Source organism: Bos javanicus, chromosome 18 (genome assembly GCF_032452875.1).
Source record: "Bos javanicus breed banteng chromosome 18, ARS-OSU_banteng_1.0, whole genome shotgun sequence".
NCBI lineage: Eukaryota > Metazoa > Chordata > Mammalia > Artiodactyla > Bovidae > Bos > Bos javanicus.
Window position 1 is genome coordinate 47,648,625 of NC_083885.1, and position 144,179 is coordinate 47,792,803.

The window sequence follows — 144,179 nt, forward strand, 5'->3', positions numbered from 1 at the left end:
GGAGGCCTGGCGTGCTGCGATTCATGGGGTCGAAAAGAGTCAGACACGAATGAGCAACTGAACTGAACTGAACTGAATGGCAATTCCAAAGGTCTTGTGTTAACATAGTTTTAAACTTTATGATTCTTTTTACTAGCCTGTTTGCCTTTTAATGTTCCTAATTATACAGTACATTAAGTATCTCATTTTAGTGACTATTTCATATCTCTCTTCTTTTAAACCCCAAACTTCTCTCTCATACTTCCAGCTAACCTTGCTTACCACTTCATGAATGCACTGAAGGGAGCAGAAGAACACTTCTGAAGACTTCTACATCATTACTCACTTCCCAGCATCTGCACTCTACATTCTGCCATTTTATTGCCAGGAATAAGTCTCCCATGGTATCACCTAAATTAATCCTCCCATCCTCTAATCTTATTCCCTCTTACCTACACAAGGTCTTTGCTCCAGTAAGTCTTTCTTCTTTGTCTTAAATCATCCATCCTTGTCCCTTACTGGATTATTCCAATCAGCATACAAAATTGCTATTACTTTCCCATCCTGAAAACAAAACACTCCCATTCCTACTGCTACACTAATTATTAACTAATTATTATTTGTTTTCTTTTGCAGCACAACACCTCCAAACAGTTATCTCTATACTGTCTCCAATTTCTATTCTCTTATCAGGCCTTCATTTCACTCCAAAACAGAGACATCAGAAATAACCCTGCTCTTTTCAAGGTCAACAGTAACATCTAAATCCAATAGTCAATTCTCAAGCCTTACACAATTATGTAACTTGCCAAAGGTATCTGTATCTCTGATTATCCTTTCTTTGACTCACTTTCATTTGGCTTCTGTAATGTCAGTCTCGGTTTTCCTTCCATCTCACTGGTCTTCCTTAGCATTTTTTACTGGTCTGTGCTTTTACCCATGAACTCTTTAATGTTGGAACACACTGTGGATCAGTCTTTGCTATTCTTTCATTTACATGTAGGTCCTTAATAATCTTAGCCTGCCTCCTTAATTTAAATATACATAGGCAATGACTACTAAATTAATATCATCTCTAGACTAGTACAAGCTAGAATATCCAAGTGGTTACTCAATAAAACTGATGGAACTGTAGCTTTCCGCATCTCAGCAGATGGGAACATATCTTGCCAGTTGCTTGGAACCAAAACCTTTGAGGTAATGTCACCTTGGGCTTTTCTCTTCCTCTCACAACTGACATCCTTTCCCTAAACAGATTTTGCCTGCTCCATCATATTTAACATGTATCTATAATCCAATCACTTCTCACCATTGTTATCACCCTGGTCTGAGCCACCATCATTTATCTGAATTAATACCATAGTCTTGTACCCAGTTTTTATTTTTTTAACACAAAAGCAACATGACAAATTATGTCCTCCATTCAAAACTCTCCAAGGACTGTCCATTTCCCTCAGAATAAAATCCAAAATGCTTACAGTGACTTACAAGATATGGCCCTGTTACCTGACCTCCTCTATCAATCATCCCTTTACACAGACTTCTACTATAACTTCCCCCATATTCCTCAAATACACCAGCAGAGTTCCACTGTGAGGCCTCTGCTCTAACTTTTTCTGTCTAGTATGCTCTTCCCTTAGATAACCAGACTTACTCCCTCACACCTTCAAATCTTGACTCAGATCTTTCCTTCTCCATGGTCTACTCTGGTCATTCTATTTCATACAGCAACAAATATTATCATATTCCTCCCAACTCATTTTTAAAGACCCCCCCAATACCATTTATGTTCTAACATACTCTACAATTTATTATTCCATCTCCTTCTGCTAGAATTCTCATTAATATATCCTAACACCTAAGATAGTAGCTGGAACGTAGTAAATATGACTAGTTTTAAAATGACAGGCTTGGGTGGGGAAAATACTTTAAAGTCTTTGAAGGAGACTCAGTGTCTTTCCATGGATGGGGCAATGGTCTCATTTTTTTTTGTTCAGACTGCTATTGAAGACCACTCTAAAGTGGCTTCAGTTAGGAGTAGAGAATCAATTTTGTTATTTTGAATCCCACAAGTTCCAAAATTAAGAAGGTACCATTAAACTGGATTGAGCACCTGCAGCCCTGAGACAGCATCTCTTAATAAAGCAATATTGCTTTCAATCTCTGCTAGCAGGCTCTCTCTAGCTAATTCTACACTAAGTTTATGTCTTTCACAGGGTATTACTGAAAGAAAGCAGCAAAAAACATTCAACACACACACTCTGAGTCATTTCTACCATTTCTTCTAACATTAAAGCCTTAATTGGTACAAGACCTTTCTTGTAAGATGACTGCTCATTTCAGTTCTCTAGCCAGAATTGAGCATATATCCTCATTCCCCATCACCCTAAGTTAATGCCATATTTGAGATTTCTTTTACCCACAGCATTGCACTTTCAGGTACAAACTTTTATATCCATTGTAATTTTTAGTGTCAATAACAAAATGACAACAGCATCAACAAACAAGTTTAATTTTATATAAAGAAATACAGAAGGCAGGCAGACCCAAAATGGTATGGCTGTTCCATAAAATCAACGTAAGTGGAGACATGTTCTGTAATCCTGTTCCATCATCCTTAATACTCAGATACCATTCTCAAAGTTCCTACAGAATTGCCAGAGCTGCAGATTTAAATATCCACATTGTAGGCAGTGAAACAAAAAAGTGCAAAAAAGGAAATTATTTCTTAAATGTTCTATTCATACAAACACTTCTTCCAGCTTATAGATCTTCAAGGGAGGCTGAGAAAGTTTTTCAGCCAAGAATTCTATTACTGAAGAAAAAAGAATGAATTTGGGGTAGGGAAATAGTCTCTGATACAGATTCACATCATTTTTAATTGCAAAATAGCCTATAATATCAGTTTTTTTAGTTTAACTCAAAAGCTGTGCATTCAAATTCTTAAAAATTTCTTCATAGAAAGATTTATTTTGGCTATCCATTTTTTTTTTTCCTTTCAAAGTAACACTCGTACCTAGTGGTCAGAGATGGCAGAAAATAAGAGCTTTTGGACTTTGTTACAATTCAAATCTCTTCAACGATTCACTGATTAAATCTACAGGGTTCTTTTTCTCATTATGAATTTCCTCTTACAGCATATGGGACAAGGTGTGAATGAAAGCATTCTCATATTCATTACAGCATACAGTGCCTTCCTCTCAAATAATCAAGGTTCAGGGCTAATGAAAGATTTCTCAATATTCATTATACTCATAAATGTCTTCTCGTGCAAATTCTCTAAAATAACACGAGTAATAATGATAGCTAATATTTGTAAAATGCTATGTTGAAGGCACTGGTCTAAGAACCTTACATTTAATAACTTATATAATACTTCTGAGAATCTTATAAGGAAGGTATTCTTCTTAGGTCTATCTGATAACTGAGTAAACCAAAGCAGCAGTTAATTATCATGTTAAACATCACAAAGGAAAGCAACTGAAAGAGTCAGATAATTTTGAAAAAGACATATGTCTATGGCTAAAAGTCTTCCTATATTTACATGAACAGAATTATTGTCTATTATAATTTGTTAAATTTGAGTAGGTTTCCAGTAATGACAGGTTTTTCTACATGGATTACATTAGCATTATCTTTCCCCCATACAAATTCACTGATTCTGAACTTTATGAAGCACATGTGTTTACATGTTCACATTTTAAGAATTCTTTGATAATAATGAATTAATGACCAGAGAAGGCTCTCTATATTAATTACAAGCATCAGGTAATTCATATATAAACTTGTGAGTCATGACTGAAGTCTATCCCACATTCCTTATATGCAAAAGATTTCTCACTGATATGAATTCTTTGATGTTGAGTTAGTTGTGAACCACGAGTAAAGGCCTTCCCACATTCCCGACACTGATATGGTTTCTCACCAGTATGAACTCTCTGATGTCGAGAAAGATGTGAGCTTTGAGTAAAGGCTTTTCTACACTCTTTGCATTCATAGGGTTTCTCACCAGTATGGATTCTCTGATGTAGAGTAAGTTGAGAACCATGACTAAAGGCCTTCCCACATTCCTTGCATCCATAGGGTTTTTCTCCAGTGTGAATTCGTTGATGTTGAGTAAGTTGTGAACCACGAATGAAGGCCTTCCCACATTCCTTGCACTGATACGGTTTCTCACCTGTATGAATTCTCTGGTGCTGTATAAGTAGTAAGCCACGAGCAAAGGCCTTCCCACATTCATTACATACATAGGGTTTCTCACCAGTATGAAGTCTCTGATGCTGAGAAAGATGTGAACTCTGCGTAAAGGCCATTCTACATTCTTTACATTCATAGGGCTTCTCACCAGTATGAATTCTCTGATGTTGTGTAAGCTGTGAGCCACGAATAAAAGACTTCCCACATTCCTTACACTCATAGGGTTTCTCACCAGTGTGAATTCTCTCATGCTGAGTAAGTTCTGAGCCACGACTAAAGGTCTTTCCACATTCCTTACACTCATAGGGTTTTTCACCAGTGTGAATCCTTTGATGTCGGGTAAGGAGGGAGCCACGATTAAAGGCCTTTCCACATTCCTTACACTGATAGGGTTTCTCACCAGTATGAATTCTCTGATGTTGAGTAAGTTGTGAGCCATGACTAAAGGTCTTTCCACATTCCTTACATTCATAGGGCTTCTCATTGGTATGAATTCTCTGGTGTTGAGTAAGTTGTGAGCCACGGATAAAGGCCTTCCCACATTCTTCACATTTATAGGGTTTTTCACCAGTATGAATCCTCTGATGTTGCATAAGTAATGAGCCACGAATAAAGGCCTTTCCACACTCCTGACATTCATATGGCTTTTCCCCATTATGTATTTTCTGATGTTGAGAAAGCTGTGAGCCACAAATAAAAGCTTTGCCACATTCCTTACATTCATAGGGTTTTTCACCAGTATGAATTCTCTTATGAAGAATAAGTTGTGAGAGTTGTGTAAAGACCTTCCTACATTCTTTACATTCATAGAGCTTCTCACCAGTATGAAGTCTCTGGTGCAGGGTAAGTTGTGAGTTCTGAGTAAAGGCCTTCCCACATTCTTTACATTCATAAGGTTTCTCCCCAGTATGGACTTTTTGATGTCGGGTGAGTTGTGAGCTTCGAATAAAGGCTTTCCCACATTCTTCGCATTTATATGGTTTTTCACCAGTATGAATTCTATGATGTAAAATAAGTTGGGAGCTCTGAGTAAAGGCCTTCCCACATTCCTTGCATGCATAGGGTTTCTCACCAGTATGAAGTCTCTGATGAAGACTGAGCTGTGAATCACGACTAAAGGCCTTCCCACATTGCTTACATTCATAGGGTTTTTCACCAGTATGAATACTCTGATGTTGAGTTAGGTGTGAGGCTCGTCTAAAGGCCTTCCCACATTCCTTACATTTATAGGGTTTCTCAGTAGAATGACACCTGGGATGTTGAGATAAATAAGCATGCTGGTTGAAAATAGACATGTTGTCATATATGATCATTCCTGGACTGAAATATGCCTGATTTTCTTGTTGCTTTTCCAATGTGCCTTTGACTTCCAAATAATCTCTGGAACTAGAGTTCTCAAGATCACAGTTTTCAAGTCTGGCACTCATTTCCCATTGGGATAATCCTGTTTCATAAATGTCTTTTTTTGGAGATAAGAGCTTGTTTGCCCCCCTTGAGGGCAAGTCTGAAAGGTAAGAGGAAAATTTCTGTTGTCATTTCAAAAGAACTTCCATAGTAGAAAAGACTGTATATGAAAAAATATACATGGAAATAATATCCATAGGAAATAACCTCAGTGTTTTCCAAACATTGTGTACTACTTACCTTTCACATCAGAACCTGATATATATTTGGTTTTATAAAACAATGCCTATTTTGTTTTCTATTTTATTCTATACTACACCATTTTAGTCATCTTTTTCCTCTCCACTCCATCTTCTCTCACACACAGAGTCAAAAACCACTAAACTGATTTCATGCCACAGTAATGTGTTGCTGGAACTTCCCTAATGGCCCAGTGGTAAAGAACCCACCTGCCAATGCAGGAGATGTGGGCTCCATCCCTGGGTCAGGAAGATCCCCTGGAAGATGAATTAATTACAAATGACCAGTGAGTTCATCAGTCATGCCTATGTAATGAAACCTTCATGAAAAGTCCTAACAGAAGGGATTCAGAGAGCTTCTGAGTCAGTGAATACACTGAAGTGTTAAAAGAGTGGTATACCTGGAGAGGGTATGGAAGCTCTGCAACTCTTCTCCATACCTTCCTATGGTATAAGCCTTACAGTTGGTGTGTTTTTTTTTTTTTCTTTTTCTTTTCTGTAATGCAAGAGTATGAGTTAAACTTTGATTGTCAAAGCATTCATTTCAAGCATGTCTGCACCAATAAACACGCTGCCAGCCACACAACTAGGTAGAGGCAGGCTGAGGCAGGCTGCATCCCCACAGTGAGCTCCTTTGTTTTAGAGACCTTAGTTGATTTCAATAAACTGGGCCACTTGTTTTTTATCTTCCCACGCTTTAGACTCCCAATTCCACGTTTTAAATTCACTAATGAGTGGGCCTGTGAAATCCTCAATCCCAGTTAAAGCAGAACCCCAGGCTCACACAGGCCTGTGTGCTGGCTCTCTTTCTCTCTCCTGCATTCTCCCTTCCCTAATAACCTCACTGTATGGCCTCAGATGTGCTGTGTAATTTCCAGGTCCTGTAAGTAAATAAACTTCTATTTTCTTAAAGTTTTCCTGATACATACTACTGATACATACTTGCAATCATCATAAGAACTACAAGGGCTGGTCTGGCCACAGTATTGATTATTGATAGGCTGATTCCAGCATAAACAGTAAAAACTACGCATTTCTTTCATTTAGCTGCTCCTGAGTTGTATCCTTTATAATAAACTGTTAAGTGTCAATGTTTCTCTAAGATCTGTGAACCATTCTAGCAAATTATTGAACCTGAGATTTATAGCCACTGAGAAACCCTGATTTACAGCCAGTCAGTCAGAAGTACCTGTGACAACTTGGAACTTGGAATTGTCATCTGAAGTGGTGGTCAATCTTATTGGACTGAGTCCTTAACTTGTGGTGTCTGTACTACTCTGGGGAGTCAGTGTCAGAACTGAGTTAAACTTTAGAATACCCAGTTGGCGTCCACCAAGAACTAGAGAATTGTTTGGTATGGGAAAATCCACACATCTAGGATCAAAAGTGTTGTGTAAGTAGAAGGAAACAGTATCTTACCCCCTTTTAGGACCTAATATAAACAGACAAGAAATAAAGACAGAGAAGACTGGAACATAAGATGGGTAGATGGGTAAAACTGATGACATGTTAACACATTACAACAAAATTAGAAATTACAAAAGCATGCAAAAAATATATAATGTAATTAAGATACTTCCATATAATGATTATCATAAAAGGAAAATGACAGAAAAGTAAAACCCACAATTTAAAACTAAATACCAAGAGCAACCTTGTGGGAAATCCCATGAGATTCAGCTAATGTACCACAGAAAACTTATAGCCTTAACTCCATTTATTAGAAAATAAGAAATAACTAAAAACAAGAGAATTAAGGTTCAACTCAAGAAGGAGAGAGAGAAATAAAACAATTAGCTATCTAAAAATCAATAAACAAGTAAACTAGAATGCAGAAAGAATAGAAATGGCTAGCAAAACTACAAGTTAATTATTTGCAAACACCAATACATGATACAGAACTTTGACATGTAGGAAAAAAATCAGATTGGGCACAAAGCCAAAACACTGGAAAAGAAAAGACCTTAAATCCCCCAAATCCAAAGGAATTAAAAAGTGTTTATGACAAAAAAAACTATATATAACTAAACAGTAAATTAAAAAATGCTGAAATGGATGAAAATAATTTTTTAAATGACCCATGAAGATAGAAAATCTGAATATATATCAATAACCACATTAGAATTTAAAATTTGAGTTCAATGTCTATGCTCCTAAAAGGCAATAGATACTGATGACTGACAGTATTATTGGCAAGATCATATATAACTGTTCTTGAACATATAAAAATATAGAAATCCATCCAAGTCATTTTACAAAATTAAATGAACTCAGGTAACAAAACTGGACAAAGAAAGCTCAGGAAAACCAATCCAATTTCACAAACAAACATAGGTAAATTTTTAAAAGTAAAATATTAGCAACAGAGAATCTAGCTGTGTATTTAAGGACTAATACATCATTATCAAATAAGGTTTATCCTACAAACACAGAAATAGCTCAACATCAGAAAATGTATTTTAAGATTCTAAGACCAAATGGCTCTTCCTTAACCTAATTAAGGGTATTAACCAGAAACCTACATAAACATATTTAATAGAAAATTTTTAAATTAAACATTAGAAGCACCCCCAATTAGTTTGAAAAACAAAACTAACTGTTTTCAAAATGTGATATACTCAAATACTCAGCTCCTTCTACTGATTAGTTTTCTTTTAATGGTACACATAGAAAATAAAAGGATCATACATTATATGTGGAGAGCAAATTATCAACCTAGAAATCCAAAATGATCCACTGAAAAACTATTAGATACTTCTGTAAGGTTATTATCAATTTACAGAGATGAATATTTAACTCTATGTATGTGTATTTATATCTATGAATTTTTTCACAGAACAAAATATTCCTATTTATAATATGAACAAAATTTATGAAGTACTAAGGAAATTACTTACCAAAAAATGTGTAAGATCTTTTAAAAAGGCAATGAAACTTTATAGAGGACATAAAAAGAAAAGTAGATATAGTATGTTCAAAGGTAGAAGGATTCAATACTGCAAGTAGATGAACAGTGGTCAGATTTCCCCAAAACACCAAGAAATGCTAGGTAATATATGACAAAGTATTACAAGTATTCCTTTTACAAGTATTCCACAGTTAAAAAAAAGTAAAGTGAAAGTGAAGTCACTCAGTCGTGTCCAACTCTTTGCGACCCCATGGACTGTAGCCTACCAGGCTCCTCTGTCCATGGGATTTTCCAGGCAATAGTACTGGAGTGGATTGCCATTTCCTTCTCCAGGGGATCTTCCCGACCCAGGGATCAAACCCAGGTCTCCCGCATTGTAGACAGACGCTTTACCGTCTGAGCCACCAGGGAAGTCCTCAAAAAAGAAAAAAAAAAAAAGTAAAGCAGATCCAAAGGGGGCAAAATGAAGAGATCATCAGAAGCCAGAGGTTAGCATGCTCTGAAGTCACAGCTACCCTTGGGACATTTGCTGACTTCACTTGCCTAAATGTCTGTATCTTAACGGTATAGAAAAAAACCAAGAGACAAAAAGGTCAAGGATTGGCACTGCTTCTCTTCACAAAATCAGAACTGTCCAAGGCCTACAGAGAAAGGAAAGGAAAAAGAGAAAGGAAAAAGATCCATCTGACCTCAAAGGAAAATGACAAGGGACATTTTTATCTTGCCCTAGAATCTCTATCAAATGAAGAAAAAGTGCTATGGATAATTTATCATTACACAAGAGCCCCCATGCTTGCAAGAAACTGAAGAATTAGACTGGTTTCCCAGGAACTGTAATTACTGAATGATACATGTAATATAAATGCTTGAAATATATGAAAATATAAAATCAAAATGAGAGGAAATATAGAAGAAATGAAAACATCTAAAGGAGAGGGAAAATAACAAAGTTCTAGAAATAAAGAAAACAATATAATCAATTATATTAAGATCTTAAGAAAATATCTTAAAACAGAGAGAAAATACAGATTACTTACAAAAGGAACAACAATGAGACAGATGGCAGACTTCTCAAGAGCAACAACAGAAGCCAGAAGACAGTGGAATAATATCTTCAGAGCACTGAGAAAAAAATAATTGTCAGCATAGAATTCTATACCCACTTAAATCATCAGGTAAAAATAAAGGTGAAGCAAAAAATATAAAATGAAGAGTATTTACTAATAATTGGTCTTGCCTAATGTATTTCAATCCCAGTAGGAAGGTATGATGGAAGCGGAACAGTGTGCAAATAAAAAGATAATCATGCAAATAAATCTACAACCAAATACTACCACTATAAAACAAAATTAATGCCCACTGTGGGGGGTTAAAGGAAACAATTAAAATATTAGTCAAAAATAACATATCAGATTGGAAAGATTAATCAAAATGAAAGTATTCTAACATTCTTTATTGTCCTGGGAGAAGGGAGATATTGTCACCTTTCTTAAGGATGTGTTTTTTAAGTGACACAAACAATAATAGTAATGATTAAATGACCAAAATAGACAGAAATACTCCTAAAATATTTAAACTCATGTCATTCAAATTTTTATCTACAAATTGACACATATTTTAATGTAATGATTATCCAATGTTCATCAAAGTGTAGAAAAAGAGTACAGTCACACACTGCTGGTACAATCCTGATAAGAATTTTGTGAAAATGAAATGTGTATTTGACATAGACATGTCAATTTCACATCTTTTTATAAATCTCTACTCACTGCCACAGCAGCCACCAATTCATTTCAAGGTAGATAGCAAACACCCTCTTCCAACAACACAAGAGAAGACTCTACACATGGACATCACCAGATGGTCAACACCGAAATCAGACTGACTATATTCTTTGCAGCCAAAGATGGAGAAGCTCTATACAGTCAGCAAAAACAAGACTAGGAGCTGACTGTGGCTCACATCATGAACTCCTTATTGCCAAATTCAGACTGAAATTGAAGAAACTGGGGAAAACCACTACCATTCAGGTATGACCTAAATCAAATCCCTTATGATTATACAGTAGAAGTGAGAAATAGATTTAAGGAACTAGATCTGATAGACAAGAGTGCCTGATGAACTATGGACAGAGGTTCGTGACATTATACAGGAGACAGGGATCAAGACCATCCTCAAGAAAAAGAAATGCAAAAAAGCAAAATGGCTGTCTGGGGAGGCCTTACAAATAGCTGTGAAAAGAAGAGAAGTGAAAAGCAAAGGAGAAAAGGAAAGATGTATCCATTTGAATGCAGAGTTCCAAAGAATAGAAAGGAGAGATAAGAAAGCCATCCTCAGCGATCAATGCAAAAAATAGAGGAAAACAACAGAATGGGAAAGACTAGAGATCTCTTCAAGAAAATTAGAGATACCAAGGGAACATTTCATGCAAAGATGGGCTCAATAAAGGACAGAAATGGTATGGACCTAACAGAAGCAGAAGATATTAAGAAGAGGTGGCAAGAATATACAGAAGAACTATACAAAAAAGATCTTCATGACCCAGATAATCACGATGGTGTGATCACTCACTTAGAGCCACACATCCTGGAATGTGAAGTCAAGTGGGCCTTAGGAAGTATCACTACAAACAAAGCCAGTGGAGGTGATGGAATTCCAGTTGAGCTATTTAAAATCCTAAAAGATGATGCTTTTAAAGTGCTGCACTCCATATGCTAGCAAATTTGGAAAACTCAGCAGTGGCCCCAGGACTGGAAAAGGTCAGTTTTCATTCCAATCCCAAAGAAAGGCAATGCCAAAGAATGCTCCAGCTACCGCACAATTGCACTCATTTCACATGCTAGTAAAGTAATACTCAAAATTCTCCAAGCCAGGCTTCAACAATATGTGAACAGTTAACTTCCAGATGTTCAAGATGGATTTAGAAAAGGCAGAGGAACCAGAGATCAAATTGCCAACATTTGTTGGATCATCAAAAAAGCAAGAGTTCCAGAAAAACATCTATTTCTGCTTTACTAACTTTGCCAAAGCCTTTGACTGTGTGGATCACCACAAACTGTGGAAAATTCTGAAAGAGATGGAAATACCAGACCACCTGATCTGCCTCTTGAGAAATCTGTATGCAGGTCAGGACGCATCAGTTAGAACTGGACATGGAACAACAGACTGGTTCCAAATAGGAAAAGGAGTACGTCAAGGATGTATATTGTCACCCTGCTTATTTAACTTATATGCAGAGTACATCACGAGAAATGCTGGGCTAGTTGAAGCACAAGCTGGAATCAAGATTGCTGGGAGAAATATGAATAACCTCAGATATGCAGATGATACCACCCTTATGGCAGAAAGTGAAGAAGAAGTAAAGACCCTCTTGATGAACATGAAAGAGGAGAGTGAAAAAGTTGGCTTAAAGCTCAACATTCAGAAAACGAAGATCATGGCATCTGGTCCCATCACTTCATGGCAATCACATGGGGAAACAGTGGCTGACTTTATTTTTTTTGGCTCCAAAATCACTGCTGATGGTGACTGCACTCGTGAAATTAAAAGACACTTACTTCTTGGAAGGAAAGTTATGACCAACCTAGACAGCATATTAAAAAGCAGAGACATTACTTTGTCAACAAAGGTCTGTTTAGTCAAGGCTATGGTTTTTCCAGTGGTCATGTATGGATGTGAGAGTTGGACGTAAAGAAAGCTGAGCGCCGAAGAACTGATGGTTTGAACTGTGGTGTTGGAGAAGACTCTTGAGAGTCCCTTGGACTGCAAGCAGATCCAACCAGTCCATCCTAAAGGAAATCAGTCCTGGGTGTTCATTGGAAGGACTGATGTTGAAGCTGAAACTCCAATATTTTGGCCACCTCATGTGAAGAGCTGACTCATTTGAAAAGACCCTGATGCTGGGAAAGATTGAAGGTGTAAGGAGAAGGGAACGACAGAGGATGAGATGGTTGCATAGCATCACCGACTTGATGGACATGAGTTTTGGTAAACTCCAGGAATTGGTGATGGACAGGGAGGCCTGGCATGCTGTGGTTCATGGGGTCGCAAAGAGTCGGACACAACTGAGCAACTGAACTGAACTGAACAATCCTTTATATCTGTGGTTTTTAATTGTTGCCCCTGAAATCCTAGGTATGAGAGTGAGGCATATAGTTTATCACAAGACCTCTGCAAAGCAGTATTCAAACCAAATATTATATGTGGAAAGAATAACTATGTTTTACTATTAATTAAAACAGTTAATATCTAGTAAAATATTTAACTTCCATTAAAATGTAAAATTTTTCAAATATTACAATTACTGAAAATTACAAAACTGCACTGCATTAAAATGAATAAAGTGCATGTGATAAAAAAATTAAAGATAACCAGTAAGAGCATATAAATGGTATATGTCTTCCAAACTAAACAAGGGAGGAAATGGACCTAAAAAAAATAACTCTACCCATCCCAATTAAGGAAAGACTTTAAAAGGAATCAAAGAAGATCAAGAGAGTAAGCCAAGGGAATTCCCTGGTAGTTCAGTGGTTAAAACTCTGTGCTCTCACTGTAGAAGGCACAGGTTTAATCCCTGCTGGAAAACTAAGACCTTGCATGCCACACACTCAAAAAAAAAGAAAAAAAAGAGTAAACCTAAAGCATTAAAACAGGAGAGAAATAAATCCAAACATATTCATATTGACAATAACAGTTAAATTTAAAATATAAATTCTCAGATAATATCATATTACAGTAGCCACCAAACATGTCAGAACATTTATTTGAACCTAAGGAACCTTCAAAAAAAATAATATCAGTGTCCTGTACTCATTGATTTAATTGGTCTGGGGTGTGGCTTTGGACCTGAAATTTTAAAAGGAACCCTGCTATTTCCAAAGTGTATATAAGTTTGGAAATAATTTCTAAATATTTTTCCAAAGTGGTTATGCCAATTGATACCAATGTCAGTAAGGTATAGAACTCTTAAAAGAAACAGATCTACTCATGTATAATTCATATACCTACAGTTCATTCATTTAGCATACATGCAACTCAACAGTTTTTACTATATTCACAGAGTTGTGTGTGCAACAATCATCACAATCAAATTTTATAACATTTTTATCACTTCAATAAGAAACCCCATATCAATTAGCAGCCATTTTCAACTCCCCCATTTTCACTTTTCTATCCACCCTCACCTCCCAGCCCCCACCCCAGGGCTGGGCAACCACTAATACACTTTCTTTCTCCATGGATTTGTCTATTGTGGACATTTCATTTAAAGGGAATCATATAAATAGTCTTTGTGTCTGGCTTCTTTCATTTAGCATATTTTCAAGGTTCATCCATGTTGTATGTATCACAACTTCATTCTTTTTTAATTGCTGACTAATAGTCCATTATAAGGATATATCAGTTTTATTCATCCATTCAGCTGACAGACATTTGGGTCATTTCCATTTTTTTGCTATTGTGAATAATGAAGTATATAATACTTCTGCCTTAAATAGTTGTAAACGCTTGATACTGTCATACTTCTTAATTTCTGCCAATCTAGTGTGTGTGAAACAATTATCTCACTGGTTTTAATTTGCATTTCTGGACTGCTAATGACGTTAAAGTTTTTCATGATTATTGGCTATTTGCATTCCCTTTTCCTTGAACTGTCTATAAATGTCTTTTACCTTTTTCTTAACCATCTATAGAAGATTTTTATATTCCACATACTAATTTAATCCTTCTGAATATGCATTGCAAGTATCTTCACCAAATTCAAGGCTTATTTTTTATGTCTTTTTATAAAGAGAATAATTTCCATGCAGTCAAATTATCAATCTTAGAATGATTATTAATATTTTTTAAAAGAACTAAACAGAACCTTTAGAAATATTCAATTTGGTTCTCCTCCAAATCTGTTCCTTTATAAAAACCTTTTATTGCTTGTCATTTTTGTGATTCAGTTTATTTCTTTGAATATTTCACCACTAGTTTATACTTACATTTAAAAATTCCAATATGTGAAATCATTTGCCACATAATCTGTTGTTTCCTTAGATTATCTATCACTCACCTGTGACCTGTTTCCTTGTGAGTTTGATGATATTTGTGAGCTCATCTTTTGTTGATCTTAATTTGTGAGAATTTTAAAGCCCTCTTACTTTGCTTCAGAGACAATATGCATTTGCTTCGGCCAGGATTCAGAGGGCATCACCTTAGAGAATAAAATGTCAACTCTTTTTTTTCTATTCTTTAACTATATTTCTTATTACTCTGTCATTCACTTTTCTTTAGATAAAATGTTTTCCTATTTTTCCTACAAAGTTAATGCCTGCCCCAAGCCCTTTATACTTACTATTTACTCCATCTACTTGGAATACTGTTCCCCCTGACTCACGCCCTTATTCAGGTAAAGTCTTTCTTCAAGTATTACTTTCTTAGAGAGGTTTTTCCAAAATCTACCTAAAATAATGCACCCCTCCATTTGCCATTTAGTTATTTGCCTATTCTACTTTATCTTTATTCATACTCTTTATTGCTACCTGCAATTGCTATATTTATTAAATAAATATATGTACACATACATGCACACACATACACACATATTTTTGTTTCCTTATTTTTTTGTATTTCTCCCACAAGAATGTAAGTTTCAGCAGAATAGGATCCTTGTTTAGATCATTATTTCTCCAGTGCCTACTACAATCATTGGCAGAGAACAGTCTTCCCAATAAATAAATATATTTTGAATAAACAAACATAGTTTTTGAAATGGAGACAATAAATCTAAATACAGAAAAGTCTGGAAAGTAACTGACCCTCAAATTTATATAAAAGGGTTGTTATGGGGTGGGAGAAGGGGAGGGAAGAGGCAAGAGACAATTATATGCTAGTGACTTGAAGAGTCCAAGGACTAAAGTCATTATTTAGGTAGGAAAATCACTTATTAAAGTTCTCATTGATATAGGCTCTGTTCCTTATTTTGCTATAGGAAAAAAAATCGACTTTCTTCGACAATCACAGGTTCTTCCTGAGCTAATTTCCAATAAAAGGCAGTTCTAGCATATTCATTCTTTGTAAAATACGCAGTTCTTAAAATATGATATTCAACTACAGAACACAAATAAGAGAATTTTTTTTGTAATGAACTGTGTTTGCTTGAATAGTTAGTAAAATACATTGATCCTCTGTCTCACTATATTAATTATAAGCTCTTCTGTTGTCAGAAAAACCATACATTTCTGTACCTATTTAAAAAATATTTAGAGTTGCTTTGGTAGATCTAAATTCTAACAATGAATCATAGCTTGCTTTTTCTGGCAATACTTTAAGTGTCCCAGAATTCATTTCTCTCCCCTGATCATCAAGGAAGAAGGAAGGAAGACAGAAGGAAGATAAGCAATTATATTTAAAGGATAGAGGAGATAAATGTACCCAATGAACTATAGATGGAGGTTCATGACATTGTACAGGAGACAGCGATCAAGACCATCCCCAAGAAAAAGAAATCCAAAAAAGCAAAATGGCCGTTTGAGGAGGCCTTACAAATAGCTGTGAAGAGAGAAGCAAAAAGCAAAGGAGAAAAGGAAAGATATACACACTTGACTGCAGAGTTCCAACTCACTTGAATGCAGAGTTCCAAAGAATAGCAAGGAGAGATAAGAAAGCCTTTCTCAGTAATCAGTGCAAAGAAATAGAGGAAAACAATAGAAGGGAAAGACTAGAGATCTCTTCAAGAAAATTAGATACCAAGGGAATAATTCATGCAAAGATGGGTTCGATAAAGGACAGAAATGGTATGGACCTAACAGAAGCAGAAGATATTAAGAAGAGGTGGCAAGAATACACAGAAGAACTATACAAAAAAGATCTTCATGATCCAGATAATCACGATGGTGTGATCACTCACCTACAGCCAGACATTCTGGAATGTGAAGTCAAGTGGGCCTTAGAAAGCATCACTACAAACAAAGCTAGTGAAGGTGATGGAATTCCAGTTGAGCTATTTAAAATCCTAAAAGATGATGCTGTGAAAGTGCTGCACTCAATATGTCAGCAAATTTGGAAAACTGAGCAGTGGCTACAGGACTGGAAAAGGTCAGTTTTCATTCCAATCCCAAAGAAAGGCAATGCCAAAGAATGCTCAAGCTACCGCACAACTGCACTCATCTCACATGCTAGTAAAGTAATGCTCAAAATTCTCCAAGCCAGGCTTCAACAATACGTGAACAATGAACTTCCAGATGTTCAAGATGGATTTAGAAAAGGCAGAGGAACCAGAGATCAAATTGCCAACATCTGCTGGATCATCAAAAAAGCAAGAGAGTTCCAGAAAAACATCTACTTCTGCTTTACTGACTATGCCAAAGCCTTTCACTGTGTAGATCACCACAAACTGTGGGAAATTCTGAAAGAGATGAAAGACCACCTGACCTGCCTCTTGAGAAATCTGTATGCAGGTCAGGACGCAACAGTTAGAACTGGACATGGAACAACAGACTGGTTCCAAATAGGAAAAGGAGTCCGTCAAGGATGTATATTGTCACCCTGCTTATTTAACTTATATGCAGAGTACATCACGAGAAACGCTGGGCTCGTTGAAGCACAAGCTGGAATCAAGATTGCTGGGAGAAATATCAATAACCTCAGATATGCAGATAACACCACCCTTATGGTAGAAAGCGAAGAAGAAGTAAAGAGCCTCTTGATAAACATGAAAGAGGAGAGTGAAAAAGTTGGCTTAAAGCTCAATATTCAGAAAACGAAGATCATGGCATCCAGCCCCATCACTTCATGGCAATTAGATGGGGAAACAGTGGAAACAGTGGCTGACTTTATTTTTGGGGGCTCCAAAAATCACTGCTGATGGTGACTGCAGCCATGAAATTAAAAGACTCATGGTCCTTGGAAGAAAAGTTATGACCAACCTAGACACCATATTAAAAAGAAGAGACATTACTTTGCCAACAAAGGTCTGTCTAGTCAAGGCAATGGTTTTTCTAGTCGTCATGTATGGATGTGAGAGTTGGACGATAAAGAGAGCTGAGGGCCGAAGAATTGATGCTTTTGAACTGTGGTGTTGGAGAAGACTCTTGAGAGTCCCTTGGACTGCAAGTAGATCCAACCAGACCATCCTAAAGGAAATCAGTCCTGAATATTCATTGGAAGGACTGATGCTGTAGCTGAATCTACAATACTTTGGCCACCTGATGCGAAGAGCTGACTCACTGGAAAAGACCCTGATGCTGGGAATGATTGAAAGCAGGAGGAGAAGAGGACGACAGAAGATGAGATGGTTGGATGGCATCACTGACATGATGGACATGAGTTTGAGTAAACTCCAGGAGTTGGTGATGGGCAGGGAGGCCTGGCATGCTGCAGTCCATGGGGTCGCAAAGTGTCGGACACAACTGAGCGACTGAACTGAACTGAATGAAACTATCCATTCTACTTCTAGCAATTTAAAACTATTCCTTTGAGAATAATACAAAACGCAGTTAATTACTTAAAAACAACCTTGAAATAATGGAAACGAAAACAGCCATTCCAAAGATAGATCCTGAAATACTAGGGGTAGATGTTCTTACCTAGTGACACTAAGTTACTATAGTTCTCCAACATCACATCTCTATACAAATCTCTTTGAGCTGAGTCCAGGCAATCCCACTCTTCCTGAGAGAAGTCAATGGCAACATCCCTGAACATCACTGATCTCTGAAACAGAAACATAATAGTAGTTGTGAAAATAAAGAAAATACTTTTTCAATGGAAGGGGAGATGATGGAGAGAGCTCTCTACAAAGAAGGGAACAGAACAATTTGGCTGGGCAGTCTTTTACATGGATGAGACACTAAACAAATTGGTGCTTCTCAAGTTTCTTTTTATGCTTGTTGCTGTAGATAGATTATCCATCTATGTTGCTGCATATAGAATATCTCATTATACACATAAATCTGGAAATTCATAAAGTAAATGCAACATCCCAATTAAAAGAAATAGCACACAAAGTACCCTGTATAATATGTATCTTATATACCATACATGCTCAATAAATGCGAGTTTCTCTTTCTTCTCCATTTAAGAAAGAAAAACATTTGGTAAATATTTCTGTAAAATCTTATAAAATCTCTATAAGATTTGTATAAAATGAAAGAATTTACTGAAACCTCAGGTTCATTATATTAATATCAGAACATTACATCAAAAAAAAGAACATTACATCATAAGCATTTTCCTATTACCAACAATTTAATAAATACTTAAAATAGGCTATACAATAGCTCCATATAATGACTATATCTAACTTAGTAAGTGTGCATCATTAAATACTTTAGGTTATATAAAAACCTTGTAAGCATTTCTTACTTTTGGGAGTTTATAATTCTCAATAGCATCATCATATGAATAATGATCTTTCTTGTTGCTATTCATCACTTAAAAAACTCACCTTTTTCCTTATTCCAAGCAACAGAAAGGTGGCATGGATAATCTAAACTTACACATTCAAGATTAGCCCAACATGCTGAATCTCAAAATGACCCATGTTATTGGTACTGGTCAATCAAGGATTCCCAGGGTAGATCCCTGATCCCTCTGTATTCAATCCCTAATTATGCTGATAATCTTAAAAGCTCACAAAGCATGAGGTCTTGCTATGTACGGACACTAAGCCCAGTAAACAGCAAATCCTACCTTGTCTAACCAGGAAACTTAGGTCTAAAGAGAATTTCAAAGTTTTCTCCTTTGTGGTGTGTAAACATCTCTGTGTCTCTGCTTTTGTTATATCAGTGCTCCCAGTCAAAGATGCTCATTGGATTTTTGCCTAAGCATGTGAGTATAAACTAGACTAGAAAGGCATACTTAGGGAAAACACTATCACTTATAACAATGGAACAAACCAGAAAGCACATTTCTGAGTGCGGTGAGTCAGGAAGGAAGTTTTCAGAATAAGCAATACAAACATGCACATACTCTGTAAAAAAGTGATTATTTAAAGAGGGTACTGGTTTACCTGAGCCATGGTTTTTAGAGCTGTGAGACATGATTGATCATCTTCTAGATTCCTATTTTAGAGAAGCACAGTCTGGAAAAGGTAGTGCTGGGGAGGGAAAAACAAAACCATGAGCCCATGCTTTGTACAAAGCTCCATATGGATAAGTCAGAGTTATCTTTGTTGTTTACCTCTTCCTGTCTCTTTCTACTATCCACAAAATACACACTAAGCAGGGGTGAAACAGGTAGGTGATGGCTGTTACCCTGGTCAAACTCAATGCTCTCTCAATATACAAAAGAAAATATTTACAACTTCTCTGTTTCTAAAATGAAACTTGTAGGCAATAAGACACATTTATATACAGTACAGGAAATGGCAACCCACTCCAGTACTCTTGCCTGGAAAATCCCATGGACAGAGGAGCCTGGTAGGTTATAGTCCATGGGGTCACAAAGACTTGGACATGAGCGAGCGACTTCACTCATTCATACCAAAAAGAAGAGAGAATGCCCACCTGTTACATTTTAATATGTTAATGATCATACACAACAACACAGAAGGCACAAACAGTTAAATACTTATGCTTACAACCACAGAAAACATGTCGTTGACATCACTTACAGTTGACATTTTAAAATAAAGGCCATATGTGTGTGTGTCCGTGTGTCTGTGTCTGTAGAATCAAGGAAATGCATTAACTACAAACAGAGACTTCTACAAGTATGAGCTAACTGGCAACTCAAATATCACAAGCAGCGTTGCCACCAGTGCTGTAACTTTTTAAAATGGTTTTTAAAAACTCAGTAAATTTCTGAATAAAACAAAGTACAATCTTTTATCAAACCATGATAGCATTCCTGGAAGATTTAGCTAACAGTAAAACTATGCAATTAATAGTAAAAGAGAAAAGTTGAACAATTTGAAAAGTATGTGAGAGATTCTAGACCCAAATAATAAAAAACACATTCCACCCCGCCTGCAGCTGTGGTCCTCATTTTGCGGGTCACTGAACAATTTTTTTGTTGTGTACTGCAGGTCATCTAGATCAGAAGTTGGACAAACTATTGCCCACCAACTATCTTTTAAAATAAAGCTTTACTGAAATACATCTATACTCTATACTCATTCATTTATATACTGTCTTTGGTGGTTTCCACACTATAATGGCAGAGCTGAGAGCTGCAAGAGACCATATGGCCCATTAAGCCTAAAATATGTACCGTCTAGCCCTATACAGAAAAGCTGTCACACCTATGATCTAGATTCATGGTTTGCTTCAGTCTTTCAAAAGCCAGAAGCCTTCAACCTCAGTTCAGTTATCTTAACATTGACAAGCACCCAGTTATATTTCTAAAACATCCCTGCAGAAAGTCACTGCCTCTACAGAGAATCACTGATACAGGTGCTCAACAAATAATTAGAAACTCCACTTCTTCCAGCTGCAATAGGTAACTATGCCCATCATAACAATAAAAGAGAATTCAGGTGAAATGAAAATCACAATTAAAAATGCATCACAGAGCTAAAGATACAAATTTAAGTGAACTAATTAAACTCCAAACAGTGCCAAGTTTTTCTTAAAAGACCTATGTGGATGCTCCCATTCATGGCAGGTTTAAACTAAATTTTACTTACCTTAAAGGTAAATAATCCAATTATTTCAATAAAAGGACAATATCAAAACAAGACAAAAAGCAAATTCCAACTATATGCTGTCTATAAGAAACACACTTTAAATACAAAGACACAGATAGGTTAAAAGTTAAATGGAGAAATATATATCATACAAACGCTAAGTATAAGGATGCTTGGGGCTGGTGCACTGGGACGACCCAGAGGGAGGGTATGGGGAGGGAGGAGGGAGGAGGGTTCAGGATGGGGAACACAGGTATACCTGTGGCAGATTCATTTCGATATTTGGCAATACTAATACAATACTGTAAAGTTTAAAAATAAAATAAAATTTAAAAAAAAAAGAAAGCTTGTATACTCATATTAATATAAGGCAAAATAGATTTCAAGACAAAGAGTAATACTGGAAATAAATGATAAATTTATCAAGAAAACATAGCCATCCTAAATGTGTAGAGACTTAACAAAAAAATATCAAATACTGAAAGCAAAACTTGACAGAACTAAAAGAAATAGACAAATCCACAATCAGATTTGGAAATTTTAACATCTTTCTCTCAGTAACTGATACAACAAAAATTTTTTAAAATTAGTAACAATATAGAGGATTTATTCAAAACTATCAAGCACTATGATATAATTGCTATCATACCCAACTGTCAAGAACATCACACTCAACTGTCAAAAGCTGAGATGTGCTAGAGTGAGCTGAGCTGCCAGTTGTTAGAAAAGCTGATGAAGACAACAGCCAAAATAAAGTACCAGTCAAGCCCTTAATCTTTAATCACTTACTAATCAGCTAGTATAAGCAAGAGGCTAGCCAAGAGAAAGTGCTGACTCCCCTACTGATCCATTTCCCCCCACGAAACAGCACGTAAAGAGGGTCAGAAGGATAAATACAGATGCGTGGAATCATCTCACTGTCAAAGGAGTACCAAAAAAAGAGGCCCCTCCCATTTCATGGAGAGGGAGATAGAGGAAGGGCTAGGAGCAGAAGAGTATTGAGTACCAAGTCACAGTGGAGACAAAGTATCAAGGTTTGCCTCCCTATCCATGATAAGGAACTCTTGGCAGAGGTACCTGATAAAGAGGTATTGAAGGACTTTCCTGGTGGTACAGTGGATAAAAATCTGCCCGCCCGTGCACAGGACAAAGGTTCAATCCCTGGTCTGGGAAGATTCCCACATGCCACAGAGCAACTAAGCACAGCGCCACAACTACAGCTCTCTGAAACTAGAGAAAACCTGTGCACAGCAGCAACCAAATAGGTAAATAAATGTACTCTTTAAAAAGAGAGAGAGATTATAATGGAGACGAGAGAGATTATAATGGAGGCACTTGGGTTAGAGAGGCAGATGTGCATTAAGAGCATGACTGGCGAGGGGGCCTGAATCCTGGACTGCAACTCCCTTAGGATAACCACAACCAAAGTACTAAAAATATTTTAAGTGTGAGTCATTCAGAGTATATTTTCTGGTCTTGGTTCACACACAATTAAATTAGAAATAACAATAAGAGTTTTAGTAGAAACTTCAAATATCTGCAAATTAAACATACTTCTAAATAACCCATAAGAAGAAATCACAGGAGATTAGAAAATAGATTGAACTGAATGACTATGAAAACACAACTTATTGGAACTTCCCTGGAAGTCCAGTGGTTAGGACTCCACAGTTCTCTTGCAGGGGGCATGGATTCAATCTCAGGTCAGGGAATTAAGATTCCACAAGCTGCAAATTACCAAATTTTGTGGGCTGTAGCAAAACCAGTATTTAAAGGAAAATTTATAGCTTTAAATGATAGGTAAAAAGAGAGAGATCCCATCAGTGCTTTAGGTTCCCACATTCAGGAGCTGGCCAAAGAACAAATGAAGCTCAAAGTAAGAGGAAAAGAAATAAAGAAATAAACACAAAATCCACAATGGATTCAAAATGGATCCATTAAAATCCAAAATGGATTGACAGGGAATCAACAAAGTAAAAAATGTGTTCTTTCAAAAGATTAATACAATTGATAAGCTTCTAGCAAGTCTATGGAGAAAAAGAAATTACCAATATGGAGAATACACTACAGACTTCATAGGCATTAAAAGGATGACACAACTCTATGCCAATAAACTTGACAACATGAATGATATGGACAAATACCTTAAAAGACAAAATATTAAAAGTCACAGAAGAAGAAACAAAAAAGAAACTGCCCCACAGATATTAGAGAAATTGAATTTTCAGTAAAAAACAAAACACCCTGTCCACAGAGAGGACCCAGATGACTTCACCAGTAAATTCTACCAACATTTAAGGCTGATATAGTACTATTCTTGCATAAACTTTTTCAGAAAGTAGGAAAAAGAGTAAACATTCTTTTTTACATTTTGAGGCAAAAAACCCATAATACCAAACTTGACAAAAATATTACAAGAAAAAAATTATAGTTCAATATCTCTCATTAACACAGACACACAAAAAATTGTAAGGTAATATCAAATAGACTCCATTTGACTTTGGAACTGTGTTTCATATAAGACAAAATTAAATCAAACTGGAAAAAAAATCCCTAAGAACCAAAAGCAAATTGAAACAAACTTATCTGTTCATAATACTAGCAGGGTAAACACAGAAAGGAAGTGTTTATTTCAAGGAACTTTAAAATATATACATTTGACATTAGATTCCTAGTGCAATATAACCTACAGACAAAATAAATATAAACTGTTTTTCAGCAGCTATACTGTTATTAATTATATTGGCATTCTTATTCTAAAATATTTACATTCTGAAATAATAACATCAGGTACACAAATATCAATGAAAATAAAGCAAATATGTAGTTATCTTAATGTTATTAAGAATAAAGATTTCCAGAGTACAAAAAGAGATACAAATGTAAAAATTAAGAAAAACTATAACCTTTAAATTCATTGGAAATATCAGTATAAACTCAGGATCCATTTTTCTCCTAAAAAATACATATGTAACCAGCTCTATAAAAACCTACAAGCAAAAAAAAAAAAAAACACCTACAAGCAATAACAACCAGTAGCAATGAAAACTATCACCCTAATTGTGGCTTTTTTTTTTTTTTTAATTGTGGCTTTTTAAAACAGTTTACCACTAAAAGGAACCACAGCTCCATATAGAAGTGGCTGATTTCATATTTAACACAGGAAAATATGGGCTTAGAACATCCTGTCACACCAGAAAGTTTGGAATCTACCGAAGACTCCAAAAGCCATCATAAGGAATTCAAAAAGAGCCAAGTCAGAAGTAGTAAAGTAGTAAAGAAGATCCCACTGGTAAAAGATAATTTAAGTTTTAATAAGAATAACTGCTACAGACTGAACATACCAAACATATTTGAATCAACAAGTTCTTAATGGTAATTTAAAAGAAAAACATAGGATAAATTTTGAAAGACACTGAAAAATAATGAGATGTAAAATTAAGCTCTCATCCTATTTTTTTTTTTTTGCCATATTTTAGTTCTCCCACCAGGGACTAACCCTGGGCCTGGGCAGTGAGATCACCGAGTGCTAGCACGGGACCACCAGGGAATTCCCTATTCTACTTTTTTTGCATAAGCTATACTTCAGAGTAACTAAGACACTGATGAGAGGATGGTTCCCTTTGTAGAAGTATCCCAGCTAATAAATGCAGAAGAAATTATAGAATTAAATAATATTCTGTAACTTCTGATAAAATAATGGATTCTAAAGGAAAGATTATCAATGGCTGCTAACATCATATAAAGGAAAACAACCAAATGTTATTCACTACTTCAGATACATACAAACACATGCACTCATACATATATATCACTTGAAAGAAAAGTAGAAGAATAAAGGCAAGTACAGGGAGTTATCTACAGAGGGAAGAGACAAGGTGAAAGGGACAGGAATGGATGCTAGACTTCTCTAAATTCACCTTGTTCTATAGTTTTGATTTTAGAAATATGTAAATATTTTATGTGATTTTAAAACAAAATTAAATCAAAGTGGTGGGAAGACAATCCCTAAAAGTAGAAAGCAAGGTGAAACAAAGGAGCCTGTGTCTCTCAAGTTGATGGTTTACCTATAAGAAAGGTTATTATAGGTGACTTTAAAAACATAGAATTTGATTACAGATCCTTTAGTGGGTTATGTCCTATTGAACTACATGAAGTCTGGGCTGTTTTCTGTATTTATAAGATTAGCAAAAATGTTGGCCTTGTTATTTTGAAACTCTTCCTCTCAATCCAAAAGGAAGCAGAAAAAAATGGAAAAAGAAAGAACAGATAAAACAAATATAAATGGCAAGATGATAGATTTGACCCCAACTGTACCATTAACCACACTAAATACAAATAGTAAAAACACTCCAATTAAAAAACGGATATTGTTAAACTGGATAAAAACACAAGATCCAACGAACTGCTGCCTACAAGAAACGTACTTTATCAGAACACAAATAGGTTAAAAGTATAGAAAAAGACTGGACCTTAAAGAAAGCTGAGTGCCAAAGAACTGATGCCTTTGGGGAACTGTGCTGGAGAAGACTCTTGAGAGTCCCTTGGACTGTAAGGAGATCAAATAGTCAATCCTAAGGAAATCAACCATGAATATTCATTGGAAGGACTGACGCTGAAGCTCCAATACTTTGGCCACCTGATGTGAAGAGCCGACTCACTGGAAAAGACCCTAATGCTGGGAAAGACTGAAGGCAAAAGGAGAAGCGGGCGGCAGAGGACGAGATGGCTAGATAGCATCACCGATTCAATGGACATGAATCTGAGCAAACTCCAGGAGATAGTGAAGGACAGGGAGGCCTAGCATGCTGCAGTCCATGGGGTCTCAAAGACTCAGACACAACTTAGCACCTGAACAGTAACAACACAGAAAAAGATATACCATGCTAACATTAATGAAAAACAGCTGAAGTGGCTATATTAAATATCAGATAAATTAAATGTTCAAGCAAAGAATATTACCAGAGGAAACCATTTCAGAATGATAAAGGGGTCAATTCAACATCTGGACATATAGTCTGAAATATTTATGTAACTAATAATACAGCCTCCAAATAAATGAAACAAACTGATAGAAATTACAAAGAAAGGTAAATCCAACTCACTCAATAAGAGTACAGAAGATTTAAGGGGGCTTTCTTGGTGGCTCAGGAGTAAAGAATGCAATACAGGAGATGTGGGTTCGATCCCTGGGTTGGGAAGATCCCCTGGAGGAGGGCATGGCAACCCACTCCAGTATTCTTGCCTGGAGAATCCCATGGACAGAGGAGCCTGGCAGGCTCAGGTCCATAGGGTTGCAAAGAGTTGGACACAACTGAAGCGACTGAGTACAGCACACAGAAGATTTAAACACTACCAATCCATCTGTCTTAGCAAGTATTCACAGAACATTCCACCCAACAGTGGCAGAATACAGTCTTTTCAGTGCACACCAAACATTTATAGGAGAGCCCACACGTTCTGGGTCATAAAATAAATGTTCATAAATTTAAAACGATTCAAGTCATATGAAGTGTATTCTCTGAACATAATGGAATGAAATTAGAAATCAGTAGCAGAAAAACATCTGGAAGATCCTTAAAATGTTTGAAAACTAAATAAAGTGTTGCTAAATAACCCCATAACGACAAAGAAGAAATCCAAAGGCAAACTAGGAGGGATTATGAACTGAAGGCAGAATAACTGAAATAAGATTACCAAGTGATAACTTTTAAGGTGGGCATGTGATAGTTCATTACACTTTTGTGTATCTCTGAAAAAAAAAAAAGTTAAAACAGAATGCTGCTATGTCAGAAATAACACAACAGAGCTCTTCCTTTTGAAATTTATGGATCTCAAGGTCCTTCTTCCTCAATTTAACCACTACTAGGAAGCATCTGGGAGAAGGCAATGGCATCCCACTCCAGTACTCTTGCCTGGAAAATCCCATGGACGGAGGAGCCTGGTAGGCTGCAGTCCATGGGGTCGCTAGGAGTCAGACACGACTGAGCGACTTCACTTTCACTTTTCACTTTCATGCACTGGAGAAGGAAATGGCAACCCACTCCAGTGTTCTTGCCTGGAGAATCCCAGGGATGGGGAAGCCTGGTGGGCTGCCGTCTATGGGGTCGCACAGAGTCGGGCACGACTGAAGTGACTTAGCAGTAGCAGGAAGCATCTACAGAGAAGGCAATGGCACCCCACTCCAGTACTCTTGCCTGGAAAATCCCATGGACGGAGGAGCCTGGTGGGCTGCAGTCCATGGGGTCGCTACAGTCGGACACGACTGAGCGACTTCACTTTCACTTTTCACTTTCATGCACTGGAGAAGGAAATGGCAACCCACTCTAGTACTTTGCCTGGAAAATCCCATGGACAGAGGAGCCTGGTGGGCTGCAGTCCATGGGGTCGCTAGAGTTAGACATGACTGAGCGACTTCACTTTCACTTTTCACTTTCATGCATTGGAGAAGGAAATGGCAACCCACTCCAGTGTTCTTGCCTGGAGAATCTCAGGGACGGGGGAGCCTGGTGGGCTGCCGTCTGTGGGGGTCGCACAGAGTCTGACACGACTAAAGCCACGCAGCAGCAGCAGCAGCAGGAAGCATCTATCACAATTAACTGCACATAAATTCCTTGCTCCCAGTCTACAGAAAATTGCCTGGCCCCTCCATCATTTGAGAAGGCTTAGGTGGGACATTTCAAAAAGAAAAGATTCTTACGTCCTGAAAAAACAAAATCATTTCATGAAACAAAGAGGAAACATATACACACCTTGAAGCTTGCTTCTGACTGTACAACAGTCATTCTTCCTTCCTCTGGGTGCTACTCTCAGAGGGGGAAAAAAAAAGAACCATGAGATACTGGCCCTTTCTGAAGGTATACTCTAAATTAGAACCCCCACCCCATTAATCTACCCCTCATTTAATACAGAGGAAAATCAGAAGGAAACTAGAACAGTTCTGCACTTTCTGTATTAGAAAGAAGGGCCAAGATCACAGCCATCTTGGGCTAGAATCTGTTTCTGAATTCAAAGCTGTCTGTTGGAGACAAGCTGCAGTGGAGTATACAATTTCCCAAGTCTCTCACTGACTCTTCTAGAACACTCTCTGGAAGTATTTCCACTCCTGGAATTCCATTACATTTCCCAGTGACCTGTCTTGAAGGTGCCATCAGTTCTAAAATTCTCATCTCAAGAATCTGTGCTTTAGAAATAACTAATATTCTTGAATCAGGAGTTCAAATTTCTGACTTATTCCTTCCTGTCACTTTTCTGCATTCAAAACCCTGAAGGTTATAAGGTGAGAGGGCACCAGCAAGCAGTAGGGAAGTTACATCTTAAATTCCACAGCAAACTAAGGATAAATATGAAAAATGAAGCACCACAGCCAATGTGTGAAAAGAGGGGAAATGACTCACTGTGATCAAAAGAGAAAGAAGTGATCCTCAGAGGACCACATGGGATTCTTTGGTTTTTTTTTTTTGTAATATTTATTTATTTGGCTGTTCCAGATCTTAGTTGCAGCATGAAGGATCTTTAGTTGCAGCATGTGGGATCTAATTCCCAAACCAGGGATGGAACCCAGGCCCCCTGGATCCGAAGCAGGGCATCTTAGCTACTGGATCACCAAGGAGGTACCCACATGGGATTCTTGATCCATAGGCAGACTCAGCCCCAGAATGAATCCAGAAATACCAAGATGCAATTTTACCTCTGTATCCAGATAAACTTCCATAAGGTCACAGGCTATGAAACATACAAATGACTTACAGAGTCACACACGATCACATTTCCACAGTCTCACAGCCAGTCACAATCACCAAGTTAACACTTCACTGTTTGACCATCTAGTCTGAAAATCCAATCCTACACCGAACATACACATCACTCAAGCACATACAAGCACCCTGCTGGGGACACACAAAGCCCAAAATAACCTTTCACAACAACACTTTTACTCTTTTCACAGTCATTCAATCAGATAGTCAGAAAAACACAACCACGTACCAGTTCAAGGAAACAGGCAATCACAAACATCGTGTTACAGAAACACGATCATAACACCTCAAAGTCACAGGCAAACCCCAGTAACACACACACAACCTCAAAGTAACACAAGCACTTCCAAACAGCCTGTCACAACAACACTGTCGCAAGCCGCAGTCTTGAACAAACGGTCCACACACAATTATACTGTCACATAAGCACATTTCCACTCAGGGAAGCAAGCGGTCAGGAATACAGTCAAAGCAGAACTACCACATCCTCAGAGTCACAAACAACTCACACTCACACAAACGCTTACACACAAAACCACAGTAGTACACGCCCATTCGCCGATACGGTAACCAATACCAGGTTGCCTGACACACACACACACACACACACACACACACACACACACACACACCACGACGCTTCCTCGGAGCGTTTCCGCCCTGGCGTTCCGGACATACCTCGATAGAGGGTGCAGTTCAGGGCCCAGGATCTGGTGCCCGGAGTCCCTGCCCGGTTTCGGGTTCGCCCGCCCTGCGGGAGCCAGGCCAAACTCCTCCAGGGACGCAGCCCTCTCCCCATGCGACGTCCCCAAATCACGCGAAAAAAACGGAAATGAAGCCGCTTCGGGACGCGGTGACTCTGGGAAATGTAGTCCAACTCCGGCAGGCTGTGGCTGACGGCCAGGACGCTAGGAGACCTAGTTCACCAACTCCCGGCGGGCTTCGTGGACCCCACTGCTGCTAGAACCAGTTAGCTCCAAATGCCGCGCCCGGAGATTTCTGGGAGAGCTCGCCTGTGCTCATTGCGCAGGCGTGGGACGCGCTTGGCTCTAGCCTTTGGGGCAAAGACTGCGGCTGCTGTTGAGTGGTGTTGGCCGGTCAGGACAAAGTGGGACAGGCAGATAGGGCAGATGCAGGGAATCAGTTTGAGCGTCAGATTGACACGAGATCCTGTGTGTCCCTTTGGTGCAGGTGAATATGTGCGAGACATTGCGAGATATTTTCGGGTGGACTAGGAGTCCCTCGGTGACCGGGTGTAGGATTGTGTTTTTGCCTGTGTGTGATTCTATGTGCTGCTGGATGTCAGGTGATTCGTACTAGAAGCTGCATAGTAATAGCATTTTATAAATGTGTGGGATTGTCTGAGAGATTATGGAGCCTCTGCCTTTGTAGTTTGTTTTGTGTCCATAATTGAGAGTGGTTGTGTGACTGGTGATGATTTCTTATATAAATGTACTTTTATCATGCCTACATCTGAACGTCTGTAGGAGTGTGACTAGCAAAAGAACATATATGTGATTGTGAAAAAAAGATGGATGGTCAAATTATTTCTTCCTTGAACACCAACTTGATAATCTGGAAAAGGTCATCAGTTCATTTGGCAAATAATTTAGGCCTGATTTTTCTACTGGATCAAATACATGTAATTATGGGGAAGAATGCAAAATCAACTTAGTCGGCTGTTGTTTTTTTTTTAAGAAGCATATTTTCAAAGGCAACCTTAGGGTATCCGCTTTTTCCTCCACCACAGCCCTTCAAAGTAGGCATTCATTCTTTTCTACTATTAAGGGGACTTTGTTGGGTAAGGTTGAGAGGCATCCAGTTAATAAAACAATAAAATAACTTTATACATAAGAAGAGTAAATTTCAGTAGAGTCCAGCATTAGTCAGATTTCCTGAATTCTAGGTCAAACCCTGTTCCCCTTTTCTGTGAGCATGTGTGAGTTAGTTGCTTAGTCGTGTCCAACTCTGCAACCCCATAGACCGCAGCCCACCAGGCCCCTGCATCCATGGGATTCTCCAGGCAAGAACACTGGAGTGGGTCGCCATTTACTTCTCCAAATGAAACTATAGAAAGAAAGAAAGTGAAGTTGCTCAGTCATGTCCCACTCTTTGTGACCCCATGGACTGTAGCCTACCAGGCTCCTCCATCCATGGAATTTTTCAGGCAAGAGTACTGGAGTGGGTTGCTATTTCCTTCTCCATTCTATGAGCGTACCTTGACTCAAAGAGAGAAAAGAACTTAATGTAGGTCTGTTGATAAGCCTGGGCTTGTCTTCACTTACTTCGTGACCTCCTGTTCTTAAAAAAAAAAAAAAAATCATAAACTTGTGAACATCCAGGCCAAAAGAGATGGAGCTGTCGTTTCATCACTGCTTAGGGGGCGGAAGATCAAGAACTAATAAAGCTTATCTGATTTTTAGGACCATTTACCAAATACTTAGGAGAAGGCGATGGCACCCCACTCCAGTACTTTTGCCTAGAAAATCCCATGGTAGGAGGAGCCTGGTAGGCTGCAGTCCATGGGGTCGCTAGGGTCGGACACGACTGAGCGACTTCACTTTCACTTTTCACTTTCATGTATTGGAGAAGGAAATGGCAACCCACTCCAGTGTTCTTGCCTGGAGAATCCCGGGGATGGGGAAGCCTGGTGGGCTGCCGTCTATGGGGTCGCACAGAGTCGGACACGACTGAAGGAACTTAGCAGCAGCAGCAGCACCAAATACTTTGATTTCTTCCCAATTTTGTGGAGTAGCAAGTTTGGTAACCAAGATTGTTGAGTGAATGAACCTGTGTGCTTGATCCAGTATAGCTATGTGAAATAGAGATAGTCAAATCGCTCTGACTTAGAGTGGGTCAGAATGTCAGAGTGAACCAAAATTTTTTCAAGAGGATACATAGGAAATGTAGTTTGTTTTTTTAAAGAGGTGACACATTCTGGTTTCAAATTAGACAGACGTGCATAGGTCTCAAGCCACATCTTGATTGTCTGTTGTCTCTTTTGGCTTTTGAATAGCTGTGATGATTGCTTGCAAGAGAAAAAAGGTTATTGTTTAAAAAACAGGAATTACTAACCTGAGATGAATAGATTCTATGTAGATGGGTTTCTTATTGTATATTAAACTTATGACATTTTGTATGTGTATAAATGTGATTTTTCTTTTCCAGAGAAAGTAGAGGCACCTTTATCTGATTCACAGAGGTACTTTGACCCCCCCCCCCCAGAACTAAAGACCTTTAGAAATAAAGATCACAGAAGCTGAGGAGGATCTTTTTCCAGCATACTATATGATATATTTAATATAAAAAGTAATATATATTTTTGGAAGGATATGCCCCTCTGTCAATAGTAACCTTTGAGGCAAGAAGCGAGGACTTATTGTAAAGGGGGAGAGTGTCAAAGAGGACTTTAGGTATTAATGATAATCTCTTTTTTTCCTTACAAGGAAAACATATTACTCATGTATGTAAATTTTAATCTTAAAATTCAAAGAAAATGGAGATGTTGAAGATTTTGGAGCAAGAAATGAGTCAAGGAACCTAAATTCTGTGGAAGAAGATAAAATCCAGAAAAACCATGGAGAAAACTGCAAAGGGGAAAGAATACACAGGCAATAATTTTCATAAGACCCAGGTTCCCTATTTATTAGCGGGCAGTTTCAGATTTACATTATGGCCCAGACCCTCAAGGATTAGTTATCGCTTGAGCCCAGCAACTAGAGCCCATGGTAGTGGTTGCCCATGAACATTACTGGTAAATATATTCTTTTTCCTGGCATCGGGTCATTTTCTTTAAGACTCTTTATCAATGCTGGCAATAGATTAGATTTATACCAGTACATATGAGTCAGGCATTTATTCAGTGATCTCAGGTTCTCAAGTATTTTTATAATTATTTTTCACTGTTTTTATTTTTAAAAATTTAAGCTATAGGAAAAGCAAAAGAATATTATAATGATGTATACTCTATGTCCTTTACCTAGATTCACCAGTTTTTAACATTTTGCACCATTCTCTTAATCTGTCTATGCTTATTTATCTATTTTTGTTTGTTTTTTGCTCTATTTATAAGTGCAATATTATGAGTATTCAACACCATGAATATACATAAGAAATTTAACATTGATTCATAATATCATCTAATATATAATCTGCTTTTACATTGTCCCAGTTGTTCCCAGATACCCTATATGTGCATTTTAAAAACTGATACATACTCCAAGTCAAAGTCACACATTGCAGTGGACCGGCTTTTGTCTCACAGTTCTAGAAGCTGGGAAGTTCAAGATCAAGATACAGGCAGATTTTGTTCCTTCTGAGAGCCTTTCCTGGTTTACAGATGGCCACCATCTTGCTGTTTTCTCACATGGTGAAAAAAGGGCCTATCTTTTTAATGCAGAGCAGTATTCCCTTCCGTAGAAGGCAATGGCAACCCACTCCAGTACTCTTGCCTGGAGAATCCCAGGGACGGCAGAGCCTGGTGGGCTGCCATCTATGGGGTCGCACGGTCGGACATGACTGAAGCAACTTAGCAAGAGCAGCAGCAACATTCCCTTCACTTGTTTTGTGTTTCATAATAACATTTTAAAGAATTGAAGAGGCTAGAATGTTGAGCCTAACATTCTGAATTTCCTTGTTTTGTCACGACTAGGTTACATTTAAATATATTTGACAAGAATACTAGAGGCACTGCTGTATGCATCCTAGTATATCACATCAGTTCAGTTCAGTTGCTCAGTCGTGTTCTACTCTTTGTGACCCCATGGACTGCAGCACACCAGGCTTCCCTGTCCATTGCCAACTCCTGGAGTTTACTCAAACTCATGTTCATTGAGTTGGGGATGCCATCCAACCATCTCATCCTCTGTCATCCCCTTCTTCTGTGGCCTTCAATCTTGCCCAGCATCAGGGTCTTTTCCAATGAGTCAGTTCTTCGCATCAGGTGGACAAAGTATTGAGAGTTTCAGCTTCAGCATCAGTCCTTCCAGTGAATATTCAGGACTGATTTCCTTTAGGATTGACTGGATTGATCTTCTTGCAGTCCAAGGGTCTCTCAAGAGTCTTCTCCAACAGCACAGTTCAAAAGCATCAATTCTTCAGCGCTCAGCTTTCTTTATAGTCTAACTCTCACATCTATACATGAATACTGGAAAAACCGTAGCTTTGACTAAATGGACCTTTGTTGGCAAAGTAATGTCTCTGCTTTTTAACATGCTGTCTAGGTTGGTCATAGCTTTCTTCCAAGAAGCAAGCATCTTTTAATTTCATGGCCACAGTCATCATCTGCAGTGATTTTGGAGCCCAAAACAATAAAGTCTGTCACAGTTTCCACTGTTTCCCCATCTATTTCCCATGAAGTGATGGGACCAGATGCTGTGATCTTAGTTTTCTGAGTGTTGAGTTTTAAGCCAACTTTTTCACTCTCCTCTTTCACTTTCATCAAGAGGCTCTTTAGTTCTTCTTCACTTTCTGCCATAAGGGTGGTGTCATCTGCATATCTGATGTTATTGATATTTCTCCCGGCAATCTTGATTCCAGCTTGTGCTTCATCCAGCCTGGCATTTTGCATGATGTACTCTGCATATAAGTTAAACAAGCAGGGTGACGATATACAGCCTTGACGTACTCCTTTCCTGATTTGGAACCAGTCTGTTGTTCCATGTCCAGTTCTAACTGTTGTTTCCTGACCTGCATACAGATTTCTCAAGAGGCAGGTCAGGTGGTCTGATACTTCCATCTCTTTCAGAATTTCCCAGTTTGTTGTGATCCACACAGTCAAAGGCTTTGGCATAGTCAATAAAGCAGAAGTAGATGTTTTTCTAGAACTCTTGCTTTTTCGATGATCCAACGGATGTTGGCAATTTGATCTCTCTCTGGTTCCTCTGCCTTTTTTAAATCCAGCTTGAACATCTGGAAGTTCTCAGTTCACGTACTGTTAAAGCCTGGCTTGGAGAATTTTGAGCATTACTTTAACTGGCATGTGAGATGAGTGCAATTGTGTGGTAGATGCCAAGGCAAATTTGGCCTTGGAGTACAGAATGAAGCGGGGCAAAGGCTAATAGAGTTTTGCCAAGAGAATGCACTGGTCATACCAAACACCCTCTTCCAACAACACAAGAGAAGACTCTATACATGGACATCACCAGATGGTCAATACCGAAATCAGATTGATTATATTCTTTGCAGCCAAAGATGGAGAAGTTCTATACAGTCAGCAAAAACAAGACCGGGAGCTGATTGTGGCACAGACCATGAACTCCTTATTGCCAAATTCAGACTTAAGTTGAAGAAAGTAGGGAAAACCACTGGACCATCCAGGTATGACCTAAATCAAATCCCTTACAATTATACAATGGAAGTGACAAAGAGATTCAAGGGAGTAGATCTGATAGAGTGCCTGAGAACTAAGGACGGAGGTTTGTGACATTGTACAGGAGGCAGGGATCAAGACCATCCCCAAGAAAAAGAAATGCAAAAAGGCAAAATGGTTGTCTGAGGAGGCCTTACAAATATCTGAGAAAAGAAGAGAAGGGAAAAGCAAAGGAGAAAAGGAAAGATAAACCCACTGGAATGCAGAGTTCCAAAGAATAGCAAGGAGAGATAAGTAAGCCTACCTCAGTGATCAGTGCAAAGAAATAGAGGAAAAGAATAGAATGGGGAAGACTAGAGATCTCTTCAAGAAAATTAGAGATACCAAGGGAACATTTCATGCAAAGATGAGCACAATAAAGGACAACTACTGAGCCCATGTGCAGCAGTTAATTAAGCCTGTGCACCCTAGAGCCTGTGCTCCGCAAGAGAAGCCACTCCATGAGAAGCCTGTGCACCGCAGCTAGAGAGCAGCCCCTGCTCACCACAAATAGAGAAAAGCCTGCACAGCAATGAAGACCCAGCACATCCAAAAATAAATAAAAATTATATGTATAAAAATGAATGAGTGTAACTGTGTTCCAATAAAACTTTATTTACAGAAACAGGCAGTGGCAGGATTTAGCTGGGGAGGGGGGTGGCTATAGTTTGCCGGCCTTTGTCCTAGGATGTATATTATGAATGTTGTATCACTGAACATAGGGTATTTGGAACATGCAAATATTATCGCCTCTACTAGACAATGCAGTATTTTCCAAAGGAGATTTTTCAACTTTTATTCCTTACTAACATTTGAAATTGTCAGAATTTTAAGTTTAGATCAATCTGGTAGATAGATATGAGATGAAATCTCATTTTGGTTTTACTTTGCATTTCTCTAATTAAGGTTAAGGTTTTATCTGGAAATATTTACTGGCCATTTGTCTAATATGAAATGCATATTAAAGTTATGTGCTCATTTTTTTCTTAAATTGTCTTACAGAATTTTATTAAAAATATTCTGGATGTTTATCTTGTGTTAGTCATATGTGTTGAAAGCTTGTCTTTTCATTCTCTAGGGAATCTTTCAATAAGTAGTTCTCTAATGTCAGATTTATGAAAAAAAATGTTAAGACTTGTTCTTTTTTTGTGTTTCAAGAAATCAATATCTTACACCAAGGTCTTAAATTTAGTCTCCTACATTATCTTCTTAAAGGTTTATTGTTTTGTCTTCCACATTTTTGGTTATAAAATCTTTTGGAATCAATCTGTTTCTGAAAGATAAAAGAGTATAATTTATGTGTGTGTACACCAGTTGTTCCAGAACATGAAAAGGCCATCATTTCCCTTCTTATTGACAGTCATAAATTAGATTAACGTATATGTATGGAACTGATGGGGGAGGGTCTTTATTCAATCTGTTGATTAATTTATTATTTCCTGTAATATGTACATGATCTTGATTGTTGTTGTTCAGTCACTCAGTCGTGTCCAACTCTTTGTGACCCCCATGGACTGCAATATACCAGGCTTACCTGTCCTTCAGCATCTCTTGGAGTTTGCTCAAACTCATGTCCATTGAGTCAGTGATGCCATCCAACCATCTCATCCACTGTCGTCCCCTTCTCCTCCTGCCTTCAATCTTTCCCAGCATCAGGGTCTTTTCTAATGAGTCAGCTCTTCACATCAGGTGGCTAAAGTATTGGAGCTTCAGCTTCAGCATCAGTCCTTCTAATGAATATTCAGGATTGATTTCTTGATTAACATAGTTTTTGGTATATGATAACACAAAGACCTATTTGGGACCTTGTTAATCTTCTCCAGTATATAGGTTTATTTTTTAGTCTTATCTTTATTATTCCCTTGTTTGTACTTTCTTTTGGCTTATTGCCATTTTCTCCCCCACATTTTAAGTTGGATAATTAGGCAATTAATTTTTATGCTTTTTAAAAAAAGTTTTAAGTATAGTTGATTTAAAATATTGTGTTGATTTCTGCTGTACAATAGTGATTCAGTTATATGTATCTTTCTTTCTTGTTAGTTGCTCAATCGTGCCCAACTCTGTGTGACCCCATGGACTATAGCCTGCTGCTGCTGCTGCTAAGTCACTTCAGTCGTGTCCAACTCTGTGCGACCCCATAGATGGCAGCCCAAAACATGACAGCTCCCCTGTCCCTGGGGTTCTTCAGGCAAGAACACTGGAGTGGGTTGCCATTTCCTTCTCCAGTGCGTGAAAGTGAAAAGTGAAAGTGAAGCCGCTCAGTCGTGTCCGACCCTCAGCGACCCCATGGACTGCAGCCTACCAGGCTCCTCCGTCCATGGGATTTTCCAGGCAAGAGTACTGGAATGGGGTGCCATTGCCTTCTCCAATAGCCTGCTGGGATCCTCTATCCATGGGATTTCCCAACAACAATACTGGAGTGGGTAGCCATTCCCTTCTCCAGGGAATACTCCTGACCCAGGGATCAAACCCGGGTCTCCTGCATCATAGGCAGATTCTTTACCATCTGAACCACCAGGGAAGCCCTAATTATATGTCTACATATATTCTTTCTCATATTCTTTTCCATTATGGTTTATTACTGGATATTGTTAATTTTTTGGCTGCACCGTGCAGCTTGCCATATCTTGGTTCCACGACCAGGACTCAAACCTGTGCCCCTGCAGTAGAAGCATGGAATCCTAACCACTGGAGTGCCGGATAATTCCCTTTTACAGGATATTTAATACAGTTCTCTTTGCTATACAGAAGGACCATTGTGTTTATCCACTCTATATAATAGTTTGCATCTGCTAATCCCAAACTCCCACTCCATCTTCCTCTATCCCCCTCCCCCTTGGTAACCACAAATCTGTTCTCTCTGAGTCTGTTTGGTTTGTATATCATTTGTATCATATTTCAGATTCCATGTATAAGAGATATCACATAGTATTTGTCTTTCTCTTTCTGACCTACTTATGATGATAATTTTTGGATCCATCAATGTTGCTGCAAATGGCATTGTCATCTCTCTTTATGGCTGAGTTGTATTCCATTGTATACATGTACCACCTCTTCTTTATGTATTCATCTGTCAGTGAACATTTAGGTTGCTTTCATGTCTTGGTTATTGTAAACATTTCCGCTATGAACATTGGGGTGCATGTATCCTTTTGAATTAGAGCTTTCTTGGGATATGTGCCCAGGAATGGGATTGCTGAATCATATGGTAGCTCTGTTTTTAGTTCTTTTTAACAACCCACCATACTGTTCTCTCTAGTGGCTGCACCAATTTACATCCCACCAATAGTATAGGAGGGTTCCCTTTTCCCACAATTTCTCCATCTAGTGACAGATGTTAACTAGACTTACTTTGGTGATCATTTTGAAATATATGCAAGTATTGAATAAACACGTCATACACCTGAAACTAAAATAGCACTTATGTCAATTATATCTAAAAAGAAAATAGAGTTCCTACCTCAAGGAAACAACCCTCAAATTTCATGATGAAAAAAACTTTGAAATCATTTTAAAAAATCTATCAAAAAAAGAAAAAATTTCTCAGATTTTTTGTATACCAGAATTGTTTTTGTGTGCATTTGTCTTAAGCCAAGTATTAAGCATTCAGTCAAATGTGGTTTCAATGAACTTCTCCAAGAAACAGTATTATTTGAAATATTAATTAAAATTTTTTTCATACTGGAAATAACATGTAAAATGTATTTCTTTATTTGGGTCACCCTCAAAGAAGCTTGAATCATATTCCAAAACCACACATTAAGATAACGAAAATGACTTGAGACTGTGTCAAGTCAATTTTCCATCATAAACATTTCTTAGAAAGATAATTCCTAAACTCTGGAATTAATCTAGAAAAGTTAAATCTTAAGACATTCTGGAAAGTGGTATTCCTTTGTATTCTTTTAATTGTATGTTAGATGTTATTTATATTTTAACCTAGAGTATTTATTATCATTTACAGCAAAAATCTATTATTATCTGCTCCTGTTTGACTTTGAAACTACGGCTATGCTACCAGCCTCACACAATGAACTTCAAAATTTTTATTAGGGGAGTGGTGTTGAAAAATTTCGAGTGTAGAACTACTTGTACTCAATTTCTCAAAACACACAAACTACTAAGGAAGAGGTCTACTGGCTAGGATTTGGTGCTTTCACTGCCATGGCCTAGATTCAATTGCTGGTTAGGAAGCAGACCTTGCAAACCCTGTGGCAGGGAAAAAACAAAACAAACACTCCCAAAACAAAGACAAAACCCCACAGGCTACTAAATCTCACCTAAAATGAAACTTATCCCAAATAACCATTAACGAAATTGAATTTGTATCATAAAGCTCCCCCAAAAGAAATCCTTGGGCCCAGGTTGTCTCCACTGGAAGTTTTTCAAAAACATTTGAAGAATGAACACAAATTTTACACAACTTCTTCCAGAAAATATAAGGAACACTTCCCAACTCATTTTATGAGGCCATTATTATACTGATTCCCAAATGAGACAAAGACTAGGGGAAAAAACTCATAATTTTTGACACAAAAATCATCAACAAAATGTTAGCAAATCAAATACAGCAAGGAAGTTATACAACATGACTGAGTGGGATTTACTATAGGTATACAAGACAGGTTTGGCATTTGGAGAAATAAATGTAATCCACCATATTAACAGGTTGAAGAGGAAAAATACTATGATTAACTGCCTCAGAAAAAGTTCAATTGCTGCAGAAAAAGCATTTGATAATATCCAACATCCAATCATGATTAAAAAAAACATAGTACCTCAGGAAGTTAGGAACAGAGGGGAATTCCTTCTATTTAAAAAAGAGCACTTACACAAAACCTATAGCTAACATAATACTTAATGGTGAAAGATTGAATGTTTCCTCATATGCTTGCACCACTTTTTACTCAACATAGCACTGGAAGTAATAGCCACCAAAATAAGGCAAGAAAAGAAAAAAGGCATATAGACTAGAAGAAAAAAAACTGTCCCCACTTATAGCCAACATGATTTGTCTATGTAGAAAATTCCAAGGAATGTACTAAAAAAACAAGCTTTTTTTTTTTTTAAAAAACAAGCTTTTAAGAACTAATTAATGAGTTCTGCAGCAAGATCATAGATTACAAGATCAATATACAAATTATTTGTAATCCATATACAAATTATATTGATATTATAATCTATGACTTTGCTGTAGAACTAATTATATTAATAATTTGTATATTGATTTGTATATATGTATATGTACACACACAATTTGTATGTTCTAGCGATGAATAGGTAAAAACAAAAACACCATTTATAACTTTTCCAAAGAAAATGAAACACTTATACACTGATAAATCATGTATGAGATGTGTATGCCCAAAATTGCAAATCCTAATAAGAGAAATCAATGACTATATTAGTTTCCTAGGGCTCCATAACAAATTACCACAAATTTAGTTTAAAACAACTAAACTTTATTTTCATAGTCTAAAATCAAGGTATTGGCAGGGCCATGCTTTCTCTAAAAACCCTGGGGGATGATTCTTTCTTGCCCCTTTCAGCTTCTGATAGGTATTAGTAATCCAAGGTGTTCCTTGGCTTATAGATGCATTATTCCAACCTTGCCTTTCATTCCACATGGCTTTCCCTATGTGTTTGTGGTCACACTTCCCTATTATAAGAATACTGGTCATTAGAGTTGTGCCTACTCTAACCCAATACAATCGCACCTTAATTTGATTGTATCTGCAAAGTCTCTATTTTCAAATAAGGTTGCATTCACTGGTACTGAGAGTTAAGATTTGAATATTTTGGGGAACACAATTAAACCCACAATAAAGACCTAAAAATGGAGACACATGTTCATGGATTGGAAGACTCAGATAGTGAACAACATCAATTATCCCCAAATTGAAATTCTAGTAAAACTCAACAAGCTTTTTTTTTTTTTTTTTGGTAGATATAGGTTAGTTTATTCTAGAATTTATATGAAAAGACCTAGAATAGTTCAGTCAATTTTAAAAAGGTAAAGTGGGATGAGGATGAGCCACTCTACCCAATATTGTTATCCTATAGAATGACAATAAACAAGACAGGGTGGTATTGGCAGAGGGATTGGCATATAGATCAAGAGAAAGGAATAGACAATCCAGAAGTAGACATAAAACAAACATAAAGGCACAAAATCAATTCAATAAAGATAGCCTTTATATAACAAATAGTGCTAGAACAACTGTGTAGTCCTAATGGTCCAGGAGCAAGCGATGAGAATGAAGACAGAACACGAAATCTGGTGCAATGGGTCAGGGGACCTGCAGCCTCTATTAGACTGAGGTGCAGAGTCCACTCTGAGTCCAGCTTTTATTCCTAATCGCAGACTATAAGACTTTCTCAGATCTTATCTTTCTCAAGACACATGCTGTGTTAATCAGGTACGCCTAAATGTCATGGACCACACTGACATTGTCCAGATCTCCTTGTGTTCACCCCAGGCCGTTCCCTTCTGGGCTAGTCTTAGGAACAATCAGCGTTCATGCCTGGTGCCAAGCTGATGTTCCAAGGTCCACGCTTTCATGAACCCAGTCATACTCCCTTCTGGGTCTGGCCTTGGGGTTTATAACAAGGTGATTATTCTTAAAACATGAAAGATAATCATTAACACAGTTTCTAACATGCTGTGTTTCCAGGTGCTGTTTCTGGGAAATTTCTCAAGGCTGTGAAAGTACATTATTAGGAATTCCCACTACATTTTCCCCTTTTTGTTTCTGCAGGAGTAGATATGCCATCCAAGCAACTTCTTTCTTCATCAATTCTCAGATGGTTTCTCTCATGCATCTGAGGACTAGACACCAAACAGTTAAAAATATACATCCTGATATAGTACCAAGCAATCCTCCTCCTAAAGTTTTAATCCACATCATGGGATTAAGTTCATGTAAGCTTTCCTCAATTTCTTCAAATAAGTCAGTTTCTGGGAGTAATTATAAGTGAGCATTCTGCATATTAGAAATAGTAGCCTGTAATTGGTCGAATGTTTAGGTAATTTATACGAAGTATATGCACTTTGATTATACTTATGAGGTGTGACACAAAATGAAGAGATATTCCAATCACACTTAAGATGAATTTGTAATTTTAAATTTTGTACTTCATCCTCTAGTAGGAGAACTGCATTTTCTAAATCAATCATTCATTAATTTCTTGGTCTATGTGAGTTTGATTTCCCCAGGCAGAACCTGCATTTTGGTGCCACTGCTGTACAAATGTAGTTGGTTGTATAGTTTCATGCAGTGCCATCCTAGCTACTGCTGTGGTCATGGAAAGAGCAATAATTCCCACAATAGCTGCTGTAAAGAGTTCAATAAACCTTTTGGAACATTGTAGTACTTTCTTTATAACCTTTAAAAGAGCATGTGTTTCAGGGGAGTCTTCCCAAGGTCTGGTTTGATTTACTGGAAGCCATATTCCCAATCTCCTTTTTAATATAACAAATGCGTGATTAGAGTTATAAAGTGAAGAATTTAAGCAAGTATATAATTTGCAATCCTGGCAAGAAAGTTCTTGTACACTTTCATTGATAGAAATTGTTTCTTTCAAGAGTACATAAGGATCTCTCATGAAAACCTGAATATAAAATGTCCAGTTTGTACTGGTATTAAATGTCAATGAATAGTTTTATTGGAATAATGTCCATCCCAAATTTGGAATTTTTTAAGACTTAAAGCCAATTTCCAAGTTTCTCCTTGCCCTCTTCCTTGATCCACCTGTGGGAAGGGAGGTGATGTTCCATTACCATGCCATATAATTGGATGATCTGAATCAGTGGTAATATTAGTATGGTCAAAGACTCTATGCAACCTGCCAACGCAGCCTTTTGTGACTGCAGAACTGATTTTGATGAGAGCAGTTAGAGACTGCATACCCCTTAGGGGTATTAAAAAGCAGAGACATTACTTTACCAACAAAGGTCTGTCTAGTCAAGGCTATGGTTTTTCCAGTAGTCATGTGTGGATGTGAGAGTTGGACTATAAAGAAAGCTATTTTGCCATATATCAAAATGAGTCCACCACAGGTATACATGTGTTCCCCATCCTGAACCCTCCTCCTTCCTCCCTCCCCATCCCATCCCTCTGGGTCGTCCCAGTGCACCAGCCCCAAGCATCCAGTACCGTGCATCGAACCTGAACTGGCAACTGGTTTCATATATGATGTTATACATGTTTCAATGCCATTCTCCCAAATCATCCCACCCTCTCCGTCTCCCACAGAGTCCAAAAGACTGTTCTATACATCAGTGTCTCTTTTGCTGTCTCATATACAGGGTTATTGTTACCATCTTTCTAAATTCCATATATATGCGTTAGTATACTGTATTGGTGTTTTTCTTTCTGGCTTACTTTACTCTGTATAATAGGCTCCAGTTTCATCCACCTCATTAGAACTGATTCAAATGTATTCTTTTTAATGGCTGAGTAATACTCCATTGTGTATATGTACCATAGCTTTCTTATCCATTCATCTGCTGATGGACATAAAATATGGCAATTTTTCTATCTTTCTGATTTTAACACCTTTTTTCCCTCTTGATTTATTGCATGTTGCAAGAACTGCAAAATAATGTGAATTATTTTTGTGATAGCAGATGTCCCTGTTTTTTGGCAGACCCAAATAAAGAGTGTTTCTAATATTAAAAGAAAGAAAGAAAGCTGAGCACTGAAGAACTGATGCTTTTGAACTGTGCTGTTGGAGAAGACTCTTGAGAGTCCCTTGGACTGCAAGGAGATCCAACCAGTCCATCCTAAAGGAGATCAGTCCTGAGTGTTCACTGGAAGGACTGATGTTGAAGCTGAAACTCCAATACTTTGGCCACCTGATGTGAAGAACTGACTCATTTGAAAAGACCCTGATGCTGGGAAAAACTGAAGGCAGGAGGAGAAGGGGACAACAGAGGATGAGATGATTGGATGGCATCACTGACTCAATGGACATGAGCTTAGGCAAACTCTGGAAGTTGGTGATGGACAGGGAGGCCTGGTGTGCTGCGGTCACAAAGAGTCTGACACAACTGAGCGACTGAACCGACTGACTCACTGACTCCTTAGAGGACCAGTCCCATATAATTCCATAGGAACCCTTAATCAAAATTACTCCCTCAGTCCTGTGGCAATTATCCCACAAATATAATCTTGTTTTTCAGTCCACAGCTTGTGATGCTTGCATAAAGGTCTGTCTGATTTGGTGTCATTATTGAGTTCTGAGTTGTTATAAGCAAAACTCAGACCAGAGAGAAGATGTAACTGAACCTTAGTATAGTTGCTATTTAAAGAATTAGTGGACAGCCAGGCTTGCATAGATAATTTAAGACATCCTGTAGCCTACACAAATTGGCCAGGATTCATACCTATAAGTAACATCGAAGGGAGCCCCTTCCTCTTGTTTAAAAAGAGGAAGGTATGTATCTTCAGGTCCTGGTATCCAGGAAGAATCATTAATATAAATGGGGATCATAGAATCCCCCCAACCAATGGGTTTTAGTAATGGGGGGTTAGGTGTGTATGCCCAATAAGTATAATTTTTAGATTCAGCTGTTGCTAAGGGTATACTCACTGTGGTGATGCTAAGAGCAAGCGTGGCAACAGCCAGATTGTTAGGAGTGACAGCTTTCCCTTTATTTTCTAAGATCTCCTCTGAATTCTGTGTTAATCTTTTAATCTGTCCCCAAGTGGGGACCTTGTTCCAATTTGTCGACGGGAGGGGAATCGTTATGTTTGTTTCAGACTCAGATCCTTGAAACTCATTACTGGGGGGCTCTACGTCCTATGCGAAGCATCCTTCTGTGGGAGTTCACTCATGATATGGTTTCAGATGACGCGAGGGAATCCAAACAGGTGTTTCTGAATCACCTGGTGAAACACAAGTGAAATCCCTTCCCCAAGTTATCAGACTCCCCTATGCCATGTGTGCGTTACTGGATCATACCATCAAACAGGTGGTTTGGGGTGAATTTCTTTTTGTTCCTTTGTAAAATGTCATTCTTCTGCAGTGAAATCATTATCTTGAAGCAAAAATTTAGAGTGAATAATGCTTTATATAACTTTTGCTGTGGGGGAAGTGACATTCCATCTCCCCCTTTTTGTTTTTGTAACATTTCTTTAAGATATATTATAGCTCATTCTACAATAGCTTGTCCTTGGGGATTATAGGGGATTCCTGTATGATATTTTATAGACCAAGCCTTAAAAAATCCCTAAAAGCAGAACTGGTCTAAGCCAGGCCATTGTTTGTTTTTATATTTTGTGACAGGCCCATAGTAGCAAAGTAGCTACACAGATGTGAAATAACATGTCTTGTAGATTCTCCAGAGCAAACGGTTGCCCAGATAAATTTCGAGTTAGTATCAACCATGACATACACATAAGCAAGCTTTCCAGAGGATGGAATGTGAGTTACGTTCATCTGCCAGATCTGATGTGGCTTCAGGCCACAGGGATTAACTCCCCCGGCTTCTGTTGGAGAGGTGGTTATCACAACCATCTGACACTTAGGACAAGTCTGCACAATGTTAAGTTTGAGCCAAAGTGATAAGAAACTTGGTTTTTAAACATTTTGAATTACGATGTGTCAGGTCATAAAAGGCTGATGCCTCTGTAAAGATTGGAAGTAAAAGGGCATCGGCTTGAGCATTTCTTTCTGGTAAAGGCCCTGGTAAATTAGTACTAGCCCAAATGTGAGTAATGTAGAATGGAAACTGTCAGTGTCTAATCATCTGTTGTAAATTTGTAAACAGTGTATATAATGCGGATGGGATAGTATCCTTAATAGTTGCTGTTTCTATATGTTTAGTGACATGTACAGAGTATTGAAAATCAGATAAGATATTAACTGCTGCTGCTGCTGCTAAGTCACTTCAGTCGTGTCTGACTCTGTGCGACCCCAAGACGGCAGCCCACTAGGCTCCTCTGGGACTCTTGCCTGGGACTCTCCAGGCAAGAATGAAGTGGGTTGCCATTTCCTTCTCCAATGCATGAAAGTGAAAAGTGAAAGTGAAGTCGCTCTGTCGTTCCCGACTCTTAGCGACCCCATGGACTGCAGCCTACCAGGCTCCTCCGTCCATGGGATTTTCCAGGCAAGAGTACTGGAGTGGGGTGCCATTACCTTCTCCATATTAACTGCTAGGGGAATATTTTGTAATGCATGCATAACAGCCATAATTTGCTTGTTGTGCAGAATATTCAGGTGTTTCAATAACTAGCATAAATGCGCCTGTATATCCTGCTTTTCCTCGGCTGGTGCCATCTGTAAAAATGAGAGGAGTGGATGGAACAGGGTTGACACTAGTAATTCTAGGCAAAATCCATCTTGTTTGTTTTAAAAACTGCAAGATAGGCAAATCAGGATAGTGGTTGTCAATTTGTCCAACATAGTCAGCTAAAGCTAGTTGCCAAGATAATGAATTTTGAAGAGAATGTTTTAATTCTTTGCAGGTTAGTGTAGTGCAAATAAGGCAGGGATCCTGTCCAGTAAGTCGTTGAACACACTCTCTTCCTTTTAGAATTATACTGGCTATCACATCTAAATAAGGGGTAACAGATTTTGTTTGTGAATTACCTAAGAATATCCATTCAAGTATTAAAGGAGTTTGCATAATCAACCCAGTAGGGGAATGAGGGGTAGGAAAGACAAACAACTGGAAAGACTCTAAAGGGTCTATTCTATTTGGCAGTTTTGTACAGCTTGTTCTATAATTGTTAGTTCTTTCTCAGCCTCAGGAGTAAGCTGTCAGGAGCCATTACGCTCTGGATTTCCTCTTAATAGGGAGAATAAATGGGATAAAGAATAGGTTGGAATCCCTAAGTTAGGTCAAATCCAATTAATATCTCCTAATAATTTTTGTAAGTCACTTAGAATTTTAATTGAGTCTCTGCATACTTGTACCTTTTGTGGTTTGATTGTAGTACAGGTGACTGTATTTCCTAAGTACTGAAAAGGTTCCGTGTATTGAAATTGATCAGGAGCTATATACAAGCCAGCACATTCCAAGCATTCCTTTAGCTTTAAAAAATATTCCTGCAGGTTATCAATTTCAGGTAAGGCACATAGTATATCATCCATATAATGAATAATATATGCATGAGGGAATTGCTGTGGCACTGGGTGTAAAGCCTTGGCTACAAAATTTTGACAAATAGTGGGACTGTTAACCATACCTTGAGGTAATACACTCCATTGAAATCTTTTATGTGGCCCTTTTAAATTAATGGAAGGGACTAAAAAGGCAAATCTAGATTGATCATCAGGGTATAAAGCAATAGTGAAAAAACAATCTTTGAGGTCAATAACAAACAAATGCCAATTTTTTGGAATCATACTAGGATTAGGTAGGCCAGGCTGTAAAGCACCCATTAGAACAATAACAGCATTAACAGTTCTCAGATCAGTAAGCATTCTCCATTTACCAGATTTCTTTTGTATAATGAACACTGGAGAATTCCAAAGGAAAAAGGATTCAATAATATGTCCCTTGTTAAGTTGTTCATTGATTAATTCATGTAAATCTTCCAATTTTTCTTGTTTTAGGGGTCACTGCTCTATCCACACAGGTTGATCAGTTTTCCAATTAAGAGGTATAGGTGAGGGTGTAGGTGAAGGAAGATTAATATGAGCAGTGGCCACTAGTGAAAAGGGGGAAGCTTAAAATCTTGAGCAGCCAAAGGGTAAATTCTTCCTTGTTGATTTTTGCCCAGTCCCAATCCTGGTATATAACCTTGATTGAACATAATTTGGCGACTGACCTCGCTATATTGATTTGGAGGAATATGTATCTCAGCATGCCATTGTTCCAAAAGATCACAACCCCATAGATTGATAGGTATATCAGCAACATAACGTTAGACAGTAGCTGGTTGTTTATCAGGCCCTGAACAAGACAATACCATAGTGCTTTTAGTCTTTGTGCCTGTCCCAGACCTACAATAGATATTGGAGCAGGCCTAGTTGGCCATGCTTTAGCCCAATGTTGAGAGCAGATGATAGAAACATCGGCTCCAGTATCTATTAAACCTTGAAAGTTTTTGTCACTTACATTGACTTGACAAGTGGGTCTGGATTCCAAAATCTTCTCAGTGAGAAAAGTAACAGCCTGGCCTATGCTTCCAAATCCCCCAGAGCCCCACTTTTTGTTTGAATGTCCTATACCCACATAAGGTAGAATTAAAAGCTGAGCAATCCTATCCCCTTTAGAAACCTTCCAGGGATGAGTGATAGAGACCATAACCTTCAATTCTCCTTCATCATCATTGTCTATAACTCCAGTATGAATTTGAACTCCCTGGGAAGTCAGTCCTGATCTTCCTAACAATAATGCAACTGTCCCCTGTGGAAGTGGTCCAAATATTCCTGTTGAAATAATAGTTGGTGTCTCTCCGGGAGTAACAATAAAATCCTGACTACTACTTATATCAAGGGCTGTGTTTCCTTGGGTTGCTGGGGATAATTCCATGACATGACATGGTAATTCTGTCTGTTGTTGCTGGCGGGAGTAGTTGGGAGACATTTGTGGAGTCTGAACAGAATAGGCTCCCTTGTTTGTCAGGGCTGGGAACTTGCCCCAGAGGCCATTTCCCAAAAGTGGGGAGCCATCCTTATGAAATTTAGAATGCCATTGATTTGCCCAGTGATTTCCTTTTTTACATTCTGGGCAGAGGCCAGGGACATTCCCCTTTTGTGAATTGCCTTTTTGAAAGTTCCCTTTTTGAACTTACAGTCAACTCTTGTATGTCCAGGTTTCCCACAATTAAAACAAGTGCTGGGGGAATTTAGAAAGTCATAATCCAGTGATAGCCTGAGCTAATAAATCAGCTTTAAAGGATTTGGTTCCCATTCCCTGGCATAGCTTAACATAATCATTCAAACTAGCAATTCCTTTAAAAGGGTTCATTACTTTCTTACAATCAGTGTTAGCATTATCATAAGCCATAATATGACATCTGCCACCTCGCATTTGTAACTTGCCATTGGATTGCCTCTTGTAATCAGGTAATAAATTCAGTATAGGGCTCCTTAGACCCCTGAAGAATTTTTTGAAAGGAAACAGAAGTCTGGCTTTTTGACTCTATTTTTTCCCAGGCTCTCAAGCAACACCTTCACAATTGTTCTATGGCTTGATCATTCATAAGTATTTGATCTTGCACTCTCCCCTGTGGACCTATCCCCATAAGTTGTTACAACGAAATAGGCATACTATGAGTCTGATTATGTGTAGCCAGAGTCTCAGCATGATCCTGCCACCAAGTTCTAAATTGAAGAAATTCCCTGGGGCTAACAGTGTTTTTGCTAATGTCAACCAATCTGCTGGAATGAGGCAATTGCCCTCTGCCACACCCTTAACTATTCCCAATTATGGAGGATTTACACCATAATTTTGCACTGCTTGTTTTAATTCCTTTAGGATTTTAAAAGGAAAAGGTTCATAAATAACCTCGTAGACTCCATTAGGGTTGTTAGGATCGACACCAGGAGCTCCCATGGTGCTCCTGTCACGGGAATGGCAGTACAAAAAGACTTCAAATCTCCTTCCCATTGTGCTGGCAAAATTCCTTTCTGTATGGATGAAAGATGAGGAGTGGGCATAGACTCTGCACTGAAGACGTTCCCTGCAAAAGCAGGTGGGTGGTGGAGGACAAGAGGAAGGAGGCAGAGGAAAAAAATCCCTCATCATCCTCCTTGGGAGCTGAGGGAGCAAGGTTTTGCAGATGACTTGCCATTTCCCTCAGACTCCACATATTCTGGACTTTGAGGTTTTTCAAGAGTCATCATCACCTTGATCAAAAGAATCGGAAGTCTGCAAAGGTTCTAGTACTGACTTAATTAACACCCACATACTCCAAATAGAAACAGGGAGCAGAGTTCCTTTTGCATGTTCTTTAACTTGGCTCCAACCTTTTCCCAGACTTTCAAATCTAAGGTCCTTATTGATGGGAACCAGCAGCAATATTTATCCACTCTTACAACAATTCTAATAATCACTCTTCACTAACAGAAGCTCCTCCCGCCTTCAAGAGCTGTCTTAATAAACAAGTATGCGGGTGACAGTGTTCTGCACTCCCAACTTTCCCATTTTAACCCTGATTAAATGCCTGAAGGACTTACCAGTGGGAATTTTCAGAGGCCTCTCAACTGTCCCAGGTTCTGCATCACTGTAGTTTCTTTCTCTGGTAGCAGTCTTTCGCTCCAGCCCCATGTTGGGTGCCAATTGTTGTCCTAATGGTCTGGGAGCGAGTGATGAGAATGAAGACAGAACACGAAATCTGGTGCAATGGGTCAGGGGTCCCTGCAGCCTCTATTGGACCGAGGTGGTGCAGAGTCCACTCTGAATCCAGTTTTTATTCCTAATTGCAGACTACAAGACTTTCTCAGATCTTATCTTTCTCAAGACAAACACTGTGTTAATCACATACTTCTAAATGTCATGGACTACACTGACATAGTCCAGATCTCCTTGTTTTTACTCCAGGCCATTCCCTTCTGGGCTAGTCTTGGGAACAATTGGCAAGTGCTTAGGCAGCAATCATGCCTGGTGCCAACCCAGTGTCCCAAGGTCCATGCTTTCATGATCCCAGTCATACTCCTTTCTGGGTCTGACCTTGGGGTTTGTAACAAGGCGATTATTCTTAAGAAAAACATGAAAGATAATCATTAACACAGTTTCTTAACATATGCTGTGTTTCCAGGTGCTGTTTCTGTGATTTCTCAAATTTCTCAAGGCTTTGAAAGTACATTATTAGGAATTCCCACTACACAACTGGACACCCATAAGCCAAAACAAACAAGAACATGAAGCTAAAGCTTATAATATATGCAAATATTAACTCAAAATGGATCACTTAACTGCAAAACATAAAACCATGAAAACTTTAGGAAAACATAAAAGAAGATCTCTGAGATATGGAGCTAGACAAGGAGTCGTTAGATTTGACACCAAAACCAAGATCCCTAAAAGTAAAAAGTAATAAGCCAGACCTTTCAAAATTAAAAACTTTTGCTCTTCAAAAGACCTTGCTACAAGGATGAAAAGATAAGGTATGCACTGGGAAAATTTTTTGCAAACTACATATTTAACAAAGGACTAGTATCATCTAGAATAAAGAAAGCACGCTCACAATCCCAACAGTTTTTTTTTTTTTTAATATTCAACTAAAAAATGAAGGAGTAAAAGACAAAGTCATATCACCACAATGGGTAGAGATGGCAAAAAAGCACATCATCATGAGCCACTAGGGAAATGGAAATTACAACCACAAAGAGATTATCACTATACACCTATCAGAATGACTAAGATAAAAAGTGAAAAAGTCAAATGCTGGTACAGCTACAGAGAAAAACTGGGTCACTCATGTTCCTGATGGAAATATAAAATGGAAAAGCCACTTTGGAAAATGATTTGTCCATTTCTTGTAAGAGAAGCATTCATTTAAACCCACTCTCTTAAATGTTTATACCAGAGAAATGGAAATTTAAGTTCATGCAAAAGACTTATACAAAAATGTTCAAAAGCAGCTTTATTTTTAAGAGCAAAATATTTTTTCTCCCCTTAGGGTTCCCTTTTAGTAAGAATTTTGATTCAGAACGAAGTATAATTGCACATTAATTATACTAGAATGTTTTGTTCCAAAATGATTATCTGACACTTAGTAAAAGAGATGAAAGATTTACCTTGTGGACTGTATTTGTCTCTGGTGGCCCTGATGGTAAAGAATCTGCCTGCAATGTGGGAGATCTGGGTTTGATCCCTGGGTTGGGAACATCCCCCAGAGAAGGGAATGGCAACCCACTCCAGTATTCATGCCTGGAGAATTCCATGGACTGAGGAGCCTGGAAAGCTATCGTCCATGGGGTTGCAAAGAGTCATATACTACTGAATAACTAACACTTCACTCTCACTGTATTTGTAAAGTCTCCTTCTCTTTTGAATTCTGTAATATGATTAAAACACAAAATAAAAGTAATCTTTACAATAAAAGGTAACATTTACTAAGCATTAACTATGTAGTACACATTTCTATAGGCTCTATATGTATTTACTCCTTTAAACTTCAGAAAACCATGATGAAATTTGTGATATCAATGTATTAGTAAGGAGGAAACTAAAACAAACAGGGGTTAAGTAACTTTCCCAAAGAAACACCCAGACAGGTGGAGCTCAAATGATGCTGAACAAGAGAATGATGCTGAACGAGAGAACCCGACCTTTTAGGATTGAGCTCTCATATGAATCATTGTCTAGCAAAGATTGAAATATGATGGAAAGTAATTCTGTACCTATATTAATCTAGCCTTTTTAAACTATGAATTCTCTGAAGGTAAGTTACTCATGAGTTTATATAAAAAAGGATACTCATATTCATAATTTGAATTTTCTGATACTCCAAAGTCAAATGTTATGGACAAGCATGGAAAGGATTTACTAAATTAATTTTTCACACAGTCTTTCTCCATTATTAGGTTTCTGATGTTGAGTAAGGTGTGAATGACATCTAAAGTCCTTACCATATGCATTACATTTATAAGGCTTCCCGCCAGAATGAATTCTCTGATGTTAAGTTGTGATACACAGTTAAAGGCCTTCCCACATTAGTTACATTTGTATGTTTCTCAGCAGTATGAACTCTCTGATAGTAAGTTAGCTGTGAGCTATAAATAAAAGTCTTACCACATTCCTTACATTCATATGGTTTCCAGTATGAAAAATCTGATGTAGCTTAAGTTGCGAGGCACAAAATAAAGATCTTCCCACACAGCTTACATTCCTAGGGATTCTCACCTGTATGAATTTTCTGATGTTGAGACAGTTGTGAGCCATAAGTAAAGACCTTTCCACATTCTTTACATTCATAGGGTTTTTTCACCAGTATGAATTCTCTGATGCTGAGTAAGATGTGAGCCACGAATAAAGGTTTTCCCACATTCCTTACATTCGAAGGGTTTTTCACCAGTGTGAGTTCTTTGATGTTCAGTAAAGTGTGAACCACAAATAAATGATTTCCCACATTTTTCACATTCATACAGTTTCTCACCAGTATGAGTCCTCTGATGTCAAATAAGCTGTGAGTCATAGTTAAAGGCCTTTCCACACTGCTTACATTCATGTGGCTTCTTACCTGTATGGATCCTCTGATGTTCAGTAAGTTGTGAACCAAGAATAAAAAATATCTCACAATCTTTACATTTATAAGGCTTTTCACCAGTATGAAATCTATAATGTGGAGAAAGCTGTGAACCATAACGAAAGGCTCTCCCACATTCATTACACACACAGTTTCTCACCAGTATGAATTCTCTGATGTTCAGTAAGTTGAAAGCCACGAATAAAGGACTTTCCACATTCATTACATATGTAGGGTTTCTCACCAGTATGAAGTCTCTGATGTTGAGAAAGATGTGAACTCTGTGTAAAGGCCATTCTACATTCTTTACATACATACGGCTTTTCACCAGTATGAATTCTCTGATGCTGAGTAAGATGTGAGCCACGAATAAAGGCTTTCCCGTATTTCTTACATTTGAAGGGTTTTTCACCAGTGTGAATTCTTTGATGTTCAGTAAGGTGTGAACCACAAATAAATGATTTCCCACATTCTTCACATTCATATGGTTTCTCACCAGTATGAGTCCTCTGATGTCGAATAAGCTGTGAGCCATAGTTAAAGGCTTTTCCACACCACTTACATTCATGTGGCTTCGTACCTGTATGGATCCTCTGATGTTCAGTAAGTTGTGAGCCAAGGATAAAGGACATCTCACAATCTTTACATTTATAAGGCTTTTCACCAGTATGAAATCTATAATGTGGAGAAAGCTGTAAACTATAATGAAAGGTTTTCCCACATTCATTACATACATAGGGTTTCTCACCAGTATGAATTCTCTGATGTCTGGTAAGTTGAAAGCCATGAATAAAGGACTTTCCACATTCACTACATATGCAGGGTTTCTCACCAGTGTGACATCTCTGCTGTTGCGAAAGATGTGAACTCTGTGTAAAGGCCATTCTACATTCTTTACACACATACAGCTTTTCACCAGTATGAATTCTCTGATGGTGAGTAAGCTGTGAACCACGAATAAAGGACTTTCCACATTCCTTACACTCATAGGGTTTCTTACCAGTGTGAATTCTCTCATGCTGAGTAAGTTCTGAGTCACAAATAAAAGTCTTTGCACATTCTTTACATTCAAAGGGTTTTTCACCAATGTGAATCTTTTGATGTCGAGTAAGGAGGGAGCCACGATTAAAGGCTTTTCCACATTCCTTACACTGATAGGGTTTCTCACCAGTATGAACTCTTTGATGGTAAGTTGCAAGCCACAAAAGGCCTTCTCACATTCATTACATTCATAGGGTCTTCCACCAGTGTGAATTCTTTGATGATAAGTAAGTTGTGAGGCACGAATAAAGGCTTTTTGACAATCTTTACATTCATAAAGTTTCTCTCCAGTATGAATTCTTTGATGATAAATAAGTTGCAAAGCACAAATGAAGGCTTTTCCACATTCCTTACATTCATAGAGTTTCTTAGGAACGTGAACTCTCTGATGGTAAGTAAGTTGTGAGTCCTTAATAAAGGCCATTCCACATTATTTACATTCATAGAATTTTTTATCAGAATGATTTTTCTGATGTTCAGTTTGGTGAAAGCCAAGGATAAAATATTTTCTGCATGCTTTATATTCATCGAATTTTTCAGATGAATGAAATCTCTGTTGTAATGTAAAGGATATAGTCCGACTAAAATTAGCCATTTCTTCATAGATTACTAGTTGTCTAGAAACCTCTTTATTTCCTAGTTGGCTTTCAAACTGGTCTCCGCATTCCCTATCATTTTGAAAACTTTTGTACTCATACTTATGGCTTGTAAGTTCTTCTATTATTTCCCATTGAGATGCTTCTAGTTCATAAATTTATCTTGTTGATGGTAGCTTCTTGGTTTCACACCTGGATTCCCAGTCTATAAGATAACAAGTAAACAAAAGTTATTTTCAGATTCCTGGAAAAATGAAATTTCTATGGTTATAAACAGCCAACTCAAACTGAATATCATAAAATGTCAATGGAACCAATCAGAGCAGATCAGTCACTCAGTCGTGTCCGACTCTTTGCGACTCCACGAATCGCAGCACGCCAGGCCTCCCTGTCCATCACCAACTCCCGGAGTTCACTCAGACTCACGTCCATCGAGTCAGTGATGCCATCCAGCCATCTCATCCTCTGTCGTCCCCTTCTCCTCTTGCCCCCAATCCCTCACAGCATCAGAGACTTTTCCAATGAGTCAACTCTTCGCATGAGGTGGCCTAAGTACTGGAGTTTCAGCTTTAGCATCATTCCTTCCAAAGAAATCCCAGGGCTGATCTCCTTCAGAATGGACTGGTTGGATCTCCTTGCAGTCCAAGGGCCTCTCAAGAGTCTTCTCCAACACCACAGTTCAAAAGCATCAATTCTTCAGTGCTTAGCCTTCATCACAGTCCAACTCTCACATCCATACATGACCACAGGAAAAACTATAGCCTTGACTAGACAAACCTTTGTTGGCAAACTAATGTCTCTACTTTTGAATATGCTATCTAGGTTGGTCATAACTTTCCTTCCAAGGAGTAAGTGTCTTTTAATTTCATGGCTGCAGTCACCATCTGTAGTGATTTTGGAGCCCAGAAAAATAAAGTCTGACACTGTTTCCACTGTTTCCCCATCTATTTCCCATGAAGTGATGGGACCAGATGCCATGATCTTTGTTTTCTGAATGTTGAGCTTTAAGCCAACCTTTTCACTCTCCATTTTCACTTTCATCAAGAGGCTTTTTAGTTCCTCTTCAGTTTCTGCCATAAGGGTGGTGTCATCTGCATATCCGAGGTTATTGATATTTCTGCCGGCAATCTTGATTCCAGCTTGTGTTTCTTCCAGTCCAGCGTTTCTCATGATGTACTCTGCATATAAGTTAAACAAACAGGGTGACAATATACAGCCTTGACATACTCCTTTTCCTATTTGGAACCAGTCTGTTGTTCCAAGTCCAGTTCTAACTGTTGCTTCCTGACCTGCATACAAATTTCTCAAGAGGCAGATCAGGTGGTCTGGTATTCCCATCTCTTGAAGAATTTTCCACAGTTTATTGTGATCCACACAGTCAAAGGCTTTGGCACAGTCAATAAAGCAGAAATAGATGCTTTTCTGGAACTCTCTTGCTTTTTCCATGATCCAGCGGATGTTGGCAATTTGATCTCTGATTCCTCTGCCTTTTCAAAAACCAGCTTGAACATCAGGAAGTTCACGGTTCACATATTGCTGAAGCCTGGCTTGGAGAATTTTGAGCATTACTTTACTAGCGTGTGAGATGAGTGCAATTGTGCAATAGTTTGAGCATTCTTTGGCATTGCCTTTCTTTGGGATTGGAATGAAAACTGACCTTTTCCAGTCCTGCGGCCACTGCTGAGTTAATGGAACAGAAAAGAAAAATCCAGAAATAGACACAATTATAAGTGTAAATTTAACCTACAATAAAGGTAACAGCTAAAATCAGTTGGGAAGAGATAGACTCTTTCTTAATAAATGAAAGCAATAAACATAAGGATAAACATAGGCAACACTGATCTGAGAAAGATCCCCAGGGTTCTACTTGTGCATGCTCAATCATTTCTGACTATTTACAGCCCCATAGACTCTAGCCCATCAAGCTCCTCTGTCCATGGAATTTTCCAGGCAAGAACACTGGAGTGGGCTGCCATTTCCTACTCCAAGGAATCTTCCCAACCCAGGCATTGAACCCTGTGTCTCTTGCATCTCCTGCACTGGCAGGCAGATTCCTAACCACTGTGCTACCTGGGAAGCCCAGGGTTCTAACTTGCTGCATAGAATTAAACTTTCCTTCTCCCTTAAAATAAAAACAACAAAAAAGCCCACCACACAGCATAAGGATAAACATTAAAAAAAAAAAAAAGTTGAAATTGCATCAGTATCTTAGACATTATGTAGGATATATTCCAAATGGAACAGATGTCCTTACAAAAATGAAAACATACAAATAACTAGAATAAAACTTAGGAGACTTTTCTATAACTGAGGAACAGGGAAATTTTTCCAAACCATAACTTGATAAAAAAAAAAAAAAAGACCACATTAGAGTTAAAAAAAAAAAAAAAAGGCTAGCATGTCAAAAATACATTAAGGAAAGTAAAATGACAAGCTGGGAAAAAATAGATAAGTAAAGATATCTATACTTATGTTAAATCTATCTCAAAATTGCACTAGCAGGACTTCCTTGGCAGTCCAGTGATTATGACTGCACTTTCACTGCAGGGGCACAGGTTCAAATGCTGGTCAGGGGACCAAGATCCTGCATGCTGCATAGCATAGCCAAAAAACAAAAAATAATTTAAAAAATTTTTTTTATTGCACTAACAAAAGAACTCTGATGCATAAAGTCTTTATTAAAGCATAATTTGTTACATAAAAAGAGTAAAATAGCCCAGCTGTCGATCACTAGGTGGCTGATTGAAATAATTCATGGTATAGCCACATCATGGAATACTATGAAGCAGTTAAAAAGGAATATCTCTTCATATTAATATGGAGTGCTGATTGAAATACACTGTTAATTGTAAAAGAAATGTCAACAAAAGTATGTATAGTTATGCTCTTTGTTTTTTTTTTTTTAGCTATGGTCTTTTTATCTTAGGAAGGAGAGAAAGTGGAAGAAGTATAAATGTAAAATACACATTTACTTATTTTAAAAAGGCGGGAGGAGTAAACCCCATAGTTACAGGGTGGGAAATGTGAAGAAGTCAGGGATAGAAGTCAGATTTCTTTTAATATAATCTGTTTTGGACATTTGACTTTGGTAGTACATAATTATATTGCATAATTGTAAAATAAAATTAAATTACAAGAAAGCATAGCTTAAAAATTCAAAACAGCAACAAAAAATAAAACCCATATTTACAATTGGTAGCATAACCATACAAGGAAACTACTTCACATAACTTCAAAACATAGCAATTTGACTGTGAGATATACCCTATGAAGGGAATAGAAAACAGGCAAAACATTATCTCAAATTGTTTTGAGTAATCATATTATTACTGGTAGTGTAGATTTTATTTTAGAGGCTTCCTGTATAATGTGGGATAGAGTAGGTAATCATGTGATATTCTAATCCCACTATTCTTAGTGTCCATGGTAACTGGGACTCTTGGCATGAAAGAAAATAGATGCAGCTGTTAAGATTTTAAAAAGGGTTAAATAAAAAGCCTATAATTTAGATTAGAATTGAATTGGTATGAACTCATGCTATAGTTTATCTTTTGTTTTTAAATTAAGACTTTATTTCTTAGAGTAGTTTTAGGCTTACAGAAAAACCGAACAAAGCCCGGAGAGTTCCCACATACCCCCTTTCTTTGCCCCTCCAGTTTCCCTTATTAGTAATAACTTAATATTTTGTATTGGTTCAGTACGTTAGTTAAAACTGATGAATCTATATTGATACATTACTTTATTTCTGTTCTCCCTAACTCACCTTAGCCACACTTGCTTATCTGTTGATCCTCAAAAGCATCAAACTCATTCCTACCTCTGACTTCCTCTACTATTACTAGTCTCTCTGCCTTAAACTAGTCTTCTTGGGAATTTCATGGCAGTCCTGGAGTTAGGACTCTGCACTTTCACTGCCAGGGGCCTGTGTTCAGACCCTGGGGAACCAAGATCCCACAAGTCTCAAGGTATGGCCAGAAAACAAACAAAACCCAGAAAACTAAACAAAATAAAAAACTGCTCTTATCCTAGAATTTGCATGGCTTACTTTCAGTTCAGTTCAGTCCCTCACTTGTGTCCCACTCTTTGCGACCCAATGAATCGCAGCACGCCAGGCCTCCCTGTCATCACCAACTCCCGGAGTTCACTCAGACTCACGTCCATCGAGTCAGTGATGCCATCCAGCCATCTCATCCTCTGTCGTCCCCTTCTCCTCTTGCCCCCAATCCCTCACAGCATCAGAGTCTTTTCCAATGAGTCAACTCTTGGCATGAGGTGGCCAAAGTACTGGAGTTTCAGCTTTAGCATCATTCCTTCCAAAGAAATCCCAGGGCTGATCTCCTTCAGAATGGACTGGTTGGATCTCCTTGCAGTCCAAGGGACTCTCAAGAGTCTTCTCCAACACCACAGTTCAAAAGCATCAATTCTTCGGCGCTCAGCTTTCTTCACAGTCCAACTCTCACATCCATACATGACCACAGGAAAAACTATAGCCTTGACTAGACAAACCTTTGTTGGCAAAGTAATGTGTCTGCTTTTCAATATGCTATCTAGGTTGGTCATAACTTTTCTTCCAAGGAGTAAGCGTCTTTTAATTTCATGGCTGCAGTCACCATCTGTAGTGATTTTGGAACCCAAAAAAATAAAGTCTGATACTGTTTCCACTGTTTCCCCATCTATTTCCCATGATGTGATGGGACCGGATGCCATGATCTTCGTTTTCTGAATGTACTTTATTCATATCTCCCCTCAAATGTGAGCATCTCAGAGAGTCATCCTTAACCAATCTCTCTAAAAGAACACCCACTTCATTACTTTGTGATTTTTCTCTGCTTTTTGTTTTGCTTCATAAAAATCATCATTCTTTGTATGTTTTTATTTGCTACTATTATATTTCTTCTGCTGTATCAATGGGGATAGAGAATTTTTCTTGTTTACTGCTACATTCTCAATACTTAGAATACAGAGGGTATTTAAAAATATTTGCGGGATAGACTCTCATACAGGTGTCACTGGATCAGAAATATAAAAAAGTAAAATGATTACTATTGGAAAAGGAAGGCAATCTCTTGTTTGAAAATACAGGAGAAAATGAAAGAAAATCAGGAAAGTGGTAAATGGAACAAAACTGGAAAGGGGGCATGTGGGAACTCTCTGGGCTTTGTTCAGTTTTTCTGTAAGCCTAAAATTACCTTATATGCAGAGTACATCATGAGAAATTCTGGGCTGGAAGAAGCACAAGCTGGAATCAAGATTGCCGGGAGAAATATCAATAACCTCAGATATGCAGATGACACCACCCTTATGGCAGAAAGTGAAGAGGAACTAAAAAGCCTCTTGATGAAGGTGAAAGAGAGTGAAAAAGTTGGCTTAAAACTCAACATTCAGAAAACGAAGATCATGGCATCTGGTCCCATCACTTCATGGGAAATAGATGGGGAAACAGTGGAAACAGTGTCAGACTTTATTTTTTTGAGCTCCAAAATCACTGCAGATGGTGACTGCAGCCATGAAATTAAAAGACGCTTACTCCTTGGAAGGAAAGTTATGACCAACCTAGATAGCATATTCAAAAGCAGAGACATTACTTTGCCAACAAAGGTCCGTCTAGTCAAGGCTATGGTTTTTCCAGTGGTCATGTATGGATGTGAGAGTTGGACTGTGAAGAAGGCTGAGTGCCAAAGAATCGACACTTTTGAACTGTGGTGTTGGATAAGACTCTTGAGAGTCCCTCGGACTACAAGGAAATCCAACCAGTCCATTCTGAAGGAGATCAGCCCTGGGATTTCTTGGGAAGGAATGATGCTAAAGCTGAAACTCCAGTACTTTGGCCACCTCATGCGAAGAGTTGACTCATTGGAAAAGACTCTGATGCTGGGAGGGATTGGGGGCAGGAGGAGAAGGGGACGACAGAGGATGAGATGGCTGGATGGCATCCCTGACTCGATGGACGTGAGCCTGAGTGAACTCCGGGAGTTGGTGATGGACAGGGAGGCCTGGCGTGCTGCTATTCACGGGGTCGCAAAGAGTGGGACACAAGTGAGGGACTGAACTGAACTGAACTGATTCCTTAGGTAAACAGTTTTGTCCTCCTGGGCTCAGGATTTTTACTTCACAGGCCTAGGAGGAAAAGGCATTAGTTGGGTCTTTGAGAACTTTTAAGCTAATAACTCAAAGATGTGGCCAATTAAGCAACTGGCCAAAAATAGTTAAAATTAAGCAATTTTAACAATGGCCTCCCTTTGGCAGATCATCAACTACTCACCTGGGCTCAGATCTCTTGTCACATCCTGTACAACCTTCCAAGGCTCTTTCCCTTGCTCCAATAAGGACAGCACATCTGGCTTAGAAATGGAAACTCCTGTTTATAAGTAGAAATGGATATGGTTACACTCTGCTTAAAATGGAGCACGTTGTTCAGCAAGTAACAAGGTCAATTGTAGAAAGATTAAGACGAAGGATCTATGAAGAATACAAAAGATACAGATGCCCAATGGAGCTGTCCATTTCTAAGTCTATAAAGCACAAAAAATTTATTTGGGACTAGAGGTCTGAACTGCAGCTAGGCACTTGGAAACTTTTCTAAATTTCACAAAGACAGGTTGAATTATTAGGAGCAGACAAGCTTACCCAGTGAGACCAGGTTGCTGTAGTTCTCCAGCATCACATCTCTGTACAGATCCTTCTGTTCCAAATCCAGGTATGCCCATTCCTCCTGTGAGAAGTCTATGGCCACATCCTTGAACAATACTAACCTCTAAGATGACAAACCCAGTGTTAATGGTAAAACAAAAAAATATTTTCTAGAAGTAATGAGAGAAGAAAAGTATTACATAAAGTGGCCAAAAGAGAAAAAAATTTGCAATAAGGTTAAGTAATGGAAAGGAAATTATGTGATAAATGTAGAGCACCTACATAGTTTCTAAACATTCCTATTACTGTTATAGCTTCTCATGAACAGTTATAGGAATGAACAAAAGCCAGGTGAGTAGAGTTCTCTGATTAAATGAAATACTCTGTGCAAGCCCATGCATGAGTGCTCAGTCACTTCAGTCATATCTGATTCACTACAACCCTATGTACTGTAGCCCACTGGGCTCCTCTATCCATGGGATTCTCCAGGCAAGAATACTGGAGTGGGTTGCCATGCTCTCCTCCGGGGGTTTTCCCAACTCAGGGCTCGAACCCGCATCTCTTACGTCTCCTGTATTTGTTAGGTGGGTTCTTTACCACAAGCACTACCTGAAAAGCCTATGTAAGCAGGTAACACATGCAAATTCCCAAATAGGTTGCAAGTTCCTTCCTCCCCTCTTCCCTTTAAAGAATTGAAACTAAGTAAGAGAAAGGATGGAAGGGATGGAAGAAGGAGAGGATGGAAGAAGGAAGGGAGAAAAAAGAAAAACAAACCTGATAGGCCCATCCAAATATCTTTTAAAATATTTATCTTAGAAAATAAGATTTCTATATAATTTAAGGGTTTATTTCCAACTTAAGTCTCAGAATAACTTAGCAATAATTTTCTCCCTTGTCCTGGCAAATCCTTTCATAGTCATCATTTTTACAAGGTATATGTACTCCTGTCTGGAAAATCCCATGGACGGAGGAGCCTGGTAGGCTGCAGTCCATGGGGTCGCTGAGGGTCAGACATGACTGAGCAACTTCACTTTCACTTTTCACTTTTATGCACTGGAGAAGGAAATGGCAACCCACTCCAGTGTTCTTGCCTGGAGAATCTCAGGGACTGGGGAGCCTGGTGGGCTGCCGTCTATGGGGTCACACAGAGTCGGACATGACTAAAGTGACTGAGCAGCAGCAGCATATGATATAATATATCATATTATGATTGTAATAATTGTCTTTCCTTTTTAAAAAACACTTTATTTTTGGCTACACTGGACTTTTGTTGCTGCACTCAGGCTTTCTCTAGTTGTGGAGAATGGGAGCTACTCTCCCTTGTGGTGTGTGGGCTTCTCATTGTGGTGGCTTCTCTTGTTGCAGAGTACAGGCTCTAGTCAGGTGGGCTTCAGTAGTTCCCAAACATGGGCTCAGTAGCTGTGGCTCGCGGGTTCCAGAGCTCAGGCTCAGAAGTTGCGGTGCATGGGCTTAATTGCCCTGTGGTATGTGGGAATCTTCCCAGACCAGGGCATGAACCAGTGTTCCCTGTATTGTAAGGTGGCTTCCCAACCTCTGGACCACAATGGAAGCCTTGTAATCATTTTCTTTTCCTTCCTTTCCCTCCTCCCACCCCATGCAATGTACAGCTAATGGGATCTTAGTGCCCTACCAGAGACTGAACCCCAGCCCTCGGCAGTGAAAGTGCAGAGTTCTAACCACTGGACCACCAGGGAATTCCCTGCAATCATTTTCGTATTTTTTGGTATTTAGTTTGTATTCCTTTTCTAATGTCAGCTCTGTTTCTAAAATCCTCAACAACCTAAATCTCTGGGTCTGTTACCACTCATCATTGCTCATTGTACACATCACTTATTCTGAGCAACAGAAAGCCAGTGAAAGATGACCTAAACTCACATAGACATGGTCCTTGACTTATACATGTTATTCAGATTCAAAACGGACCTTGTCACTGGTATTCACCTCTGAGATATTCACCGACATGATACTCTCTTTGTTATCAGTCCTGCATTTGATCACATGTCAATCTTAAAGGCCTCACAGACCAAAGATCTCACCACATTCTGAGATAAACAGCAATTTCTATCCTAATCATCCAGAAAATAGAGTCAATGACACAGACTGAATTTTGCATATGTAGTCCCATCTCAAACCACAATGACAGGAGAGGTTCTACTTTTTCCTTAATATGTTTCCTGATTTGCAGAATGGATCCCAAATATGGCTAAGTAAGAGAGGGCTGGGGCTTAGTAAGGCAGAAAATCTGGAGGTAAGAATATTGAGCATTCATATCCTAGAAAACAAGACTATTTGATGAAGGGAAGAAAAAACATCAACTCACATGGGGCATGGCTTAGAATGGCAAATTATTAGTTCTCCTCTGGCTTCTTCTTGTGGAAAACTGCAGAGTCCTGAGAAGAGAGAGTCAAGGAAGTAAAAGGAACCATGAGAACAGGCTTGCTTCTAAATGACTAAGTTAAGATAAATATTTCCTTCCCTTTTCATGGCACCTGGTCCCTTCCATGCCCCAATACACATACTGAGATTTGCAGAAATCTAAAAAATCAAATGCCTTCTTCAATACCAAAAAACACAGATATTGAATTAATTTATGCTAAAGCAGTACCCAATTCCTATGATGTTCTTAGGGTTCTCTGACCTGTCCTGAGTGTTCACCTTTTCAGACTAGGGGGCCCTGATCCAAAACATACCCAAGTCATGCCTGCTTCAAGGGTACTGATGGGGCCCTCAGGCCTAGAAGTGCACTATATCCATGTAGGCCAAATCCTGGAACAAACACTTCATACAACTAAGATCTGTGTTTCTTCCCCAGTTCCAACACACTACATACCAGAGAGTGCCTCCCTGACTTGTTCTCATGGTCCAGGTGCGAGAAGTATTTTGAGTCCAAAGTTTCATCCAGGCCACATGAAGTCACACTAGACTCATCCACTAACCAAGGAACAAACCCAAAGCATTCTTTTTTTTTTTTTTAATTGGAGGATAATTGCTTTACAATGTTGTGTTGGTTTCTGCCATACAATAATGTGAGTCAACCATAAGTATACATATATCCCCTCCATCTTGACCTTTATTTTTAATTGTACTTATTTATTTTGGTCATGTGGCTTGTAGGATCTTAGGTCCCCAACCAGGGACTGAAATCCGGGCCCTTGGGTGTAGAAGTGGGGAACATCTTTTAACAGAAAACTGCCTGGGGACTTCCCTAGTGATGCAGTGGTTAAGACTTTGTGCTTTCACCATAGAAGGAACAGATTCAATCCCTGGTGGGGGAGCCAAGATCAGGCATCCAGCATGACTCGGCCAAAGAAAAAAACAACAAACTGGATATTTGTGTTTTTATTGTTGAGTTGTAATAATTCCTCACACACTCTAAAAAATCCAATTCCTTCTTGAACATGTAATTTTCAAATTTTGGATCCTACTTTGTAGGCTATCGGAGAAGGCAATGGCACCCCACTCCAGTTCTCTTGCCTGGAAAATCCCATGGATGGAGGAGCCTGGAAGGCTGCAGTCCATGGGGTTGCTGAGGGTCGAACATGACTGAGCGACTTCACTTTCACTTTTCACTTTCATGCATTGGAGAAGGAAATGGCAACCCACTCCAGTGTTTTTGCCTGGAGAATCCCAGGGATGGGGAAGCCTGGTGGGCTGCCGTCTATGGGGTCACACAGAGTCGGACACGACTGGAGTGACTTAGCAATAGCAATTGTAGGCTATACACCTGGAGCTTCCCAGGTGGCACTAATGGTAAAGAACCTGCCTGCCAATGCAAGAGACATAAGAGACGGGGGTTGGATCCCTGGGTCAGGAAGATCTCCTGCAGAAGGGAATAGCAACCCACTCTAGTATTCTTGCCTGGAGAATCCCATGAACAGAGCAGCCTAGCAGGGTTGCAAAGAGTCGGACACAACTGTAGTGACCTAGTGTACATGCATTGTGGGCTATATTTTCACTTTGTTTCTTTTGAAGCCGGTAAGTTTTTAATTTTGAGGAAGTCCAATTTATGTATTTTTTTTCCCTTTGGCTGCTTATACTCTTACATTTAGGCTGATGGTGCATTTTGAATAAATTTTTGTGTGTGGCGTGAGGTACAATGAGCCTGTGATAAATATTTCACAAGTGCTATCTTGACTCAACACTGATGTTATGGCTAAAAACTCCCAATTCCTCTTCACAGGAAGCTGGCTAAACACCCTCCTTTTATACTTCTCTTATCAAGGTCTAACACAATATAGCTTTGCTGGGCTACCCACGGATACCTCAGTCGCCTTGCCATTGTAATCTTAACTACATCCACCTTCTTCCACAAGCCCAGGTATGACATTATATGGATGACCTCCTCCTCCATAAATGGAGATTCATTTAACATGCTCATTAAAGACATAAAAATACTCACAAAAGAGCTTACAAGAAGAGTCATAGGCTATTGCATCATGTGTAATGTAAAGCCCTGACACTGTGGTGAAATTCCTTTAAAGTATTGGTAAAACTGGACAGCTCTATCCCACACACTGTCCATAAACTGCTGTGGAATCTCTCAGGGCCCATAAAGTCAAGTCTTATTCGGGTCTGGAAGCAACATATCTCCTTACTGACAAATTTTAATCTCACTGATGCTGTTACTTACAAACCATCCCACCGTGAAAAGGAATTCATCCAACAAAAGGCTCCACAATCTCTTCAAATTAAAATCAGCAGTCACTTCCTGTTAGTGGCCTCAGAGACTGCCTCTTTGTAGAGGCCGCAGCAACCTCTCATGCCTCTGAACCAACTATGGTGTCCACCTACAGGCTAATGATGCAAGAAACTGCCTCCTTTGGCCCTATGCTGTACATCATTAGAGTGACTAAGCGTACATCATTAAGTGACTAGTGCTGGCTAGATGCTAAGATCTCTTGGAAATAAAGGCTTTCAAAGACCCTAAGCCTGGGAATCTCTGAACCGAGATGCCCATTATGCCTTGGATCGTGGAAGCAGCACTCTCACAAGCTCAGCGCAAGTACTGAGGCCTCCTTGATACACCCTGTAGGTGTAGCCAAATTCTGGCCCTCTAGAATATTCCATCTACAGGAGAGACTGGTCTTCCCTATCCCCAGTCCCTTGCTGGATGTGATGGTGCTAGAGGAAGTCACCGCTCCCCCAGAGTCCTTGACTAGGAATCCGCCTGGGATTAACTGAGTAGACAACAATGGGAGTTCACAGACTCTGGACAGCACCACCACCATCACAAGTGATGGAGGTCAGTGGAATGTTGCTGCTTTCCATCCCTTAACTAGGATGTTCCCCATAAAGGACAGGACCCAAGGGGCAGAACAAGTGGTCAAACTTCACGAGGTCATCTTTGCACAAATGTCCTGACCAACAAATGGTTCTATCTGCATATTTTCACAAACTCTTGGGCCACTGCTTAAGAGTTTCCCCTTTAAGTGTAAAGAAATCTGGGAATCTCTTATCTTACAGATACTGAAACATAAATCAAAGTCACACATCCCTGGATATACAAGGCCCTTCCAGGACAATCCTGATTTCCTTCTGAGTTCCAGACATTACTGACAGTGACCAAGGCACACATTTAACTTCTCATAATACACCATGCTGGGCCCCTGGGAAAGGCATTCAAAGGATCTTTCATTTCCCAATAGGTCCCAGGCAGCTGGTTTAATTAAGAGACATAATGGTCTCTTTAAACAGCTCCCTTTTAAATGGTAGTGTGTAAAAGGACCACCTACATGTGTCTTTCTCTTACCCCAAGCCTTAATCTCTCTAATTTAAGGCCCATTGGCTGACCCACATCTCAAAGAAACTTTAGGAAAGTTCCTTATCACTATTTTCTATATATAGAGGGGAATATGTCTCACCCTCCACACACATGAAGACATCACATCTGAGCTCTTTTAATAATAAAGTCTCCCTCTATCTTTATGGATTTTTCAATACTGCTGTCATTTCATCAGGGCTGGAAGTCAGATAGAGGGCACATACTCTCTTCAGACTTGTTAACTGTCCCATGGGAGAAGCATCTGTCCACCTAGTATGTGATCCATTTCAGCCTAACTTTCCCTCCCCAAGAAACCTTCCCCAATATTTGGATTATAAGGGGTTGAAAATTAATCTGAGCTCTCTTTCTGATCCCTTCCAGGAAATTCAAATTAGTGCTGCTAGGTTAAGCCTCTTAATCTACAGGAAATACAGAAAAACATGTTAACGATACAGTGGGAAACTATACGGAACAAATTACCCAGTTTCTTCAACAAATACATTGCAAGTAGAGAGAGACAAAGAATGAGAATAAGAAATCATGGTTTCTAAAAAAGACTTTATTAGGAGAGTTATAAATGAATCACAAAACATGGGTCTTATCTGAACCCAGATTCAAAGAAACCTCAAAATTTTTTTAAGTTATTTGCACTGTTCAGTTCAGTTCAGTCACTCAGTCATGTCTGACTCTTTGTGACCCCATGGACTGCAGCACGCCAGGCCTCCCTGTCCATCACCAACTCCCGGAGTTTACTCAAACCCATGTCCATTGAGTCGGTGATGCCATCCAACCATCTCATCCTCTGTCATCCCCTTCTCCTGCCTTCAATCTTTCCCAACATCAGGGTCTTTGCAAATGAGTCAGCTCTTCACATCAGGTGGCCAAAGTACTGGAGTTCCAGCTTCAACATCAGTCCTTCCAATAAATATTCAGGACTGATTTCCTTTAGGATGGACTGGTTGGATCTCCTTGCTGTCCAAGAGACTCTCAAGAGTCTTCTCCAACACCACAGTTCAAAAGCATCCATTCTTTGGCACTCAGCTTTCTTTATAGTTCAACTCTCACATCCATACATGACTACCGGAAAAACCACAGCCTTGACTAGACGGACCTTTGTTGGCAAAGTAATGTCTCTGCTTTTTTATATACTATCTAGATTGGTCATAACTTTCCTTCTAAGAAGTAAGCATCTTTTAATTTCATGGCTGCAGTCACCATCTGCAGTGATTTTGGAGCTCCCAAAAGTCTCTGACTTGAAGACAATTTCTTTACCCGGTCATTCGCGCAACGTCACACAACCTCATTGATGGCTGAAGACACAATTACCACTCTCGCAAGTGTTCACACACAAAATCATGCACTCTCATAGGCACATCACGTTACACACACACACACACACACACACACACACTGGCGCGCTAAGGCCTGAGACTCTAGACACGGCCTGTCTCTGCACCGCGGCTCAGCCAGCGCCTCACCTTCAGCTTCCCCGGCGTCCTGCAGGGTCCTAGCGGACAGGACAGTTTCACACTCCGCCCTCCTCACGCCGCAGGGCCGCTCAACTGGTTTAAATACAGCAGCGCTGAAAACTTGGTAGGAAGTGACGTAACATCCGCAGGTTTCTGGAAAATGTAGTCCAACACCGAAAGATCCAAAAGAACCTGCGATCCTGAGCCCTCTTCGAGCCCTCCTCGGTACCGTAATCCTGCAAGCGTATCAGGCCCTCCGTTGACTTCCGGGGTGGAGGAGGGTGGGGGAGAATCACTCCGCTCGACTGTAGTTCAGACTGAGAAGAGGACCCTCCACGGGCATTCTGGAGGGAAGCTTATTTCCGCCATGGGGACTTCTGGGACTTGTAGTGTGTTTAAGAGCCCCAGCTCCGGGAATTGGTGATGGACAGGGAAGCCTGGCGTGCCACAGTCCATGGGGTCGCAAAGAGTCGGACTTGACTGAGAGACTGAGCCCTAGAACTAAGAGCCCCAGAGGGCACAGTGGCATCGTCCTGTTCTCAGTCCCAGCTTGGGCTGGGCTGCGATGGGTGCCGCCAAGGAGAACTAGAGTCCGAAGGTCCTGGCAGGTGGAGGGGAAGAGAGAGCAGATTCTGAGGAAACTGAAGGAGAGGAATCCCCAGGCACTAACCGCAGCCTGGCCTGTTGTAGGAGGGCATGAGAAGAGAGACCCTTCACTGCTGGTGTGAGTGCATTTGCTTCATTTTGTGACCTTGGGTGGAGGGGGGTTGGTGGTTGTGTAGCTGTTCCTGAGACAGTTTTTTTGGTTTGTTTTTGTTTTTTTAATTGGAGGATAATTGCTTTATAATATTGTGTGGGTTTCTTCCATACATCAACACAAATAAACCCTAAGTATATATATGTCCCCTTCTTCTTAACTCTCCTTACCCCACCCCCTCCCCATCTTACCTGTTTGGGTTGTCACAGAGCACCAGGTTGAGCTCCCTGCCATCCTAAGCAAATTTCACTGGTTATCTAATTTTACATATGGGTAATGTGTATGTTTCAATGCTACTCTCTCAATTCGTCCCACCTTCTCCTTCCCCTGCCTGAGAAAGTTTTTATGATTTTTTTTTAAGTGTTTAAATACTTTTTGAACATAATATGCAAAAAAAGTGCCCAAATCATTAGAGTAGAGCTGGGTGAATTTTCTTGCATTTCTTTTCCTTTTTGGATGGTTTTGTTCATTGCCTCCTGTAGACTGTTATGAACCTCTGTCCATAGTTTCCAGGCACTCTAACTACCAGATCTAATCCCTTGAATCTATTTGTCACCTCACTGTATAATCATAAGGGATTTGATTTAGGTCATAGCTGAATGGCCTAGTGATTTTCCCTACTTACTTTAGTTTAAGACTGAATTTTGCTATAAGAAACTGATGATCTGAGCCACAGCCAGCTCCAGGTCTTGTTTTTGCTTAAATCAAATCCCTTATGATTATACAGTGGAAGTGACAAATAGATTCAAGGGATTAGATCTGATAGACAGAGTGCCTGAATAACTATGGTTGGAGGTTCATGACAGTGTACAGGAGGCATTGATCAAGACCATCCCCAAGAAAAGAAATGCAAAAAGGCAAAATGGTTGTCTGACAAGGCCTTAAAAATGGTTGAGAAAAGAAGAGAAGCTAAAGGCAAAGGAGAAAAGGAAAGATATACCCACTTGAATGCAGAATTCCAAAGACTAGCAAGGAGAGATAAGAAACTCTTCCTCAGAGATCAATGCAAAGAAATAGAGGAAGACAACAGAATGGGAAAGACTAGAGATCTCTTCAAGAAAATTAGAGATACCAAGGGAACATTTCATGCAAAGATGAGCACAATAAAGGACAGAAATTCTATGGACCTAACAGAAGCAGAAGATATTAAGAAGAGGTGGCAAGAATACATGGAACGATGATACAAAAAAGATCTTCATGACCCAGATAACTACAATGCTCTAGGTGATCACTCACCTAGAGCCAAACATCCTGGAATGCAAAGTCAAGTGGGCATTAGGAAGCATCACTATGAACAAAGCTAGTGGAGGTGATGGAATTCCAGTTGAGCTATTTCAAATCCTAAAAGATGATGCTGTGAAAGTGCTGCACTCAATATGCCAGCAAGTCTGGAAAACTCAACAGTGGCCCCAGGACTGGAAAAGGTCAGTTTTCATTCCAATCCCAAGGAAAGGCAGTGCCAAATGTTCAAACATTTGGCAGCAGAATGTTCAAACTACTGCACAATCACACTCATCTCACATGCTAGCAAAGTAATGCTCAAAATTTTCCAAGCCAGGCTTCAACAGTATGTGAACCGTGAAATTCCAGATGTTCAAGCTGGTTTTAGAAAGGGCAGAGGAACCAGAGATCAAATTGCCAATATCCACTGGACCATTGAAAAAGCAAGAGAGTTCCAGAAAAACATCTACTACTTCTTTATTGACAATGCCAAAGCCTTTGACTGTGTGGATCAGAACAAACTGTGGACAATTCTGAAAGAGACAGAAATACCAGACCACCTGACCTGCCTCTTGAGAAACCTATGTGCAGGTCAGGAAGCAACAGTTAGAACTGGACATGGAACAACAGACTGGTTCCAAATCAGGAAAGGAGTATGTCAAGGCTGTATATTGTCACCCTGCTTATTTAACTTACATGCAGAGTACATCATGCAAAATGCTGGGCTGGATATAGCACAAGCTGGAATCAAGATTTCCAGAAAAAATAGCAACAACTTCAGATATGCAGATGACACCACCCTTATGGCAGAAAGTGAAGAAGAACTAAAAAGCCTCTTGATGAAAGTGAAAGAGGAGAGTGAAAAAGTTGGCTTAAAGCTCAACATTCAGAAAACCAAGATCACAGCAGCTGGTCCCATCACTTCATGAGAAATAGATGGGGAAACAGTGGCAGACTTTATTTTGGGGGACTCCAAAATCACTGCAGATGGTGACTCCAGTCATGAAATTAAAAGATGCTTACTTCTTGGAAAGAAAGTTATGACCAACCTAGAGAGTATATACAAAAGCAGAGACATTACTTTGCCAGCAAAGGTCCGTCTAGTCAAGGCTGTGGTTTTTCCAGTAGTCATGTATGGATGTGAGCGTTGGACTATAAAGAAAGCTGAGTGCCAAAGAATGGATGCTTTTGAACTGTGCTGTTGGAGAAGACTCTTGAGAGTCTTGGACTGCAAGGAGATCCAACCCGTCCATCCTAAAGGAGATCAGTCCTGAGTGTTCACTGGAAGGACTGATGTTGAAGCTGAAACTCCAATACTTTGGCCACCTGATGTGAAGAGCTGACTTATTTGCAAAGACCCTGATGTTGGGAAAGATTGAAGGCAGGAGGAGAAGGGGATAACAGAGGATGAGATGGTTGGATGGCATCATTGACTCAATGGACATGAGTTTGAGTAAACTCCGGGAGTTGGTGATGGACAGGGAGGCCTGGCGTGCTGCAGTCCATGGGATTGCAAAGAGTCAGACATGACTGAGTGACTGAACTGAACTGATATAATAGAGCCTTTCCATCTTCAGTTGCAAAGAATGTAATCAATCTGATTTCGGTATTGACCATTTGGTGATATGAATGTGTAGGGTTATCTCTTGTATTGTTGGAAAAGGGTGCTTGCACTGGTTTGTATGACTAGTGCGTTCTCTTGGCAAAACTCTGTTAGCTTTTGCCCTGCTTCATTTTTTACTCCAAGGCCAAACTTGCCTGTTACTCCAGGTATCTTTGGACATCCTACTTGGACAAGCTCCCAAGATGAAAGGTTGTTGCTGAGCTGTTGCCTTCATTTCAGATTCTTGGCCTCTGGAGGAGAGGAATTCAATCCAGGGCCAGTCATGAGGCTTGATGGCTCAGAGCTTTTGAGTGACGAAGTTTTATTAAAGTATAAAAGAGAGGGAGAAAGCTTCTGTTGTAGACATCAGAAGGGGGCAGGAAGATTGCCCCCCTGCTAGTCTTTGGCAGGAAGTTATATAGCCAGTAGCAGGCTGCTAATTAGAGAAAAGAAATGTCTCAAAACTCAGAGAGCGGCACCATGTCCCTCACCCACAACATACATTTTAAGATAACATTGGCACAAGGTGAATCATCCCGGGCCATAAAATGATTGGCATGAATCTTGAAGAAAGGCAGGTTTCCAAGCAAATACATAGTTTCATTAACATAGCTTAAGAGAACATTTCCATGAGTAAAACATACTGGTTTGTCAAGTACGTTCTGAGACTTAGGTGAAGGGACTTGAAGAAAGATAGAGTCTAGGGTAAATACATAGTTCATTAACAAAGCTTAAGAAAAACATTTCCATAAGAAAAACACATTGGTTAGATCAAGGTTTGAGAAAAGTTAAGTTCAGGTGGAACCAGGTGTCATCATGGCAACAAAGAATTTTAAAAGAAACCTCCTTTTAAATTTGTATAGAGAAGGGAAATGATCTGATACTTGTAGTTTGTTTCCTCCTGCTGCTTAAGAGAGAGAGAAAAAATGTCTGACACTTGCAGCCTATTTCCTCCGGTTGGAGACCCCTACCTTTCCTGCCTGTTACTCTCTCATGGTGTTAGGGAGTGTTTTCATTTCATTCTTTTACATGTAGCTGTCCAGTTTCCACAGCACCACTTATAGAAGAGACTGTCTGATGCTGGGAAGGATTGAAGGCAAAAGGAGAAGGGGGTGTCAGAGGATGAGATGGTTAGATAGCATCTCTGACTCAATGGACGTGAATTTGAGCAAACTCTAGGAGATAGTGGAAAACAGAGGAGCCTGGAGTGCCACAGTCCATGGGATCTCAAAGAGTTAAACACAACTTAGTGACTAAACAACAACTTTCCTCCATTATATATTCTTGCTTTCATTGTCATAGATTAGGTGGCCACAGATGTATAGGTTTATCTCTGGGCTTGCTATCCAGTTCCATTGATCTATATTTTTGTTTTTGTGCCAGTACTATACTGTTTGATCACTGTAGCTTTGTAGTATAGTCTGAAGCCAAGGAGCCTGCTTCCTCCAGCTCTGTTATTCTTAAGACTGCTTTCACTATTTGGAGTCTTTTGTGTTTCCATGGAAAATGTTAAATTTCTTTTAATTCTGTGAAGAATGCCCTTGGTAATTTGTTGGGGACTGCATTGAATCTGTAGATTGCTTTGGATAGCAGAGTCATTTTCATAATAGTCATTCTTTCAATCCAAGAACATGGTATATCTCTCCATCTATTCTTGTCAGCTTTGACTTCTTTCATCAGTATCTTAGTTTTCTGAGTATAGGTCTTTTACCTCCTTAGGTAGGTTTCCTCCTACATTATTTTATTCTTTTCGATGTGACAGTAAACGGGACTGTTCCCTTAATCTCTCTGATCTTTTGTTGTTAGTGTATAGGAATGCATCTCTTGCTTTTTCAATTGAAATCAGTCCCTCTGACTTCATTTTGCTTAACTTTCTCTGCCTCTATAAATATAGATGAAAGTTACCTATTGCAGCCTTGAAGAGATGTTCTTACATGAGTACCCCTAGAGACTCTGCAGGTACCCAATGCCTTTGGAGAGTTGGATTTATCATGGACACAAGTAATATTTTTCTTTAGGGTGTGCTGACGGTTATCACTTTGGTAGGAGGTGGGGTTGGAGATGGAGGGGCTAGAGCTGGGGTCAGGAGTGAGGTGTCCTCTGCTCAAGAGCTGTCACTGCCCTACTCGGGGCAGAATTTGATCCCAGGTTGTTGGAGCAGAAGTCCTGAGGGTCAGACCCAAGCCAGTTCTGTTTTATGAACCATGCCCCTCGCTTCAGGCTGGGGGTCCTGGAGCAAGGGGGGCCCTGCAAGGGGGCCCATGTCAGCTACAGAGGTCTGAGCTGTCTCCAATGTGCTGCCCATGCACACACCAGCAATTGCTTCCCTTGCTCTGTTTAGATAAAGCCCTGAGTGCTGGCAAAGTTCATCTTAGTCTTTCCAGTGCAGTCAAAGGTTTTTGTTTGTTTGTTTGTTTTTTCCCTTTTCCCTTCCCTATTTCTTCAACAGAGTGCTGTAATCTCTCCTCAGGAAATCTGAACACCTACAAAGTATCTCTCACCTGTGGGTGTCTGCTGAAGTCAGCACTCTCCAGGTTTACCTTAAGTGCAGCCAAGAAGGACTGGGGCCAGTTTATAGACTCCGGCTGGTTCAACAGCCCATATACCAAGAACTATCTGCCTATTACATGATATACACAGGTGGGTGAGACTCCTCTCAAGTCCACTGGCCTATAGTGCTGGATCCCACAGCAACCTCAGAGGCAATTTGTTGTGGATACATGCCAAGTTTACTTGTGGGCATCTTATGCCACTATGAGGCTAATGTTATTTTTCAGTGTTCAGATTTTTATGAAAGAGCTATCCTATTTTTTAAAGTTTTATGATTTATTTTTGCCTTCTTAAATTTACATTCTTTATTCTCCATTAAGATAAATTATTCTTGTTCAATAAGGGATACATGTTGATCAAAGTTTTCCTATGTTCACTTACATAAATGTCTTTACCTCATAATGTCTTTGATGTTGAGTAAGGTAGAGATCACAGTTAAAACTTTTGCCATAAATAACAAAGACTGAGAAGATAACAATGATGATGGCTAAATTAACCAAGTATTTATTATGTGATAGGCACATTGTAGAATCCCCATAATTTGCTTCAGAACCACACTAATTATGCCCACAGTACCGTAAACACATCACATATGCACATAAAAGGATCTGGAAGAATAAGCAAGTTAGTTAATGCTGGGAAGTAACCAAGTTCAGGGATGTTAGCCAAAGGGAAGTAAGATTTTACGGATGATGTATAAATCATGTAAAGCAGAGGAGACCCACACATTATCTTTTAAAATGAACAACAAATAAAGCAGACACATTCAAAAGGGGCCAACAAAGTAACTCTTTATGATGAAAAAGTTTTTCTGTATTTGACAAAAATAAGGGTTTGGTAAAAACAGGTAAATACTTTAATGCCAGTGGAATTGTAACAATATATTTACAGAGAAAGAGTATTAAAAGCTGGTTATAGCATGATCACATTTCTTCCAAAAGCAATGCCAGGTATAATCTTAAAGGATTTGTTCCAAAAATTTGACAGTGATTATCTATGACTGGTAAGATTACAGATAACTATATCTATTTTTAACTCATATTTACATTTTTATGTAGGAAAATTGTTCTGCAAAAAGAACAGTATAAAGTTTATAAAGAAAAATAAAACCTTCCAAAACAAAAAGTACACATCCATAAGACATTAAAGGATATGTAAAAGTAACCATAACTTAACACAAACAGGGTGAAAAACAGATACAAACACAGATATGCAAATTTGAAAACAAATACTGAAGTGATATTTAAGCTTTATATGTATAAAAATATACTATCAAACAACAAAAATATAAAAATAGATATGGTTATTGGATAAATGATATTAGTATGAGAAATGGGGGAGAGAGAAAAAGGGTAAATTTAGACCCTCAATAATAATTTAAAATAATTTTGAAATGGATCAGTAATTCTGTATAATACACAAAAAAATAAGAACATTAAAAAGAAAGTAGCAAGGTTAGCCCCTGAATAAATTTCAATGTTTAAAATAAAGGCAACATACAATAAAAGATTTTTTAATTTTTAATATTAACAAGTGTGAATTTTCTGAAAATGGTGAAGGAATGAATTTAGATAAAAATCTTCTATTTTATTCAGATTGGTTTAAAAAAATTTTTTTTATGTATGAATTTTCTCAGACTGACTAACTGGTAAAGTAAGGTATATGTACTTTAATTACATTTGTGGGGATTCTCACTAGTATGAATTTTCTTCTTGTATGCTTAACTATATAATTCCAACGTTATGGAGTTTCCAATTCACAGAGCTTCTCACCAGCATGATTTTTCTTATGTTGCTGAATTTCTGAACCCCTCCCCAAAGCTTTCCCACATGCCTTACATTCATAAAGCTTCTCAGCAGTATGCATTCTCTGGTGCTGAGTAAGGGTTGAGCCAGTACCAAAAGTCTTCCCACATTCCTTACATTCATAGGGTTTCTGACCAGTGTGTATTCTCTGGTGTCGATTAAGAGCTGAGCCACTACTAAAGGACTTTCTACATTCTCTACATTCATAGGGTTTTTCACCAGTGTGAATTAGCTGGTGTTGGATAAGTTTTGAGCCACTAGCGAAAGCCTTCCCACATTCCTTACATTCATAAGGTTTCTCACCAGTATGAATTCTCTGATGTTGAGTGAGGTCTGAACCACTACTAAAGGCCTTCCCACATTCCTTACACTCATAGGGTTTCTCACCAGTGTGCATTCTTTGATGCTGAATAAGTTTTGAACCACTTCTAAAGGCTTTCTCACATTCCTTACACTCATAAGGTTTCTCACCAGTGTGAATTCTCTGATGTTGAGTGAGATCTGAGCCACTATTGAAAGCCTTCCCACATTCCTTACACACATAAGGTTTCTCACCAGTGTGAATTCTTTGATGTCGAGTAAGGGCTGATCCAAAACTAAATGCTTTCCCACATTCATTACATATATATGGTTTCTCACCCGTATGAATTCTCTGATGCCGAGTAAGGGCTGAACCACTACTAAAGGCCATTCCACATCCTTTACATTCATAAGGTTTCTCACCAGTGTGAACTCTTCGATGCTGAGTAAGGTTGGAACCACTGCCAAAGGCTTTTCCACAATCCTTACATTCATAAGGTTTCTCACCTGTGTGGATTCTGTGATGCCGAGTAAGGGCTGATTCAAAACTAAAGGACTTCCCACATACCTTACACTCATAAGGCTTTTCACCACTGTGAATTATCTGATGTCGAATAAGGCCTGATCCAAAACTAAAGGCTTTTCCACATTCCTTACATTCATATGGTTTCTCACCAGTGTGAATTCGCTGATGGTGAGTAAGGTTTGAGCCACTACCAAATGCCTTCCCACATTCATTACATTCATAAGGTTTTTCACCAGTATGAATTCTTTGATGGTAAGCAAGATTTGCACCACTACCAAAGGCCTTGCCACATTCTTTACATTCATAAGGTTTCTCACCAGTATGAATTCGCTGATGTCGAATAAGGACTGATACAAAACTAAAATCCTTCCCACATTCCTTACATTCAAGGAGTTTCTCATCAGTATGAATTCTCTGATGCTGGGTATTGAAAGTGGGCATGTCTTCAGGAGTAAATATCATTTGACTTAAATGTCCTTCCTGAGATTCCTGTTTTCTCTCAAACTGGCTTTTACATTCCCAGTCACCTCTGAAACGTGAGTATGCAATGCTGTTTTTTATAAGTCTTTCCATTATCTCCCACCAGGATGATTCTATTCCATAAATATCCTTTTTCAGAAATAATTCTTGGTCTCAACTTTGATTCATAGTCTGAAAGAAAATATAAAAACATTCACTTTTTTGGTGTGTGTTCTGGGAGAATTAAACTTTTCTGATAGATATGAAAAGACTTAAACTCATTTTCATAAAAAGTAAGTGGCTTATACAGTTCTCCTTTATGATTGGACATTTTGACAAACAGATAAGGAAACAGAATGAGAAGAAACACTAGAAGGTGAGAGACTTATTTAGGAATACAGATTAAGTCAATCATTCCTAACTAGTGATTTAGATAAAAACACCCTAAAGAAGTAGGAAGCTCAATAATTATAAATATGTCCAGGTCCCATCCCAATTTTATTAGAGGATAAAACTAGTGCCATATACATTTTAAAATGAGCATAATTGTCATTTAACTCATTTCTTAGGGTTGTTTAGAGCGTTAAGTAACTATACTAGGAATGAAAATTCTAGGATAGATGGTCATAAATTGCATCCCTGAAGGAGATAGAAGAGAAAGTTACTCTAGATATAGCAGCATCTTGATGAAAGATTAATGAACTGAATAAATCTGGAATTAGCAATAAAGAGGGAAGATTCTTTTGTGGTTAGAATATAGTTTGTTTATGCCATTTGATAAAATCCATGTTTACTTAGGAAGTCTATGAGGTTAATCTTGGGAGAACAAAAAAGGGGACTTGCAAAGGCCACAGCAGAGTAATTGAGAGTTTAGTTCTAAAGTCACAGAAAAGGAATGATAAGATAGGAGATAATGGGATACTTGTGGGAAATTACAAGAAGGATGCAGATAGATGAGTTCTCTGAACATCAATGGTTATTGAAATGACTCTGAAATCACATATAATATATTTACACAGTTGTATAAAATAATGCTACCTTGTTTGGTAGCTATCATTTTGGAAGACCTAAAAGTGACTGGAAAACGATTCAGAGACATCAGTTAAGACCTTGAACAAATAAATAACTCAAGTTCCCAGAGGTAAAAATATTTCAGCTCCAGTCTTTTTCTGCATTACTCAAACAACAAGCTTGTTTAGACTAGGTCTAAATATGTCTTGGGGCTTCTCAGGTGGCACAGTGGTAAACAACCAGGCTGCCAATGCAGGAGATGTAAGAGATATGGGTTCAATTCCTAGGTTGGGAAGATCCCCTGGAGGGGGGCATGGCAACGTACTCCAGCATTCTTGCCTGGAAAATCCCATGTACAGAGGAGCCTGGTGGGCTACAGTCCATAGGGTTGCAAAAGGTCAGACACGACTGAAGTGACTTAGCATACACGCATGCAGTCCTCACTGGGGAGTTAGAGCTTCAACATATGAATTAGGGAAGAGGGGACACAATTGAACACATAATATTCACTAAAGCAAGGGTCATAGAAGCAGAGTGATACTGCTCTAACTGGAATCATGTTCATATAATCAAATCAACAAGAATGGGTTAAAATTAATTTAAAAAATCAAACAGATTAAAAAAAAAAATCAAACAGATTACAAACAGCAACAAATGAACCTAAAAGTATCTCAAATGCATAGCACAGCCACACTGAAGGAGGGGATTAAGAAATGAATTCAAATAAATTTGAACACAGTATTTTAACTATGTACCCTTATTCTGAAGACAAAGAGAACTATAAACAAATACTGAGCTCCACTTAGTAGGTTTGATAGTTACTATAGTATAGGTTAGGAAATCTATTTTTATTATATTATAGAATTGAACAAAATTAGTAAATATAAAGAGGATAATGAGAGTCAGGTTTTTAACTACTGGCGAAGGGAGATATAAATCTGGAACAGGATTAAGACCAGACTGAATACTGTAGTCCTATCACCCAGATCTTGGTTTCTAAATATTCTTTACAGCAAGAAACCAGGCTGTTTAGAGAAATTATTTACTTCAGGCTGGAGCCAGGAGAGTAATTAGAAATAAGCCTGTAACATCTTGGGCCAGAAAGAGAGGAAATGCTCAAAGAATCATGGGGAAAATCAAAAGTACACAGAAGCCAGCCTGAATAGACTCCCATTGACCAAATCTGGGACAACTTGAGTATCAAAATAAATGGTAGCGCATCATATAACACACTGAATAAATGAAAATCTACAAATACATACTGATATAACAAATGAACAAATAAGTGAGTGATAAGGGAATGCTCTCCTTCACAGCCGAATACCAACTAATTAATACAGACAAAATCATGGAGATTTAAAAATTTTACCATCTTGAAAACATCATAGTAATAAAGGATCCAGACAATAATGGATAAAGGATCCCACACATCAACGGATGCTAAAAGTTGTGGGTAAAAGTTTGGTGATGAGGTATTTACATAGTTTCAACATCTCTCTCTGCTATTAATTATATATTAATTAGCTGTTAATTACAAAGAGACAACTACTGCCTTTACAGTGAAGACACATAGTAGACACCACCGTAACCAGCCATCAAAGTTAATATGGGACAAGTCAATATCACATACTCCCTTCTATGATGTCCTGAGATGGATACAATCACTTTTGGGGTATTCCTGCCACAAAATTCATAACCTGAAAGTTAATTATGAGGAGCCATAAGACAAATCCTAACTAAGTGACATTTTAAAAAATAAATGGCCTATCCTCTTCAAAAACGTCTACATCATGAAATGCAGACATCTTTAATCTTCCAGGTTAAAGATTAGAGAGAGACATGATAAGTAAATTCAATGTGTGATCCTGGTCAGTGAATCAGGGAGAAAGGGTGAGGGATGAGGGTAGGATGAACTGCTACAAAGAATATTATTGGGACTAGCAAAAAAATTTGTATATTGACTATAATGCACTGTTGTTAAAATCTCTGATTTTAGTGACTATATTGTGGTTATGTAAAAGAATACTCTTGTCCCTAGGAAACAACACAGTGAAGTGTTTAAGGGTAAAGGGGCAAATTCTACAACTTATTCTTAAATAGTTCAGATAAAATGTGTGTATTGTGTATTTGTGAGTGTGCATGCATGCATATATAGAGACAGAGAACAACTGCAAATGCACACAGGAATGATAATACAAATGGAATAAAATGTAAACTACTGGTGATCCTGAGCAAAGAGTACCCAAGAATACTTTGTATTATTCTTGTAACTTTTCTGCAATTTGAATAAAAATTTAAATTAATCAAAATTTAAAAGTTACCCAAAACAAAGTAAGGCACAGTCCTAAGTAATTCTCATGTTAAATGTGAGCCTAAATAGAAATATAAAATACCTAAAAATAAAATGAAAAGGAGAGTAATACATATAAAAAACCTGGACACAGGAAAACTACCCCCCTCAAAAGAAAATTTAATAACATTCAACTCCTTTTTTAAAAACTGATTTGAATTCAGCACTGCAAGAAACTAAAAAAAAAAGCAGGAAAAAATTAATGAAGATAAAAACAGAATATAAAAATGTTAAAATACATAAGATTCAGAAAACTCAAACCTTGCTTTTGAAAAGAATATGAAGACTGCTGATTAAACATATATGTATGCCATTTCCTTTAGGTATTGTTCCAAAACACCATTAAAAGGACCAAACAATGATAGTTTCATAATGTTAACTGCTGGCAAGAGTACAGGTATGACAGATATTACTGATTGCCTCCTTCAACATCATCCCTGTCCTACTTTGCTACAAGAATTTTTTTCCATCAGCTCCAGAAAATGAATCATACCTTGTCTAAGCCAGTGGTTATGAATTCTGATTGCTATTAGAATCAATTGGATAGCTTTAAAAAAAATGTTCTAAAACTTGAACCCCACTCCAGACCAATTAAATCTTAATGTTTGTCTAGTCATCTTGTATGAGCTTGAGTCATTGTCAACTGTGACAGCACACTAGATTATCTGATGATCTTTTATTTAAAAAAAATTTTAATTTATTTTTTGGCTGCACTGGGTCTTTGTTGCTGTGTGCCAGCTTTCCGTAGTTGGCTGAGCAAGGGCTACTCTCTAGTTGCAATGCATAGGCTTCTCACTGCAGGGGCTTCCCTCGTTGTGCAGCAGAGGCTCTAGTCAAGTGGGCTTCAGTAGCTGCAGCACAACAGCTCAGTAGCTGCAGCTTGTGGGTCCTAGAGTGCAGGCTCAGTAGTTGTGGGCATAGGCTTAGTTGCTCCATGGCATACAGGATCTTCCCAGACCAGAGATCGAACCTGTCTCCTGCACTAGAAAGCAGATTCTTAACCACTGGACCACCATGGAAGTCCCTGGTGATCTTTATTTTTTTTATTGGATAATTGGAGGATAATTGCTTTACAGTGTGTGGGTTTGCTGGTTTCTGCTGTGGTGGTGGTTTAGTCTCTAAGTCGTGTCTGACTCTTGCAACTCCATGGACCATAGCCCGTCAGGCTCCTCTGTCCGTGGGATTTCCCAGGCAAGAACACTGGAGTGAGTTGCTATTTCCTTCTCCACCTGCTGATCTTTTAAAATTGATGATTTCCAAGCTCTATCCCAAACCAGTTAAACCAGAATTGCTAGAGGTGGGACCCAGACAGGAGTAACAAAAGTTAAGAATAACCAGCTTAAATTAAATGAAATAATTAACCCTCTATTCTATTTGTTGCAATTGCATCTTTCTGCCTTATGGAGCCAAAAGTAACCTAAACGGCAGTAGAAAAACAGGGCTGACAAAGAGAGTTGGGTATACTGTGAAGTGAATAAGCCACTGTGAAGTTTAACTTAGAAATGTTTACTGAAGTCTAAAGTATGTGTTCCCTGGGCTAAAGTATGGGCTTCCCTGGTGGTTCAGTCAGTAAAGAATCTGCCTGCAATGTGGGAGACCTGGGTTCGATCCCTGGGTTGGGAAGATCCCCTGGAGAAGGGCATGGCAACCCACTCCAGTATTCTTGCCTGGAGAATCCCCATGGACAGAGGAACCTGGAGGGCTGCAGTCCATGGGGTCGCAAAGAGTCAGACACAACTGAGCAACTGAGCACACAGAGCACACACAAAGTATGTGTACTTTTTATCTCCATAATTTCACTATTAGTATATACCTTAGAGAAGACATGTACATAGAAGTTCACTGGAGCAATGTTTGCCACAGTGATTTAACTATATAAAATCTAAATCTCTAAAAACCACAAAATCAAAATCAAATAAAATAAAAACCATAAAATCATTAAACATACCACAGTACTATAAAATTTGGCCTTACATGAAGTAATTTAAGTGAGCTCTATACTTAAACGAACAATTCTCCACAAAGAATAAAAAAGTAAGCTTCAGAACAGTAACAGTAACTGTTGTTGTTTAGTTGTTAAGTTTTGTCTGACTCTTAGTGACCCCATGGACTGTAGCAATTCAGGCTCCTCTGTCCTCCACTACCTCCTGGAGTTTGCTCAGATTCATGTCCATTGAGTTGATGATGCTATCTAGCCATCTCATCCTCTGCTGCCCCCTTCTCCTGTTGCCTTCACTCTTTTCCAACATCAGGGTCTTTACCAATGAGTCAGCTCTTCACATCAGGTGGCCAGAGTACTGGAATTTCAGCTTCAGCATCTGTCCTTTCAATGAATATTCAGGGTTGATGTCCTTAAGGATTGACTGGTTTGATCTACTTGCAGTCCAATCCAAGGAACTCTCATGAGTCTTCTTTAGCACCACTGTTCGAAAACATCAGTTCTTTGGCACTCAGCCTACTTTATGGTCTAACTCTCATATCTATACATGACTACTGGAAAAACCATAGCTTTGACTTTATGGACCTTTGTTGGCAAAGTGATGTCTCTTTTTAATATGCTGTCTAGGTTTGTCATAGGTTTCCTAACTACTAAATGACACCAAGTAAGTGGTTAGGCCCTGTTTTTAAGGGTTTTACATGAACCAACTCAATCCTTGGACCAATCTTATAATGCAGTTACTTTCCACATTTTGCGGGATGTACTTATAATTCTTTTTATACAGAAATATTTTTCAGTGAAAAACAGTACCACATACACATTTACATGTGTATGCATTTTTTGGGGGGACATGCCTCGAGGCATGTGGGATCTTAGTTCCTCAACCAGGGATCAACCTAGATGCCCTGCAGTGGTTAGGAAGTTTAGAGTCCTAATGACTGGACCACAAAGGAATTACCCATGTATATGCATTTTTAATAGGATAAATAATTAATTGATAACAGTGGCTACCTTTGGGTACTTCAGGTAGATACCTCAGTTAAGTCTCTCAGTCATTGTCTGACTCTTTGTGACCCCATGGGCTGCAGCACGCCAGGCTTTCCTGTCCATCACCAACTCCCAGAGTTTACTCAAACTCATGTGCATGGAGTTGGTGATGCCATCCAACCATCTCATCCTCTGTTGTCCCCTTCTGCTCCTGACTTCAATCTTTCCCAGCATCAGGGTCTTTTCCAGTGAGTCAGCTCTTCACATCAAGTGGCCTAAGTATTGGGAGTTTCAGCTTCAGAATCAGTCCTTCAAATGAATATTCAGGACTGATTTCCTTTAAGATTGACTGGTTGGATCTCCTTGCAGTCCAAGGGACTCTCAAGCATCTTCTCCAACACCCACAGTTCAAAAGCATCGATGCTTCGGCGCTCAGCTTTCTTTATAGTCCAACTCTCACATCCATACATGACTACTGAAAAAACCATAGCTTTGACTAGACGGACTTTTGTTGGCTAATGTCTCTGCTTTTTAATACATTGTATAGGTTGGTCATAGCTTTTCTTCCAAGGAGCAAGAATCTTTTAATTTTATGGCTGCAGTCACCATTTGCAGTGATGAGCCTGGGTAGGTTCCTAGGATTGGGGATTGTAGTTACATGGATATGAACCCCTTCATAACACAAAATTTTTTATAACAAAATTATTAGTTATATATATAATTATAATTTAACTAAAAATAAAATTTAGAAAGGAAAACACTAGCATTCAGCCTAAGAGCTGCTCATTGCTTATAATGGCAATAATTTGTAAGCAAACCATGTTTAAAAAAGGGCGCTGGGTAAAATGGTAACATGATGAAGCCATTACAACTCATGGTAAAGATAAATGTATAACAACATGGACAGTTGTTCACATTGTATTTTGGCATGATAAAGATGGGTTACAAGTCAGTAGCCAGAGTCTGATCAAATTTAGAAAACAATTCTAAGTGTTGACAGCAGTTGTCTTTAATTGACAGGATTACAGATAACTTCTGTTACTTGTTTGTGCTTCTCTGTAGTTTTCAAATTTGTTGTAATATTTTTTTGTAATGAAAGGAATAGCGAATACAGCTATCTTCAGAATACTGATATGTTTGAGCAGGTATTCAAAGATTTAAAAGAAAAGAAGTGATCAAAACATGGCACAAGTAAAGCACAAAGACATAAATTTAAAAAATTCAAATAGACAGGGACTTCCCTGGTGGTCCAGTGGTTAAGATTCCACCTTGTAGTGCACGGGACTTGGATTCAATCCCTGGTCGGGGAACTAAGATCTCACATGCCGCAACTACCAAGTGCTCTGGAGCCCATACGCCACAACTAAAGAGCCCATGTGCTGCAACTGCTGGACGACTGAGCCCACACACCACAACTGGACACCACGAGCTGTAACTGGAGAGTCTGTGTGCTGCAAGGAAAGATCCTGCATGATGCCGTGAAGACCTGCATGCTGCAACTGAGACCCAACGTAGCCAGATAAATACATTAAAAAAAAAATTCAAATTGATAATACAAACTATTTAAATAGTTTAACAAGTAGGCAATACACAACGTAATGTATCACTATTATGCTAAGTGAAGTAAGGAGGACTGAGAAAGAAAAATACTGTATGAGCTCACTTATATGTAGAATTTAAACAAATAAACAAAAACCAAGTTCATAGATATAGAGAACACACTGTTGGTTGCCAGAGATGGGGTCGGGAGTGGAATGGGTAAAGGAAGTCAAAAGGTACAAAGTTCCAGTTATGAAATAAGTCTTGGTGATACAATGTATAGCATGGTATATAGTTAATAATACTGTATTGCACATTTGAAAATTGCTAAGAGAGAAAATCTTAAAAGTCATAAGAAAACACAATTTTTATACTTTGTATACTGATGGATATTAGATTCACTGTGGTGATCACTTTATAATACAGTTGACCCTTGAATAGCATGGGTCTGAACTGACTAGTTCCACTTATATGTGGTGTTTTTTTCAGTAGTAAATACTACAGTGCTACAGGATCAGAGTCCCTTGGACTGCAAGGAGAGCCAACCAGTCCATCCTAAAGGAAATCAGTCCTGAATATTCATTGGAAGGACTGATGCTGAAGCTGAAACTCCAATACTTTGGCCACCTGATGCGAAGAACTGACTCATTGGAAAAGACCTTGATGCTGGGAAAGATTGAAGGCGGTAGGAGAAGGAGACAACAGAGGATGAGATGGTTGGATGGCATCACCAACTCGATGGACATGAGTTTGAGTAAACTCTGGGAGTTGGTGAAGGACAGGGAGGCCTGGCGTGCTGCAGTCTATGGTGTTGCAAAGAGTCAGACACGACTAAGCAACAGAACTGAACTGAACAGGATCTGTGGTGGATTAAATCTGAGAATGCAGATACAAAGGAACCATGGATATGGAGGACCAACTATAAGTTATATGAAGATTTTTTAATGCAGAGTCAGTGCTCCTAACCCCCACGTTAAGGGTCAACTGTATATACAAATATTGAATCATTATGTTGTACACCGGAAACAAATATAATGTTATATGTTGATTAAACCTCAACAATAAAAAAAAATCCTTCAAGACCTACCCAAAGACTTTTGGGCAACCACTTTATACCATAATTGATTTAGAGATCCCAAGAATGGGAAATCAAGGAAAGGGAAGCTAATATTTACTGAATTTCTGATGTGTACCAAGTGTACCAGTGGCATCACTGACTCAATGGACATGAGTTTGAGCAAGCTCTGGGAGATGGTGAAGACAGGGAAGCCTGGCATGCTGCAGTCCATGGGGCCGCAAAAAGTCAGATACGACTTAGCAACTGAACGACAACCAAGTGTTTTACACACCTTTCATTCTCAACGTTGAGAATGAGAACCTCTCATTCACAGGTTAAACAGCTCACAGGTGGTGTAGCTGAGATTAGAGACCACATTTGACACTAGAGCCCATAATTTTTACACCATGTTACAGCGACTAGTGTAAGTAAAGAAAAAACCCTAGGGATGGTTTGTTTCTTTTTTTCTGATGTAGTCTATATTTAAACTAAAGTGATATTGAAAATAGATGGCAAAGAGGCAAAGGCAGAAATTAACTGATGGAGAATAGTTGTGGAGGGGGGCAGGTTTTGAGGAGACTGGGAAAGAAAAGTGGAAAGGGTATTTAAAAAAGAAATATAACATAGGGAGAACAGTAAAAGGAACCATGCACAACAGACTTGATTGGACCTGAATGTTATTAAAATAAAATTATTAAACAATACATAGCTGATTCTAAGTCTATATCTCCTTTTTATATCCCTCACTTCAAAAATGTATTTGAGGAGGCTAAGAATAAAAGAAAAAAAATAAATCATACACAAAGGTCATATATCATAGGTACTCTATATCCAATCTCAGGCTAAGATGTGCTATAATTGATCACGTGTGAAGAGCTCAAATTCCTGGCAGTCAATGCAGAAAGGAAATACTATCTACAATGGATTAAATTCTTCCTATTTGCCAAGAAATATTATTTTAGGAGATAAGCAAGACCTTGCTGAAAAACATGTAGAAGACATAATATCAATTGAGAGGTTAGTGTTATTATTAGAAGATTTCTCAAATTTATACTCACATGATTATAGATACAATGCAATCCAATCAAATTCAAAAGATGTTTGAGTAGAACCAAGCTATTTCAAAAATTTATATGGATATGAAAAGAACACAAACAGTCAAGATATTCTTAAGGAACAAGAAGGTAAGAGGATATGTTCCAAATATTATTCCAAAGTCACAATGAATACTTAACAGCTATCTTAATAGCATAGTATTGTTGTGAGGGGAGACAAACAGAGCAATAGAACAAAATATAAAGTCGCCATAATGTGTGCTAAGTCGCTTCAGTCATGTCCTACTCTTTGTGACCCTATGGACTGTAGCCCACCAGGCTCCTTTGTCCATGGGATTCTCCAGGCAAAGAGTACTGGAGTGAGTTCCCATACCCTCTTCCAGAGGATCTTTCCAACCCAAGGATAGAACCTTATGTCTCCTGCATTGGCAGGCAGGTTCTTTACCACTAGCACCACCTCTGTAACTATAATGGCACTGCAGCTTAGTGTAAAAAAGATGAACTTTTCAATAAATGATACTGGAGCAACTGGATACCCACTTGGGGGATAAAATGAAATTGAATCCCTACCCTGCTGCTGCTACTGCTGCTAAGTCACTTCAGTCATGTCCGACTCTACGCGACCCCATAGATGGCAGCCCACCAAGCTCCCCTGTCCCTGGGATTCTCCAGGCAAGAACACTGGAGTGGGTTGCCATTTCCTTCTCCAATGCATGAAAGTGAAAAGTGAAAGGGAAGTTGCTCAGTCATGTCTGACTCTTAGTGACCCCATGGACTGCAGCTCACCAGGCTCTTCCATCCATGGGATTTTCCAGGCAAGAGTACTGGAGTGGGGTGCCATTGCCTTCTCCGAGATAGAGTGGGTGCTCCCTAAATGTTTGTTGAAGGGTGAGTCATCCTGGGCCATAAAATGATTGACATGAATCTTGAAGAAAGGCAGGTTTCCAAGCAAATACATAGTCTCATTAACATAGCTTAAGAGAACATGTCCATGAGTAAAACATACTGGTTTGTTAAGCCACTATCGGTTCTGATTCTTAGGTGGAACCAACTTGAAAAAAGACAGAGTCTAAGGTAAATACATAGTTCATTAACATAGCTTAAGAAAAACATTTCCATAATAAAAACACATTGGTTAGCTCAAGGTTTGAGAAAAGTTAAGTTCAGGTGGAAACAGGTGTCATGGCAACACAGAATTTTAAAAGAAACATCCTTTGAATTTTGTATAGAGAAGGAAAAAAAAGTCTGACATTTGCAGTCTATTTCCTCCGCTTGGGGGACCCTAGCCTTCCTACCTGTTACCCTCTCAATACTTAAATATAATTTTATGTTAAAATGTATACTACAAATGGTAAATACTGAATAAATTCCATTTTTAAAACCACATTTTATATGTGTACATAAAAGATACTAGGGAGAAACTATCAAAAAGGTAGCTTTGGTTTTAACTGGAAATTTAATTTTCTTCATTGAGGATAGCTGTATGTTTGTAATTAAAGATAATTTCACTTTTATAATAAAAAAGGTTTTTTAAGACAGCTTAAAGAAAAATTAAATCATTTGGCAAATTAGGAAGAGAAAGTCATGTGTGTGGACTGGGGTTTAGAGCAAATCACATTTCTCAAAGGAAAAAAATTCCATGGATCAGGTCACCTGACAGGCAAGAAATTTTCAAGAGAAGGAAAGCAAGTCATATCTTGACAAAGAAAAGAGAATTTCGGGAAACAAGGGGAAAAGATAAGCTACCTCGCAGGTGCCTTGTGGGTGGTCAACAGGCATTCTTTACTCCATTCTGGAAGACTGTGCAAGTAGAGCAGAGCTGGGGAGGGAGAAAGGAGTCAGGAAAAATCAGGTTCTTCTGTGAGTCCAAGTCAATCTACCATCTACAGATATTAGCGTCCTGCTCAATACCAGCATGACAGAAGCGCAGGGTCATTTGCAGTTCTGGACAGACTCTGCCCTTGGGCTCCAACTCCTGGGAACAGAGCTCTGGAGTCACAAAGACAAAGGCGCCCCACACCTACAGTGCTATATGGATACATAATCATAGAAACTCACTCATACCACGGGGCACTCAGGCACCCCAGAGGGCCACTCAATCATATACACTCTGGGAACAGTCAGTCACGATCGCAGTCAAAGGCACCCCCAGGTACTCACATTCCCATTGACACCCATCATGGGGACACAGTGACAACAAATTCAGACGCACCCTACCCACCAACAATATCACAAACACACCCCCAAGGGGAAACAGAAATCTCAGTTAAGCCACCCAACGCCCACCGCTCAGCAAATGTTCAGAAACACACACACACACACACAAAGTGGATACACAGCTTTGCAACCGCAAAGAACTTCACAGTCACAAACAGTGCCACACCCGGTCACAAAGTTAAACTCCATCACACACGCACCATTATAACTGCAAATCAAGCCCGCCTCCCCACCTTTACAGTTTGGTACAGGGTCACACAGACACAGAGACACAATCACAATAAGACACACACTCCTCACAATCTCCCCTTTCCAGCTGGCTGGCTCCCGTAGAGGCCGGAGGTTCCAGACACGCCCAGCTCCAACCCATCTCACCTACGATTCCTCAGGTCTGTCCGGTCAGCGCCGCTCCACTGTACTTGAAACAAATAGAAGAGCCCAGCAGCTCCCACAGCACCCAGAGGCTGTTTGCCCCTACCCGCCAGAAAAACCCGCCCACTCCTCAGGAGAAGGTCTGCTTCTCGCGGGAGGGAGCACCAAGCCTAGAGGCCTCTGGGAGATGTAGTCCAGACAGAGGGAGCGCGCGAGAGAGGCTGCTAAAAGCTATCTCCAATTCATCCTGAGCTCCCCGTGGCGAGGAACCTGGACCTGACAGCGCGCCTGAGGCTTCCGCGAGTCTCAGCTGACAAGGATTCCATGAGCACACTTTAGTCAAGCTGACTCCACTGACTCCATCACCCTGCCCACTGGCTATAAACCCCGAGCGACTGTTATATACCAAGTTGAGGTAAATCTCTCTTCCTTATTGCAATAGTCTTTAATAACGTTTTCCTTATGTGTTTAACTTGTTTGGTGCAACTTTTCTTTGACACAGCCCAGCCTCAAGTTTCTGTTGCGGCTCTCGCAGGTTTTGGCAGTCACCCTGCAGCATAGTGACCCCATGGCGTCCCGGGAAATGTAGTCCAGGACTTCGCCAACGGCGGGACGGACTCGGCCAAGGTAAAATGCGTTCCCTAGGCTCTGAGGCGGGGCCTGGCCTCAGCTAAATGCACAGGAGGCTGCTCAGGGTTACGCTTTGATCTGGGAGCGCTCAGATGCCCTTGAGACAAGCTGCTGAGGAACGTGTTAGGGAGCCAGAAGAGAGAACCCATAATGTGGGTTCCACAATGTGCAACATGAGTGTCTGGGACCAAAGCAGTCTCGGGAGTTTAAAGGGGAGAAATTCACAAGTCCAGACACATGAGAGAGTGGGCAAAGGAGGGTCCCAGTGTAAGACCATGATGAGATTGCGAGTGTGACTACATTTAGGGGTTAGTTGAATGAAAGAGAGACTGCATGCGGTGAGGGAGAGGTAGCATCAAGATTATGAGTGGTTTTGTGAGGATTGAGGGTCATATTGTGGGCTTGTGTGGTTGGGAGTGTGTGTGTGTGTGTGTGTGTGTGTGAGAGAGAGAGAGAGAGATCACATGATTGTGGGTCACTGTATGGGTGGCTGAGATAGTGGAAAAATCTGAATCCTCTCAGCCTCATTTCCTCTTCAAATGGAGATATTTAATCAAAAACAGAAGTAGTGACATTTGAAGATATTTGGATAAAGAGCACTAAGCAGAGAAAACAACTAAACATAAATGCTGTGGGTTAAACATAAGCCTCTCAATGGACATTTGAGCAAACTTCGGGAGATAGTGAAGGACAGGGAAGCCTGACAGACTGCTGCTGTTCATGGGGTTGCAAAGAGTCGTACACGACTGAGTGATGAACAACAAGTCATAAGCCTGGTATATTAGTGAGCAGCAACTAGGACAGTGTGACGAAGTGGAGATAGTAAATGAGGTGAAACAGCTAATGAGAAGACTGATTATGGAGAATATTTTATGAAGTTTGGTTAGTCTTAGTGAGATGTAAAAGCAATAGTGGGTTTTGAACAGAAGAGTGACATGATCTTATATTTAAAAGAAATCATTTGGAGTGCTGAGTAGAGAGTAGGGTGTAGGGGGACAAAAAAAAAGAAGCAGGGAACCTAGCCAATGGGATGGTGGAATAATCCAGATAAGAGATAATGGTGACTCAGTCTAGGGTGATAGCAGTGGTAGTTATGAGAACTAGTTGGATTCTAGATACATTTTGAAGATAGAGCTAAATAGATTGGGTAATAGATTTGATGCGGGAAATGAGAGAAAAAGAGGAACCTAGGCCAACCCACATATGTTTAGATCAAGAAGCCAGAATTGTCATTTACTAAGATAAAACTAGAATGAATAAGTTTTAGTGGGTAGGTCATTGGTCTTTGCTCTGCTAAACCTCTGAGATCAGTAAGGCAAGATGAGAATTCTATGGAAATCTATTAAGATAAAACTAAATATAGTAACAGGTTTTTTGGGATTAAGTGGTGGCATCCTAGAGATACGTCCACATCCTAACTCCCAAGACCTGTGAATGTGACCTCATTTGGGAAAAAAAATGGGGGGGGGGTCTTTACAAATGTAATTAAGATAAGGATATCTAGGTGAGATTATCCTGGATTATCTGGATGTGACTTAAATCCACTTACAATAAACAGAAGATGAGAAGACATAGAAAAAGGCCATATGAGGAAAGAGGCAGAGACTGAAGTTAAGCAGCAACAACCTAAGAACACCTGAAGTATTCCTGATTTTTGCCTTGTGTTTTGGGAATGCTTTGCTTTTTCTTGGCTTTTTACATACTTTGTAGTTTTTTTGATGTTGTTGAAAGCCATTTGTTTAGGACAGTAGTATGCAGGAAAAGGTTAACATAGCAGAGTTGAGAAAACTTATCCTTTAAAGGCCTGATTGAAGTTTGGCTCTTGATTTACAACTAGAACTTAAGATTTTGAGAAGATTACCATTATCCTAATTGATAAGAATGGCTCAGTATGTCTACAATGTTTGTTCAAACAATATAATTTATGCTAAATACTTGCTTTCCTTCTGAGAGTCTGAAATTCTGCTATGTGCCAGGCAGAGCCTGCCTACACAGCCAGGCCCCAATGAAAATACTAGATACTGAGTTTCTAAGGAGCTCCCCTGGTTGTTACCATTTCACATGTACTGTTACAACTCGTTCCTGGGGAATTAATGGCCTTTGTGACTCCACTGGGAAAGGATCCCCTTGGAAACATGGGGCTGGTTTTTCCTGAAGTTGGCCCAGTGCACCTTTTCTTTTTGCTGATTTTGCTTTGTATTGTTTTGCTGGAGTTCTCCCAGTGAATCCTTGAACCTTGGAGGGAGGGTTAATCTTGGAGTCTGGCAACGCCATAGAAACTGAGGAAAATAATTTTTATACCTGAATTGGCATATATTTCCTTCTGTAAAGCCTTTAGTGTGGAGTTTTGAGTTAATCTAGTTAGGAGTTTTAACAACTAAGCAAATTCATACAGTTTCATTGTATTTATGTAAATTTCAAAGATAAGTGTTATCTTTGAAAGGTATTATTATATTAACAAGACAGTGGTCAGTTGGTGTCTTGGGATCAGAAATGATCAGAGGGGGTGGGCATTTCTCCTTGAGATACCAACAAGGTTACCAACATACCAAGATTCTCCACTTGTATGACGTTACCCTGAACTTACACATTCTATGTACTTTTCTTCAGGTATTTTCGATTTCACAGTGAAAATAAAGATTACCTGATGATTTTGAAAATATTGAAAGAATTACTCCTCCATCAGAAAGTTTGGACATACATCTAAGTGATAAGCACAGTTCAAGAGGGAGGGGACACATGCATACTTACGGCTGATTTATGTTGTACAGCACAAACCAACAACATTGTGGAGGAATTAACCTCCAATTAAAAATAAAAAAATAAATGATAATCTCATAAAAAAGGATGCCAGTGAAAAACAGCTGGCAAGTATTATTTTCAGCAAAAATAATAGCTCAGACATGAATAATATTTATAAAATACTAATGTAACCATGAAAATTAATTTAAACCACTTTAAGTGTAATTGTAACAAGGTAAGTGTTTGCAGTTGTGAAGGATACTGGAGGAGGTGCTCCCATGTCTTCTCAGACAGAGGACACTCCTCCCCCCTTGCCCCAGTTCAGTTCAGTTCAGTCGCTCAGTCGTGTCCGACTATTTGCAACCCCATGAATCGCAGCATGCCAGGCCTTCCTGTCCATCACCAACTCCCGGAGTTCACCCAAACTCATGTCCATCGAGTCCGTGATGCCATCCAGCCATCTCATCCTCTGTTGTCCGCTTCTCCTCCTGCCCCCAATCCCTCCCAGCATCAGGGTCTTTTCCAGTGAGTCAACTCTTCTCATGAGGTGGCCAAAGTATTGGCATTTCAGCCTCAGCATCAGTCCTTCCAATGAACACCCAGGACTGGTCTCCTTTAGGATGGACTGGTTGGCTCTCCTTGCAATCCAAGGGCCTCTCAAGAGTCTTCTCCAACACCACAGTTCAAAAGCATCAATTCTTTGGTGTTCAGCTTTCTTCACAGTCCAACTCTCACATCCATACATGACCACAGGAAAAACCATAGCCTTGACTAGATGGACTTTTGTTGGCAAAGTAATATCTCTGCTTTTTAATATGCTATCTAGGTTCGTCATAACTTTCCTTCCAAGGAGTAAGTGTCTTTTAATTTCATGGCTGCAGTCACCATCTGCAGTGATTTTGGAGCCCCCCAAAATAAAGTCAGCCACTGTTTCTACTGTTTCCCCATCTATTTCCCATGAAGTGATGGGACCAGATGCCATGATCTTCGTTTTCTGAATGTTGAGCTTTAAGCCAACTTTTTCACTCTCGTCTTTCACTTTCATCAAGAGGCTTTTTAGTTCCTCTTCACTTTCTGCCATTAGGGTGGTGTCATCTGCATATCTGAGGTTATTGATATTTCTGCTGGCAATCTTGATTCCAGCTTGTGCTTCATCCAGCCCAGCATTTCTCATGATGTATTCTGCATATAAGTTAAATAAGTAGGGTGGCAATATACAGCCTTGACATACTCCTTTTCCTATTTGGAACCAGTCTGTTGCTCCATGTCCAGTTCTAACTGTTGCTTCCTGACCTGCATATAGGTTTCTTATGAAGCAGATCAGGTGGTCTGGTATTCCCACCTCTTTCAGAATTTTCCAGTTTATTGTGATTCACACAAAGGCTTTGGCATAGTCAAGAAAGCAGAAATAGATGTTTTTCTGGAACTCTCTTGCTTTTTCCATGATCCAGCAGATGTTGGCAATTTGATCTCTGGTTCCTCTGCCTTTTCTAAAACCAGCTTGAACATCTGGAAGTTCACAGTTCATAAACTGCTGAAGCCTGGCTTGGAGAATTTTGAGCATTACTTTACTAGCGTGTGAGGTGAGTGCAATTGTGTGGTAGTTTGAGCACTCTTTGACATTGCCTTCCCTGGTGGCTCAGACAGTAAAGCACATTCCTACAATGTGGGAGACCTGGGTTCAATCCCTGGGTCAGGAAGATCTCCTGGAGAAGGAAATGGTAACCCACTCCAGTATTCTTGCCTGGAAAATCCCATGGACCGAGAAGCCTGGTAGGCTACAGGCCATAGGGTCACAAAAGTTGGACACGACTGAGCGACTTCATTTTCACTTTTCTTTGGGATTGGAATGAAAACTGACCTTTTCCAGTGGTGCCCCATAAATCCTCCCCTTCATCCAACCCTCAGGGATTGTGGGATAAGAAGTGTCCTCCCGTCCAGGCCGAGACTCAGGACCTTTCTGCCAACCAGTGTGTCAGATGCCCAGGAGGTGAGCTTGTGATGAGAATTACACCCTCCTTCCAGAAGTATGTCCACAGCTCTGGACTACATTTCCCAGGGGGCTTCGCGTTCACGGCTGCTTTCTGTCGAAAGATGGCTTGGGCTTCTTGTCCTAGTTTCCACAGAAGGGTACCAGTTTGTGGAGAAAGAGCTGCGTGGAGTCCTAAGTTGAAACTTGTGTTCTAGACGCGGCCTGGAACTGGTTGACGCTTTGCCACAGATATGAGGCAATGTGAGGCCGATGGTCTCTGCAGAGCGAAGGGATAAGGTCCAAGACCAAGGTCTGTGATTTGAGACCTCTGGGCTTTTAAAAGTTTGTCCAGGCTCCGGACTACATTTCCCAGTGTCCACCATACCGGAGGCAACATTGTGTCCGCACCCTCGCTGGTTCAGGACCATAGGAGGGATAGCCCGCGAGTCCCTGAGGAATATCCACAGCTTGAGGGAACCTTAAAGTCCGGTGAGTCTAAGACCTGGGAGCGGAGTGAACCCTGAGAGGCCCAGGCCGCGGGGGAGGGCAGTGAGGGACTAAAGTTTTCAGAGTTTGAGGCTTTACCAGCAATGGGATGTGGGAGGGACGATGGTGGGAAGTTGCGTGTGTGTATCCGCGCGCTCGAGGGATCCTGGCAGCGAACCTTGGGTGCTTGTGTGAAATTGGTGCAGGAGCAAGGTATGGGTACCGTGGATGGATGTGTGTGTATAGTGCGATGGGGATGAGAGCTGTATGTGATTGTAATGGACCTTTTAGATGTGACTGTGCACATGTATGATTGTGACTGTATCACCAAGTCGTGAACGTGTGTGTAAAGGTGGTAAATGTGGCAGCAGCTGTGGGGCCAGAGACAAGGAATTCAGCATTGCATTTAGTCACCTTCACAGTCTTTCGTGAAGGTGTGGGAAGTAGTTTCTGTGGGGGCTGCTTGGATTGGAGTAGGATAAGGTAAAATGAGGCTAGAGGAATGGGAGACTGTAGACCACATATTCGAAGAGTTTTTCTGTAAATATGAGTAAAGAAATGGAACAGCAGCTGGGGAGGGAGAAATAACAACCTATCAGTATGGTAGCGGGACTGAGCCATGAGAGAAGGAAAAGTGGTTGTACCGGTAAGGAGTAAGCCAGGCTCATCTGTAGGTGTCCTGAAATTGCAAGAATAAAAGAAGGGTAGTAGTCTATGGGCTCCCCTGGGTAGCTCAGTGGTAAACAATCCTCTTGCCAATGCAAGAGACACGAGATGGATCCCTGGGTTGGGAAGATCCCCGGAGAAGAAAATGGTAACCCACTTCAGTATTCTAGCCTGAAAAATCCCGTGGACAGAAGAGGCGGGCTGCAGGCCCTGGGGTGGCAAAAGAGTCCACTGAACAACAAATCACAATTAGCAACTGAACAAATAGCATTGTACAGGGTAAGCCATGAGCTCAAGTTTTGAAAAAACAAAGGGAAAGAAATACCCTGTACTTGGTAGATGTCAACAACAGTATGGCTGTTATGGGAGTTATATATGGTCTCTTGGCATGAAATTCAAAGGTAGAGCATTTGTGGAGAAGAAAGTCTGAAAGTAATAAGAGCAAGGAGAACACCTGCCCCACTTAAAGACCCAGTGGCAAGAGGCTGTTGCGGGTGGAAAACATTGAGAGGGCTACAGGAGTCCTCTGGAGAAAGCCACGTTTCTCTTAGACCCAGAAAGGTGAACGGATTGTTCAGGGAAGTGGTTGAAGATAAAAGAGGGGTTTGTTACTCTGAATTCCAGAGGGCATACTGGAAAGTCTCAGGAATTGAGGGATGAGAAAATGGGATGTCCAACTGATGGGGAATATAATATCTGTAAAGAGAGATCACCAAGGAGCCTAGGGCTTATTACAATATGATGGGCATAAACATGGGTACAGGGGATACTGATGCTTATTCTGATTGGATTCACAGCTGTGTTGGAGAGGTAGTATTGGGGTAGAATGAGGTGGACTTTTGAGTATTCCCTTGAAAAGAGGAAAGTCAAGGATAGAACATTTAAGAATGGTTGGAGTAGGCAGAATAATGTCCCTGCAAAGATGTCCCTGTCCAGACCCTGGGCACCTATGAATATGTTAATTACAAGGCAAAAGGAACTGTGCAAGTGGGATTAAATTAAGGATTTTGAAGTGGGGAGATTATCCTAGACTATCTCTTTGGGCCCAAACTAATCACTTGGATCCTTAAAGTCAGTGGACTTTTTCCAGCTGAATTTGAGTTGCAGGGAGATGTGATCACAGAAGAATGGTTAGAGAGATACAAAGTTGCTGGTTAGATCAAGGAAGTTAGCCTCAAGCCCAGGAGTGTTGGTGGCCTCTAGGAACTGGAAAACTTAAGGGAATTAATTCTCCCCTAGAGCCTGTAGAAAAGAACACAGCCTTGCCAACACCTTGCTCTTCTTACTTAGCCGAGTGAGAACCATGGCAGACTTCTATCTAACTGTAGGGTGATTAATTTTTATTGTTTTAAGCCACTGCATTTATGATTGTTTGTTACTCAGTAGTAGAAAACTTGGAGAAGGCAATGGCAACTCACTCCAGTACTCTTGCCTGGCAAATCCCATGGGCAGAGAAGCCTGGTTGGCTGCAGTCCATGGGGTTGCTAAATGTTGGACACGACTGAGCGACTTCACTTTCACTTTTCACTTTCATACATTGGAGAAAGAAATGGCAACCAACTCCAGCATTCTTGCCTGGAGAATCCTGGGGACGGGGCAGCCTGGTGGGCTCCCATCTCTGGGGTCGCACAGAGTCGGACACAACTGAAGTGACTTAGCAGCAGCAGCAGCAGTAGCAGCAGTAGAAAACTAATACAGTGGTATAGTTTCTTAGACTCAGCGTCATGGAAGGGTTTGAACCATGTGTCATGAGAGGAACTCAACGTTTATTGATAAAATTAAGGACTTTAGGTAAAGCACATAGGCCCACTCTTGCATTGCTTTGCTGCATTATGATATTGAAATTTAATGAATTTTTCTTTGTGATCTAATATATGGTCAGTCTATAGGTATGTTTTGCACTTGATTTATCTTAAATTGAGAAAAATATATTAAAATTCATTTTAATATGAATTATCAATGAAATTAATTATCAGTGAAATTTTATCTTGCATCAACCTGTAACTTCTGCTTTATGAAAGTTCCACTATTAGTTGATATATATTCATAATTATTATATGTTTATTGTGAATTGTAAACTTTAGTATTTTAGCATCCTCAAGATCATAGCCCTTGGTTATTTTGTTTGTTTGCATTTGCCTTGTATATATTTCTTCATAATTTATAAAGTAAATCTTTTATTGAAGTTTATCATATATATAGACAAGTGTATACACAGTGATGCAAACAACCAATAAAACCAAAATGGTACACCTTGAATCACCACAAAGGGAACACCCATGTAATAAGCATGCAGATCAAGAAATAAACCATTGCCAGCATTCCAGAAGCCCCTGTTGTGCTCCTGTTCAGTAAGTAGATTCCCCAAAGTAACCACCATACATCAGTTTTGTCTGTTTTTGAACATATATATACGTGGAGTCATACAGTATAGAGCCTTTTGTGTTGACTTCTTTGTTCAACATTATGTTTGTGAGATTCATTCATATTGTTTCATGTAAATTTAGCTTACTGTTTGCCTTGCTAAATGCACTGGTATTCCAGTGCATGAATATACCAACTATATTTGTCCATTCAACAGTTGTTATACAGTTGGTTGACATTTGGCCTGTTTCCAGATTTGGACTTTCATGAATAATGATGCTAGAAGCATTCTTCCACTTGTCATTTTCTGTTCATATGTATTTGTTTCTTAGGTATATTTCTAGAGAAACTTGCTGGATCATAGGGTACATGAATCTGCTTAAGCAGATACAGTCCGTTTTCCAAAATGCACAAAATCAGTACTCCAATCAACAGTTTATGCAAGTTTCAGTTGCTTCACTTTCTCATTAACACGTGGTATTGTCAGACTGTAAAATTTTTGCCAATATGGTGGATATATATGCAGAGTGGTATTGCATTGTGGTTTTCTTAACTTATGACTAATGAAGTTGAGTGCTTTTGTTTTAATGTCTCTTGACCATATCCTTCCCAAAGGATATCTTCGTTTGGCAAATGCCTGTTTAAGTCCTTTGGTCTTCCTTTGTGGAGTGTCTGTTCAAGTTTTGGGGAGCTTGTCTGCCTTTTTACTGTTAATTCTTAGGAGTTCTTTATTTGGGGTTCTGTAGTTTGGATATGAATCCTCATCAGCTGTGTGTATTGCAAATAATATCTCCCAGTCCATTTTCACTCCTTTTCTGAGAAATTACTTTTTAAAATATAGTCTGAAAAACATATAATCTGAATTATTTTTTCCCTTTGTGGTTTGTGCTCTCTGTACCATGTTAAGAAATCTTAATTCTCTCCTTTGATTTGTATTCCATCTCTAGAGGCTCTGCTTAGTTGCAAGTTGGATCACTTCTCTTTTTTTTAATTAATTTGATTAAAGTGTAGATGATTTCCAGTGCTGTGTTAATTTCTGCTGTACAGCAAAGTGACTCAGTTATACATATATTCTTTTTCACATTCTTTCCCATCATGGCATATCATCGGATATTGAATATAGTTCCCTCTGCTATGCAGTAGGTCCTTGTTCACCCATCCTATACATATAATAGTTTACATCTGCTAATCCCAAACTCCCAATTCTCTCCTACCCTGCCCCACACCCCCCCCTTGGCAACTACAAGCCTATTCTTTATGTCTGTGAGTCTGTTTCTGTTTTGTTAGATACATTCTTTTGTGTCATATTTTAGATTCCACATATAGTGATACCATATAGTATTTGTCTTTCTATTTCTGACTTAACTTCACTTAGTATGATAATGTCTAGGTCCATCCATGTCTTTGCAAATGGCATTTTTTCATTCTTGAAATGGCTGGGTAGTATTCCATTGTATATATATATGTACCACATCTTCTTTATCTATTCATCTGTTGATGGACACTTGCGTTTTTTTCCATGTCTTGGCAATTGTAAATAGTGCAGCTATGAATGGGGGGCAGGGATATGTATCTTTGCAAATTGTAATTCTGTTTGGATATATGCCCTGGATTGGGATTGCAGGATCATATGGCAACTCTATTTTTAGTTCTTTGAGGAATTTCCATTCTGTTTTCCATAGTGGCTGCACCAATTTACATTCCCACCAAGAGCGTAAAAGGGATTTTCTTTCTCCACACCCTCTCCAGGATTTATTATTTGTGGCTATTCCAACTAGGGGGCTTCCCAGGTGGCTCAGTGGTAAAGAATCTGCCTGCCAGTGCAGGAGACACTGGAGACGTAAGTTCAATCCCAGCATCAGGAAGATGCCCTGAAGAAGGAAATGGCAACCCACTCTAATGTTCTTGCTTGGAAAATCCCAAGGACAGGGGAGCCTGGTGGGCTATAGTCCATGGGGTCACAAAGAGTCTGAAGCGACTGAGCATGCGCACGTGCATCCTGGCAGATGTGAGGTGATACCTCATTATAGTTTTGATTTGCATCTCTAATTAATTAGTGATGATGAGCATCTTTTCATGTGCCTGTGTCTTCTTTGAAGAAATGTCATTTAGATCATCTGCCCATTTTTCGATTGGATTGGTTTTCTTTGTTGTTGTTATTGAATTGTATGAGCTGTTTGTATGTTTTGGAATTTAAGCCTTTGTTGGTTGCACCATTTGCAAATACTTTCTCCCAGTCTGTAGGTTGTCTTTTTGTTTTGTTTATGGTTTCCTTGCTGTGCAAAAACGTAAGTTTGATTAGGCCTCATTTGTTTATTTTTGCTTTTGTTTCTATTGTCTTGGGGGACTGACCTAAGAAAACATTGGTATGCTTTATGTCAGAGCATGTTTTGCCTATGTTTTCTTCTAGGAGTTTTATGTTGTCTTGTCTTATATTTAAGTCTTTAAGCCATTTTCGATTTATTTTGTGTGTGGTGTAGGGGTGTGTTCTAACTGCCTTGATTTACATGTGGCTCTGCAAGTTGAACCACTCTGACTTTTATTTTTTTCTTTCTATAGTTGTTTCTGTTTCATTTTGTTCCATTTGCTAATGTTCATATCTCTTGTTCCATGCTGCACTTTCTGTAGTATTTCTCATACCTTTTGCTCTTTGTAGTTTATTTTTCAAGTCTGAAGTGGTTTTGCCTAATATTCTCTTTCATTCTTGAATTCTACTAGCTTTTATATGTGGTCTGCCTATCACTTCCTCCTCTTTCCTGAAATCATTGTACCATTAGTGCATGTAGTTTTGTTTCTGAGCTGTGATTGTACCATAAATTCTTAAAATTCATATTGAAATGTTGGGTAATAATTTTAATCTTCTCTGAAATTTTTAGTGAGTTTTCTTTATACATAGGGAATTGGAGCACTCTTCAAACTTTTATCTAACTATATTTTTGGACACAGTGTTTCTAATTTTGTTTTTGGAATGTGAGGTTTTTTTTTTTTGTTTTTTTTTTTTTGGTATATTTGGCACTGGCACTTTCCTATGAAAAGATGAATGGAGCAGAGGTTCTGCTCAAGAGTTCCTTCCTCTGTTTCTGCAGTAGGAAATAGTTTCTTTAAAAGCTAGCCCCTCTGAATAGTCAGGCCTTCTTTGCTGTTTACGACCTAACCTGGTTCAGGAAGATTCCTACTATCAGCTCTGAGTCCACAGTGTCTTCTTTGCTGAAATTAAAAAATATCATCAAGCTCCCAGTTCAATGAAGCTAGCATTACCCTGATTCCAAAACCAAGCAAAGCCTGTCTCGTATAAATATGATACAAAAATCCTCAACGAAATACTAATAAACCAAATTCAGCAATGTATAAAATGAATTATACAACATGATTGAGTGGAATATATCCCACATATGCAAGGTTATCTGAACATCCAAAGATAAATTAATGTAACAGCTGAAGGACACAGGATTTCTTTTTGAGGTGATGAAAATATTCTGAAATTGACTTGCGGTGGTTGCACATATGTTAATTTGCTAAAAAAAAAAAAAACAAAAAAAACCCACTGAACTGCTTACTTTAAATGTGTTAATTGTAGGGTATATGGATTTTATATCAGTTAAGCGGGCAACCCACTCCAGTACTCTAGCCTGGAAAATCCCATGGACGGAAGAGCCTGGTAGGCTGCAGTCCATGGGGTTGCGAAGAGTCAGACACGACTGAGCGACTTCACTTTCACTTTTCACTTTCGTGCACTGGAGAAGGAAATGGCAACCCACTCCAGTGTTCTTGCCTGGAGAATCCCAGGGACGGGGAAGCCTGGTGGGCTGCCGTCTCTGGGGTTGCACAGAGTCGGACATGACTAAAGCGACTTAGCAGCAGCAGCAGCAGCAAGCTGCTTAAAAAATAAAAGAATACAGCCTATGTATTTTGAATTTTTCCACCTTGAATCCCTCTGTCATCTCCATGCCTCTTTTTACTACCTGCACCATCAGTCACCTCCTTTTCATAGCATTTCTGCTTACAGAAACTCTAATTCAGGGTGGTCTACTCCTCATAAGAATGAATATTTCTTCAGTCTTCTTTGAGAAAATGTCTCTTTAGATCCTCTACCTATTTTTTGACTGGGTTTTTGATATTGAGCTGTTTATATATTTTGGAGATCAATCCCATGTTGATTGCATTGTTTGCAAATATTTTTCCCATTCTGTAGGTTGTCTTTTCATTTTGTTTATCATTGCCCTTAGTTTTGTCATGAGAGTGCTTTAGATGAAAATGAGTCAGTAAGTTTTATATACTTTGGTTGGACATGGGGGAGATAAAAGGCCACTGTCCTACAGGGATACACAGGAAGGCCCTGGGCAAACTCACGGGGCTCCCAGATTGGAAAATTCCCCCTGGGGGATGTCTAACTTGGGTTCCTTTTTGTTAAAGGGGCTATTCAGAGCAAGTCAGAATGTCCTTATCTCATATTCTGAATATTCTGATCCTTGTCATGATTTATCATAACTGATTGGACTGAAACTTCATCCTGATGTAGTTTAGTGTCTTGGGTTTTGGATAGGGCCAGAATTTCTGCAGATTCCCTCTGACCTTCCTTCAGGGAATAAAATGGTATTCTTAGTCCATTTGAAAGCTCTGAGGAAAGCCTGACCTCTTAGGGTTCCTTCCCTCTAGCTCCACTTTTTCAAAACTGCTTCAACTACATGAGAAATCCAGAAGACTGAGTGACTCTTGGAATTTTAAGTTATGGCCCATGTGAGTTGGAATTGCTTCTCTCCAAAAATATAACTATTTATATTTATAGATATATAATATAGAGTTTCCCTGCTGGCTCAGATGGTAAAGAATCTGCCTGCAATGCAGGAGACCTAGGTTCAATCCCTGGGTCAGGAAGATCCCCTGGAGATGGGAATAGCTACCCACTCCAGTATCCTTGCCTGGAGACTTCCACAGACAGAGGAGCCTGGAAAACTAAAGTCCATGGGGTCAGACATGACTGAAGTGACTTAGCACGCACGCACAATTATAATAAGATAACCATTTATACTACATCATGTGAATATTTTTATTCCTTATCCTTAAACTGCTTACCTGACTCACTATTCAACATGGTAAGTGGTATTTGTGAAACAGTTTAGTGCCTTCTCTGTATGTCCCTCTTCTCTCCAACATGGCATTCAATACCTCTTGTATCCTAATATTTTGACAGAGCACTGAAGGAGGAGAAATCTATTCCCTTAAAGGAAATAGTAGAGACTTTTAAAGATCAAACTGTGGCTCCTGAGTCATTCTGCTGTGTACCTGAAACTGTCACAGCATTGTTAATTGACTGTACTCCAATGTAAAATAAAATGTTAAAAGACAACAACTGTGGTTCATCAAAGTGGAATTGAGTGACTAAAAAGGACACACTATATGAAAGCTTTTATTTACCCTGTATGATGGGGTGTTTCATTTAGGAAAGATAGAGTCAGTGTTAGTTGGTATTCATTTTAGTAGTGGCACTTTGTCATGCTTTTAGATAGAGGATATATAAGAAGAGGTTGAGTTCAGAGAGATGTGGGATCTTGCCAAGAAACCAATGAGAGGTTAATATCATTAAGAAGAAGAAGTGAAGATAGTCAGCTACTTAGCTGATAGCCTAGAGATTTTATACATGCTCCACAGAACATGGAATTCAGTTAGGGAGTATAATCTCTTAAGAATCCTTTCAAATTCAACTAATAGAAAATTCAAATGAAAGAAGGTGAAAGGAAAAAAAACAACACTTCTCTCATACAATAAATCTGAAGTTAATTATTCCAGGCTAGTGTAGCCTCTTGGTGGTATCAACAACAAGAACTCATATGATACCTGTTTTTCTGGGCTATCATCCAGTTGTCTTGCTGTTTGTTACAGGAAGGTCAGAACATTGTTGTGACTGACAACAGGAGATTTTAAGCGCATATAGGCACTTGGCTTCAGGGACACTAATTTCCCTGTTGTTTCCCCCGCTACCCTAGAGGCAGCCAACTCCAGTTTTTGCTGAATGTGTATACCTCTTCCTGCAGTGCCCTTTTCCATCTTTTCCCTGCCTATCTAAAAGATTTACTTCACCATTGATGTTTGGGTTTGTCATTTCAGCAGCTGATGATGTTCAGGGATGTAGTAGACTTCTCTCAAGAGGAATGGGAGTGCCTGGACTTAGAACAGAGACATCTGTACAGAATGTGATGCTGGAGAACTACAGCAACCTGGTCTTGCTGGGTACACTTCAGAATTTCACCCCAGAAATCCCTGATTTCTACATTGTGAATTTTTGGATTGTCTTTCAAGTATCTCAGGGGAGATATTTCTGGGGAAATGGTGTGTGCTTTGTACATTTCGCAGTAAGTCATCATCTTTGGGAACCTCCATCTTCCCCATCCTTTATGGCTTTTTCTTGCCCATCCTAGTAACTAAGGGACTTAGGAAACCCTTACCAGGTGGTAATTTCCTATTTCTTATTTTTTGACCAGGACTTTGCATTTATCAGCCAGAAGTATTCTCTTTACTGGAGAAGGGAAGAGAGCCCTGGATGGCTTTGAAGGATGAGACTTGCCCAGGTGAGTGAGGGCTGAACAAGGAGGCCATCACTGCAGATAACAGCCCAAATGTTTAGTGAGGCAGCAGCATCTCTATAATATTGGCCTAGAGTTTCCTTCTCAGAGGCCAAAAGCCTGTGGATAAAGACCTGAAACCTAGAAATAAAAGTAACCTTTTCCATGTGAAGTTCCAAATGAATCTTCTCTTCACCTCCAAATACCACTCCATTTCAGTGCTCTCATTTTTCCTTCATGTTACAGAAAGGTAAGTGCCATTGTTTTTCTCCAGTGGTCAATGGTTTAGGGTCAGTTTCTTCCCATTTCTCTGCCCACCCCCCATTTAGATATTTGTAAATTTCTTCACTCACTTAAAAAAAATTTTTTTGACTCTATTTTTCATTTTACCTGTTACCTCTTGAATTTCTCTTATTTTGCATAGTTTTTGCTTACTGCTACATTTCCTTCATTAATTAATTCTTTCTTTTAAGCAACGTTTATTAATTTTTCTAATTTCATTTTTGGTTAAGAAGGGTTAACAAAGAAACTGTAATCAATTAAGAAATGTGGTATTCTTTTCTGTGACTGGAACAATTTCATTAACTTCTGCAAAGCAGTCTCTATATTAAGGCCTCATAAGCTGCTTTGTTATGATTTCTGGTTCCAGTGAAGAGGAAATGGCAAGAGAGAAGTTAGGGCTAATGAAAGTCAATAAGCAGAGAATACAGTGTCATAAAAAGCCAGTCCTGCCTGTCAAAAGGAAGCAAGGGGTATATTTGGCAAGAGGACGGTAATTGGTGAATTTTCTATTATAGGCAAGCATCAAATTGAACTCTTGAAGCTTCTTTTTTATTTAAAATATCAAGGAAGGAAATTTAATTCCTTATTGTAGTCATGTAGTGGCTCAGTTGGTAAAGAATCTGCCTGCAATGCAGAAGACCCAGGTTCAGTCTGTGGGTCAGGAAGGTAACCTGGAGAAGGGAATAGCAGCCCACTCCAGTATTCTTGCCTGGAGAATTCCATGGACAGAGGAGCTGGTGGGCTATAGTCCATGGGGTCACAAAGAATTGGACATGCCTGAGTGACTAACACTTCTAAATTTCTGAACCTAAATTGATGTGTTTCTTTAAATATAATTAATTTATTTATTTTTGGCCGTGCTGAATCTTCATTGCTGCATGGCCTTTTCACTAGCTGTAGTGAGCAGGGTCTACTCTTCGTTGCAGTGCACAGGCTCCTCATTGTGGTGGCTTCTCTTATTGTGGGTCACAGGTTCTAGGGTGCAGATTTCAGTAGTTGTGGCTTGTGGGCTAATAGTTGTGATTCCCAGGCTCTACAGCACAGGCTCAGTAGTTGTGATGTGTGGATTTAGTTGCTCTGCGGCATGTGAGCAACTGGATCAGGGATTGAGCCTGTGTCTCCTGCATTGGCAGGCGGTTTCTTAACTGCTGGACCACAAAGGAAGCTTAAACGTAGTTATTTTTAAACTCTGTCTCATAACTCCAATATTTAGAATCCCTATAGATCTGTTTCTGCTCTCTGTTGTTTCTATAGTTTCTGCATTCATGTTGTATAGTTATTTTAATTTTGTGCCACACTTATCTGCAAAATGTGAAACTAATGACTAGGTTATCTTCCTTTATAGAGAACTTTTATGCTGCAAAGTTCTGAAACATTTTTGTTGTTACGTCAATTGATTGCCCTCCTTGGGCACTGGGATAATTTGAAACTGATCTGTAGTTCCTGTGTAGGTCTGCCTCTCTCTTACCCACATTCCTAGGTTGTGATCCTTGAGTTATAAGTCAGCATGAGAGATGTTTAGGACACCCCCTGTAGACCAACCCTAGATACCAATCTCTATTACTTTAGTCTTGAGAGATGTTGTATGTTCTATAGTCTCTAAGTCAATGACCCTGATGCTGGCAGAGATTGAAAGCAAAAGAAGGGGGCAGCAGAGGATGAGATGGTTGGATAGCATCATCAACTTAATGGACATAAGTTTGAGCAAACTCCAGGAGATAGTGGAGGACAGAGGAGCCTGGATTGCTACAGTCCATGGGGTCTCAGGGAGTCGGACAGGACTGAGTGGCTAAGACATGGAATTGCAAAGAGTCCAATATGACTGTGATACTGAACAACAACAAAGCCAAATGCTAATACCAGTACAATTTCAATAATAGAAATTGGATAAGCCCTTCAGCATATTCACCTAGTAATAGTTGTAGTATTTTCTTGCTTTGTTCTTCTAAAATATTTTACCAGTAAGTTTGATATCCCGTGGAGGTTTGGTAAAGGTCATTAAGCATTTTATGCTTGAAGCATAAAATCAAATGGAAGAGCAGTGCTATAAACTCAAGAAATAAACAGAAACACCTTGGTTGGGATCATCTGACAAAATATGACTTGGCTAAGCCCAGTGGAGAAAATGAGCAAGGCGAAGTATTTAAATGTGCAAAGACAAATGAGTAGGTAGGTGTGATTTTCCATTTCTCTGAACTAGCATAGATATGCTTTTGTTTGCTCTTACCTGTACAGAAAGTGATATAGAATTATGTGTACTCATTTCAGTAGAGATGAAAGGGATTAGACAATGAGATGTATTATCAGTATGTTGTTATCACATCATCCCAATTGTGCTTCCTGGTTCCTGATTTTTTTGGTATTATCCTTTACTCCATCCTTTGGCTCCCTTTGCCCTTCTTTGACCTGTAGTATATATATTTTTTAACAGAATTATTTTTTTAATGCCTAACGTGCTAAATGTTGATTATACCGTACTGGGTAAAGTAGTCTTACGTCTTTAAATTGATATCCCATGATTGGTGTAGTACCTGAACAATCTATTTTTATTGTTGAACTCCTCAGATGAATTTGATCTGAACAAAATTTGTATATCTAATCACCTGCCTTGGCTTTTTTAGTTCTTTTAAATTTCTATTTATTTCTTTCCCTTTTTTCAAATTGTCCAAAATTTATGAATTTGTTAAGCCATTCACATTTCATATGCTGTATTTATTTTAGGATTTATTCCTATATCTACATTGAAAACCTTAATTCTTTCTGAACAGAAAAACAGTATGAATTTATCTTCTTATCTTTCAGACATGCAATCCAGGTGTCAGACCAAGAAGTTATCACCAAAAAATGGCATTTTTGACAGAGAAATACCTCAGTGGGAAATAATGGAAATTTGTAAAAAAAACATAGCCCTGAATGTTTATGCTTTAGAGGTGATTGGCAAAGCAAAGGTCAGTTTGAAAGACAACAGGAAAATCAGGAAGAATGTTTGAAGCAAGTCATACTCAATTGTAAAGAAAAAAGTCCCACTTTTAACCAGAACACAGCTTTTAATCTTCATCCGAGATTTAATACAAGAAAGAAACTGAATGAATTTAAAAAGTGTAGGAAAGCCTTTTGTTATGACTCAGACTGTATTCAACATCAGTTAATTCACACTGGTGAAAAATTTTGTGAAGATAAGAAATGTGAGAAGACCTTTTATCTTGATTCAGAACTTACTCAATATCAGTTTATACTGCTAAGAAAACATGTGACTGTAAAGAATGTGGGAAGGCTTTCAGTTTGTGTTCAAGTCTTACCAGTCACAGGCGAATTCATACTGGTGAAAAACCTTTTAAATGTAAAGAATGTGGGAAGACCTTTAGATTTAATTCACAGTTTAGTGTCCATAAGTGTATTCATACTGGTGAGAAATATTATGAATGTAAGAAATGTGGGAAGGCCTTTAGTTGTGGCTCAGACCTTACTAGACATCAGAGAATTCATACTGGTGAAAACCTCTATGAATGTAATGAATGTGGAAAGGCCTTTAGTCAGCGATCACATCTTACTAAACATCAGAGAATTCACTCTGGTGAAAAACCTTATGAATGTGAGGAGTGTGGGAAAGCTATTGCTTTTGGCTCACACTTAATTCAACATCAGAGAATTCATACCAGTGAGAAATCTCATGAATGTAAAGAATGTGGAAAGGCCTTTATTCTTGGTTCAAATCTTGCTCAACATCAGAACATTCATGTTGGTAGGAAACCTTTGAATGTGAGAAATGTGGGAAAGCCTATATCTGGAGTTCACACCAGCGAATTCATACTGGTGGGAAGCCTCATGAATGTAAGCAATGTGGGAAGACTTTTATATGGGCCTCATACCTTGCTCAACATGAGAAAATTCATAATGGAAGGAAACCCTATGAATGTAGGGAATGTGGAAAGACCTTTCTTCATGGTTCAGAGTTTAACTGATGTCAGAAAATTCATACCGGTGAGAGAAACTATGAATGTAAGGAATGTGGAAAGACTTTTTTTGTGGTTCAGAACTTGATCGACATCAGAAAATCCATACTGGAAAGAGATCATATGAATGTGAAGAGTGTGGAAAAGCCTTTCTCTGGAGTTCACAACTTACATGACATCAGAGAATACATACTGGTGAGGAACCTTATGTATGTAAAGTCTGTGGGAAATCTTGGGTTCACAGCTAACATGACATAGCAAGATTCATAATGATGCAGAACCCTATAAATGTAAGGAAAGTGGCCAGATCTTTAGTCACCATTCATTTTTTGCTGAACAGAAAACTCACAATGATGAGAATCTCTATCAATGGAAAGATTATGGGAACACCACTAGTCATGACTGTGACTTTGCTCAACACCAGAATATTTACACTTTTGAGAAATCCTGTGATCATAAAGATTTTGAGATGGCATTTTCTCCAATGCAGGTGATTCTGGGGTCGGGAAGATCCTCTGGAGGAGGAAATGGCAACCTACTCCTGTATTCTTGCCTATATTCTTGCCTGGAGAATCCCATGTACAGAAAGCCTGGTGGGCTAGAGTCCATGGGATTGCAAAGAGTTGGACACGACTAAGGCAACTTAGCACGCACATTTTGTTGTACGTATCTATGCTACATAACTTAGGAGAAAACATTCAGTCTTTCTCCATTTATTATGAAGCGACTTAGCTGCAGCAGCAGCCGTGATTTTTCATAGATGCCCCTTATTTGAAGAAGTTTTTTCTCTATTCTGAGTTTGTTGAGTGTTTTTATCATGAAAGGATAAAGCATATTGTTAAATATTTTTCTTGTGCCATGTGCTTTCTGTCCTTCATTCTATTACCATGATGTATTATATTGATTCATTTTTGCATGTTAAACCAACCTTACATTCCTGGCATAAATCACATTTGGTCATGGTGTATAAAATTTTAAAAAGTTACTGGATTCAGTTTGTTAGTATTTTGTTGAGGACTTTTGTGTTGTTTGCTATGGTAGGTGCTTTTGTTTTTTTTTTTTAATGATTTATTTAGTTATTTTTGGCTGCACTGGGTCTTCCTTGCTGCATGTAGGCTTTCTCTAGTTGCAGAAAACAGGAGCTACTCTGTAGTTGAGGTGCACTATGGTGGCTTCTCATGTTGAGGAGAATGGGCTCTAGGTCAAGGGCTTAGCTGCTCCATGGATGGCATGTGGGTCTTCCCAGACTTTGGGAAGCATAAGGACAACATGTTGTTCCTAATATAATGTCTATATATGTTAAGTTGGCTAATTATATTAATCACACGCACAGAAACAACCCCATCTACATAAGGTACTCATTCAGGCACAATGACATCCAGCTCGCTGTGGGATCCTGCCCCTGACAGTTTTACCACCCAGTTCCAAACCCAACCGCTTGCTCCTGAAGAATCCAGTGAGAACACGGACTCCTCTATGCGCCTGCTAGTTTAGCATTCCCTGCAGTCTCTGGAAGGGGCGAGTCACAGAACCAATGAAAAAAAGCCAGGGTCTATGGACACTTCCGGTAGGGTCCCAGAGGGGAATTAGTCGCAACTAAAGGAACATTTCATGCAAAGATGGGCTCGATAAAGGACAGAAATGGTATGGATCTAACAGAAGCAGAAGATATTAAGAAGAGATGGCAAGAATACACAGAAGAATTGTACAAAAAAGATCTTCACGATCCAGATAATCACGATGGTGTGATCACTGACCTAGAGCCAGACATCCTGGAATGTGAAGTCAAGTGGGGCTTAGAAAGCATCACTACAAACAAAGCTAGTGGAGGTGATAGAATTCCAGTTGAGCTATTCCAAATCCTGAAAGATGATGCTGTGAAAGTGCTGCACTCAATATGCCAGCACATTTGGAAAACTCAGCAGTGGCCACAGGACTGGAAAAGGTCAGTTTTCATTCCAATCCCAAAGAAAGGCAGTGCCAAAGAATGCTCAAACTACCACACAATTGCACTCATCTCACACGCTAGTAAAGTAATGCTCAAAATTCTCCAAGCCAGGCTTCAGCAATATGTGAACTGTGAACTTCCTGATGTTTAAGCTGGTTTTAGAAAAGGCAGAGGAACCAGAGATCAAATTGCCAACATCTGGTGGATCATGGAAAAAGCAAGAGAGTTCCAGAAAAACATCTATTTCTGATTTCTTGACTATGCCAAAGCCTTTGACTGTGTGGATCACAATAAACTGGAAAATTCAAGAGATGGGAATACCAGACCACCTGATCTGCCTCTTGAGAAATTTGTATGCAGGTCAGGAAGCAACAGTTAGAACTGGACATGGAACAACAGACTGGTTCCAAGTAGGAAAAGGAGTATGTCAAGGCTGTATATTGTCACCCTGCTTATTTAACTTCTATGCAGAGTACATCATGAGAAACACTGGACTGGAAGAAATACAAGCTGGAATCAAGATTGCCGGGAGAAATATCAATCACCTCAGATATGCAGATGACACCACCCTTATGGCAGAAAGTGAAGAGGAACTCAAAAGCCTCTTATGAAAGTGAAAGTGGAGAGTGAAAAAGTGGGCTTAAAGCTCAACATTTAGAAAACGAAGATCATGGCATCTGGTCCCATCACTTCATGGGAAATAGATGGGGAAACAGTGGAAACAGTGTCAGACTTTATTTTGGGGGCTCCAAAATCACTGCAGATGGTGACTGCAGCCATGAAATTAAAAGACACTTACTCCTTGGAAGGAAAGTTATGACCAACCTAGATAGCATATTGAAAAGCAGACACATTACTTTGCCAACAAAGGTCTGTCTAGTCAAGGCTATGGTTTTTCCTGTGGTCATGTATGGATGTGAGAGTTGGACTGTGAAGAAGGCTGAGCACCGAAGAATTGATGCTTTTGAACTGTGGTGTTGGAGAAGACTCTTGAGAGTCCCTTGGACTGCAAGGAGATCCAACCAGTCCATTCTGAAGGAGATCAGCCCTGGGATTTCTTTGGAAGGAATGATGCTAAAGCTGAAACTTTGGCCACCTCATGCAAAGAGTTGACTCATTGGAAAAGACTCTGATGCTGGGAGGGATTGGGGGCAAGAGGAGAAGGGGACGACAGAGGATGAGATGGCTGGATGGCATCACTGACTCGATGGACGTGAGTCTCGGTGAACTCCGCGAGTTGGCGATGGACAGGGAGGCCTGGCGTGCTGCGATTCATGGGGTCAAAAGAGTCGGACACGACTGAGCGACTGATCTGATCTTATCTGATCTGTTACTCAAGAGTTCCTCTCCAGTGTTTTGCGATTTCCTTATGTCTCATGGGTCTCTTACGCTCTTTGGGACTGGCGTCTGACAGAGACAGGTGCTTCCTAGAGCCCCAGCGTCACAGCCCTGGGAAAGAGCGGTTCTCCTCGGCCTGTTCTGTTGGAATGTGCTAAGATGGGAACTCGCGCGGCTGCACCTTTTCTCGGAGAACTGTGTTCAGAAGAAGGTAGGCGGCGCCCTGGAGATTCAACTGCGCCTGGAAGCGGAGGGTTTAGGACGTTTTGGATCAGAGTCTTCCGCTGCTCAGTGTTTTCCCCTAGGGTTGGTGCTGGGTTGGCCTCGTGTTAGGCTGGACCCCGCCCAGGTCTGCAAGATTTGTAGTTGCCCAGCAGTGCGTTGTAAGAATGAGTCTGGAGACAGTGGTAGAAACATCAAGGGTTTATTGAACAGGGAATCTTTCAAGTCTGAGGCAAAGTTCCTGGGTTGATACCCCGCTGTGTATGGCAGACAGCAGGCAGGACTTACGGAGCAGTGTTCACTCTGGGAGAAGGAGAAGTTACCTATTAGAGGAGGAATGGATGTTGGTGGGCTTATCAGTTTCCAGGGAAACCAGTAGAGGAGCACGTCCCTTGCTGACCCTTTGATAAACAACCATCGACAGCATGGTGATCAACTAGCATAGTGGCGCCACTGTGTTCTTGAAGCAACATCTTAGTTCCCTACCCAGGAATTGGATCTGCAGAGCCTGGCTGAAAACCAGGAGTTCTAGCCATTAGACCACCGTGGGCTAGAGGCTAGAAGCAAAATTGGGCTGTCCCTTGCCCGGGTTGAAAAATGAATTTCTCAAGGAGGCAAAAACTGTAAAAACAGGTACAAAGTTTATGTTATTAGTGACATGGCACAACTAGTGGGCAGGAGGCCTAACTTAGCTCTCCAGCCCCTTGGTGGTGCTCTGTGCAGGGCTCATGCACGTGACTGTGCTTTTACTTCCAGTACCTCAGAAATGGCAGTTGGTTTCGTATCCTATTGTTCATAATTGCCTCAACTGTGCACATGTGCAATTATTTTTAGTCCCTTATAGTTTGTTATTCTGTTGCTCAAGGAGATGTTTGTCCTGGTGCAAGCACTCTGGTAGAGGGATCCAGGTCCCAGCCTACCTTCTGGGGAAACTGAGGCAATGGACAGCCTCAGTGGTGACCAGCGGCAGTGTTAGAACTACTGCATATCCAGAGCTGTGAACCCAGACATCTTGTATTCTACTTTCTTTGTATGTCTTTGAAAGTTGAGGGACCAGGATGGTAGTGGAGACTGGATTTTGACCCATCTTCAAAAACACTAGATGTCTCATGCACCTCTTTCCCTGGCGACTGCCATTCCCCACAGAAGGCATGTGAGAAGGAGAGAATTGCTGCTGTACATGAAAAAATCAAATTGAAGGTGAATTTGTACTTCCTCTTTGTTCCATGAAATGCATTTCATTTTTCAGTATATGGAAACAGCTGGTGTCCCCTTGAAACATTTTCACTGATTTACCTCTAAGTCTTCCTTCCACAGAGAAAGTCAGAGGTTCTAGGCACAGATCCCATTCCCCAATGCACCCTAATAATTAATTAATCCTTCTAATTAATTATTTACATTGTGTAAATAATTCTTCCTGTTGGCTTTTTGTTACACATTCTTTGGGTGTAGAAAAGCAAATCTGGAGGATTACAGACTATTATTTCAGACAATCTCTTATTAAGAGAATATACCTGCTTGGAATCACACACTGGATATTCTTAATCTTCTACAAAGGCTTGTGATCAAAAGCAAATATGGTAGGAGATGGTTTGACTCATTTCCATCAGTGACATGGATTTGCTTTGTGAAACTGTTAAAGAGTAGGAATGCAGTCAGTGGTCTGAGAGGTCTGTTTCAACTAGGGTGGGAAAACCACCACACCTCTAGATCAGAACACCTAACAGGAGTTTTGTAGTACTGACCAGGTCTAATTTCTGGTTTGTCTGCATAACTTTGTTTCGGACTTTCTTTTTGTGTGGTGTGTGAGCAGGATGGTATAAGGGGTAAGAGTATAGATCTAATACCTGGGTTAAAATTCTAGCACTAACACTTGCTAGGTGTGTGAGCTGCTTTAAGAGAAGTTTTAGGTTTACAATAAAACTGAGAAGAAGATACTGAGATTTCCCACATACTGCCCACCCCAGTACATACACAGCTTCCCTCATTATTAAAAACCTCCCCCAGAGTGCTACATTGTTTTTTAAACCAAGGATTCACCCAAAGGCCATAATTTACCTTGTTGTACATTCTGTGGTTTGGGACAAATGTATAGTGACATATATCCATCATTCCAACCTCATAGAGTTGTTTTTTTTTTTTAATTATTTTTTGGCCACACCATACTGCATGCAGGATCTTCATTCCCCAACCAAGGAGTGGCAGTGTGGAGTCCCAACCACTGGACTGCCAGGGAAGTCCCCATAGAGTACTTTCATTACCTGAAGAATTCTCTATGCTCTGCTTATTCATCTCCACACACCCCTAACAACCACTGATCTTTCTGCTGTCTATAGCTTTGCTTTTCTGCAGAATGTCCTATAGTTGTAATCAGACACTATGTAATCTTTACAGATTGACTTCTTCCACTTGGTATTATGCATTTAAGTCTCCTTCATGTGTTATCGTTGAAGGCAATGGGAACCCACTCCAGTACTCTTGCCTGGAAAATCCCATGGACGGAGGAGCCTGGTAGGCTGCAGTCCATGGGGTCGCAGAGTCGGACATGACTGAAGCGACTTAGCAGCAGCAGCAGCAGCAGCATGTGATATCATGGCTTGATAGCTTATTTCTTTTTAACACTGAATATGCAGGTCAGGAAGCAACAGTTAGAACTGGACATGGAACAACAGACTGGTTCCAAGTAGGAAAAGGAGTATGTCAAGGCTGTATATTGTCACCCTGCTTATTTAACTTCTATGCAGAGTACATCATAAGAAACACTGTACTGTAAGAAACACAAGCTGGAATCAAGATTGCTGGGAGAAATATCAATAACCTCAGATATGCAGATGACACCACCCTTATGGCAGAAAGTGAAGAGGAACTCAAAAGCCTCTTATGAAAGTGAAAGTGGAGAGTGAAAAAGTGGGCTTAAAGCTCAACATTTAGAAAACGAAGATCATGGCATCTGGTCCCATCACTTCATGGGAAATAGATGGGGAAACAGTGGAAACAGTGTCAGACTTTATTTTGGGGGCTCCAAAATCACTGCAGATGGTGACTGCAGCCATGAAATTAAAAGACACTTACTCCTTGGAAGGAAAGTTATGTCCAACCTAGATAGCATATTCAAAAGCAGAGACATTACTTTGCCAACAAAGGTCTGTCTAGTCAAGGCTATGGTTTTTCCTGTGGTCATGTATGGATGTGAGAGTTGGACTGTGAAGAAGGCTGAGCGCCGAAGAATTGATGCTTTTGAACTGTGGCATTGGAGAAGACTCTTGAGAGTCCCTCGGACTACAAGGAGATCCAACCAGTCCATCCTGAAGGAGATCAGTCCTGAGTGTTCATTGGAAGGACTGATGTTGAAGCTGAAACTCCAATACTTTGGCCACCTGATGCAGAGAGCTGACTCATTTGAAAAGACCCTGATGCTGGGAAAGATTGAGGGCATGAGAAGGGGACGAAAGAGCATGAGATGGTTAGATGGCATCACCGACTCAATGGATATGAGTTTGGGTAAACTCCGGGAGTTGGTGATGGACAGGGAGGCCTGGCATGCTGCAGTCCATGGGGTCACAAAAAGTCGGACATGACTGAGCGACTGAACTGAATAGTCTGTTGTCTGGAGGTATCACACTTTATCCATTCACCTACTGAAAGCCATCTTGGTTGCTTCTAAGTTTTGACAGTTTTGAATAAAGCTTCTGTATCTGTGTACAGGTTTTTGTGTAAACATCTACTTAAGGATCTTAATTGCTGGGTTGTATGATAAGAAAGAGTATGTTGGACTTCCCTGGCCATCCAGTGGTTACGACTCCATGCTTCCACTGCAGGGGCCTGGGTTTGGTCCCTGGTCAGGGAACTAAGATCCTGCATGCTGCACAGCATAGTCCAAAAAAAAAAAGTCTGTTTTCTTTTGTAAAACCACCACCAACCTGTCTTCCAAGGTGGCTGTGCCAGTTTCTTAACTGGAAAATACCTAGTTCGTAGCATTGTTATGAGGGTTAATGAGTTAATAGTGTAAAGTCCTTAGAATAGCCCCTGGTACATAATAAAAGCTCAGAAAACATTGCCGGTTATGTGGTAATTCTGGGTCATTCCTACTCAGCTTTATGTAGATCAGAAACAATGACACTGTAAACTTAAATACTTGTAGGTAAGTGAAGCAAATGCTAAAGTCATGTAGAATGTTATTTAACTCGATGACATTTACCTTTGTTTATGGGTTTTCATAGTTTCAAGAGGAACTAAAGAACCTCTTGATGAGGGTGAAACAAGAGAGTGAAAAAGCTGGCTTAAAACTCAACATTCAAAAAACTAAGCTCATGCATCCAGTCTCATCAGTTCATGGCAAATAGATGGGGAAAAAGTGGAAACAGTGACAGACTTTATTTCCTTGAGCTCCAAAATTACTGCAGACGGTGACTGCAGCCATGAAATTAAAAGACGCTCACTCCTTGGAAGGAAAGCTATGAACAACCTAGACAGCATATTAAAAAGCAGAGGAATCACTTTGCCAGCAAAGTTCCATATAGTCAAAGCTATGGTTTTTACAGTAGTCATGTATGAGATGTGATGAGATGGACCATAAAGGTGGCTGAGTGCCAAAGAATTGATGCTTTTGAACTGTGGTGTGGGAGAAGACTCTTGAGAGTCCCTTAGACAGCAAGGAGATCAGACCAGTTCCAATAATCATTGGAATGACTGATGCTGAAGCTCTAATACTTTGGCCACCTGATGCTGGCAAAGATTGAGGGCAAGGGGAGAAGGCGGTGACAGAGGATGAGATAGTTGGATGGCATCACTGACTCAATGGACAATGGACATGAGTTTGAGCAAACCCCAGGAGACAGTGAAGGACTGGGAAGCCTAGTGTGCTGCATTTCATGGGGTCACAAAGAGTCGGACACAGTTTAGTGACTGAACAATAGGGAATGCTGCTATGTTAGGGACTCCGTGTTTTTCTCTGCAGGCAGAATGAGCACCCAGCAGTGGCCAGTCAGGTGACCCTGGTGAATGGAAGTCCATGTTGCTGAGCCCATGCATAATGTCCATCCCCTGCCATCATAAGCCCATTGGATGATAATGAGGGGGGTGATGGGGAAAAGGAACTGTTATCCACAGAACAGACCATCCTATCCACTTGATTATTAAATCCTCTGCTGAGGTCACCCTTTAGTGAGCAATTACACAGGACACAAATAACTTCAAATATTTTGTCCAGAGAAGCCTATCCACACTTCTCTTTCCCACATTTCACTGTCACCAGATTTCCAATCATCTTCCTTCCACCATTATTCCACGTCTTAATATCCATTCCATACTTGTTCCCTGGATTTCTGTCTGTACAAATGAGAAAACTCAAGTAGTTCTTTTTGAGTGTAGCATACCTCCTCTCAGGTCACAGTTTGAACTTCACCTTTAGGAGTCTGCTGGGACTTGAGTCTATTAGTGATGGGCCCAGAAATAAAAAGGGGTGGCAGGGACAGTTTCTGAAGAGTCGTGTGGCCTCTGCCTCAGGGGAGGTCATTATGCTTTTCAGGCAATGCAATGCCTAGCCCATCAAATGGAGGTGGAAATGTTGCCTCTGGGTGGGGATGCCACTTCCACTGGTAAAGCAGACTCTAAACTTAGGAGTTCAATGTCCCTAGCATCATCAGGGTCTTCCCAATGTCTCCAAACCAACTTACAAGATGCTATTCTTTCCCAATCTATGCCCTCATTTTCACAGTATTTTAACACTATTTATTCAGCTGAGAATTTTCCAAATCTTTAGGTTCTGCTTCAGAAATTCCATCTTTTAAGTCATTTCTCTTTTCTGGCACTTCATTATCATCAGCCAGAAGGAGCAAAGCCACATCTTCAACTTCATTGCTTCGAAGTTCTACTTTCCGCAAAACATTAGAACACAAACACAATTTAGCCAAGTTTTTTGCCACCATAAAAAGAATGATCCTTCCTCCCATTTCCAATAATATGTTCATTTCCACCTCAGAATGAACCAGAGTGGTCTTTACTATTCATATCTCCACCAACATTTTGTTCATAATTTATTTTCCAAGAAGACAGGTTTTCATTTCAGCTCTCCTCTTTTCTCAGGTTTCACCAGAATTACCCTTATCATTCATTCATTATTCTTTGCATACAAAATGTATGATTTTCAGCTCTTCAGCTTTTATCCACTCACTGTTCAGTTCCAAAGCAGCTTCCATGTTTTTAGATATTTGTTAGATTAGCATCCATTTTTGGTACAAATTTGTCCTATTTAGCTTGGGCTCCTATAACACAGAATCACAGACTAGGTAGCTTATAAACATATTTATTTCTCACAAGCATGGAGGCCAAAGTCTGAGTTTCGTGCTAGCATAGTTTTGGTGTCTGTCTTCTCGTGACTTTGTTTTAGTGAACATTTCCAGATTGAAAACTGTCATCTTCTTGTCCTGTCATCCTCACATGACAGGACAGGGTGAGAGAACTCACTGGAGCCCCTTTTTTAAGAGCACAAATCTCATTTGCTGCTGCTGCTAAGTCGCTTCAGTCATGACCAACTCTGTGCGACCCCATAGACGGCAGGCCACCTCTATCCTCATGACCTAATTATCTTGAGAGGCCCCATCTCAATACCATCCCAGTGGGGCTTAAGATATCAACACATTTTGAGGAGACACATTCAGTCCATTGCAAGGCCCAAATGCTTTCACTGGAAAATTATACCATTCAAAGATTAATTAACACCAACTCTACACTCTCTCTTGCAGAAATTAAAAGGAAGCAATACTTCCAAACTCCTTATGTGAGGCCACCATCAACCTGATACCAAATGAAACGAAAAATAGAACAAAATTATAGACCAGTATCCTTCATGTAGACACAAAAATCCTCAAGAAAATATTAGTAAATCATAGCAATCATAGCAAATCCAGCTATATATATGTGTGTGTGTGCATATATATATATTTAAAGTATACACTACAGACAAATGAAGTTTACTACAGTGATACAAGGTTTAATCAATATTTGAAAATCTATCATATTAACAGTAAAAAAACACATTATATTCATTATATCAATTGGTGTATATTTCAAGTAGAATTTCAAGGAAGTATAGAGGATTCATGACAGTGTTTACAGGTAGCAAAGGGTTCCCAAAATTACAATGGGCTTGAGAGGGGAGGAATGATCAAGTATGTGGTGCTGTCATAAAAATATGACTCCAGGGTAAAGATAAAGCCAACTTTCATCCTTTCTGTGAAAGAGCAGGGCTTCTAAGAATTTTAAAGTCATTTTCCCACAAAAGCCTCACAGGAAACCCAATACAGAGAAGAACCTGTTGATCTTTTGTCTAACTGAATGAACCCTAAACAATCTTAAAGAGAATTGTACTTGATGCGCTGCAAGCTTGAGCTTAATGGGAAACAGTATAAAAATTTAAAAAGGCCTTCGGATGCCAAAACATCTACAGGCCAAAAGCAGTCTGAGAAAATGACTCAGCTGTAAATACAGGCTACATTTTATGAAGAGGAAAAAAAAAGTCCAGCATGACTCAGGGTAGAACCAAGAAGACCTCAGTATACAAACATGGTATTTGACAGCAGAGACACACTTAAATTTGGGTTCTGTATTATGTAGTAATTCAATCCACTGAATTTCACAGCTTCCCAACTACAGCAGAGAAATGCTCTGAGAAATTGCGACGTTAATTCTTTTTTGAATGAAGTATTCAAAACCTCATGTGTATTTTACACTTAAGACCATTTTAATTTGTACTAACCACCATTCCAGTTCTCAGTAGCTCAGTTTTAAGTGCTCAACATGCTGCTAGCATCTACTTTATTAGATAATACAGTTCCATTCCACTGATTACACAAATAGCTGCAACTGCTCTTTTTACTCACTCCTGAAATATATGAAGTACTATGGGAATAGGTACTACAAGAGATGTAGCATTAGGTGAACCAGAGAAAATCTGGATCCTCAGTCTTAATTTCCCAAATACCTTATAGTACATTTAATATCCCTATGTGTAGAACTTTAGCTACATCCATAAGTTCTGATAAGTAGCCATTTACAAATACTATTCACTTAAAGCTGGCTATAATTTCATAGATGTTTTATGATTTTTAAATGACGGAAAATTTCAAATACATAAAAATAGAGAAAATAGCAAAAACAAAATAAGCAAAAACCATGCACCTGATTTATCTTACCATGACTTAAACAAGTTATCTATCCTTACTTTTCTTTTGCATGAGCATTTTAACAGTAATTCTACACATACGGTTTTATGTGTATAAACTTGCTAATTTATCTCTAAGACACTTTTACATAAACACAATGCTATTAGCACATCTAACAAGAACATAATTTCTTAATATTATCTAATACTGTCAATAGTTCCATTTCCCCAACTATCATAAAAATGTCTTTTGTTTGTTCAACCTGTGATCTAAATGAAAAACACTCATTCATTGCATTTGATTGATACATCTCTTAAGACTTCATTAACATCTCAGAGTTTCACCTCCCTTTTTTCAATCCATTTCATTGGGTGAGAAGCTTGAGTCATTACTCTCATAGAATTACCCACATTTTATTGGTCTGCTTCCTGTTATATCATGTAATTTGTTCTTCTGTTCCCTGAATTTTCTTTAAACTGGGAGTTAGGTCTTGATGCTTAATTAGATTCAGGTTCAATATTTTTGGCAATGGTATGTCTTATTGTATCATGCTGCTACTGCTGCTAAGTCGCTTCAATCGTGTCCGACTCTGTACGACCCCATAGACGGCAGCCCACCAGGCTTCCCCATCCCTGGGATTCTCCAGGCAAGAACACTGGAGTGGGTTGCCATTTCCTTCTCCAATGCATGAAAGTGAAAAGTGAAAGTGAAGTCGCTCAGTCGTGTCCGACTCTTCACGACCCCATGGACTGCAGCCTACCAGGCTCCTCCGTCCATGGGATTTTCCAGGCAAAAGTACTGGAGTGGGATGCCATTGCCTTCTCCGATTGTATCATACAAGGAAGCATAAAATGTTTTGTCCTATTTTTGATTAGATTAAAGTTGATCAGTGGGTCAGATGTTGTCAACCTGATCTATTCACTGGGAAGTTCATATAGACCATTCACCTAAAGGGCTTAAAACTTCTACTGAGAACTGTGCTTAGATCCATTATTTCATTATGTCCTGAAAATTCTCTAATAAAGAATTTTACCTCATCAACCTCTAGTTGCCTTGAGCTATAGTTTATACAGGAAATGCAGGCTAAATCACTACTCCTTCCTTCTGTTTATCAATGTCCAGAATGAGTTGGTGCCCTGGCAACCTCCAAAGGTTGTTATGTACAGATGAAAGAACAGAGGTGGTAATAAGTAAGATCAAAAGCTTTTTCACATTCACTCCTTTAAGAGAGTTTTTTTCTATGAATTTCCTAAAGTTTAACATGGTTTGAGTGGTGATAAAACACTGCTATGTATTCATTAAATTAACCTACTCTTTTAAAACCTCTTGTTTTAACTTGAGCATGAAGCAAAAGGGATTCCTACATTCAAACACTTCTCCTCCAGAATTTATTTTCTAATGCTCCTTAACGCAAAATTCACAATGGGTGGCTTTCTTATAACTATTTAGTGACATTATGAACTCGCTGATGGTAAGTAAGATGTGAATGCTGCCTAAATGCCTTCTTACATTCCTTACATTTGTATGGTTTCTCACCAGAATGAATTCTCTGATGTTGGATAAGAGACGAATGAAGTCTAAAGGCCTTTCCACATTCCTTACAGTCATAGGGTTTCTCACCAGTATGAATGCTCTGATGTTGAGTAAGTTGGGAGAGCAATCTAAAATTCTTCTCACATTCCTTACACTTGTAAGGTTTTTCACCAAAATGAATACTCTGATGTTGAGTAAGTTGTGAGAACAGTCTGAAGGCCTTCCCACATTCCTTACAATCATAAGGTTTCTCTCCAATATGAATACCCTGATGTGAAATAAGTTCTGAGTAACGACGAAAGAACTTCTGACATTCCTTACATTCATAAGGTTTCTCACCAGTATGAATTCTCTGATGGAGAGTTAGATGATAGGCACGACTAAAGGTCTTCCCACATTCCTTACAATCATAGGGTTTCTCGCCAGTATGAATTCTCTGATGAAGAGTAAGTTGTTGCCGCACTCTAAAGGCCTTCCCACATTCCTTACAGTCATAAGGTTTCTCACCAGTATGAAGTTTGTGATGTACTCGAAGGCCTGTACTACACAGAAAAGCTTGCCCACATTCCTTGCATTCATAGCATTTCTCAGCAATATTAAGTCTTTGATGTCGAGTAAGGTGTGCATATTGTCTAAAGGTCTTCCCACATTCCTTACATTCATAGGGTTTCTCACCAGTATGAATCCTTTGATGGAGATTAAGTTGTCCTCGCACCCTAAAGGCCTTCCCACATTCCTTACAGTCATACGGCTTCTCACCAACATGAATTCTCTGGTGTACACGAAGATCTGCACCACATGTAAAGATCTTTCCACATCTTTTACATTCAAGGAGTTTGTCAGAAGCATGAATTCTCTGATGTCGACTAAGGTGGGCACACTGCCTAAAAGCTTTTCCACATTCTTTACATTCATACGGTTTCTCACCCGTATGAATTCTCTGATGGAAAGTAAGTTGTTGGCGTACTCTAAAAGCCTTCCCGCAGTCCCCACATTCATAGGGCTTCTCTCTACTGTGAATTCTTGGATACAGAGTAAGAGATGTGCGTTTTCTGTTCTTGGGCATTTTTTCAGAGGTGGTTTTTTTCACTTGCCTGAAATATGCTTCGTGAGGACCCTCTTGTCCCTCAAACTTTTTATATTCACAATCTTTCCTGAAAAAAGAGTCTTCAAGGCCACAACTTCTAATTCTTTCCATTATCTCCCACTGAGAGAAACTCATTTCACAAATATCCTTTACTTGAAATAACTTTTTAGTGTCATATCTGGATTCCAAATCTGAAAGAAAAGAAGATAAAACACATGTTATTTTCTTCTAGAAAAAGTAAACAAAGAAGCAAATAAAAACTTTATAATAGGAAAAAAGAAAATAAAGTCCAGTTGAAATAAATGTGCTTAAAAGTACTTTAAAAAAATAATATAACTTGAGAAAAGCTAAGAAGAATAAAGAAAATGATGAGTTAAGACCAGATAATTCAGAAGCAAATTAAAGTCTGAGATCTCTACCTAAACTTTTTAATGATTTATTTTTTAGTAAGAATAAAGTAAAAACACTTTATTATGAATAACACAGCCTTTGTTTACCAAAAGATGTCATTTCAAGCTGTAGACCCCTTTACTCCCTATGTCTGTCACACTTGCCTCCTTTCAGCTACTAAAATATGTCACAATCTTTCCATTTTTTAGAGCTTTTTACTGGCTATTAAATCTCCCAGGAATGCTGATGGGTTCTCCACATGGTTGGGTTCTTTTCATTGTTCAGATATCATGATAAAAGTCAGAAAAGCTATCTGTTCTGACTTCATCTAATTTATATCCTTCATTTTCTATCCCAATAATTTGTCCCCTGCTTCTTAGCACTTTTTTCAATTCTGTTGTGATATATTCATTAATTTTCCAAGTTTTTATTCTGTGTTCTTACCTTAACAATTTCCCAAGAGAAGAAAAACTCTTTCACTTATCACTGAATAACAAATCCATAGCACAGAGAAACTATTTATTATTAAGTTTTCATAATTAGTTAATAGTAAAAATATATATGTTGCCTTGCCTCCAATCTTACACCTTTTTTTAGCACTTTATATAGAGATGGGACGGAGAAGGCGATGGCACCCCACTCCAGTACTCTCGCCTGGAAAACCCCATGGACGGAGGAGCCTGGTAGGCTGCACTCCATTGGGTCGTGAAGAGTCGGACACAACTTAGCAACTTCATTTTCACTTTTCACTTTCATGCATTGGAGAAGGAAATGGCAACCCACTCCAGTGTTCTTGCCTGGAGAATCCCAGGGATGGGGGAGCCTGGTGGGCTGCTGTCTCTGGGGTCGCACAGAGTTGGACACGACTGAAGTGACTTAGCAGCAGCAGCAGCATAGAGATGGGAGACAAAAGCACACCAATGCTATCTCAATCAAATACAGAAATGGAAAAATTCCTTTACATCTGCTCATCACTCCAGTGGCCTCTTTACTTTCACGTGCAGATATCTCCACTTCAGCTCACTGTCTACATAGCTGTAAATGAACCTCACTTTTCCAACCAAGGTAATGCAAGGTTCTACTTATTTATCTTCAAGTTTATTAACTATACACAAGTATATTACAAATATGCAGCCCATTTTGTTTCTTCATACCCTTTCCTATATTCTCCCTAAAGGCATCATAGCCAGTGCCATTTAGTTACTGTCTAGAAAGTATATTAGTGATTTTTCAGTCATAGCAACAGGTTTATAAAATAGTAACATGCTGGTAAAATTCTGAGCAAAAAATGTATTTTTTAAAAAAAATCAACATTATTTTTCATATGCATGAACTAGAAAGAATCCAAGTATTCATTAACAGAAGAATGACTGAGAAAAGTTATATATATATAGATATGGATACAACATAGTAAGAACAAACTGTAACAGCAATAAGAATGAATAATCTACAAGTACACACAACAATATGGATCATTCTCACTAACATAAGGGTGACCAAACAAAGCCAGGCATAAAATAATATATACTATATTATCCCATTTTTATAAAGCTCATAAACACTAAAACTAATCTATGGACTTATTAAAAGTCAGGCTAGTAGTTAATTTTGATAGGGAGGAATGACTGGAGAAAACTAGAGAGGAGCTTCTGCTGCTGCTGCCGCCGCTTCAGTCGAGTCCGACTCTGTGCGACCCCATAGACGGCAGCCCACCAGGCTCCCCCGTCCCTGGGATTCTCCAGGCAAGAACACTGGAGTGGGTTGCCATTTCCTTCTCCAATGCATGAAAGTGAAAACTGAAAGGGAAGTTGCTCAGTCGTGTCCGACTCTTTGCGACCCCATGGAGTGCAGCCTACCAGGCTCCTCTGTCCATGGGATCTTCCAGGCGAGAGTACTAGAGTGGGTTGCCATTGCCTTCTCCTAAAGAGGAGTTTCTGATATCCTACTAAAACTATTTCTGAATCAGTATACTGATTAGCTGGGTATAATTACTTTGCAAAAATTCAGTGAGCAGCGTATTATGATTTCTGTTTTTTGGATGTATTTCAGAAAGTTTACTTTAAAAGGATATAATAAAAAGATGTTAAAAGGCAACAATGATTTAAATACTGTAGATAATTTGTGAGCAGAGACAAATAAGTGAATGTCACAAAAGATACTCTGATGAAATCTAAGTATCTTTCTGCCTCTTTCTGTCTCTCATCCCTCTGTCCCTTCCTCCTTCCCTTCCTCTTTCTCTTTCCTTTCTCTCTCTCTCCCCACCATCTTCCCTTCCTTCCCTTACTCTTTCCTTTTCCTTCTCTCTTTCCCTCCCTGTCTATCTTCCCTATTCAAGAAAGCAATGTAAAACTAATGTAATTTTGTAAAAATTACTGGGAAAAAAATTTAACACCTCATTAAGGCAAATAAGTTATAAATGACATAAAAAATTAACAGTAATTAGCTAGTCATAACAGTAGTAAATAACTAGGTAACTACAAAGGCATGACAGATGGTGATCTCATAGAATTTACTTGCAAATTAAAAATCAATGATTTAAAGGAAAATAAGAGTCAAAATAAAAACTGAAGGCCCAAACATTGGTAAGAAAAATGAGAAAGTGTATATACAGCACAAAAGCCCATACAAACTGGTATAAGAAACATTAAACAATGGAAAAAGTAAGAGAATAAAGGAAGTGAGCAGACAATGCACAAAATGAAAATATAAACACACTGAGGGCAAAATGTCCATATTTACTCATTTACAAGAAAAAAAAGTAGAAGTTAAAATACTTACCCTATAGAATTTGAAAGTTTTAAAGAACAAACAAAACATTCCCCGTGTGGATATAGTGAACCTGAGACTTTTTCTTAATTTATTTTTAAATTGAAGAATAATTGCTTTACAGAATTTTGTTCTTTTATACCAAACATCAACATGAATTACCCATAGGTGTACATACCTCCCCTCCCTCTTGAACTTCCCTCCCACCTCCCTCCCCACCCCACCCACCCCTCTAGGTTGATACAGAGCCCCTATTTGAGTTCCCTGAGACACACAGCAAATTCCCATTGGCTATCTATTTTACATATGGTAATATAAGTTTCCATGTTACTCTCTCCATACATCTCACCCTCTCCTCCCCTCTCCCTGTGTCCATAAGTCTGTTCTCTATGTCTGTTTCTCTATTGCTGTCTTGCAAATAAATTCATCAGTACCATCTTTCTAGATTCTATATATATGTGTTAGTACATGATATTTATCTTTCTCTTTCTGACTTACTTCACTCTGTATAATAGGCTCTAGGTTCATCCACCTCATTAGAACTGACTCAAATATGTTCCTTTTTATGGCTGAGTGTAATATTCCATTGTGTATATGTACCACGACTTCTTTATCCAATCATCTGTCAGTGGACATTTAGGTTGCTTCCATGTTCTAGCTATTGTAAACAGTGCTGCAATGAACATTGGGGTGCATGCGTCTTTTTCAGTGTGAGTTTCCTCAGGGTATATGTCTAAGAGTGGGATTGCTAGGTCATAACTGAGACATTTATATGGCTTCCCTGCCTGACATGACACATTAAGACTTCGGCATGCTGAATATTCACATCTAGGAGACTATAATACAGTTGACCCTTGAACATTGGGGTAATAGGGGCCAATACCACCCCTCTATTGCAAACCTGTGTATAACTTTACAGTTGGCCCTCCATACCTGCAGTTCCCCATCCACAGATTCGACCAACCTCAGATCATATAGTACTGTGCGTGTGTGCTAAGTCACTTCAGTCATGTCCAACTCTTTGTGTCCCTATGGATTGTAGCCTGCCAGGCTTTTCTGTCTATTGGATTCTCCAGGCAAGAATACTAGAGTAGTTTGCCATGCCCTCCTCCAGGGGATCTTTCTGACCCAGGGATCAAACCCACATCTCTTCCACCTACACTGGCAGGTGGGTTCTTCATTAGCACCACCCGGGAAGCCCACAGTACTGTAGTACACATTTATTATTTTTTAACCCGTGTATAAATGGACCCATGCAGTTTAAACTCATGTTGTTCAAGGGTCAACCGTATAAACAACTGAACTGTAATCTTACAACTTCTGTAAAAAGTCAGCCATTATTTTTCCCAAATTCATTTATGCCAGTTCTTTCCCCTTCAAGAAACTAAAAGACAGCCATTTCAGTCAATCAAAACTAGGTTCAGTGCTTTGCTAGTTCTGACTATAGATGCACACTGCATTGTTTCAGAGTAGACAGTGAGAAAATAGTAAAGATTGATGGGAAACATAAAAATTCATGAAGGACTCTGCACACAGATTGCTTTACAAGTATCTTTAGATTCTTGTTCTACTTTAAATAAATTGAAACTGGAAATTATAGCCTATGCACTATACATGTGATTAAATCAAGAAAAAATTGGCTCAGCACTGAAACAAAGGACAAACTAAACATCAAAAGACATATATAAAATATTTAGCTACTCAAAATAAACCAAATACTAGTTTGTAGTCTATTGAATCAAAGGGCTTTATTCTAGTAAATGATGCTGATGCAAAAGCAAAATATTAGCCCATCTTAGAGCAATGTAAAAGGAGAAATGTTATTTCCATTGGCAGGATAACAACTTTAATTAAAAAGAAAATAAGGAGCTAATTACCTGGTCGTAAAGTTAATTTGTTTCCTGAGATGATGTCTTCAATAACTTTGCTGATACAAGATGATATGAATGTATAATATTTATGACAGAAGCACTTTTAGTCACATTAACACCAGGGGTAATGTATCCAGAGATCTGTAAATGTTAAAACCTTATAACCACAGAACTGTACTTCTGAAAGTCAAAACTGATTAAATACTAAGTAATCCATACTGAATTCCAAATAATTTTCACATTCTGCTAATTTCATCAAAGAATCAGAAGCAATGGAAAGAAAAATGATATTCTCCTCTTTACCACGTTATCCAACCACTTAAGTTCATATTCTTATCATATGCATTGGTTTTCCTTCATAAATTGGCTCCTACTTCTACTCATTTGCTGAAAGTCACTGCTTACAGAAATCACCCTCTCTCTTGATGCCATCAGTTTTCCTCTTTGAAATCATTCTCTTCAGCCTTTACACAGGTTCTAATACCTCACATCTTAAGATACTTTCCCTGTACCCCATGTGTCCGCTTTTATGGCAAAATTCCTCTTTAGTGTTACATACGTTTATTTTCACCACTGTCTCACTTTCTTTTCCTTTTATCTCCCACTAACTTTAAAAGAAACCAAAATTTTATTACAGAGTATTTCTAACATACACAGAAGTAGAAGAGTAATATTAAATGTACAAGTTATCTATGGACCAGCCTCAACAACATCAACCAAGCCCAATACTGACCTATACAGACCCTTATCCACTGGTCTCCTCACATTGTCTGAAGCAAGTCCCATAATATATTTTGTAATCACTTCAGGATTTATTTCTAAAAGGATTTAAAAAATAATTGTAATACCATTACCCAAACCTTAAAAAATGAACAGTAACTCTTTGTCATTGTTGTTGTTCAGTTGCTAAACTGTCCAACTCTTTGCGAACCCGTGAACTATAGCACACCAGGCTTCCCTGTCCTTCACCATCTCCCGGAGTTTGCTGAAACTCATGTCAACCATCTCATGCTCTTCTGCCTCCTTCTCCTCTTGCGTTCAGTCTTTCCCAGCATCAGGGTCTTTTCCAATGAGTTGGGTCTTTGCCTCAGGTGGTCAAAGTACTGGAGCTTCAGCATCAGCCCTTCCAATGAATATTCAGGGTTGATTTCCTTTAGGATTGACTGGTTGGATCTCCCTGCTGTCCAAGGGACTCTCAAGAGTCTTCCCCAGCACCACAGTTCAAAAGCATCAATTCTTCAGCCCTCAGCTTTCTTTATAGTCCAACTCTCACATCCATCCATGACTACTGGAAAAACAACAGCTTTGACTAGACAGACCTTTGTTGCCAAAGTAATGTCTCTATTTTCTAATATGCTGTCTAGGTTGGTCATAGCTTTCCTTCCAAGGAGCAAGCATCTTTTAATTTCATGGCTGCAGTTACAATCAGCAGTGATTTTGGAGCTCAAGAAAATAAAAGTCTGTCATTGTTTCCATTGTTTCCCCATCTATTTGCCGTGACGTGATGGAATTTGATCTTAGTTTTCTTGAACATTGAGTTTTAAGCCAGTTTTTTCACTCTCGTCTTTCACCTTCATCAAGAGGCTCTTTAGTTCTTCTTCACTTTGACCCTGTAGCATTTTTCATATTCTGACTGTATTCCCAAGATGTAGTAGAACATGTTCCTCTATCTTCCTCTAATAAATTAGTGGCTGGCTAATTCAGAAGCTCCATCAGACTTAGGCCCACTTCATAGGTGATACTGTATTCTTTCATTTGAAGAAATACAATCTGACTGTCTCTATTTCTGTGATGTTATCAGCAGTGATGTTCAGTGTCTAGATCCAATAGCTTATTAGAGGTTCCAAACTGGTAATATTCTAAGTCTACAATCATTCATTTATTCACTGAATACTTTAAGAAAAACATGGGCTTCCCTCGTGGCTCAGCTGGGTAAAGAATCTGCCTGCCAATCCAGGAGACATGAGTTTGATCCCTGGTTTCAGAAAATCCCACACTCCACGGAGCAACTAAGCCTGTGTGCCACAATCACTGAGCCTGTGCTCTAGAGCCCATAAGCCACAACTACTAAAGCCCTCTTGCTTAGAGTCCATGCTCTGCAACAAGAGAAGCCAGGTCAATGAGAAGCCCATGCACTGCAATGAAGAGTAGTTCCCACTTACTGCAACTAAAGAAAATCCGCATGCAGCAATGAAGACCCAGCACAGCCAATAAATAAATAAATAACTAAATCTTGGGGGAAAAAGAATTTTCAGAATTAAGTATATTTTATGTGGTTGTAATACATTTCAGTTATGTATACAGATGCTTAAATGATTCCATCTTTTACAGGTTAAAGAGCCTCTGCCAACTGGTTCCTCTTCCTTAATTACCCTATCTAAATTACCCAATTAACCCATCATAATTCCCCATATTCTTACTTCCTCACCCTTCTTAACAATATTTAATCACTTCACGTAAACACCATGAAAAGAAGGCAATGAAGAAATATGTAGACCTAACAGGCAAAATACAAAAGATGATCTAAGTAGAAATTAGATGCAAAATACAAGTAAAATGGTGGTCACTGGGGAAGAAAGCTTTCCCCCATTGAAATGAGAAGGAAACAGGACAGTGTAAAAAGAAGAGATAAGTGGAAGTAGAGATGAAATTTCTTTGGTTGTCCATGCTGAGATCTAACTTTTCTTCTCAGGTGTCAGGTCTCTCCTTCATAATCAACAACTAAGGAGTGTGTTTCTTCCCAACCTGCAGGGATATGCTGTGCCACAGCAGCTTACCCTCCCCTGATAAGCACTTACTCACCTAGTCTCCATCTTCTTTTCTCATCCCTCACAACCATCCAGGGTTCTTTCCCTTGCTCTAACAGAGTAATTACATCTGGCTTAGAAATGGAACATCCTCCTTGAAAAAAAACAATAGAACATTATAAAGAAAGTATAAAATTCACCAAGGCTTCAGAACAAAGAAGAGTAATTGGACTGAAAAACATTCATATTAGAGTTACTTGAGGATCACAAGAACACAGAGGTAGGAATGTTGTCTTATTATAATTGCCAATTGATACAGGCTTGGTCTCTAAAAGTAAACATTGAGAGCACTGGCTTCAAATCCTGCCTCTCTCACCTGAGTCACTTACAGGCTCAGTTTTTTCAGTTGGAAAAGTAATAATATATACTCATAAGTAAATAATAATATATTAAAATATATAAAATAATAACGTATACCCTGGAGAAGGAAATGGCAACCCATTCCAGTATTGCCTAGAGAATCCTGTGGACAGAGGAGCCTAGTGGGCTGCTGTCCATAGGGTCGCACACAGTCAGACACGACTGAAGCAACTTAGCATGCATGCATGCATTGGAGAAGGAAATGGAAACCCACTCCAGTATTCTTGCCTGGAGAATCCCAGGGACAGAGGAGCCTGGTGGGCTGTTGTCTATGGGGTCACACACACACACACAACTGAAGTGACTTAGCAGCGGCAGCAATGTATACCCATAAGATTTTTGTGAGGTGTCACTTAAGTGCCTAGATGAGTGCCTAGTACATACTAAGCACTATACATGTTCATTAGGTACTATTTTTGCTTTTATTTAAATATTTTGCTAGGAGGAAAACAATTTGTTTCTTGCCAATATATTCATCCAATGTCAAATACAAAGTTCATATATTTTAAACTATTAATCATAAAAGTTAATGTTTAAATAAATTAAAAAGATAATATGTTTGTTGTAGTAAATTGAATGTGTCCACTTGAATTTCAACACACTATTGATTTAACCCAGTATCATATACATTGTGTCAACTTTTTCAATAGGTATGTACAGCCAGACACCTCTGTCTTCCTACTCACACTGCAGATAAGTTAATAGATAATAGACCATCTACAACAATATGAAAACAGACTTCTTTGAAAATGGTTTTGCTCTGAGTGTCTAAGAATTTATATCCAACTGTCATTAAAGAGAAGCAATTATATAATAGAAAAGGCAAAGGAAAATGTAAAGGTCAATGATTTATGGGGGAAGCTAACAGTGCTATTTAATAGTTTAACAGCTGAAGACACCTATTCTCAAACTACAAAGCAGATAGTTGACTAGTTTTTAGACAGCCAGCCCTGAAATTCAGTCATGTGAATTTCTACATTATTTGACACAGATGGCTGGATGGCATCACCGACTCGATGGACGTGAGTTTGAGTGAACTCCGGGAGTTGGTGATGGACAGGGAGGCCTGGTGTGCTGTGATTCATGGGGTCGCAAAGAGTCGGACACGACTGAGCTACTGAACTGAACTGAAACTTACCCAGTGACACCAAGTTGCTATAATTCTCTAATATCACATCTCTGTATAAATTCCTCTGATTTGAGTTCAGGCATTCCCACTCTTCCTGAGAAAAGTCCACAGTCACATCTCTGAACATCACCAAATCCTGAAATGACAAACCCATGCTTTATTTGTAAAATTACTTATTTCTGTATAGGGCCATAAGCCACATATTATCTCTATTTGCGTATCCTTCCCTTTCCCTTCTTTTTTAAAGTAATTCTTTCAGAAAATAATTAACTCATAGCTTGTGCAAAAACAGGACATGGATTGACTCTGGCTCACAAGCTGCACTTTGCCTACTACTGCTATAGACAAAGCTTCCTATATACTGTGGTATACCTAGTTTTACTTCCAGATATGCACAGGTAGTTAATCAGAGTTTCACTAAATCGTAGCAATATTTTCTTAGATCAGTCTCCCACAGCAAAAGAAATAAAAGCAAAAATAAACAAATGGGACCTAATCAAACTTGAAAGCTTTTGCACAGTAAAGGAAACCATCAATCTTCTATTGATGGGCACAAAAGAAAACAAAATGAAAAGACAGCCTACTGAATGGGAGAAAATATTTGCAAATGATGTGACCAACAAGAGGTCAATATGCTAAAAATACCAAGAACTCATACAACTCAATACCAAAAAAAAAAAAAAATGGGCAGAAGACCTAAAAAGACATTTTTCCAAAGAAGACATTCACATGGCCAGGAGACACATGAAAAGATGCTCAACATCACTGATTATCAGAGAAATGCAAATCAAAATCACAAGGTATTGCTTCACACCAGGGACAATGGTTATCACTCAAAGTCTACAAGTAATAAATGTGGAGAGGGTGTGGAGAAAAGGGAATCTTCCTACACTGTTGGTGGAAATGTAAATTGGTGCAGCCACTATGGAGAACAGTAAAGAAGTTCCTTAAAAAACTAAAAATAGAGCTACCATATGATCCAGTAATCCCACTTCTGGGTATGTATCAAGAAAGCAAGGTGAAAAGGCAGCCTTCAGAATGGGAGAAAATAATAGCAAATGAAGCAACTGACAAACAACTTATCTCAAAAATATACAAGCAACTCCTACAGCTCAACTCCAGAAAAATAAATGACCCAATCAAAAAATGGGCCAAAGAACTAAATAGACATTTCTCCAAAGAAGACATACAGATGGCTAACAAACACATGAAAAGATGCTCAACATCACTCATTATCAGAGAAATGCAAATCAAAACCACTATGAGGTACCATTTCACTCCAGTCAGAATGGCTGCGATCCAAAAGTCTACAAGCAATAAATGCTGGAGAGGGTGTGGAGAAAAGGGAACCCTCTTACACTGTTGGTGGGAATGCAAACTAGTACAGCCACTATGGAGAACAGTGTGGAGATTCCTTAAAAAACTGGAAATAGAACTACCTTATGATCCAGCAATCCCACTGCTGGGCATACACACTGAGGAAACCAGAAGGGAAAGAGACACGTGTACCCCAATGTTCATCGCAGCACTGTTTATAATAGCCAGGACATGGAAGCAACCTAGATGCCCATCAGCAGATGAATGGATAAGAAAGCTGTGGTACATATACACAATGAAGTATTACTCAGCCATTAAAAAGAATATATTTGAATCAGTTCTAATGAGATGGATGAAACTGGAACCTATTATACAGAGTGAAGTAAGCCAGAAAGAAAAACACCAATATAGTATACTAACGCATATATATGGAATTTAGAAAGATGGTAACAATAACCCTGTGTATGAGACAGCAAAAGAGACACCGATGTATAGATCAGTCTTATGGACTCTGTGGGAGAGGGAGAGGGTGGGGAGATTTGGGAGAATAGCATTGAAACATGTATAATATCATGTATGAAACGAGTCGCCAGTCCAGGTTCGTGCACGGTACTGGATGTGTGGGGCTGGTGCACTGGGACGACCCAGAGGGAGGGTACGGGGAGGGAGGAGGGAGGAGGGTTCAGGATGGGGAATGCGGGTATACCTGTGGCGGATTCATTTCGATATTTGGCAAAACTAATACAATATTGTAAAGTTTAAAAATAAAATAAAATTTTAAAAAAATTAAAAAAATAAAAGAAATAAAATTGGGTCTGGAAAAAATTCTTTAATTTTATGCAAACTCTACTTTTTAAAACAGAGATCCAGTTTCATCACTATATGTATCATTAGCATTTTCCCTTATTATAACAAACCCTTTATTGAATATTTTAAACTTACTACAAAAAAGTCCGTTTTATAGATATGTTGGCCTTAATAATTACATTTAGATATTTCTATACTTTTAAATATGCTAAGTTATATTTACAATTTAAGTTATACAAAATTTCTAAAGCTGCAATGTCTAACATGCTATCTTAGACACATGTGGTTACTGAGCATTTGAACTGTAGCTAATACAAATTTAGATGTGCTATAAAATACACACCAGATAGTGAAGACTTTACAAAAAAAAAAGATTGCAATATATCTCAATAATTCTTATTTGGTTACACTTTGAAATGATAATATTTTGCTATATTGGGTTAAATAAAACACTAAAATTACTTGTGCATTTCATTTTTACTTTTTAAAATGTGACACTAAAATGTTTAAGATTATGTGCCTTGCATATTATTCTACACTTTTTATGAGACTGACATGAGACCTACTGTGCTAAGAAGGCACTAATTTTCTATTTTTAATATTGGATACTGCAGCTCTAAAGTGTTCTCCAGTTGTGAGTTTCTCGTATCAGTTGTCTCCCTCAAGGGACTTCATTTCTGCTTTATCGCTGCTCTAGACAAAGACTGAACACACAGGAGACTGAATAATTTGGTCAATTCACACATGGACATGGATGGACAACAGACGGGCACACAGGAAGGGCCAGGCTGTCTGGCTCCATCCCTCACTAGAATGGGAACATCTAGGAAGAAGCTGTTGGATGAGGATCTGTTTGGAAGTTTCAGGACAACTAATTAGAATGTTCACGTAACCTGAAAAAAATTACAACATTCCAAATAGAGAAAAATACCAACTTACATGAGCCATGATTTCAGAGTTGCAAGAAAATGTTTAGTTTTTCTCAAGGGTCATTTACTGAAGAAGCAGAGTCCACAGACAGAAGCCAAAAACTGGAGGAAGAATATGAAGCCGTAAGAACAAAATCCCAGAGCCCCCAAATTTTAAAAACTCACATGACTTCTCCATTCCTACATGCAACACCCCTCCCTCACCCCTCTCAACACACAGACAAGTTATGAAAGGTAAGAGCTAATTTAGACAAATACATGCCCTCCCCGAAACAGGAAAATCACTGCACAAGGATAGACATGGAGAAGACTCTCCAGAAGAGAAGGACATTTCCAGCTGTTTTGGCAGGAGAGATTCCGGGCAGTCCTCCAACTCAGTGAGGCTGATCTGGACTCAAGAATAGGCTACCCAGACCTGTCCTGAGCAGAGATCCATCTCCCCTCATTCCCAGTTTTCCCAGCTAAGAAGTGACTACACCATCGAAACCAGAATATCCTTCTCAGACTCAGGAATCTGGCTTGCCTACCCAACCCTGAAGACAGAAAATATTATAGAGAAGAATTTTCCAAACTATGCCACACATTGGAATCCAGCAAATCTTTTTTTTTTTTTTTTTAAGAGAACTGTGTGTATTTTTTTTTTTTTAACATTTTATTTATTTGACTGCACCAGGTCTTAGCTGTAGCACCTGGGATCTTTGATCTTCATTGCAAGCATGCAGGATTCTTTAGTTACAGTATGCAAACTCTTAGTTGCGGCATGTGGGATCTTCTATTATAGTTCCCTGATCAGGGATTGAACCCAGGCCCCCTATATTGGGAACACAGTCTTAGCCACTGGATCACCATGGAAGTCCATTAGCAGACCTTTAAAATATACTGATGCCTGACTCCCATGCCCCAAACATTTTGATTCAATTAGCAGAAGAGAGCTGTGACTCAGGAATCAAAATTTTTAAACTTTGCCCAGGTGATCATAATGGGCGGGTTTAGTAATCAAACTTTGTATACCTCAGAATCATCTGAAAGGCTTATTAAAATACAGTTTGCAGGGCCTCGATCCTCAAGTTTGGCATTTACTGGAGCTAGGGTTGGGCTTGAGAAACTGCATTTTGAAAACATTTCCACGTTGATACTGATGCTGCTGGTCCAAATGCCACAATTTGAGAACCACTTGCACAGACCATGCCTGGCAGTCTTTATAACGGCAAAACTGTACTTGCACACTGGGATCTCTTCCTCAAGGCTGAACTATCTTTCCCAGAATCCTCAGAGCTCACTGTTCACCACCTTCCTATTAGGAATCATCAATACTGTCTACATGATCTCATTTACCGATCCTATTCTCTTGGTACCCAGGCTGGGGAAAAGTGAATTTGTAAAACCTGAGTATGGATAATGAAATAACCCACTAGTTAAAATTCAATAGTAACTAAGGAGTTGCATTTAAAGGAACTGGATTAGCAGATTTTAAAAACTGCTAATACTTATCACTGCTGCTGCTGCTAAGTGACTTCAGTCGTGTCTGACTCTGTGCGACCCCATAGACGGCAGCCCACTAGGCTCCGCCATTTCTGGGATTCTCCAGGCAAGAACACTGGAGTGGGTTGCCATTTCCTTCTCCAATGCATGAAAGTGAAAAGTGAAAGTGAAGTCGCTCAGTCGTGTCCGACTTCTAGTGACACCATGGACTGTAGCCCACCAGGTTCCTCCGTCCATGGGATTTTCCAGGCAAGAGTACTGGAGTGGGGTGCCAGGGCCTTCTCCGATACTTATCACTAAGACTGGAGAAATGGACACTTGTGGTATGGTGTAAAAAGAATGAAATGATACATGGAAAATGATTATAATGAGACCAAAAAAGTCAAAATGGACTTGGAATAAGATTGTATTGTGTTACCTCTGCTGGATGGTATCCCACGTGATCTTTATTTTGTTCTTCCCAGGAGTCTCAATTTTTTAATCAAGAAATTTTTAATCTGTAAAAAAAAAAAGGAAAGAAAACTTTAATTTGTATCACTTGTACCTGGACATAAATTTAAAACAGCTCTACAAGGGATATCACAAAAAGCCCCAACGATTCCATCCCTGCTACCCTTTCCCCTATCTTCCAAATCTAGAGGCAACAATTTTCACCTCTTTTAGCTATTTCTTTTGTTATATAAATACCATATATTCAAATCACATGCTAATTTACTACTTCAGCTATCTTTTACTCACCCATCTCCCACTTCATGTGTGCATAATTGCATCTCCCTATCCTTCCAATATGCTTTTTTTTCTCCAGTGTGATTTTGTTCTATTAAAGGGTACACAGATATTCAGTTTCTATGACTATGACCATTTAAATACCATTACCAACTGAACTATATAGTATAATCAGATTATTTTGCCTTTCTTCTCTGAGTTTAAAATGATTTTGTTTTTTGTAAGATTCATTTTCTAGGTAATTATCATTAATTTATTTCTCAAACTCTCACTCAAATGAAGGATCAGGAGGATGAAGCATCTGGCATAAACTAACAGAACTGTCCACTTCATACTCTAACAATCCTTCAGAAATAAAGCCAAATACTTCAGAGTTATCACTTGTATCCCTAGTTGGCAGAAGTCAATGCTATATTCCTCAACGTTCCTACCTCTGAAATCCCACATGACCTTGAAGTGAAAAGTTGGTTAAGTAATAGGACCTAGAAAGCCTGCTGAAGGAATTGTTCAGGCAGTTTTGAACATCACTCCCCAAAAACTTATTTCTTAAATACTTGAGAAAACATCCACAAACAGAATAATAAAGTAATCATTAAATGCTGAGTTTTCAAAATCTTAAAGAATGGAAAATATCCAAGACACACTGAAAGAAAAAAAAAAAACAGTTTAAAAAATATATATATAAAATCCATAAAAATGTTACAAAATCCATGACAATACTGAATTCCTCTTTTTTATTAATTTTTTTCCTTTAAAAAAAAATGAGTTTCTTTTTTTATAATTTTATTTATTTATTTTTGGCTGTGCTGGGTCATCATTGCTATGAGCAGGGGCTACTCTCTTGTTACAGAGCACAGGCTCTAGGGCACGCGGGCTTCAGTAGTTGTGGCATGTGGGCTCAGTAGTTGTGGCTCCCCAGCTCTACAGTACAGGCTTAATAGCTGTACATGGGCTCCGTGGCTCTAGAGCACAGGCTTAATAGTTGTATATGGGGTAAGTTGCCCCACAGCATGTGAGATCTTCCTGGATCAGGGACCGAACCAATGTCTCCTGCACTGGCAGGCAGACTCCTTACCACTGAGCCCCCAGGGAAGACCCCTGAATTCCTATCTTAAACGAAGAATTAGAGGTCTTGTTTTCCTTTAAATTTTCAATTAATGTTATCCTATTCAGAAATAAAACTAAATAAGCATATACAAATACGTATATACAAATATACAAAACCACAAATGCTTGTAAAAATATTTTTGGGAACATATGCTCTAAATAAGAATAGTGATTATTTCTGGATGTTGCGAATATGTGTGTGTATGCTTAGTGAAGTCCAGTTCTTTGTGATCCTATTGACTATAGTGTACCAGGCTCCTCTGTCCATGGGATTTCTTCCAGGCAAAAATACAGGTGTGGGTTGCCATTTCCTCTTCCAGGGGATCTTCCCAACCCAGGGATGGAACCTGCGTCTCCTGCAAGTCTCCTGAATTGCAAGTGGATTCTTTACCACTGGGAAGCCCTGCTGAGGACTGTAATTTTTATTTTCTTCTTTAAGGTTCCTTGGTTACTAAATATTTCACAAGCTTGCATTAAGTACATTATCTGAAATGTTTAAAAAGCTATTCCCATTAAAAACAATTTTTTAATGATTTGGGTAGACAGGTAGTCATTAAGAAAACTGTGATTACATAGAACTGCATAAGTGGTAACAACAGGGAAATCAATGTCACTGAAAAAATAATTCTTACCAGTTCTTGAATACTGTATTTCATTAACACCCAGAAACCCTTCTGTGAAGGATCACAATGCTGATTCACAACATTTCCAAAAATCAAGAGATAGTATGCACAGCAGGCAGAAAAAAATGCTTATTTCATAGCAAATGCTCAGTCATTTGAGTTGACTCCTCCTGAATAACCAATTACTAAATTTTGCAAAACGTCTTATTATTCCTTACCTTAGTGTTCAAGATACATAGGTAACAACAATTTCTTAAAAATTTTTATTCAGAACAATACATACTTCCCAATATTACATTATATGGTTTTTTCTTATGACTTTATAATGTTTATTATCCCATAACATTCCATCATATGGATGAAGTGTGAATTACTTAACATTTCCACATTGTTAGACACAAGTTTTTTAAGATTATCCTCAAAATTATTCCTATTTATTCCAGACTTTAATTCTAGACCAGTGAAAATCAATCTTGTTGGGTCTTATACAACTCTGATATCATGAAATTATAAGTAAGTAGATTCCCCTCCCAAATTAACCACTGAAAAATATTTACAATATATCTATATCTATATATATCTTTGATTTTTTCCTTGTCCTGAAAACCCATAAACAGAACCCAAAGACTTCATGTTAAGAATCCCTATTCTGGTCCATTTGCTGTTGATTTTTCTGCTTGCATTCATCATAAGTAACTTCACATTTTCATTATTCTTGGGAATAAAGAAAGTTGATACGGAATGATTAAGAATCATCACTAACAGTAACCGCTAATATAATTAAGCAGTATTCTACTATGCTAGGTAATGTTTTAAGAGCTTCAACAGATATTAATTCAGATCAGATCAGTCGCTCAGTCGTGTCCAACTCTTTGTGACCCCATGAATCGCAGCACGCCAGGCCTCCCTGTCCATCACCAACTCTCAGAGTTCACTGAGACTCACGTCCATCGAGTCAGTGATGCCATCCAGCCATCTCATCCTCTGTCGTCCCCTTCTCCTCTTGCCCCCAATCCCTCCCAACATCAGAGTCTTTTCCAATGAGTCAACTCTTTGCATGAGGTGGCCAAAGTACTGGAGTTTCAGCTTTAGCATCCTTCCTTCCAAAGAAATCCCAGGGCTGATCTCCTTCAATATTAATTCAGGTAACCTTCAAAACAACCCTGTGAAGCATATACTATTATAATTCCGATTTTACATATGAAGAAACTGCAACACAGTTTTCTTTCAACTGCCCAAACTCACTTAGATTTAAGTGATGGTCAGGATTAAAAACCTCTCAATCTAGGTTCAAAATTCTTAACCACTGCATACATCTCTCCTCCTCTATCCCAAAAAAGTGAAAGTGTTAGTCGCTCAGTCCTGATTTTTTTCCACCCACGGACTGTATTCTGCCAGGTTCCTCTGTCCATGGAATTCTCCAGGCAAGAATACTGCAGTGGGTAGCCATTCCCTTCCCCAGGGGATCTCCCCAAGACATACCTAAAACAAACTCATGCTACAAAATTTCAGTTATAAGATAATAAGCTCTGAAGACCTAATGCACAACATGGTTACTATAGCTAATAATAGTGTATTACATACTGGAAGTTTGCCAAGAGTGTATCTTAAGTACTCTTGTCACATACACAAAATAGTTAACCTTGAGAGCTAATGGTTAATTAGTCGGTGTGGTATTCTGTTCCATAATGTTTACATATATCAAAACATTATGCTGTATACATTAAACAATTTTTCATTTGTCCAAAATAAATAAAACTCATGCTAACTAACTCTAACCACATCAGGCTGGTACCAAAAAGTTCCACTCGTGGATTCCCTTTGGGAAAAAAAATCCCCACTCCTACTGTGGAATAATTAGAGCTGTCTAAACCCAACACAATCTAATAGCCATGAAATTAAAAGACACTCCTTGGAAGAGAAGTTATGACCAACCTAGACAGCATATTAAAAAGCAGAGACATTACTTTGCCAACAAAGGTCCGTCTAGTCAAGGCTATGGTTTTTCCAGTGGTCATGTATGGATGTGAGAGTTGGACTACAAAGAAAGCTGAGCGCCGAAGAATTGATGCTTTTGAACTGTGGTGTTGGAGAAGACTCTTGAGAGTCCCTTGGACTGCAAAGAGATCCAACCAGTCCATCCTAAAGGAGATCAGTCCTGAATATTCATTGGAAGGACTGATGTTGAAGCTGAAACTCCAATACTTTGGCCACCTGATGCGAAGAGCTGACTCATTTGAAAAGACCCTGATGCTGGGAAAGACTGAAGGCAGGAGGAGAAGGGGATGACAGAGGCTGAGATGGTTGGTGGCATCACTGATTCAATGGACATGAGTTTGAGTAAACTCCGGAAGTTGGTGATGGACAGGGAGGCCTGGCCTGCAGTCCATGGGGTCGCAAAGAGTCGGAAAGGACTGAGCGACTGAACTGAACTGAAACCCAACACTACTTAACAAATCATAGTTGAAAAGAAAACATAAACAGTAACTTCCAAAGGGCTACTTCCATCATTATAAACTGTGCTCACAGAGCAACTGGATTTATAGAACATGGTTAACTAAGGTGGCTCAGTGGTAAATAATCTGCCTGCTAAGGCAAGAGACACGAGTTCGATCCCTGGGTCGGGAAGATCCCCTGGCGTAGGAAATGGCAACCCACTTCACTATTCTTGCCTGGAAAATTCCAAGGACAGAGGAGCCTGGCAGGCTGCAGTCCATGAGGTCCTGCAGAGACTGAGCACAACTAACTGAAGAACTGCATTAAGTGGGCAACAGAAAGGGAAACGTATAAACTGGGTCCCCTGCCAGGACGTAGGTAAATCCTAAAGTCCAAATCAGTAAGTAGATTATTCTTACGCAGGACATTTCAAGAGAAGGAAATTTTAACAATCTCGTGTCACAAAAATCAAGTGCATTTCACGCAAACAAAGAAGCAGCAGAAACTCACAAAGAACGCGGCTTTTAGAGACGCAGCAGCGATTCGCTTCACTTCACAGGCCTCTGGAGACTGACAGGGCTCGGGAAGCAAACCCGGATGATTACATCGCAGGCGTTTCTGGACGC

General features: G+C 39.2%; 4 protein-coding genes and 2 pseudogenes across 12 annotated transcripts in view; 1 reads left to right on the top strand and 5 right to left on the bottom strand.

Annotated features, from left to right (window-relative positions):
* Positions 1-2,475: 2,475 nt before the first annotated feature.
* ZNF420 (zinc finger protein 420) lies at positions 2,476-30,352 on the bottom strand. 6 transcript variants are annotated; one of them, XM_061385947.1, is made up of 5 exons: positions 29,773-29,862; positions 28,090-28,140; positions 19,721-19,807; positions 18,297-18,423; positions 2,476-5,680 (listed from the first exon to the last, which is right to left on the bottom strand). In XM_061385947.1, the coding sequence occupies exons 3-5, from the start codon at positions 19,727-19,729 to the stop codon at positions 3,753-3,755; spliced, it is 2,064 nt and encodes a 687-aa protein (XP_061241931.1). In that variant the 5' UTR covers positions 19,730-19,807; positions 28,090-28,140; positions 29,773-29,862; the 3' UTR covers positions 2,476-3,752. The 6 variants fall into 6 exon arrangements, with proteins under 6 accessions (XP_061241931.1, XP_061241932.1, XP_061241936.1 ...); XM_061385948.1 differs by lacking the exon at positions 28,090-28,140 and having other exon boundaries at positions 29,773-29,860; XM_061385952.1 differs by lacking the exons at positions 18,297-18,423; positions 19,721-19,807; positions 28,090-28,140; positions 29,773-29,862 and adding exons at positions 9,765-9,849; positions 14,783-14,909.
* Positions 30,353-43,692: 13,340 nt separating this feature from the next.
* Positions 43,693-55,060, bottom strand: LOC133229542 (zinc finger protein 420-like; annotated as a pseudogene).
* Positions 55,061-55,345: 285 nt separating this feature from the next.
* Positions 55,346-69,208, bottom strand: LOC133229572 (zinc finger protein 82 homolog). Its single transcript, XM_061386101.1, has 5 exons — positions 69,120-69,208; positions 64,201-64,270; positions 61,857-61,983; positions 61,492-61,587; positions 55,346-55,434 (listed from the first exon to the last, which is right to left on the bottom strand). The coding sequence occupies exons 2-5, from the start codon at positions 64,207-64,209 to the stop codon at positions 55,388-55,390; spliced, it is 279 nt and encodes a 92-aa protein (XP_061242085.1). The 5' UTR covers positions 64,210-64,270; positions 69,120-69,208; the 3' UTR covers positions 55,346-55,387.
* A 6,514-nt stretch (positions 69,209-75,722) lies between these two features.
* LOC133229552 (zinc finger protein 345) lies at positions 75,723-90,088 on the bottom strand. Its single transcript, XM_061386049.1, has 2 exons — positions 90,016-90,088; positions 75,723-78,523 (listed from the first exon to the last, which is right to left on the bottom strand). Exon 2 carries the CDS (start codon positions 78,443-78,445, stop codon positions 76,982-76,984), a length of 1,464 nt encoding a protein of 487 aa, XP_061242033.1. The 5' UTR covers positions 78,446-78,523; positions 90,016-90,088; the 3' UTR covers positions 75,723-76,981.
* Positions 90,089-96,283: 6,195 nt separating this feature from the next.
* On the top strand, positions 96,284-117,723 carry LOC133229536 (zinc finger protein 790-like; annotated as a pseudogene).
* Positions 117,724-120,986: 3,263 nt separating this feature from the next.
* The window catches only part of ZFP30 (ZFP30 zinc finger protein), a 23,759-nt gene continuing 566 nt past the window's right edge, over positions 120,987-144,179 (bottom strand). Inside the window, exons 2-7 of one of the 4 annotated variants that reach the window (XM_061386016.1) lie at positions 144,064-144,179; positions 139,080-139,158; positions 137,190-137,281; positions 134,136-134,262; positions 132,633-132,731; positions 120,987-124,994 (exon numbers count right to left, since the gene is read on the bottom strand). The exon at positions 144,064-144,179 is cut by the window's right edge and continues 47 nt beyond it. In XM_061386016.1, the coding sequence (XP_061242000.1) occupies positions 123,625-124,994; positions 132,633-132,731; positions 134,136-134,262; positions 137,190-137,198 (1,605 nt within the window). In that variant the 5' untranslated portion in view covers positions 137,199-137,281; positions 139,080-139,158; positions 144,064-144,179 and the 3' untranslated portion in view covers positions 120,987-123,624. Of the gene's footprint in view, positions 124,995-129,836; positions 129,972-132,632; positions 132,732-134,135; positions 134,888-137,189; positions 137,282-139,079; positions 139,159-144,063 lie in introns of those variants that run through there. The other 3 variants (XM_061386015.1, XM_061386018.1, XM_061386017.1) reach the window with 3 other exon arrangements.

What these genes read in the sequence shown, in the direction of transcription:
- ZNF420 (XM_061385947.1), bottom strand. An exon ending in TAGTAACTTAGTGTCACTAG is followed by an intron (nt 5,681 to 18,296) that starts GTAAGAACATCT and finishes CTTACCTTTCAG; the next exon opens with ACTTGCCCTCAAGGGGGGCA.
- LOC133229572 (XM_061386101.1), bottom strand. An exon ending in CAGCAACCTGGTCTCACTGG is followed by an intron (nt 61,588 to 61,856) that starts GTAAGCTTGTCT and finishes ACTTATAAACAG; the next exon opens with GAGTTTCCATTTCTAAGCCA. An exon ending in GACAAGAGATCTGAGCCCAG is followed by an intron (nt 55,435 to 61,491) that starts GTGAGTAGTTGA and finishes GTTATCTTATAG; the next exon opens with ACTGGGAATCCAGGTGTGAA.
- LOC133229552 (XM_061386049.1), bottom strand. Translation starts at nt 78,445, where the DNA reads ATGGAAAGACTTATAAAAAACAGCATTGCATACTCACGTTTCAGAGGT.